Source organism: Meriones unguiculatus, chromosome X (assembly GCF_030254825.1).
Source record: "Meriones unguiculatus strain TT.TT164.6M chromosome X, Bangor_MerUng_6.1, whole genome shotgun sequence".
Classification (NCBI taxonomy): domain Eukaryota; kingdom Metazoa; phylum Chordata; class Mammalia; order Rodentia; family Muridae; genus Meriones; species Meriones unguiculatus.
The window spans coordinates 76,455,335-76,599,513 of record NC_083369.1 but is presented as its reverse complement, the minus strand read 5'-3'; the positions used below and the strand labels follow the sequence as shown (position 1 = coordinate 76,599,513).

Below are 144,179 nucleotides of genomic sequence, written 5' to 3'. Positions count from 1 at the left end.
CTTTCTAGGGGTTGGGGATACAATGGTAATTGGAGTTGACATGACCTCTGCCCTTGAATAGAGTGGAGCAGATAAGCAGGACATTATAGGACAGCATAAGTCATCTCAGATGCATAAACATTATGTGCTCTGGAGTCCAGAAGAGGGGCTTAATTTGGTCAGGAGTGGAGGGTGTCCTTGAGCCTCATTCTCTTCTTTTGTTCATTTTTTGAGGTTTTATTTATTTACTTTTCTATTGTTGTGAAGAAATGCCATGACCAAGGCAACTTATAAAATAAATCATTTAGCTGTGAGTTTTGGTAGGGAGCATGGCAGCAAGCAGGCATGGTGCTGGAGCAGTAGCTGAGAGCTTATATATCCACAATTTCAAGGTAGAGGAGGGTGAGGCTAGCTAGGATGGACTTCTGAAACCTCAAAGCTCACCCTCAGTGACACACATTTTCCAACAAGGCCACACCTCCATATCCTTCCCAAAAGAGTTCCATTAGCTAAGGACCAATCATTCAAATATATAAACCTGTGGAGGCCATTCTCATTCAAACCACCACAAGGTACCACCACAAGGTCCCACCTCGCAACACAGCACAGAGTGTCCTCAGGTTTACTATATAGTCCAGACTGACCTTGAATTCCCAATCCTCCTCTTTTAGCCTTTTGAACATCTGGAATAGTAGAAGTGAGTCACTATGTCCCCTGAACTCAAATGAGCCCAAACATGTCATTGATGGTGGGGGACTGTGAAAAAGTGTGAATTTGAAGAAATTTGAGCAAGGCATCTTGACAGGAAATCACATGAGAGTGACTCTGCTTGGATGGGCAAGGTCAACCTCATCATGGTAGGAGGCTGCAGGTCTGGGACTTGGATACTGTAACAAAGGCGGTGGGAGAAGGCTTAATACAGAGCTATTCACAGGCAAGGGGTGAATTTGTGACCTGGAAAGGTCCCACTGATGCTGTATTGAGTCCACCCCAGGGAAAGATCCACATGGTCAAACCCTAGGAGTGGAGACAGTTGAGAGGATAGGTGCTTCGAGGGCACGCTTGATGGCTGTGAGATGTTTGCTCTAGCAAATGATTGTCAGAGGTACACAGTAAAGGCCACATTGATTTATCGGGTGATTACTAGGTTTGTTGAAAACCCCCATAATACACAGTTAGATAACTCAGTAATGGTGAAGAAAATGGATGCCTCCTGTGCTCAAGCAGCACCCCCCAACCCATCTGTCAGAGGAACTACACAGAAGGGAAGTGAGTAGAAGGCACTTATATAAATTATCAGATTTTTTCCTTTAAATTTCTAGTTTATAAAAAATTATGGAAGGTCTCAGGGAAGATGTCTCATTCACAAAGCTTCTCTTCTCTAAGGGTGCCACTAGTCCTTCCTGATGGAGGTTGGGGGGGGAGGTGTTACATGCCTTTGTCCACCTCTCGATGCTATGGAACTTGTCAAGATCACACTAGTGTGTGAAGTGGTCAAAAGCCAGCCCCAGGTCATCTGGGGTGGGGAGCACAAAGATGTGGAGCTTTCAAGCCCTGCTAGACTGGGGGGTGCTACTCATGGCTGAAAGTGTCAGAGACCTACTTACTGCATGCTATCCCCATGTGACAACGGCAGTGATTCACCGAGGCACCATCTTTCTGATGCATTTTTATTTGCTTTTTGACAAGAGTTCACATAGTCCAGGCTAACCTCAAACTCAATATGATTTTTTTTCTCCAAAAATTTATTTGTTTGTGTATTTTATGCATGTGGCTATTTGTTTGTGTGTGCAATTTTACCCATCACAAGCGTACATCGAATCCCATAGGACTCTAGGTATAAATGACTGTGAACCACCATGTGGGTGCTGGGAGTTGAACTCAGGACTTCTTAGCTGATGACCCATCTCTCCTACCATGATGTTTTTCTCTTCTGTGTGTACCCTCTGAGTGCTGGGATTATAGGCAACATCACCATGCCTAATTTATGGGGTGCTAGGGATGGAAGCCGGAGCCTTGCATATGTTAGGCAAGCACTCTTATCAACTGAGCTTCCATCTCCAGGGTCAGGTGTTTTGTTTTTGCTTTTGTTTGTCTGTGTGATGGTTTGAATATGGTCTCCGCAAGCTCATATGTTTGAATACCTGGTCTCCAGTTGGGAAGGATCAGGAGCGTGGCCTTTTTGGAGGAGGTGTGTCACCAGGTGTGGGCTTTCTCTCTGCTTTGTGGTTGTGTCTCCAGACATGAGTTCTCAGCTATTATTCCAACACCATGGCTGCTGCTTGCTGCCATGCTCCCTGCCATGATGATCACAAACCCTAATCCCCTAAAACTGATTCTACTCCTTCAGCCTCCTGAACACTAGAAAAACAGTCATATGGAGTCATACCCTGCTCTCCTTGGTGCGTACATTTACCTCAGCACGAAGTCAAGCCAAACTCTCCTCAGGAAGAAACAGATGTACGGTATATGGTAGTATAATTTGTCTGTTAGACGGTTGGTGTCCTTCAGTTGAAATACACTCCCTTTAGGGTCAGGACAGATAAAGGGTGCAAATCTCATCCCTCAGTGGTAGCTGAGAACTTTTAAAGGGGAGTTTCTGCTACAAAAAGAATATCTAGTGCCTGATGAATGCTAGGCAATTCACAATTGAGCTACACCCCCTAGGTCACTAGAAACATCTTTGAACGTGATTCATACTGAGAAACTGCATTTTTCATGGTGGGCCAACACACACACACACACACACACACACACACACACACACACACACCCCTCATACACATGACACTATCATAAAAGTTTCAAAATACTTCAGGGCCTGTGATGGCCTTCCTCCCCAGGTGCAGCCTGTGCGTCTGTTTCAGCGTTCCTTTTGTGAAATGGCTTTCTCTGCTTTTGTTGTCCATAGAGTTGGAACAGCCTTCAGCTCACAGTGCACCCAGTTCAGTTCCAGCCACATCTGGACACTCTATGGTTCATAGTCCCAAACCCAAATTTCAAGCATTGAACACTTGACTGATTCACCCTGGGTTAATGCAACTGTCTCCCTATTGTCCTAGTAGCCATGGCAGAGAAGAGAGCTCTGGTGGGTGAGTTAGAGCTGAGGGGTCAAATTATGATTGCCTGGGGTTTGCTAAGAGTTAAACTATACCTCCTCCCCCACTTAAAAGGTGTGTCAAAGCCCTCACCTTCATTAGTGCAGAGTGTGACTTTATTTGGAGATAGGAGTCTTTAGAGAGGTAGAGTTCAAATGAAGCCCTCATCTAGGATGACCAGTGTCTTCATCACAAAGGAGAACTTGGGATCCAGAGTCAGATATGCATAAAGGGACAGTGATGTGAAGACACACAGGGAGAAGACAGCTACATGAAGATGGAGGACTGGAATAATGCATCTATAGACACAAGGAGCCCCAAAGATGCCAGCATAGCATCCCAAGTCTTGAGAGGCAAGGAAGGATTCCCGGGAGAACAAGGCCATGCCATTATCTTGATTTTGGACTTTTAGCCTTCCAGAACTGTAAGACAATAAATTTCCTCTATTTTCTGTTATTTCAGTGGTTCTGTAGTACTTTGTCACTGCAAGTGCTAGGGAATGCTTCCCCAGGAATGGAAAGAATGACTGCAGAGCAGGCAGATGCCAAAAAAAAAAAAAAAAGTCCATTCTGCCCAGCAAGCTCCTTCACTGTCAGTCACTCTCCTTTTGGAATGAACTCATAATGCTTAGTGACACAGTATCTCTGCAAGTGGTCCTCAAGGGGACTTGATAGAAGATGGCTGTTTCCAGAACGCCAAGGCCACTTGAAATCTACTTCCAAGTGTTTATTTAGTGCCTCCAACTCCTTGATTGTGCACTAGGCTCAGGGGTTTTAAGACAAGGGAGTATGGGGACTAGGGAGGATGGCGGGGAACTCACAGGTGAAAGCACTTGGTAATGGCCTGAGTTCAATTTCCAGAACCTATAATAGAGAGAACTGACACCTCTGCTTTGGCACTCACATTGTGGCACATGCACACTCCTACTCAAATATGTCATACACTTGCATATATACACAGAATGATAATAAATATATCTTTTAAAGCCAAGAAGAGCTATGTGTGATGGCACATGCTTTTAATCTTAGAACTCAGGAGGCAGAGGCAAGAGGATTCTGTGAGTTCAGGGCCAGCCTGGTCTATGTAGTGATTACGGTGGCAGGCAGAGTTACACAGTGAGACCCTATCTCTCTACCTCCAGTTTCCAAGTGTACACTTATTAATAATTGTCAGCTATTGATTCATTGTCTGCTAATTGCATACATGATATTATGTTAAGGGAAATGAAAACTTGACTTTGGAGAGACACTATGTTCAAGAGAGGGAAAAATTAGGTCTCATAAAGCTGTCATCTGGACCATATAAAATTAAGTTTCTAGACTGAGGAGATGCCTCAGTGGGTAAAGTGCTTACTACATAAGCATGAGGACATAAGTTCAGATCCCCAGTACACCTGTAACCTGAGTGCAAGAAGCAGTGACAGATGGATCCCTAGAGACTGGCCAGTATAGCCAGTTAGTCAGCTCCAGCTTTAGTGATGAGCCATTGCTTAAAAATCAACATGGAGAGCAAAAGAATAAAACAGTCAACATCAGCTTCTGGCCTTCGTGCATATCTGCTCACACTTGCATGTACACCTGAAAGAACATGTGAACACAAGACATGCAGTGGGACATACACTAAACACACCCATATCCAAGAAAGCCTCTTCTCTTTTATTCCTTTTCTTTCCTGAGGCAGGGTTTTATTATATAGGACAACTGGCTTTGGCCTTGATATGTAGCTCAACTTAGCCGTTTATTTATTTACTTGTTCTGCATACAAAAACTCATACTCCAGTGCATGCTCCAACATGTATGTGAAGGTCAGAGACCAACTTATAGAACTTGCTTCTTTCTTTTTACCAAGTGGTTTCCAGGACCACATGTGCATGCTCTTGAAAATTTTTAATTAACTTTATGTTAATTTAATTATGGGTGTTTTGTCTGCATGGATATCTGTATACCACATGCATGCATGGCGCCCACAGAGGCCAGAAGAGGGCATCAGATCCCCTGAAAGTAAAGTTGCATATAGCCTTTGTTGTTGTTTAAACAAAGACTTGAGTGTTTAATACCAGGCTTATCTAGAGCTTGTAGGTGGTTTCTCTGCCCAGCCTCCTGAGTGCTTGAGAGTTCAGGCATGTGCTACCATGCCCAGAAAAATTTTAATGCAAATGGAAGTTATTTTAGGTCTCTATTGGCCACATACTCTTCCTACCTGCATTCACTTGACTCGTTTTTTGTTCACTATTATTTTTATTTTATGTGTACGAATGTTTTGTTTGCATGTGCATATGGGTACCACTTGTGTGCCTGGTGCTCACAGAGGCCAGAAGACGGCATCAGATGCTAAGGAAGAAGGAGATACAGAGGATTTTGAGCTGTCATATGGGTGCTGAGAATTGAACTAGGTCCTCTCCCAGAGTAGCTCTTAACTGCTGACCCATCTCTCCAGCCCCCTATTCATTTATTATTTCACATTTATTATATGCATGGCCTTGTTTTAGATGCAGTGAGTACATAAAGAATTTAAATATGGTTTGCTTTTACAAATGGGTTTTCATGGCCCACTCCTATACTCTTGGGAACACTGGGAGGCCGAGGCAGGAGAATCACAAGTTCAAAGCTAATCTGGGCTACAGAGTGGAAAAATATGATCTAGTCTCACCAAAAAATATGGTTTTGTTTCTGTTGATTACCAGTTTTATATCTGAGTAAGCGAATAGAGTACCCTTCCCTCAAAGTAACAAAATTAGCACATGATGGACATGATCTGACACTTAAAAAATGCTTTAGGAGCAAAATATTTTCCAGGCCTAAAGCAGAAATAAGAAATTGACTGCAAATGAGCTGGTGGCACCAAAATGAGTTCAAAGCCAGCCTGGACAGCTTAATGAAAATGTCTCAAAAAGTCAAAGAGAGCTCAGTGGTGGACAGAGCATATGCCAATCCCAAGTACCACACACAGAAAACAAAAAGTCCTAAGCTAGGGAAAGAAGTCATCTCACTGAAAGCTCACAGTCACCATGACACTGAGAGAAATGGGAAATTGAAACAAAAAGTAAGTAGGGTCCACCCAGTATAGTACAGAGCAGGGTCCCACCCAGTTTATCAAAATGTTGAAGTTACATTCATTAGAATTATGTCTTAATCCCCACTGTGGGATTAGGTGGGGATTGGATATGGAGAATCCCACTGTGAGAGTTGGATATGGAGAATCAGAAGAGTAGGGGCTGAGGTGCTACAGTTAGAGAAAATTGGTGACATGAGTCACTGGCTCAGAGAGAGGCTGTAAATAAAGTCTCAGGGACATCAAGGGCAGATGCTAAAATAAAGGTTCAGAAATCATACCATAAATGGCTGTAAAGCTTCATTGTGGAGGCACAGGTTTGTAGTTAGCTAGAGATGATAATGGCTGAATGAAGTATACAAGCAAGGAGAGTTCAAGGCAATGCATCAATCACACTTGGATGGATTCCTGGGGGCATTAGATGTTCAGTGTCTTATTTTTTGGTTGTGAGCCCAGCCTTTAAGAGCTGAGCCATCTCTCCAGCCCAATGTTGAGTATCTTAAATGCCATCTTTTAGTTGGCCATGTAGCTCAGTGGTAGAGCACTTGCAAGGCATACTTGAAGCCTTGAGTTTCACAAATAGCACTACAATAATAACAAGAGTGAATGATAATGAAAGAAAGACAAAAGGGCTGAATACAAGGCAGGCAGCTTGTCAGTTCAGTAGAGAAGATGTATCAGTTTCTTCTTGATTGCTGTCTTCAGACTTTGGAACATTCAGATAAGCCCTCTGCTCTGGTTCTATGTTCAGTAAGCAACCTCCTGATTAACTGGGTTCCACCCCACCCTACTCCCACATGGATCTCCCTCTCAGGGACAATGGGCTGAGTTCTTCTCTCTCGACTTTTACTTCTCAACATTTTTTTTCTAAAGTGGAATGTACTTGATTATTCTCTTACTACAACATTAATATATAATAATTATAGAAGAAATAGACATGCAAAAAAGAGAGCATAAAGATCACAAATAATCCTTCAACCCAGAACAGCTATTGTCAAGAATTTCATATGAGTCCAGACCCTCTTCATGTGGCTATATGCCTACAATACATGCATGTGGGCCTATGCATATTTATTTACCATTTGTATCTAGAACTTATTTTTCTGTGTTTTCTTAAGTAATTTATTTAATTTTATAAATTATATCAGTTCATTATCATTTGTTTTTAATGGTACTGGGCACTGAACCTCATTTACTTATTTATTTTGTTAGGTAATGTATTGCTATATAGTCTAGGTTGTCTTTCAACTTAGTAGTCCATGACAGGCTAAAACTCATGATAATCTTCCTACCTCAGCCTCCTGGGTGCTGAGATTGTAGGTGTGTGTCACTATGCCCAAGTTCGTTGGTTTGTTTGTTTGTTTGTTTGTTTGTTTTTCTAATCATTTAGATAGTAAGGGTTGATGAGATGGCTCAGTGGGTAAAGGTGCTTACTGCCAAGTCTGATGATGTGAGTTCGATCCTTAAAACCCCCAGGTCGAAGAAGAAAACTAACTTCCCTAAGTTGTCCTCTGACTTCCATATATTTGTTGTGGCAAATACAACTCCCAAACCCACATACAAAATAAAAAAAATGAAAAGACAGCCATATTACATACTATTAAAACAGAATTTAGTGTTCTTTCATCATTTTGGTAGCTATTTTTCTAATTTTATCATAAATATAATAATGAATTCTATTTATTATTATTATTAATCTTGTGTGTATGAGTGTGGGCATGTATGTGCCTTGGCATATTTGAATAGGAGAGGAGCAGACCCTGGGTGTCAATCTTCACCATCTCACAAAATTACACTGCAATTACAGTCATATACTACCATGCCCAGATTTCTGTGGATTCTGGCCAGGTCCTTGCATTTTCAAGGTAAGTGCTGTATTCACTGAGCGATCTCCACAGCCCTATATGACCAATTTTAATGGCCATACAGTATTGTGTTCTATGAACCCAGTGTGACTTAGAATCTTATTTTTGAACATCAGGGGCTTATTGTTGAACACTGAGGTTGTCTCCAGTGTTTTCCTATTGCAAATAGTGCCTCAGTCAGCATCCACCCAAGTAGATCATTGTATACATGAGTGATCATTCATTTGAAATAAATTTCCTTGGGCAGAACAGTGAGATCAAACAGTGTGAGCATTTGAAGGGCTGATTGGCCTCCATGCAGGAGATGTCAATCTGCACCCCACCACCTGGAGGAAGAGAGTGCTCATTTGCTTCAGTGCTTGCCCACAGTGGGTGTTTTCAGTCTTTTTAGTCTTTGCCAATCCGTGGGCACAATGATAGGTTATTGTTGCTTTAATTAGCATTTAAAAATGTCCCTGAGATTTATTCATTTGTTTAAGGAATATAATTCAGAACCTGCTGTGTGTCAAACACTGTGTTAGGCATCAGAAATACAATGGGGAAGACAAACAGCCAAAGATGTTGATCTTACAAAGGCTTAATCTAAGGAAAGAGATAGACAGTAATGAAATGATCTCATAAAGAAAGGTCAGACCACACACACACACACACACACACACACACACACACACACGGGGTAGGGGGACAAGTACAAAAAGCTCTCTGAGCATAAAATAAGAGGAGTCAGGCTTCTGGGAAGGCTTCCCTGAGAAAGTGATGATTAAGTTTGTGAGGGGAGAAGAATGAGCATTATCAGGGAAAGCAACAAGGAAAACATTCTACGAGTGAGCAACATGCTCTAAGGCCCACTGATAGGTGGAAACCTGGTGTGCTGAACACAGTGAGCTGAAGGTGAGTTCAGAGATCTGTGCAGCACCAGGACTTCTAGACTTTTACGGCTGCTCAATCATCCTAACAATTTTTGTGTTTATCCTAAATGTCAAAGAAAAGCAGGATAATATCATGATCAGACTTATAGTATGAAATGATCACTATGGCTAAAGTATAGAGGACAGATTAGGGAAAGAGAACATAAGCAGATGAGGAAGAAGGGATATGTAAGAGGTGAGACTAAGTGATGGGGCTTGAACCAGTGTGGTGTTCTTGCAGACGAAAACCAACACACAGACACAGACTCTGGTAGTATTAGGACAGATAAAATGGAGGCAGGAACTGTGTCAAAAGGCTTCCCTAAGAAGCTAATGGTAGCTAATGGTTGCTGGACAGGGGAAATGGTTTTCTTCAGTGGTATAGACATCAGTAGGCTACCCATGCGCTAGTATATAACCCTTACTCATGTTCCTGCAAACAACCCTACTTAAACTCAGTGAGTAGTTGGGTGTGATGAACACACCTTTAATTCCAGCACCAGGGAAGCAGATTCAGGTGGATATTTGTGAGTTAGAGACCAGCCAGTTCTACAGAGTGAGTTCTAGGACAGCCAGGACTATACAGTGAGATGTTGTTTATAAAGAAAAAACAAACAAACAAACAAACAAGAAAACCAAAACTGAAATAAATGCCAAACAAACAGACATGAAAGTATGAGGGGGACTTTAGAAGAAGAAAAGGCTTCTCTAGAAGAAGAAACAGCAGCCAGGTGTGGTGGCACACACCTGTAATCCCAGCACTCAGAGAGGCAGAGGCAGGAGGATCTTGTAAGTTCAAGACCAGCTTTGTCTACAAAGCAAGTCTAGGCCTTGCCAGGGCTATACAGAGAAAAACAAACAAACAAACAAACAACAATAAGAGGAGACAGCTTTGTTGGAGAGGTATGAGAAAGTGGTAGGGGTGAAAATGACACACACACATTTTTTTTAATGAATGAAAAATACATTAGGGGCCAGTAAGATGATTTTCTGGGCAAATGTGTGTGCTGTGCAAGAATGGTGACCTGAATTAAACCCACCAGAACCCATGTAAAAATGTAGAAGGAAAGAACTGACTCCATGAAGTTTTCATCTGACCTCCACTCACATTGAAGAGTTTAATTTAGCCAGAATATAACTACATTTTGAAATAAAGATTTTGATTGGGAACTGAATTCAGGTACCAGGAAATATCACAGAGTGTACACCTGGCAGAAAACAAAGTTAACTCTCTTAGCAACAGCCTGCAGGAAATATAACAGAATAAATGCTTCATAGAAAATAGAGACAAATTCCCTGGCAATAATCAATGGGAATCGGTTGAGAATCGGGTGGGAAAATTCTCCCCAATGTTTCAGATATGGTTTAGAAAAATAGCCATTGTGATTATATGCCTTAGCCATTGTGATTATGTGCCTCAGAAAAGGTAACCCCGCCCTGCTAAACTTCACCCAATTCTGTAACGCCAAGGCTTGTGCCCCCCCCCGCCCCCCCGCTTGCTGCCATGGAAATCCCCTGCTCACAGACTTTCCCTTTAAAAATCTTGTTCACTCAGAGCTCGAGGTCCCACTTCTCTACTGCTGCGCCAGTGAGACTTGGGTCCTGAGTTCGATCGCTCTCGTAATAAAGCTTTCTCGCAATTGCATCCAGTTGTCTCCTGGTGGTCTCTGAGGGTCCCGTGAACCTGGCATAACACCATGATGCCGCCACATACATACTTAACACATCATCATCAATACAATTTAATAAATAGACAAAAATTTAACTCTTCTTTGAGATCTAAAAAAATTCATGTGTATGCCTGTGAGTCTGTGCACCACCCATGTGAGGTGCCCTCAGACGCCAGAAAAGGGTGATGGAATCCCTGCATCTGGTGTTACAGATGGTTGTGAACCCCAGCGTGGGTGCTCAGAATCAAACCTGGGTCCTCTGGAAATCTCTCCAGCCCCCGATGAAATAAAAATTTAAATACAAAATAAACAAACAAAAAAACAAAATCCAATTAATTTTCAGTTGGATGTGCTAGCATGTACCTGCATTCCCAGTATTTGGGAGGCTAAAGAAGGAAGATCGTAAGCTCAAGACTAGACAGGGTAAATATAGTAAAGCATGGTCTCACCATAATCTCTACCCGTTACGACTGCTAAAAACAAAACAAAACAAAACAAAACAAAAAAAAACATTTATTGCCAGCAAGTTTTGACTGATCTCTATTCTGAGTTTCTCTCAGTTTAGCTCAGGTTAGGCTCTCTTCTGCTCAGGCCAAGCACTGTTCATTCCTATGACATACATTCTTTTTTTTTTTCTTGTCTTTTTTCTTTTTTTAATTGTTATTATTAGTTACATTTTATTAACTCTGTATCCCAGCTGTATCCCACTCCCTTATTCCCTCCCAATCCCACCCTCCTTCCCTCAGCTTCTCCCTGCCCCTTTCCAAGTACACAGAATGGGGAGGACCTCCTCCCCTTTCATCTGGCCCTGTTTTATCAGGTATCTTGTTATTAATTACAGTTTATTCACTTTGTATCCCCCCCATAGCTCCCTCCATCTCTCCCCTCCCAATTCCATCTTCCCTCTCCCTTCTCTACCCATGCCCCTCCCCAAGTCCACTGATAGGGAAGGTCTTTCTCCCCTTCCTTCTGATCCTAGTCTATTAGGTCTCATCAGGAGTGGCTGCTTTGTCTTCTTCTGTGGCCTGGCAAAGCTGCTCTCCCCTCAGGGGGAGGTGATCAAAGAGCAGGCCAATCAGTTCATGTCACAGACAGCCCCTGTTCCCATTGCTATGGAACCCACTTGGACACTGAACTGCCATGGGCTGCTTCTGTGCAAGGGTTCTAGGTTCTCTCCATGAATAGTCCTTGGTTGGAGAATCAGTATCAGAAAGACCCCTGTGCCCAGAGTTTTTGGATCTGTTACTCTCCTTGTGGAGCTCCTGTTTATTCTTGCTTTCATGGAGCTTTTATAAAATAGCAACTTTATTAAGATAGAATTCATATACTTCACAATCCACTTTTTAAAAATGTACTACTCAGGGCTGGAGAGATGACTTGTCAGTTAAAAGCTCCAGCTGCTCTTGTAGGGACTCAGGCTCAACTTGCAGCATTTACATGGTGGCTCAGAACTTTCTATAACATCAGCTCCAAGGGCTCTATTGCCTTACCTAGTCTAGCCTTTGTAAGCACCAGGCACAAACATGATGCACTGACATACACACAAGCAAAACACTCATACACATAAAATAAAACAAAAGTTAAATTGCACAACTCAGTGGCTTTTAGTATTTAAGCATGCATGTGTGACTTTGACCATCATTTCTTCTTAGTATTTAAGCATGTATGCATGACTCTCACAATCACCTATTTTTAGAACATTTTTATCACTTAAAAAAAAAAAGCCCTTAACCATCAGAAGTCAACTCCCCATTTCCTTCATGCCCTTCAGCTCTTGGCTATAATTACTAATTACTACAACGAATTTGTAATTAGTGGTTACTAACCCACTGTCTATCTCTGTAGAATTCTCTATTTTGGGCATTTCACAAAATTAGAACCATGCAGTGTTGGGGGTCCTTTTTATTTCTTTTTCAGTTTCTTCATTTAGTATGTCTTCAAGGGACGCCATGTTGTAGTGTATATCAGCACTTCATTCACTGATGGTTGCAGGACATACTGTACTTTGTGGGCATACTATATTTTATTAAAATCATCCATCCATTGATGGAATGTGTTATTTGCATCTTGGCTATTATGATTAATGCTGCCATGATCCCTCGAGTACGAATTTTTTATGACTTTTTGGTATTCTAAATAGTGTATATTTGTTATACATACCAACAGATTATATTTTAATAAGGCATATCGTGTACTTCGCTCATCTAGTCCTTTACTACCCTTTCCTGTCTCCACATTTCCTGCTGGTCATCTTCCTCTTCTCAAGTAGTCATTCTATTTTCATATGATACGTGTGTTTGTGTGTGTGTATGGCTAATGATATGATATTGGGCATCTTGCTGTAGTGGCCACATGCCTATCATCTTTTTTATTCACATATCTTGCTTTAAAATTAGTTATTTGGTTTGTGTATTTGTGGTAATTCTTTATATATTTTAATTCAAATGTCATCAGATATATAGTTTGCAAAAAATGTCCTCTATTCTTTGTCTTTTCAGTTTCTTGTTTGAGATCCATTAGAACACAAAATTTCAAATTTTTTTATGACATTAAATCTATCTGTATTTTAACAATGTTAGACATCATTTTATTGATAAAAATGAAAAGGTGGGTTTGGAGACATAGCTTAGTTGGTAGCATGTTTGTCTGGCATGAATAAAGCCCTGGTTTGTTACCCATAGAGCAGTTGCATTGTTGTACAGTTGTAGTCTGAGCATTCCTGAGTTTGAGACATGAGGATCAAGAGTTCAAGGTCATCCTCAGCTACATATTGAGTTCCAGAATAGCCTGGGACACATGAAACCTGTCTCAAATGGGGGGGGGGGAAACCATTGTTGTCAGGGATCATGCTGTGTTCGTAAATTAATGATCATAAATTCTTCTCTAATGGCCACGTCTAGCACTGATTGGTTAAGTAGTTTTCCAGTAAATATACATGGTATCCCTCTTGTTGGTCTTAAGTCCAATTAGAGAGCAGTTGGTTAATACCAAAGTATGTGTTCCACTAGTTCATCCATCATGCCATGCTGGTCATTGGTGTGATTCATAGACATCATAACATTCTATAAATATTTGTCTTTATAACCACAGGTAAATATAGTCATCCAAGAGACTTCTCTTCAACAGAGACAGTACAGTAAACCACAACCAATCAAAATGCAGAGTTGTTTCTTTTGATATAAAAGTGAAGTAAGTATTTCATCACTTATTGAACATTTTTCTGTTATCTGCAAAACAGGTGAAAAAAATCTACCGCATAAGATATTTGTGAAGAGAAATGAGATGTGTATTTGAAGTGCTTCCAAGAGAACCTAATACACTGTAATCAAGGTTTTTAGCCTATGATGTGGAGGTGGTTGTGTTGCTGGTGGAATGATTACATCTAATGATGCATGATGTGAAACAATCACCTGCCAGTTTTAGATTTTTTTATATATACCAAAATTGTTGGAAATAAACAGACTTCAAGCTCAAAAAAAAAAAAAATGCAGAGTTGTGGAGCCCAGTCCCAATGGATACATTTGTAAAACACTCCCACACCTAATGCTCAGGGAACATTGCAGCAGAAGAAGGGACCAGAATGACTCTAAGAACCAAAGGATCAGGGAGTTTTTAGGGAGTTGGCTGTGAAACCATATCTCCCAGTAACAACAGAAGCTACACACATAAAGTCTCATCAACAAGACCACCCAAACGTGAGCTAAACAAGGATGATACCAAAGATCATGCCAAATTAGACAGGACCTTGTAAAAGGTCCCAACCCTATACAAACAAGCAGGAGAGGTGGTCTCCCCCAGAGAAGAGCACACCAATTGATTTTCCAGTGCCAAAAAGTCAGCCCTGAAAACATACAAACAAGTAACCTTATATGGGCTGAACAGGTTATAGTTATGAATATACATATACACACCTATACAATGTAGTAACAATGAAAAAAGAGACCATGAATTTGAAGGAGAGTGTGGAGGGATATATGAGAGGTTTTAGGGGGAAGAAAGGGAAGGAAGAAATGTTATAATTATCATCTCAAAAATTAAAAAAAATGTTTACAATTACATGTAGGACTGGTGAAAAATATAAGAAACAAATCGTTTTCACTCAGGTATGGTAGCAATCACATTTATTGTAGATAAAAACAGGTATTGTCAAAACAAATAAGAAGACATGCCCCAACAGCTCTATAAAATAGAGGCTTTGTAAGGATTATACTTTATAGTATTATGAGTGAAAAGTAAGAAAATGGAGGGAAACAATGATTACAAGAAACCTAGCATAGCTGTGTGATCAATGTTAAGATGAAGAATAATATTAGAGGCAAAAACAGTTAATAATAAGGAAGGGGTTAATTCATTAAGACATAAAAAAAATAAATATATGTCTATCTGATAAAAGAGTTTACAAGTCCATGCAGCAAAACTTGACAGGGCTAAAAAGAGAACTGCACAAATCCAGGATTGATTTTCAAGCATTAAATAAATCAACCTTGCATCCAATTCCTTGAGAAAATCTCACTTAGTTATATCATTTTTTTTTCTAACTACTTACACGTTGATGTGTTAATATTTTGTTAAATACTATCTGTGCTTTTGGTGTCATATCTAAAAATCCATTGCCTAATACATGATCACAGAGATTTACATTTATGAGTTTTATACCACTAATATTTACTTTTTTGTTGTGTATGTATGTGTGGCATGTATGTGGTATGTGGTTCTGTGTACCTATGTGTTCCATGCAAATGAAAGAAGGGGATGTTAGATATGTTCCTTTATCATTCTACCTAATTCCTTCAAGACAAGAGTCTCTTCTCTGAGTTTTAAACGAGACTGGTCTACAGAGCAAGTTTCAGGAAAGCCAGGGCTACATAGAGTAACCCTAACTTAAAAAACAAAACAAAACAAAAACCAAAAAAGACAGAATATCTCAATGGACTTGATGTTTGGCTGTGTTGGCTACCCAGTGAACTCTGGAGACTCCCCAATGCTGGAGTTACAAACATGTGCAGTTGTGCCTACCTTTTTACATAGAGAGTGTGGATTTGAACTTAGATCTTCATACTTGTACAAGAGCTCTTACCTACTGAGTCATGCCCCCAACATAGTATTTACATTTTAAGTTTAACATTTAAGTCATTTACATTTAATTATTCAGAACATATTTTATCTAGGGTCTGGATAGATGCCTTAGTAGTTAAGAGTACTGGCAATTCTTACAAAGGACCTGGTTCGATTCCAAAAATGCATATGGCAGCTTAGAACTGTCTATAGCTCCAGTTCTAGGAGATCTGACATCCTCTTCTGACCTCCTTGGGTCATTCATATGGTGTGTATACACACATGCAGGCAAAATACTTACATATACAAAATAAAATCAGTACATTTCAAAATTTTAAAAGTTATCACTTTTAAATTTTATGCATGTGTTTGCCTGTGTGTATGTGACCTCTGCCCACAGAAGCCAAAAGAGGGTTTTTGATATCTGAGACTGGGGTTACAGATGGTTGTGAGCCACTGTATGTGTGTGTACTCAGAGTCCACCCCAGGTTTTCTGTAAGAGCAGCAAGTGCTCTTAACTGTTGAGCCATCTCACCAGACCTCTCTGTTTGTTTTTGAGATAGGGTTTCACTGTGTAGCTCAGGATGGCCTCAAATTCACAGCTATCTGCATGTGTCTCAGCCTTATGAGCACTGGGAATATAAGCACAGAGCTCGGTACCAAGTTTGCATTTTGGTACATGAGATGTGATAGGAATATAACTATTCTTTTGCATGTGGCTATACATTTGTCCTAACATAAAATGTTTGAAAGAGTAATTCCCCATTGAATTATCTTGACAACTATTCTGGTTTCTCCCCCAAATCCACATGTTGAGATTATAACCACTAGGTGATAGTATTAAAGGTGGGGTCTTTGAGAGAGAAGCCTTGTCATAGAAGAAATAAGCCTTGTATTACTATGTCATAAGGACATAGCAAGAAGGTGACACCTATGAGCCAAATAGAACCTGCCAGCACCTTGATTGTGGGTTTCCCAGCCTTTTTGAACCAAGAAAGAGAAATTTATGTTGTTTATAAAATGCCTGGCATATGATATTTTGTCAATAGAAACCTAAATGTACAAGACAGCACTCTTGATGATAATCAATTGACTATAAACCAGAGGGTTTATTTTTGTACTCTAATCTATTCAATTGATCTTTATGTCTATTCTTAACCTAGGACCTTTCTGTTTCTTCCCATTCTGTGTGTGTGTGTGTGTGTGTGTGTGTGGTATGTGTGCATGATTTTCATGTGCGTAGGTACACATGTGTGTGCAATGTGAGGGCCCAAGGTTGATGTCAGGAATTATCCTCTATGCTCTTCCACCTTATTCACTAGGGCCTAATCTCTCAGTCAAACTCATAGCTAACACATTTGGAGTGTTCTGCTAGCAAGTTTGCTCTGGGAATCCTTTCTCTGCACCTTTCGTGGCTGAAATCATAGGCTGGCTGCCATGCCCCTAACTGAACATTTGCCTGGCTTTCTGAGGAAGAGGAACGATAGTCTCACATTTTTATTTTTTTTTCTTTTTTTAAATTTATTTTAAAATTTATTTTTAATTAATTAAATCCTACCCTCCCTCCTGCATCTCCTCCCATGTCCTTCCTCCAGTCCACTGGTAGAGGAGGTCTTCCTCCCCTTCACTCTGACTATAGCTTATTATATCTCATCAGGAGTGGCTACATTGTCTTCCTCTGTGCCCTGGAAAGCTGCTTCCCCCCTCAGGGGGAGGTGATCAAAGAGCCAACCACTGAGTTCATGTCACAGACAGTCCCTGTTCCCATTACTAGGGACCCCACTTGGAGATTGAGCTACCATGGGCTACATCTGTGCAGGGGTTCTAAGGGTTCTAGGCTATCTCCATGCATAGCCCTTGGTTGGAGTATCAGTTTCAGAAAAGACTCCTGTGCCCAGAGTTTTTGGCTCTGTTGCTCTCCTAGTGGAGCTCTTATCCCCTCCAGGTCTTCCTATCTCCTCCTTCTTTCATAAGATTCCCTGCACTCTGCCCAAAGTTTGGCTATGAGTCTCAGCATCTGCTCCCATACTCAGATGGGTAGAGTCTTTCAGCGGCCCTCTGTGGTAGGCGCCTGTCCTGTTCCCTGTTCTCTCCCTCTTCCAATGTTCATCCCATTTGCCTTTCTGAGTGAAGACTGATCATCTTATTCAGGGCCCTCCTTCTTGCTAAGCTTCCTTAGGTTTTCAGATTTTGGTATGTTTATCCTATATTATATGTCTAATAGCCACTTATAAGTGAGTATATACCATGTGTGTCTTTCTGCTTTTGAGATACCTCACTCAGGATGATCTTTTCCAGTTCCCACCATTTGCTTGCAAATTTCATGATTTCCTTCTTTTTAATGGCTGAGTAGTATTCCATTATGTAAATGTTCCACAATCTTTGAATCCATTCCTCAGTTGAGGGACATCTGGGTTATTTCCAGATTCTGGCTATTAAGAATAAAGCTGCTAAGAACATGGTTGAGCAAATATACTTGAGCATATTTTCAATATATGCTTAGGAGTGCTATAACTGGATCTTGAGGAAGCCCTATTCCTAATTGTCTGAGAAAGGGCTAGAGGTTTCTCCATCCCTGATCTCAAGCTGTACTACAAAGTAATAGTAATAAAAACTGCATGGTACTAGCATAGAAACAGAATGGTGGAATCGAAATGGAATGGAATCGAAAAGAAGACCCAGAAATAAACCCACACACGTACAGATACTTGATATTTGTCAAAGCCGCCAAAACCATACAGTGGAAAAGAGACGGCATTTTCAACAAATTGTGCTACATGGATGTCTACATGTACAAAAATGCAAATATATCCATATTTATCACTCTGCACAAAACTAATGTCCAGGTGGATCAAAGAACTCAATATAAAACTAGACACACTAAACCTCTAAGAAGAAAAAGTGGGGAAGAGCCTTGAACTCATTGGCACAGGAGACAACATCCTGAATAGAACACCAACAACACAGGCTCTAAGATCAACAATCAATAACTGGGACTTCATGAAACTGAAAAGCCTCTATAAAGCAAAGGACAGCATCATCAAAACAAAATGACTGCCTACAGATTGGGAAAGGATATCCACCAAACCTATATCTGGCAGAGGGCTAATATCCAGAATATATAAAGAACTCAAGAAGTTAAGCAGCAACAAATCAAGTAATCCAATTTAAAAATGAGGTCTAGAGCTAAACAGAAAATTTTCAATAGAGGAATATCGAATGGCAGAGAAACAAAGAAATGCTCAACATCCTTAGTCATCAAGGAAATGCAAATCAAAACGACCCACCCATGAGAATGGCCAAGATAAAAAACTCAAGTGAGAACACATGCTGGAGAGGATGTGGAGAAAGGGGAACTCTCTTCCACTGCTGGTGGGAATGTAAACTGGTACAACCAATTTGGAAATTAGTCTTCATGTTTTTAATGCTTAACCATTGAGCCCTCTTCCTAGCTCCTCACTGTCTTGATTACTGTAACTTTGTGGTAAGTCTCTCTTTCTCTGTGTGTGTGTGTTTGTATGTTTATGACAACATCTCTCTATAGTCCAAGCTACCTCAATCAAGCTTCTTGCCTTGGTTATGATAATTTTTTCCTTCTTTTGGATTGCTTGAGACTGGATCTTGCATGCTGTAACTATATAGCTCAGTCTGGCCACAGACTCACAGCAGTCCTCCTAGTGAGCCAGTCTTTTTCAATTTTATTTCATTATTTTATTTTCATCCCAAGGGTGCCCTGTCCCTACTTTTCTTCCAGTCCCCCTCTCCCTCCATTTCCCTTCCTCTTTTCCTTTCTCCTTAGAAAGGGGGAAGTCCCATCCACCCATATCAGCCCTCCCCACCACATTAAGTAACATCAGGACTGAGTATATCCTCATCCCCTGAGGCCAGGCAGGGCAGTCCTATCAGGAGGAAGTGATCTAGTTAGCCTTTCCTATCTCAACTTCTGTAGTATTAGGATGACAGGCATGTACAGCCACACTTGGTTAACATTTGTGTTTCTTTTTTATGTTTTGCACCTTTGGGAATCAAATCTAGTGTCCTACATATGCTTGGCAAGTGTCCCTCCACTATTCTTCTCCTTTAGTCCCCTCTCCAAACTATTTTCACTCTTCTGGATCCTTGAAATTGCCATATGAATTTTGAGATCAGCTTTCCTATTTCCAGAAATAAAGGTAGCTGTCATTTTGAGATAGATTGTTTTAAAGCTATAGGTTGATCTGGGTATTTTGGACGTTTAAACAACTTTAAGCTTTAATACAAGAAATAATTACAGATACATTTAACCAGAGAAATGCAAGAGTTTGGAGAGATGGCTTAGTTGGTGGAGTGCCTGTCACACAAGCCTAAGGTCTTGAATTCTGATTCCCAGCATCCACATAAAAAGCTATAGTGATGAAGGTACTGTGCATCTGGAACTCCAGCACTCAGGAGGGTAGAGAGGTTTTGAGAGAGGCAGAGACAGACTCCCAAAGCTCATCCAACCACCATCCTAGCCAAACTGATGAGTTTCAGGCCCAGTGTGAGATTTTGTCTAGAAAATAGCAAAGATGAAGAATAGTTGAAGGAAGACACCCAACATTGACTTCAAGCTTTCATTCTTACCCATACTCACATGGACACACATACACACCAAAGTAAATGCAAGATTTATATATTGAAAGTGAAGACCTAGGGTGTGGTTCTGTTGGCAGAGTGTTTGCCTAGCACCAAGGAGGCCCTTTATTTGCTCCCTAGCACAATCCCATTTGGGAAGGACCCATCCTCATGAGCTGAAATGGTGGTCCAAACCTGTAATGCCAGCTACGGGGAGGCAAAGGCAGGAAGAAAAGAAGTTCAAGGTTATCCTTGTGCTATAAAGACAGTTTGAGGTTCAGCTGAGCTTCTTGAAACCTCTCTTTCAAAAAAAAAAAAAAAAAAACAGAAACAAACAAACAAAAACAAAAGCAATTTATAAACATTATCGGTCTACAAAGCGAGTCCATGGCAACCAAGGCTACACAGGAAAAATCATGGAATTCATGATGACCGACTGAAAAACTTTGACTTGGTATCCATCTCTTTCAATTTCTTATTTTTTCTAGAGCAATTTCCCTCCATTTGATCGTTTCTATGATTTTTAAAATTTTCACCAGAGTTGTCCAATAGATAACATTCAGTTGTTTGTATATGGTCATTTATAGTATTTTGTTATAATCATTTTCATTTCTGAGAATCCAGTGCTCTTAACTGAAGGACTATCTTTCCAACCTCCCATTATTTCATTCTTGGTGGTGTGTATATGTGTGTGTTAGTTTGTATAATTGAGCCTGGTGTCCACGGAGGAGGCCTGAAGGAGGTTGTTGGATCCCCAGGAGCTAGAGTTGCAGGTGATTGGGAGTCACTGGCATGGATCCTCAAGAAGAGCAGAATGAGCTTTTAACTGCAGAGCCATGTCTCCAGCCTCTACTGTTGGTTTTTTTTTTTTTTTGACCTTGCTTTTGTTGTCTCGTGCTGTGGGATATTAGGCTATCGATTCGAGAGATTTCTTTCCCTTCTTAATGTAGACATTTACAGCTACATGTTTCCCTCAATGCACAGCTCTAGCTTCACTCCTTAGCTACTGATGGAGTGTGCTATCTTTTCCATTCATCATAAGAATTTTCCTCATTATATTGTCATCTCTTCTTTGGCCCATTGCTGCTAGTGAAACTGGGATGCTGATCTCTTTTCTGGTTACAGATCTGAGGCTTCTGGTTTTTGCATGCAAGGACACTAGTCCCATTCTAGGAGCTAATTATCTCCCAAAAATCCCAACTCCAAATGCTGTCACACTAAGGGTTGGGGTTCAGCATATTAACTTAATAGGGATATAAACATGTAATGTATATTGGTAACTCAATAATTTACTTAATAAATATATAGATGAGGCTGGGGAAGCAGCTGAATTGATTAAGTTCTTGCCTCTATCATTTGTGAAGGCCTGTGTTTGATCCCCAGCACTACACAAGCTGGGCATAGTTGTTCAAGACTGTAATCTCAGCATTTGGGAGATGGAAGCAGGAGGATGATAAGTTCAAATATATATATATATATATATATATATATATATATATATATATATCTGCATTGCAAGTTTAGGGCCAGTCTGAGACACTTGAGAGCCTGTCTTAAAAAGCAAGAAAACAAACAAAACAAAACAAACAAACAAACAAAAAACCCAGTTAACAAAGCTTTAATTATGACAGTGTTGTTCTGAGGATCCTACCAATTTTGGAAGTATTTTATTTTCAGATGACCCTATACTATAGGTTCTCTTCTTATCATTATCTCAATTATATAAGAAAATAAGCTATGGCACAAAGAGGTTTAGCAAAAATTAAGGCCACATAGCTAGCAAGAAACTCTATAAGGCTTAAACCTGAGAGGTCTGGCTTCAGATTCCAATTTTTAAAAAATGCCAAGCCACATCAATAAGTGAATGGATAAATAGGTTCTACTAGCACAAAGAGAAGCCATTAAAATTTCTAAAATGTTCACTTGCTGTTGGTGGAGTATGTGCATCAAAAAGCAGGGAAGATTTTAAAAATGTATTTAAGCCAAGAGAAATTGGGTGAGTCCAGCTGTCATTGCCTCATACCACGAACTTTGCAAATCGAATTTAATACATGATATGGTGACAGAAGCAGCAAAGAACATGCATTTTCTCAGCCCTCAATATTTAGCCCTGACCACCTTATGGGCTGCTTGGAAGAGCTGATACCAGTTATGAAGATATACTGAACTGCAGCCACTAGCCAAGGACTTTGGGGGAATGAATCCTCAAATCCAACTTGCTAGCTCTCCAGTGATTTATGAGATTGTGTTTTCTCATGAAAATGACAATACATCTGAACACACTGAACTTGAAACAACAGGAGACAAACAAGAGCTCTGCTGATTTGTTCAAGGAAATGCAGACTCCAGCTGGCCATGTGGATTAGGCAGATGGCAACTGGGAGTCTCTCATCTCCTATTGAGGACTAACTTGTGCCAGTGCATTCACAGATTTTGGAGAACGCTGTGCCATATTTGGTGTAAAATAAGTCATGATTGCATGAGGAGTCTCTTCCTTGAGTGTAGGCTTCGGGTTTGGGTGGGATGGGAAGGATGAAAAAGAGGGTGTATACCACAGGGTCCTAAGAGCTCAGGCCTGGAGGGAAAAAGTCTCTCTCACCTTAGGCTAGATGTAAAGAGCCAGGAACTCACAAGTTCAAAAGACCAGAGTCATACCAGCAGGAACAAAGCCAGCCTTGAAATTTTCCATGCCCAGCAGAGGTCTGGCACATTTGATTGTTCCAACTTTTGTGTGGCAGCCATGGTACGGTATAGAGGCCCAACTGAGTATAAGTCAGTGATGAAATAGGCAGATGAGGTTCACAGACATTCAAAAATATTTAATTATTTTTAGTTTTTATGTGTATGAGTGTTTTGCTTTTACATATGTATGTGTACCATGTGCAGTCAATATCTGAGAAGGTCAAGAGGAAGGTGTCCAATCGCCTGGCACTGGAGTTATAGATGGTTGTAAGATGTCTGGGAAACAAACCTGGGTCTTCTGGAAGAACAGCAATTACTCTTAACTGCTGTGTCATCTCTTCAGCCCAGATAATTTTAGAAATGTAATATAAATGCTTATTATGGTAGAATTTATAGTCTACACATGTAACCTGTTCATTGATTTTGTTTGTTGCTCAGTTTTATGGTATTGGGAATAAAAGATAGATCCTCATGCATTCTAGGCAAGACTCTACCACTGAGCTATATTCCTAACCTTTGGTGTTTTGAGACAAATTCCTGCTATATATAGCCCAGGTTAGCTTGGAACTCACCATTATCTTGCCTCTGCCTCTCAGGTGCTGGGATGTCAGACATGGATTAATTCACATGTTTTGAAAAATATAAGCAACTGTTTAATAATGAACAAAATACAAGTTTAGAGCCATTTTTATAATTGCTTTAGGACTTACAGACAGTTTATGCATATCCTACCTGACTAAATTATCAAAAACTGCGTCAGAATTTTACAGATGACATCAGGCATGGTAGAACATAAAGTCATCCCAGCACTTGGAAAGTGGAGGTAGTAGGGTCATGAGTTCAAACCAGCCTCAGCTACAGAGCAAGTTGAAGGCCAGCCTGAGCTACCTGAGGCCCTGCCTAACTCTCCCTTACCTCCACCAAAGAATTTTTCATGTGAATATGGCCTAAGCTTTTCAAGATGAATGATAAAGTTCTAAGTAAAGTTAGGGGTCATCCTAATGTCCCTGAATTGTATCTTCCTTCCTTTTCTTTCCCTTTCACCTTCTTTCTGGTTTTATTGAGACAGGGTCTTGTTATGCAGCCCTGGCTGGCTTACAACTCACTCTGTAGAGCAACATAGCCTCATGCTGTGATAATCCTCTTGCCTTCACCTCTCAAATGCTAGAATTATGAGCACATAGCACCAAGTTCAGCTTTCAAATTAAAAGTGAACTTTTCTGTGTTTGTGGGTGTGGCAGGGTGCAGGAACCTTGTGCATCTAGGGAAGGCTCTCTACTACTAAGCTTTATAACTAGACTTCTTTCTTTGTTTTGTTTTGTTTTTTCAAGTTATTTTATGTGGATAGGTTGTTTTGCCTGCGTGCATGTCTGCACAACACATGTGTGCAGTAGCCAGAGAGGACAGAAAAGGGATTTGGATCCCCTGAAACTGTAGTTACAAATAGTTGTGAGGGCCCATGTGGGTCCTTTGTAATAGCAGCAAGTGTTCTCAACTACTGAACCATCTCTATAGTACCCCCTTCGTTTGTTTGTTTATTTGTTTGTTTGTTTTGTTTCATTTTGTTTTCGAGACAGATTTTCTCTGTGTAGCCCTGACTGTCCCGGAACTTGCTCTGTAGACCAGGCTGACATCAAACTCACAGAGCTCTGCCTGCATTGACTTTCCCAAGTGGTGGGATTACAGGTGTGTGCCACCAGGCCCTGTAGTCAGAATTTTAGATATTTTTTTAAAGAAAGAAATATAAGAATATGTTTTCATTCTAATCCCAAGTGTGAGGCTATGGGGCTGCTTTGCAGCAGCTGATTATGATTTGCATCATGGTCTAGTACAGGTGTGATTTTGCCAGCTGCAGATGGTTTCTGTAGTTATGTGATATTTGGAGTTCTAAGGATTTTTCAGAGGATATATAATGCTAGAGCCCCCAGTAGGTGTGTTGCCTGGTGGTTGTGGATTGCTCAAGGTGGTGGTTGCACTTTGTTAAGTAGCAAAAAGATAAAAAAAACACAAGAAGAAATTAGATATCCTGAAGGCAAGATCAAACTTCCCTCAAGGAACTTGATACTCTTAATCAGCAGGAAGTAATCTACTGATAATGTTGCCCCCTTTCTGACCCCTGACTTCAATCAGGGATCTCTTCCCTTTCCTCTCTATCCTTTTTTTCTCTTACCTAGTGTTACAGGGCTGAAAGGGAAGAAGAAAAGTGGTGGAGAAGGGTGGAAGAAAGAAGAACCCACAAAGTAGCTAAAGTCCAGTTACAGTGCCCAGGAGAGGGGCACCTCACTTTCTTAAAATTGTCAAAGCTGAAGTCCCCATCACAAATCTGTCAATGGACATGAATCATTAAGAGATAGGGCCAGGGCTGTTGGAGCTACCACCGGGGCATTAGCCATGAGTTATACTGGGCAGACTGCTCAGACCCTGAACAATCATTTAGCCAATGTAGCTCATGCCTTAGTTGTACATAAAGGAATTAATGCTCAACTAAAAGGAAGCTTGATGGTGTTCAATCAGAGGATTGACCTCGTGCAGGAGCAAATTGATACCCTATGGCAAATCGCTCAACTTGGCTGTCAATGAAAATATGCTGGACTTTGAGTCACTAGCATATAACATGAGAATTTTTCCTGTGCTGCAAATCTGTCTAAACAATTGTCGAGCTATATTTTAGGTAATTGGACTGGAGAATTCGATACTACGATGGAGCAGCTGAGAGTGGCCATTGTCACAGTAAATTCTACCAGAGTGGACGCAGGACTAGCCACAGGATTATCAACATGGATTGCTGCAGCCATGAATCATCTGAAGGAATGGGTGGGCATGGGAGCGTTAGCAGGCCTTCTGGTGTTGGTCTCCTTGGTTTGCCTGTGGTATATATGCAAGATTAGAGTCTCACAACAGTGTGATGCAGCCATGATCATTCAGGCCTTTACAGCCATTGAAGCAGGACATTCTCCCCAAGCATGGTTGGATACCATAAAAAGCTAAAATGATACGCTCAGGATGCGAGGCTAAGCACTGCACTCAGGGTCAGCCGCTTTGAACCCAGAGAAGAGCATGTCTGGTTGCATGCGGGTTGATGCCCCAGCTCCCACCTCTGAGAAAAAGGTATCGGACGGGTCTGATGCTCTTTGGGTGGATGACACCTAAATGAACATCGGTACAAAGTCCCAATTTATTTCTTGTATCAGAGATCAGACCTCTACTCTTGCCTGATGCGTCTAAAACAAAAAGGGGGAACTGTAGAGAGCTGCGGAATGCTATGCCTTAAAGATGGAGCTGGTTTCCGCCTTCCACCTTCCCGATGGTGAGTGCTCTCTGTCAGGAACAACTCCACATTTGGCTAAGGCCGAGGATCTGGCTTGCTTCCATGTATGTGGACCCATCTGCATTGCCCACGTGGCACGCCTGGGTTGGCTACCCAGAGGCTATTTAAGCTGTGGGCTGGCTTTCCCCAGGGTCCGAGGATTGTTCAAGGTTTCTGAATAAACTGCATTGAAAAAAAAAAAAAAGAGAGAGAGAGGGCCAGACTAAATAGCTCCTACTGGCCTAGTTCATTTTGTTAAATACCAGTGTTCTATTCATATTATTGGGTCAATCAATATTGATCAATGACCAACAAAGTAAGCCTGGAAATGTGCCCTTTTGAGTTCATAGAATTGATTAAATTCTTGTATTAAACTATCTTTTATCAACAATTTATTCATATGTATTTATCTGTATTTTTTTATTAGATGACCAGCAACAGCAAAAAATCTGAAAAGTGTGTCTAAACAAACTTTCCTAAAATTTTAGGTATCTTGTTTGGATTTGTTATCAGACCCCTGGCACTTAATTTTTTTAAATAAAATTTCATTGATTCTTTGGAAATTTTGTACAGTGTGTTTTGATAACATTCACCTCCCTTCCCCCATTTCCTCAGTTACACCCCCACTCTCTCTACCCTCCCAACTTTATGCCATGGCAATTTAATTCAATCCATAATTTCTGACATGGGATTTGAGAACTATTATTTTTATTGCTATCACTGCTGAAGGCTGATGGATTCCCTTTGGGAACCAGGAGAGGAGATGGTTTGTAAATATTTTATTATGAATGTTGAGAAGCTTGACCTCTGGTCTCACTTCAGCAGACAGTAACAGGACCTACATTGAGGTAGGCTGGGAAGTCATTTGTAGTGAAGCCCATATCATGCGCAGGAAGCAGCTTTAGCTTTTTGCCAACTTTCCACAAACTGAGTACGTCAAGCCCCCAAGTTCTACAATAAGAAGTGTATTCTCAGGTCATTTTCATAGTGGGAGATGAACCTCCATGTCATGCAGCAGCACAAAGGTAACCTCTTCAAGCACAAAGAGGACCTCTTCAAGGAGCTGGACTGCTGCATACTGTATGAAAGTATGGATGGCATTTACTTATTGTGTCAACTTGACACATGCTAGAGTCATCTGAAAGGAAAGAACCTCAAGTGAGAAAAATAACTCCATAAGATTAGACTGTAGGCAAGCTTGTAGGGCATTTTCTTGATTGGTCCCATTGTGGGTGGACCCGCCACTGGGCTGTTGGTCCTGGGTTCTATAAGAAGACAGTCTGAACAAGCCATAACTAGCAAGCCAGGAAGCAGCACCCCTGTAGGCATAAGATTATTGTATAATTCAAATGCTGATTTATATACCCCGCAGATCTGATTGTAATCCTTGTATTGAGAATCTCCTGTCTCAATGTTGTATAAACCCTGCTCCCAATTGTCTCCTGATATGTCAATAAAGCAGTTTACAGCCCATCAACAAGGAGGGGAGAGAACAGGACTGGACTTCCTGCTAGCCAGTGGAGGAGGAGTTAGAGGAGAAAGTAGGGGATTCAGCCACAGGAGAGGTCCAAGAGACATTAAGACAGAGAAGCTGGAGCAGGTAATCTACAAAGCACAAGTATCCCTGGGATGTGTGCTGGAAGGAAGACAAATTCACTTAGGAGGTTAAGAATAGAATAATAATTGCACAGTTCTTGTGTTGTGAAGCTTGTTTAAGAAATAATATAAAAGAGTCAATTATTTGTGTGATAGTCGGGTTAAGAGAGAAACTAAGAAACAAACACAGTTTTATAACAATAACTTTAACACACCCCTCTATGAGCCTCCGCTTCAGCTTCTGTCTCCACATCAGTTAGCAATCATGACACTACACCCCAGGCAATTCTTCAGTTGAGATTTCTTTTTTTCCCATGTGACTCTAGCTTATGCCAAGTTGACCATAAAAACAAACCAGGACGTCAGTCACCAATTTACCCGAGGTACTTAAAGTGTATTTGCTAGAGAAGATAAAATACCTGATCAGGTGACTGAAATGTAGATTCAACTTTGAAAAGAAGGAAGCAGGCTATTTAGAAGTGCTTTCTGCACCACTGTGATATTTGAAATACTTAGCCAAGGAACTAGGGATGTTTGATTTAATGATTGCCTAATTTGCATGAAGATCTGAGTTCAGTGCCAGCACATTATAAACAGGGCATTTTTACACATATCTGTGTGATCCCAGCACTTTGGAGGTAGAGGCAGGGCAACTAAAAGTGCAAAGTCATTCTCAGTTACATAGAGTTCAGAGTCAGTTGGGAATACATGAGATTCGGGTCGGGGGAGGATATGAAATATTTAGTTAGCCAAATACACACAAATCAAAGCAGTTTACAAAAAAAAAAAAAAAAAAAAAAAAAAAAAAAAAAAAAAAAAAAAAACAACACCAGGGGCAAAAACCTTTGAGCAAAATGGGGATAGATTTGTGCATATAAATATTTCAGTCTCTTTACACAGAATTAACTATAAACAAAATTAATGACTTTAGATGAATATCTACATGGAAATGCACCATAGGACTTAACAAAATAAAGAAGAGAAAGAAAACGATTTCAGTGTAAAGTAGGCAAAAAGCACATACGGGAATTTCAGAAAACAAAGAGCTACAGATGGCCAGTAGCTGAACATCTCAGTCCTTCTTTCTACTGCCAGCTGCGTGTGGTGTGCTTTTACCTGCTTGCCAAGCTCAAGATGTCATACTGATAACTTGAAATGAGTCTCGGTGAGAGTATTTCACCACGGAAATCATCAAGTGACTCAGAGCAGACTTGTTGTTTTTTTCTTAGAGAGTAGGTATTAAATATTTACTGGCTTGCTACTGTGCCTATCATCTGAGACTTTCCCAAGTACACTGAAATGTACTCATGTGTTCTGCCCTCTCTGACCTCTATATATTTCTGCTTTCCTTCACAACTAATTGTACATGTTGAATCCCTTTATTCATTTCCTAGTCATTCTTCAACACACTTTATTAGTTTAGAGGGTACCATTCCATCTCTGAAATAGCTGTTGCTGATCTGAAAGATCTCCAAGAAGCCAGACTTTTATTTTATGGATACATTTTATCTTCATTGACCCCAACCCCCAAACCCCGTGTGTGGTGTGTGTGTGTGTGTGTGTGTGTGTTTCTAGGTGTGAAGCCCAAGGACTCTTTCAGACTAAGAAAGCACTGAGCCACAATCCAGACCTCCTAGGCTTTTTCAGAGCATTCAATTCTATTTACTATTACTTTCTTCTTGAAATTCTCTCATACTTCCTCTTGTATCTCCCTTAATTTCTGGATATAGACTCCAAGGCCTCACACATGCAATTCATTCTATCAGCTTAGCTTTATCTTCAGACCCCATTTCCACTTCTAAGTATGAGTATTTTCCAGAAATTAGTCTTCAGCCTTCTCTACTATCCCCATAGGTAATCTCATCCATTCACATGGGCTTAGCTACAATGCATACACCAATGTTTTCCATATTTATATCTTCCCTCCAAGCTGGAATTTCCTACTTGATGTTATCCCTTCCAGTGTCACAAGAGTCCCTAACCTGACATCTCTGTCTTCCTTAACTGTCCTCATCACCAAACCTGAGTTGATTTTACATTTATTTATTTATTTGTTTGTTTGTTTGTTTTTGAGACAGGGTTTTTCCATGTAGCCCTGTTTAACCTGGAACACACTTTGTAGACCAGGCTGGCCTCAAACTCAGAGATCCACCTGCCTCAGCTTCCTGAGTGCTGGAATTAAAGGTGTGCACCACCACTGCCTGATTTTACTTCCTAAATGTCTTCAAAATGTGTTCTGTTATCTCCACGTCCATCATTCTGTCCCAGCTTCTCTGATCAATCATTCAGCTAGAATACCTCAATAACCTTCCTGCTTGTAGTCTTCTTCCATTTAGTCCATCCCACCTGGAAGTCAATGATGTTCAAAACACGGCTGCTGTCATTTTACTCTTTTTTAAAGCCCTCCTCCCCATAGGTAGGTTCCTGTTGCTTTCAGGGAAGGTCCCCCCCCCCCACTTCAGTCCTAGGGATTAGACCCAGGGTCTCATGTGTGGTAGGCAAGCACTCTATCACTGAATATATGTATATCTCAACTCCACTCCAGAATTTCAGTATGAAAACAATGCAAATCATCCTGAGTGAGGTAACTCAGAAGCAGAAAGACACCCATAGTATATACCCACTTATAAGTGGATATTAGCCATATAATATAGGATAATCATACTAAAAACTATAGTCCTAAAGAAGCTGAACAACAAAGAGGACCCTAGGGAAGATGCTCAATCCTCACTCAGAAAAGCAAACAGGATAGACATCAGAGACATCAGAGGTAGTAGAACACAGGGAGCAAGACTGGAACCTACTACAGAGGGCCTCTGAAAGACTACCCAGAAGGGTATTGAAGCAGATGCTGAGACTCATAGCCAAACTTTGAGCAGAGTGCAGGGAATCTTACGGAACGAAGGGAGAGATAGAAAGAACTTGAGGGGAGAGGAGCTCCACAAGGAGAGCAACAGAGCCAAAACCCTGGGTCCAGGGGGTCCTACAGAGACCAATGCACTAACCAAGGACCATGCATGGAGAGCACCTGGACCCCCTTCTCAAATGTAGCCTATGGGCAGCTCAGTCTCCATGTGTGTTCCCTAGTAAAGGAAGCAGGGACAGTCTCTGGCATGAACTCTGTTGCCTGCTCTTTGATCACCTGCCCCTGGTGGGCCTAGGCCACAGAGGAAGACAATGCAGTCAGTCCTGATGAGATCTCATAGGCTAGGCTCAGATAGTAGGGGAGGAGGACCTCCCCTATCAGTGGATTAGGAGAGGGACATAGTGGGGAAAGAGGGAGGAAGAGTAGGACCGGGAGAAGATGAGGGAGGGGGCTACAGTAAGGATACAAAGAGAATAAATTGTAATAAATATTAATAATAAAGAAAAAAATTTAAAAACTGACCTTACTGGTCCTCCTCTGGTCCCTGCTCTCAGTATAAACAAGGCAAACAGGGAGGCGAACATACCAAGTTCTAGGTTAGGGAGCCAGAAGGGAGTCTCAGAGTGGGAACTGAATGTGTCTAGCTCTGTTGAGCCAAATGGTGATAAAGGAGGGGTAATCATTCTGTCCAGCTACAATTGCCCCTTAGTACTAATTCAGACTACATGGCTGACCTGGAACAGATTTCATAACATCTAGAAGCTAGAACTATACCTGCCCACTCTCCCTTTCCTCCTAGCCAACTGCTATTGGTGGTCCTCTCTCTGAGGTGTTTTCCCATGTCCCCAGCCCTGAAGCCCAGGACTCCCCTTCTCTCTGTCTTGGGATTGGCTCTTTGTTGGCTCCACATGATTGATGGGCTTGGCATGATATGGTTTGCCAGAAGTCCAAGAGGGACACCCCACTTTTCGAAATGATAGGATCTTGGGTCTGTCTCTTGAGGAGGAGACAGCAGAAAAAGAGAAAGAATGTGGGGGGGGGGGGTTCCTCACACAAAGGCCAGGCCTAGGAAGTATGCGGAGGGAACCAAAGTCACCACAAAAGAAGTCCCCTCGTCTTCCATTCCACCTGGCAGTGAATGTTTCTCTCCTCTCTCTCTCTCTCTCTCTCTCTCTCTCTCTCTCTCTCTCTCTCTCTCCTGTTTATGTAACTTATACACCTTGACAGCAAAGACTCTGTGAAATATGTTCCCAGTGCCTAACATGTATTCTATTAGGTGATTCCAGAAAAGAAGAAAGTGGCATAACGAGAAGGTAGCAGGAAGAGCAGCCAAATAGAACTAAGTATTCAGGAGGCAGGGTGACCCTTGTGTTCCATCATTATTCTAGAGACTCAAGGCAGTGGGCTAAACAGAAGGGCCTGGCACAAACAAAGACCACAGGGTGGGTGACAGTATCAAGGAAGAGGAGCAGCTGTAGTTTCTGAGACTCTCATGAACACTAGGAGAACAGATAGGCCCTGGAATTGTATAGCACAAACACATAAAACCAAGGCTAAAATTGAGGAACTGCTTGAAAGCTAGGGCCTCAACTGGATGGGGGTGGGGAATCAGAGGTGCTGGCTGCTTTCAGTCTAGGCTTCTAGTAGGTAGTCTTTGATTATTCCCTGACAAAGGCTAGGGTGTGGTAGACAACAAAGGGCCACGCCAAGCTCTGATATTGGCATGGGATTTCACTGAACACAGACTTGCGGGCTGCTCCCAGGAGGGTTGAGCTGTATGAAGACCATAATGGAGTTGTCGGGTTCCTCAGGAGTGCTGCCAGCCTCTACCCCCAACACACATGTGACTGCCTCACAACACTGGGGGCACTTCAACACAGACACCTATGGATGTGCCACCTATCCCTTGAGGCTATCAGAACCTGAGCAAGATCTCTTAACAATGGTGGACCTCCCAGCCTGGGATAGAGTGTGTAATTCAAATCCCCTGCAATGTCATTGTTCCTTTCTTACTTACATGCTGTCTACTATACAAAGAAAGCTTAGTTCTTCATCCATTTTAGAAACTGCTTGAGTCTGGGCTTGCCAGTCTTTAGTCCTGGTTATATACTCAGGCACAGAGGAGGCAGAAAGGCTGAGAAGAGAAGAGATATCGTAAGTGGTCAGTTGATAAGTTTTGTTTCTCCTCTCTTCCTTCTGATGGGTTGAAAAGATCTCGTTTCGTCACACACACACACACACACACACACACACACACACACTTCAAGGAAAAAAAACAGGTTAGAGGAAGAGACTGGGCAGTTAATTTAGTGGGTAGAGCACTTGCCTACTGTGCAGGAAGCCCTGGTCCTAATTTTCAGCACCACACATCTCAGGTGTGGTATAATCACATCATGCCTCTGCTCTCAGCATGTGAAGTAGAAAGCCAGAGAATTCCATGTTTAAGGTCATTCCAGCTACAAGTCAAATTCAACGCAAGCTTGGGTTAGGTGAAATTCCCAAGGCAAGCTTGGGATGGGTGTGGTTTTGTCTCCATTTTTTTTTTTTGAAAGGAGGAGGAGAAAAAGGAGGTTGGGGAGGCTCTCTATGAAGAGGAATTTGTGAGCTCATAGGCATGACCATGAATGTATGTTCATATGGGGTGCGGTGTCCTTGTGACACCCTAGCTACCAATGCCCAGCCCTAAGCAATGTCTGATAGGCACTCAGTCAATGGCTGCTGAGTAAAGAAATTAAGAGAGGCATGTAAAAACTATTTTTATATTTCTACTTTCCTTAAGGAAAATTGAGCAAGCCACAACTTCCTTAGGGTCCACAGGTGACTGTTGATGGCTGTAAAGCCATAGTCTTCTATCTGGGAGGGGAAATGGCTTCCCTGCTGGATAGGAATGGGTCCTAATTGGAGCCAACATTCATAGTCAAGCTTTTCAGAGATCACTGTGAGTGCTGAGGTGGGGTGCTAATGCCATATAGGATGGGAGGTCATAATAGTGACATGCAGCCAAAAGCTCAGGAAAAACAAAAACAAAAACAAAAACAAAAACAAAAACCTTATCCTGAAATTATCCTGAAACTGAGGCTTTATGAAAGGTCAAAATGAAGGCCAGTGAAATTGGTATCAAGTAAGTAGAGAAGGCTTTAGAATGATATAAGATTAGAAAGTTGGAAGAGAAAGCAAAAACAAAGTAATCAAGATGGCATCAACTGAATTAGAAAGTCGGTTAAAAACTGGAAGCCAGATGGTGGGAAAGAGAGGCAGGCATATCTCTGTGAGTTTGAGGCCAGCCTGGTATATAGAACAAATTCCAAGGTATCGAGAACTACACAGAGAAACCCTGTCTCACAAAAAAAGAAAGAAAGAAGAAAGAAGAAAGAAAGAAAAAAGAAAGAAGAAAGAAAAAAGAAGAAAGAAAGAAAGAGAAAGAAAGAAAAGAAAAGAAAAAGAAAAGAAAAGGAAAAGAAAAGAAAAGAAAAGAAAAGAAAAGAAAAGAAAAGAAAAGATAAAAACAGACCGCTGGCATGTGGCACATGTTATCTGATAAGTTATAAGAAATGCAGTCTGGGATCAAGAATGTAGCTCAGTTGGGAGAGTGCCTGCATAGCATGCACAATGCCCTGGATTCTAGCCCCCAGCATTGCAAAAACCAGGCATGGTGGCATGTACCTGTAAATCTCAACATTTGGAAGGTGAAACAGGAGGATCAGAAGTCCAAGGTCATCGTCTACTTAGTGAATTCAAGGGCAGCCTGGATTACAGGACACCTTATCATTACTAGATAATAATAAGAGTATGAATAAGGAAACTAAGGCCCGAAGAGGTAGCTCAACAGATAAAGGAAGGCTCTTCTAACCCTGAGTTCAATCCTTGGATCCACATAGTAGAAGAAGAGAACCAAGTTTACATTTTGTCCCCTGACTTCCACATGCACACCATGGTATACACACACTACACACATATACACATACATATGTGTGCACGTGTGCATGCATGCAGGCACACACTAACAAATAAAATTTGGAAGAATAAAAAAAAGGAAGGGAGGAAAGAAGGGAAGGAGGAAGGAAGGACTCTAGGTTGTGGGTGTAGTTCAGTGTCTGGATGTAGGACGACTTGGATTTGATTCTTAGGACTGCAAAGAAAAATAGAAAGAAAGAAAGAAAGAAAGAAAGAAAGAAAGAAAGAAAGAAAGAAAGAAAGAAAGAAAGAAAGATAAAGGAAGAGAACATTTAAAAAAGTAAAAAAGTCTAGATCTTAGACACAAGGAGTGGGACAAGACTGGCTATAGAGACTGCAAAGTAAGATGGTACCAGGTTTGGAAAAGCTGTGTTAGCAGTAACAAATTGTTTGTTATTTTATTTTTATTTTTATTTTTTATTTTTTATTTTTTTGCTCCAGAGTAATGGTGCACAGGGCTATGCTGGCTAAGCAGAGAGACCATTCAGTGTCTGGATGTGTGCCTGGCACACATGGGATGCTCACAGAGCAAATGAAAAAATGAAGTTAATGTATAGGATTTTCTTTTTCAATTTTTAAACTGTGAATCTTTCCTAAATCTATGAGAGCTGCTCCTGCTTATCAGCTAGCAAACAACAAAATGAAAGGAGTGGCAAACGAATATTAAACAGACAGTCCCAGCACTGATCATGCTTAATTCAACAGTTTATCTTTTCATGGACATCTGTGCTTGTGGCTATGATTTTATATTGCACATACATAATGGAGACATATTTTCCACTCATAGAAGTATCCTTTTTGTTTTTTTATTATTTTTTATTAATTACGATTTATTCACTTTGTATCCCAGTTGTAGCCCCACCCTTTTTCCCTCCCAGTCATATCCTCCCTCCCTCCCTCTTCTCCTACCATGCCCCTCTCCAAGTCCACTGATAGAGGAGGTCTTCCTCCTCTTCCATCTGACCCTAGCTTATCAGGTCTTATCAGGACTGGCTGCATTGTCTTCCTCTGTGGCCTAGCAAGGCTGCCCCCCCCCAGGGGGAAGTAATCAAATAACCAGCCACTGAGTTCATGTCAGTTCCCCTTACTAGGGAACCCACTTGGAAACTGAGCTGCTATGGGCTACATTTGTTCAGGGGTTCTAGGTTATCTCCATGCATGGCCTTAGGTTGGAATATCAGTCTCAGAAAAGACCCCTGGGCCCAGATATTTTGGTTCTGTTGCTCTTCTTGTAGAACAGCCCTCCCAGCTCTTCCTGTCTCCCCCTTATTTCATAGGATTCCCTGCACTCTGCCCAAAGTTTGGCTATGAGTCTCAGCATCTGCTTTGATACCCTGCAGAGCAGAGTCTTTTAGAGACCCTCTGTGGTAAGTTCTTGTCCTGTTCCCTGTTTTCTTCTTCTTCCAATGTCTATTTCATTTGCCTTTCTGAATGAGGATTGATCATCTTACCCAGGATCTTCTTTCTTGTTTATCTTCTTTAGGTGTACAGATTTTAGTATGTTTATCTTATATTATGTCTAATATCCACTTACAAGTGAGTATATAGCATATCTGTCTTCACAGAAATATTCTTAAGAAAATCATTTTATTTCTTATGGGGTAACTTAACATATCAACTATTACATGGCATTCTTAAAAAACAAAACAAAACACCATGATATCAAGATGCTGTGCTACCTGAGCCTGCTGGAGAGATGGTCCCTTAGATGGTGAAGAGTTGGTGAGGAGTTGGGAGTGAGGAAGTGACCAGAACCTATTTGCAATTTGAAAAGGTCATTCTGGCTTCAGCTAGGAAAAAAGAATTCAGAGCAGAGAGTGATTGAAGGAGTTAGTGACAGGTCTCAGGATGCTATTTGCTGTGGTTGGTCCCATACAAAAACTTACATTGAAATATAATCCATTTTGTGAGGTACTGAGAAAGTGTGAATGTAATTCCAGTCGGTGTTTAGAGATGAGACCTTGAAAGTGATTAGGAGTAGATGACATCATGAATTTGAAGCCCCTATGGCTGTGAACTTTTCATTAGAATATAATACAATTATAACATTGAAATTTTAAAATATTGATTTCATGTATGTGTATGTATCTGTGTGAGTGTATGTCATATGTGTGCAGGGGTCCTCAGAGGCCAGAAGAGTGTTGGATCCCCTGGAATTGGAGATAGAGGCTGTTAAACTTGAGAACAGAACTCAGATCCCCTGAAAGAGCAACGATTGCTCTTTACTATGATCTCTCCATCCTGATCGTGAAATTCTGATCACTCTGTCTCTACTTGAGTGCTGGGATTGTGAGCATGAGCTGTCATGTCTGGCCTATTCATCTTTCTTTCTCTTTCTTTCTTTCTTTCTTTCTTTCTTTCTTTCTTTCTTTCTTTCTTTCTTTCTTTCTTTCTCTCTCTCTCTCTCTCTCTCTCTCTCTCTTTCTTTCTTTTGAGGCAAGGTTTTTCTGTGTAACCTTGGCTCTCCTGTACTCGCTTTATAGACCAGGCTGGCCTCTAATTCACAGAGATATGTCTGCCTCTGCCTCCCTGAGTGCTGGGATTAAAGGTGTGTGCCACCTCATCAGGCTCTATCCATATTTCTTAGTGGGCAATGCTTAATGTGCATTAAAATGGGAAGTGAGGATGCAGAAAAGGCAATAAGCTGGGTACTAAGCTATAGTTAGATAGAAGAAGTAAGATATTATAAGACAGATATGCGGTACATGCCTGTAATCCCAGTGCTTGGAAGTGAAGGCAGGAACATCAGGAGTTTATGATTACCCTTAACTACACAGGAGCAGAAAGACACACATGGTATATACTCACTTATAAGTGAGTACTAGACCTATAAGATACAGTAAACATACTAAAATATGTACAACTAAACAGGCTAAACAAGAAAGAGGACCCGGGGTAAGATGATCAATCTTCACTTAGAAAGACAAAGGGGATGGACATTGGACATAGGAGAAAACAAGTAACAGGACAGAAGCCTACCACAGAGGGCCTCTGAGAGGCTTTACCTAGCAGTGTATCAAAACAGATGCTGAAACTCATAACCAAACCTTCGGCAGAGTGCAGGGAATCATATGAAAGAAGGGGGAGTTAGCATGATAGGAGCTCCACAAGGACCAAATATATCAGGGCACAGGGGTCTTCTATGAGACTGTTTCTCCAACAAAGGACCATGCATGGATAGAACCTAAAACCCCTGCTCTGATGTAGCCCATGGTAGCTCAGTATCCAAGTGGGTTCCCTAGTATGGGGGACAAGGATTATTTCTGACATGAACTCAGTGACTGGCTCATTGATCTCCCCCTCCCCTCTGAGGGAGGAGCAGCCTTGCTAGGCCACAGATAAGGACATTGCAGCAAGTCCTGAAGATACCTGATAGGCTAGGGTCAGATGGAAGGGAAGGAGGACCTCCCCTATCAGTGGACTTGGAAGAGGGCAGGGAGGAGATGAGGGAGGGAGGGTGGGATTGGGAGGGAAAGAGGAAGGGGGCTATGGCTGAGATACAAGTGAATGACCTGTGATGAAAAGAAAAGAAAAGAAAAGAAAAGAAAAGAAAAGAAAAACACAATGACCAAGACAACTTATAAAAGAAAAAAAAATCGGTACAGAGCTAAATGGAAAATTCTCAACAGAGGAATATCAAATGGCAGAAAAACACTTAAGAAAACTGCTGAGCTGGGGAGATGGCTCAGTGGTTAAGAGCACTGGCTGCTCTTCCTGAAGTCCTGAATTCAATTCCCAGCAACCACATGGTGGCTCACAACAATCTCTAATGAGATCTGGTGCCCTCTTCTGATGTGTAGACACATATGCAGGCAGAACACTGTGTACATAATAAATAAATACATCTTTAAAAAAAAAGAAAAAAGAAAGAAAAACACTTGCTCAAGGTCCTTAGTCATCTGGGAATTGCAGATCAAAACGACCCTGAGATTCCATCTGACACCCATCAGAATGGCTAAGATCAAAAGCTCCAGGGACAACACAATCTGAAGAGGTTGTGGAGAAAGGAGAACCCTCCTCCATTGCTGGTGGGAATGTAAACTTGTACAACCACTTTGGAAATCAATCTGGTGCTTTCTCAGACAATTAGAAATAGTGCTACCTCAACATCCAGCTATACTATTTCCAGGCATATATTTGAAAGATGCTCAACCATACAACAAAGACATTTGCTCAACCAAGTTGAGAGCAGCTTTATTAATAATAGCCAGAATCTTGAAACAACCTAGATGTAATTCAACTGAAGAATGGATTCAGAAATGATGGTACATTTACACGATGGAATACTACTTAGCTACTAAAAAAAAAAAAAAGTACATCATGAAATTTGCAGGCAAATGGATGGAACTAGAAAGACCATCCTGAGTGAGGTCAGTTTTTACTAGGTACAGTATTCATCAGCCAGGCTGCATGGAAATTATAGCCTTCTGCAAGGGCTGCTTGAGATGTCCTCCACAAGTTACAGCTCAGTTGTGGGGCTGCAGTGCGGCTCCCCCATTAATGCTTCCTTTCTGAGCTATAATGTGGTGGCGCTGCAGGTGCCTCAACCCCAGCCCTGCCACAACCCCACCCCCAACCCAAGGAGATACCGTGGTTAGTTAGGATGGACTAAAGTAAAGCATTGAGACTCCAGAGGCCAGTGCTCCCATGCAAGCACCGGGGTTCTCAGTGGGAAGCATGCGGGTTATGGGGGATGAGAAAAGAAAGAGGAGAACTGCAGATTTCAGCCTAGGAGCACAGAGGGGGAGGGGCTGGGACACCCTTCCAGCCTCAAGTCTGGGGGCTCAGGGATGTAAGAGAAAACAGGTGTGTGTGTGTGTGTGTGTGTGTGTGTGTGTGTGTGTGTGTGAATTCAGCAGAGGTCGGGAGGTACCACGAAGCCCAGTAGCGGCAGGGAGGTGGGGCAGAGGACGTGGTCACCGAGGGGAGCCCCCGCCCCCTTCCTAGAGGCAGAGGCTAGGGTTGCAGAGAGAACTGGAACTGGGTTCGCCTTAGGGGAAGACAGTGCAGCCAATCGGTCCCCTCCCACACCCTACTCCGAGGGGTTGGGCAATAGAGGAGAGGTTGGGGTTGGAGCAGCAGTGAGGGGGCCCCTCCCCGCATCCCCCCCCCAGACTTGGTCGCGCCCGAAGTGTAACACTTTCTCTTTGTCGGAGGAGCTCCTCTGTTTCCTGTGCAGCAGCTGTAGCAGCCCTGGCGGACGAAGGAGCAGGAGAGATGGCAGCTGCGGATATAGCTCGCCAGGTAGTGAGTGCTTACTCAAGCCCCTGGTCTAGGGGTGAAGGTCGGGGGCTGGGGACGGCCGAACAGACTTGACCACGAGGAGGGCAGTATGGTAACATCCAGAAGCAGAGGCAAAGCAGGACTTTTTGCTCCCGGGGTCAGCGGCTAAGTCCACTATACCCCTAGGGTGTCCTGGAGACCTGTGGTGGCAGGAGGGTGGGGGGCTGTTGGCAAAGCATACTGGCGGGCAGCTGAACTTGCAACGCGGGAGAGGGCTGCAGTGAGCGCCTCCGCCTCCCTTGCTGCAGCTGCGGCCCTGCCGTTGGGGCGTTGCCGAATGAATGGCTGCATGAGTCCAAAGCCCTCCAGATCCCCGTCCCCTTAGCTTGGCAGAGCCCCTATCATAGCTGCCTTCTGGGACTCCAGCTTGTTCAGAAAGAGGGGGCTCGGAGCTAGGACCGAAGGCACAGTGTGGTGAGGGGGGCGGGGAGATGACTGGCTGGAGTAGGGTTTCTCCATATTCATTACATATGTGACTGCATCTGTGTGTATCAATGTGTGGGCATATATGTACATGTGTGCTCTCCTGCCTTCTCTGTGGCAGGGTTATGTGACCCTGAATGAGTTGGCCTGTTTCTATGTGCTCACCTCTATGGTGTGTGTTCCTGTGTTCGAATGTTTCTGTGTCCACTTGTGCCGTGTCCTGCAGGGTCCCATTTGTGAGTGGAAGGGCAGGAAGGGTACCTTACACCCTGGTAGGTGGCTGGCTGCATATTTTGGCACTTTTCTGAATGGTTCTCTGAGGGTCTGTCTTGGGTTCAGTGTACATGGGCTTACATGCTAAAACCTGTGGAGCTGACATCTTTCTCAAAAGACCGAAGAAAACACTGTGAGACTTGAAGAAGCAGTGTTCTCTCTGTTTTGGTGGTGACCAACTCTGTAGAAAAAAAAAAATCATTTTAAAAACTAAAGTTTTCCAGCCTGGGCTGTGCAGAGGAATCATATCTAAGAACTCGAGGCTCCATGTTTGTTCTCGATCAGAAGTTTGGTTACAAAGGAAGATGAAATTTTGGGGGGAACAACCTAGTTCTTCTATTCCACAAGCACACTAAGCTGAAGCAGAATGAGTTAGAAGGCGGCCAAGCATAGCCCACTACCCCAAATACTGCTGGATAAAAAAAAAAAAAAAAGATAACCCTGTAACGTCACATTTATTTAGAGAAATATCCTGTGCAACGTGACTCCAGCGCAAAAGGAGGGAGTGGGAAGCAGCCTCTAGGTATTTGGTGTAATTGCAATTGATATGTTTTCTAAATGTGAATCCAGAATCTGACAACATTTTTCTCTATAGGTAAAGAAATTTATTCCATTTCCTGTCTGGCTTTGGAAAATCATGGTGGTTTATTTGAAACCTAATCTATTCTGTGTACATCACAACACATAGTTTCTTATGCAGTCATGATGTGGAAGGCAGGGGCAGACAGGAGACAGTGCCTGATGATGATGGAATTTGAGAGATTGCTCAAAATTGACACTGTAATTATTTATTGCTTATAGTGTTTTGAGGACAACCAGTGTGTTTTCTTATCTGCATTTTCAAGAAGTCATAGTTTTAGTAGATGAATCAGTTTCCTGGATTGCACTTATTCTATCCTTCATGACCCCCCAAAAAAAACCCAAAACTAAAGATTTCTTTTCTTGTCATAATGAATTTGCATTGACCTGCCTTCATCAGTCTCCCTTGCCTGGATTAGGATTGCAAAATTGATGTTGTATTTCATATGGTTGTTTCACTTTAGGCACAACTAAAGCAATCCTGAGACTACCTTTGTCCTGCAGATTGGGGCAGGGGCTGCAAGGTGTGGTTTGGGGTACCTTGATTGGCTTTCAGTGATTTCAGTTTGCTCTGGCTGCCCTTACCACATTGTATTCTGAAAAAACATAATTGTATGTCAAATTCTGGAGCAGCCCAAGCACTTGAGACTTTGTTATCATGATAAATGGGTTTCTGGGAAAAGTCACCATGCTTCCCTCCCCCGAGCCAGTGAAGCTCTTATTTATGTGTCATTTGTCTCTCTGCTTTCCTTTGTGTCTGCAAGAAGTTGTAATTCACCACGGGAAGCTGGAATTAACTCAAGAGACTTTGGGTGACTGGATGCTTCCGGTTTCTTCAAAGGAATATGTGTCTAAGGCTTGGAAAGAGAAGACCAGAGAGCCAGGCTACGTGTTGCAAGCTTAGAAGTTCTTCTTAGTAAACTCTGAGGCATGGTGCCTTATGACTAGTGTCTTGGTGTATGTGTTTGGGTATCTTCACAGAGTCCCTGGAGGATCACTGTGGTCGAATATTGTTAGTGGTAAAACTGGCACGGGAGTTGTTGAGTAGGGCCTACATTGGAGTATGTCTTCACCTTGGAATTTCGTAATTCAGCTGCATCCCATTTGAACGAACAGCAGAAAAGGATTCTGGATGGCAGCACTGTTTTTTTCCACTGTTGCTTTGAGTACTTGCTTGACTGATGTAAACAATACTATGACCAGCCCTTATCAACTATACCAAAATAACAGTAGACTACATAGTTCATGACTTTCAAGCTTCTATCCTAATTGGAGACACAAATTGTGGAAACAGAGACAATTAAAGAATTAACAAAAGATCTGTGGGGTGCTTCCTACCTGTGAGGTGACCTGAACTGTCATTGTTCTGTGTTTAGAGAGGTTACATAACTGACTCATCTAAGGTTACCTAGGAAGACACAGTGCAGTCTCCAAAAGCTCTATCTCTCAGCTCAATGTTACAGTTTTGGTTCAGACTGTGAGTTTTGTCCTTCGGAAAGCACAGTGTGGTTGAGTCTAGCTTGAACAAATCATACCTACAATGTGAACACTGTTGCTTTTTCCAGATACAGTCTATCAAGCCATTGACCATGAGAAAAGATCTTTCAAGGACTGCAAGACTTGTCATAGTCAGGGTTGGCCTGGAGCAGCTCTGCTAAAGCTGCCATCTGCCATCAAAGAGAAGATTGCTTCTGCATTCTGGTCTTACAATCAGTGACAATTATCCATTCCGTCTTTGTTTTTAGACAGACTTTCACCTGTCAGTGAGACAAGGTTAGCCTGGAACGTCTGTCTTAGATGCTCTGACAGCAGTTACCTCATGGTTTCTGTCTTGAAGCTCCTTCTTAATCCTTAATCAATAAAACTAATAATCATACTCAAAAAATGGGAGGGGAGCAAAACCCCATAGATCTACCTGAATATATATTGCTGGAAAAAGTTTACATGGCACCAAATAGTGAAAAACTGTTGAATCCAAATCAAGGGAATATGGGCAATTATTACACAGTTTCACAATTTTTCTGTGTCTATAAGTGTTGTCAAAAACATTAGAGAAGCTGGATGTGGTGGCTGCATGCTTTTAATCCTAGCACTTAGCTGGCAGAGGCAAGCGAATCTCTATGAATTTGAAGATTTGAGGTCAGCTTGGTGTGCAGAGTGAGCTTTAGGACAGCCAGTGTTATACAGAGAAACCCTGTTATATTTGTGTGTGTGTGTGTGTGTGTGTGTGTGTGTGTGTGTGTGAAAGAGAGAGAGAGAGAGAGAGAGAGAGAGAGAGAGAGAGAGAAAGAAAGAAATATTAGGAGTGTTACAATGCTTACCCTGCATGTATGGCCTCTTCCCTCAAAGGAGTTTCCTCTTTAATGGCAGAGGCAGACACAAATCTTTATCAAATCTTTATGTAGCGCTAGTAAGAGGGCTCAGTGGGTAAAGAACACTTGCCATGAAAGTCTGACATTTCAGTTTGATCCCTAGAATCTACAGATTCAACAAAACCCTCTACCCTCTGAATGAATGCCATGGCATGGAAATGACCCCTCCACATACTTGCACAATGATGAAGTTTTAAAAACTCTCTAATTATCATTATCATAAGTGCTAAAGGGGAGAGCTACTGCCCTTTAATGAGAAGTCATTGCAGCAGAAGTAATTCAGCTATGGTTGAAGGTTGTAAGTGATAGGAGAGGCTTCCTGAGGGCTTCTGGATGGGAAAAGGGTAGGTGTGAAGATGGGTGAGATCACACTTCTGTTACTTGCTTGGGAACAGTTCATTTGTCAATTCACCCACTGCTGTTTTCATTCATTCTTCAACATTTATTTATCGGGCCCTGACTCTGCTAGGTCTTGTGCCAAGTGCTGGGAAGGTAGTGGTGACCAAGGCATGGAGGACTCTGCCCCCTCTCAGAGCTGCCAGATGAGGCAGGAACAAGCCCTGTTTCCTCTTGACATTTTAGATCCACAAAATGTGAGTGTTACTGACATATTTATTACAAAACTTCATTACAGTAGACTAATAGGTCTGCATAATAAAATGAGAATTTGATCTGCAGTCATATGCATAGCGTTTACTTTGTGGAGTGGCTCGTATAAATGTTTCTATTAATTGCTGGCTTTGTTTCCAGTGTGGCACCACACCTTGTGCTTTCACTTGAGCAAAACTACTAGGAAAGCTAGTCTGCTGGAAGAAAAAAAATAGCACTATTAGAAAATTATATAGCACTGACTTCCAGATTTCCTGGGATTTTTGGATTGTCAGAGCCATAACTTAATATTTGCATGGACCCACTGAGAAGGCCTTTATTTTCATATGCACTGAAACTACATACAAGACAGTTGGAGAAAAGAAAGGGGGATAGGGAAAGGAGGAAGGAGGAAGAAGAAAAAAGAAAAACATGCGTAGATATATAAAGTGTAGCTCTCTCAAAATGCTTCCATCTGTACAATTTAATTTTCCCCAACAATGTCCTGAGCAGATACTCCTGCTCTCTTCATTTTATGCCTGCAACAAGCAAAAGACTCGGTCCAAAGTGTTATTGCTGGTCAGTGGATAAAATAATGAAACACCTACCCGATCACACAGAGCCCCTTTTAAAAGCTACTAGTAGCCAGGTGTGATTGCACATGCCTTTAATCCCAGCACTCTAGAGGAAGAGGCAGGCAGATCGCTGTGAGTTCGAGACCAGCAAAGTGAGTCTACAAAGTGAGTCCAGGACAGCCAGGACTACACAGAGAAACCCCATCTTGAAAACCCAAAAATAAATAAAGAAAAAGTATTAGTCTCTCCAAGATGTTTCTAAGAAATTAAAATTCTGCCACGTCCTTATTTCCCCCTCTTCTTGTATCTGCCAACATATCCTCAAAGTGATCAGAGAAAAGTGAACCTAGGGGACATGGAGACTCTGATGTTAAATCCAAGATAGCACAGTCACGGATTGTGTAGGTTTTCTTTTCTTTCTTTTTTCTCTCATTCTCTCTCCATATTGCTTTAAATAAAAATCTTGGAGCCACCAGCCATGTAATGATGGATTATTTTTAAGTAACAACTGGAGGGTGTACAGAATAAATTAGAAACACAAACCCTTCCTCCTCGGTTTGGCAGGAGGCAGCTTCTGCTGTGGGGATTTGAAACCGTGGGTTTCTCGGCTGCCTGCACAGAGGAAGGAGGCCACATGCTCAGGAGGGTGAGAAATAATGTTATCCTCTTCTCCGGTGTCTTCCCACTAGAGGCAGCCATCTGCTGAATTATGCAGCAGGCTCTCAGCTGGCCCTGGAGTTGGGTCATTCCCGTGACCAGGGAAAGATTTCCAGGCTTTCTCAGGGACAAGCCTCGGGGTTCTGGTTCCCCTAGCCATGGCTTTCTCAGACCCCTAATGTGTGCCCTGGTAACAGGAGCAGAGCTCTGCTCTCCCAGCCCTGATGAGGTGCTAGGTAGTGTTTCTTTTCATAGCCGAGGCCCCGAGCTCTGAACACTGGCGCAGAGGCAAAAAACTTTTTTTTCAGATCCCATTAAATGAGACCAGATGGAGGCAGAGGCAAATTCAGGCTCCCCAGAGGGCAGTTGGGCATTCACCCAGAGGCCTATGGGTAAACCTTTTCTGTTTTCTTCTTTTTCTTTTTTCTTAAAAATAAAAACAACAATAACAAAAACAAAAACACATTGGATGTTACGACGACCAGAACACCTAGAAAACTGTTCAAATTAGCTGACTTGAAGGAAATGTATGCGGCTTTTGTGGGAAAGTTGACCCACCCAGAACAAAGGTCACCCCTGGCCTGAAGTGGAGATATTTTACCTAGACAATGGCTCGTTGAGTTAGGTAGACTCATTAGCTCTTGAGTAGAGCGGGGCAGCTGGCCAAGCCTAGGATCAGCCTGGAGTCAAAAGAGAGAGAGGAAAGAAGAAGAGAGAAAAGTAGGAGAGTTGAAGCATAGATCTCAGAGGCACTGGTTGCCTGAGTTGCCGTCTGCTGGCAACTCAGGCAACCAGTTCACTTTCCTTGTCCTTTATCACATATACCTGCATCAGACCAGGAGCCTCATGGCCTGGAAATTCAGTTGCAGGACGAAATACATCTGGTATTTAAGTCAGCTTTTCCATCTGAGAGAAGCAGTCTGCCTGGATCCTAGCATCACCCTCTGCCACTAAATCACTGGATGACTTGGAACAAGTCACTTCCCTGACTCCAGGTCTCCATTTCCCCCTTTGCAAAAAGAGCCCTTGGGTTAGGTGATCTTTAAGGGAGTTTCCAGATCTCAAGTTGTGCTGCCCTTATGTTTCCTTGTTCTCCAGACTCAATTCTGTTAGGGCCTTGCCTGATTCTGCTTCTGAAGTGGCAGAAATGAGTTCCACCCCTTTCCTCCTTCAGCCTTGAGCTGAATGAGATGAGAGCTTTGGAAAAGGAACTTACACTTTTAGCTCAGCAGGGTATCTGTGAGAGAACTAGAAACAACTGCCTTCTGGATATATATTGACATTTTATAAGGATACATGACAACTGAATGTTTGTCTGTGGAATCCCACTTTAAATGCACTATGAGAGCTGGCTACTTAATGGAGTCCTCCTGTGAATCCTTTTATAGAATGAGAAGCCACTTTGGAATTTGGTATTAAAATCTTTGGTATTAAAATGCATTGCATCTATCAGCTTTGCCGAAGACATACTTTCATCCTTGGTTAGTAAAGATGGTCTCCTTTGTGTTTCCTTGAGGTGCCCTAAACTGCTTCCCCGCTGAGGCTTTGGCAAACCTAATTTCTCCTTAGAATGGTTTCCAAATTTCTCTCCTAGCCCAGGACATTATATCTATAGTTTTCTCTTACCCCAACTTAATCAACCCATGAAAACTCCTGGCATTTGATGTGTTGGGTTCATTTTGTTTTTACCTTTTTGTTGTTAAAATTTTTGGACCTTATTAATCTTCTGTAGCTCTCAAGGCTGATGGTATAGTACTTTTCATTCCTTTGACAACATTGAAGGCTGCATATGGGGTTTTATCAGGACTTCTGACATGTTTCAGGACACGTGATTTGTCTTATGGTTTACACAACTCTATAATTATGTTATACTCTTTAATAGTCAGTTATATATTATATGTAGTAATAAATCATAACAAAGGAAAATAAGAATTTATTGTATTGTTGGTAAAACATATGTTTTATATATAATAAAATTACCCACATGCTAACGTCTGTACTTAACCAAACTTGCTGATTGAATGTGTGTGGAGCATTTTCTGGTTGAAGTTGAGGATTTTTTTCTAAAATATCTGAAGCCACTTTCTTGCCTAGGAATGTATCATCATAGAATCTTATTTCAAAACAAAACAAAACATTTTTTCCAGATTATAAAACTGAAGTATGCCTATTTTAGAAAAATAAAAAAACAGAAAGGCTACCCCCAAATTAATCCATTGTACTAGTTTTCTCTCCTCACTATCCACTCCTGTGTATACAGGGGATTTGTTTTGTTTTGTTTCACTTTACATAACAGTTTTTGGCAAGTATTTCATGTCATTATACAATCTTATAAAATATTTTCATTAGTTGCTTGATATTCCATCATATATTGTTGGATGCATAAATTACTTTTGCAAGTTAAGGAGATTTGAGTTTCTCAGTGCCAGAACAATGATGGAGTGATGGAAGGGGTGAAGAATTGGGCTCACCACTAAGCAGTCAACGAGGCTGCTGATGAGAATCTCATTTCAGCATTTGTCTCCTTTGCTAATATTTAAGTGCAAAAGACCAGAGGAGAAAGTTAAGGGACAGCCAAGTCATAGGTTATGAGTTCCCAATGTTATCCCCTTATCCTTCAGGATGACATGTGCTAAATTAGCTACCTTAGGTTTGAATAGAGCCAGGAAATTCTCTATTGACACAGGTGGGCCCTTAGTTCCCAGAGGCCTCACTTAACAACTTGCTTTTTCTGCCAGGGATATTAGAGAAGAGGCAATGGGCAGCAGAGGACAACAGCTGTCTATCGGGTGCTTCTTGGACTCTTCACTTTCCAAAAACAAAACAAAAGAAAACAAAACAAACAACAAAAACAGTAGTGTGAGAAAGAGATACATCTGGAAGAGCCATAATTCATTTTTCTTAGTATGCATCATACGAATATTCAATTAAAAACTGAAACTGGTGTGTCCTCAGGAAGAGGCAGAAGAGAAAAAGAGTGGTGTTTCTGCCTCTGATAAAAAATTGTGATATAACGTATTTCAAAACCACATGTGACTGCACATTAGGTAGCAAACAGGAAATGGAATTGGGGGCAGGGAAATGAGGGCTCTCACAGTTCTCTGGAGCACCTCTTCATTTTGCCTTCCTTTAGCTTCTCTCAGACTATATCCTAACTAATTATCCCTACTGCAAAGCTGAGTGAGCAAGAACTTTCCTTTTCTTACTTAAAAAAAAAAAGATCTGTAAAGTATACAGGTAACACATGAATGAGTTCAACTGCTTTCTCAAAGAATCAAATGCTACGAGAGCTGACAACATCTCTGACTAGGCCCCTATTTCCATTTCCTGTCCTCTGACGTAATTACTGGTATCTTTTGGCTTGGTGCCTTTTCATGCATCTGTCTAGGTATTGTCATATATTTATGTGCATAAACACATATACCACACCTTTTGTACATAGGTGTGCTCATTATGAATATTGTTTTACAACCTGAGTTTTCTGTTTTATACTATGTGTTGCAGGTATTCACATCATTACATACGGCACTGCTCATTCTGGCTGCAGACTTCCAGAATATTCCTGTTTATAATTTATTTTTTGGTTGTCTAGCATTTAAGGAGTTTCTAGCTTTTCATTACTATAAACAATGCTTTAACACAGTTCCTCATACGTGAATCTTTGTACAGCTGTGTGAGGTTCCAGAGAACAGAGTCTAAAGATGTTTCAGTGTCAGATGTGTTAGGCAGGTTGCTAGTTTCATTTCCTCTTCTCCACCTTGAAGTCAAGTGAACATTCAATTAACTGCAATCAGAGTAATTAGGATCTCAATTAATTACACCACCTTAAGAAGGGCTAAAGAGATAAGGCATCAAAGGCTTTGTAAGAGAAAAGGAAAAGACATTTCCAGGGGTTGTCCTGGGGTCAGTGTACATTTAGCTCAGGATTTTGTTCATAATTTGCATGTATGTATTTTACTCTGAACAATGATGATCTTGGTATAAGATTTATCAGAGCAAGACAGCTCTAGACAATTTCCTTAATTAAGAAATATATAAATAAACCACAGAGATTGAGACAAAAAACTGGCTCTTTCAACCCAGTAAATATCAAGAAAAACATACAAACAGGTCCTTTGTTCTGAGTCTCCAGGTTCTCTAGTTAGTTTAGGTAGAATGTACCCTGAGTAAAAGACAAGATTCCAAGTCACTGGTGATGCCACTAAATGCAAATCTATGGCTACTTCTCTGTCATTCTTAGTACTTTATTTTTGCTTCAGATGATAGGAAACTGTTGGGTCTTTTTAAAATTTTCTGATCATTTCCTACTATTGGCAAAATCCCCTTTGATGTCTCATTATTTGTGGGTATTTCTCATATTCATTCTTTAGCTCATCCCCTTACTACATCTAAGAGAGCATTCCATTTTTATATCTCTCACTCCTAAAATTTATCTTAGCCTTAAATGCTCACTACACCTAAAACCTCAAATTGCTAACTACTTATTGACTTTGTTCTTTTAGCTATCTCACCTTGAAATCAAATCTTATACATGTAAGACTCTTCCAAGTCAAAGAAAAAATCAAACATATATTTTTAAATGGTCAAAATCATGACTAGATAACTTACATACACAATACATATACACAGTTGTTTTTGTGTTTGTTTTTGTTTTCTGAGACAAGGCTCCTTTGTGTAGTCTTGGCTGTCCTGGACTTGCTTTGTAGACCAGGTTGGCCTTGAACTCACAGAGATTCACCTGTCTCTGCCTCCCTGAGTGCTGGGATAATAGGCGTGTGCTACTTCACCCGGATCACAGTTGAAATATTTTTAATGTTCATTACTACTAATAAAACACAAATTAAAGAATGTGATACCATTTTCCAATGAGTCAGTTCACAGTAAATAAAAGCCCATGAAACTTCATGGATGCAAAGACACACATAGTAGCAATGGAAACACACATTAGTACTGCCCTCTGTTAAGTGATGTATCAGTGTTTTAAATATGTGAACGGCAAGATGGCTCAGTGGATAAAGGCACCTGCTACCAAGCCTGACACCTTGAATTTGGCTCCCAAAGCCCACACAGAAAGAGAGAATTGACTCTTGCAATTTTTTTCTGACCTCCTCATATGCACTATGTAGATAGATAGATAGATAGATAGATAGATAGATAGATAGATAGATAGATAGATAGATAGATAGATATAAAAGTATGTGGACCCTTTGGTCCAGTAGGCTTCAATTTTAGGAAATAGAGACATTTGCAACCCTAAAGACTGTTGTATTTTTATGTAGAAAACTTGGAAACGCATGCTAAATATCCAACAATAGAAGATATTTTAGGAAAAGGTGACAGATTCCTGCATGAGTATGCTAGATGGCCAGTAAAAGTAATGTTCTGTGGCCTAGAAAGATGGCTCAGTCGGTAAGAGCTCATACAAATCTTGCAGAGGATCTATATTTGATCCCCATTATCCATAGCAGGTGGCTTACAGCTGCTTGGAACTCTAACTTCAACAGATTCACTGTCTTCTCTTGTCTCTGACAGCACTTGCACTCATGTGCACATACTTTTACACAGACAAAGACAAGTGCACATCTTTGAAAATAAAACAGATCTTTAAAAAGACACTGTTCTATAGACATGATTTAGACATATGCTTAATTACTTAGGAAAACATCTGTATTAAGAGTCAGTGTATTAAGTCAGATTGTGGAAAAGGAACAGATAATAGTATCCGTATTTTGTTAAAATAAAGTGTAGTGACCGGCAGGAAAAACATAGACATGTTGATCATCATGGGAGAATGATAATATAATTTCTATGTTTTCTAAAAATTTCTGCTGGATGTGATGGCATAGGCTTAATCTGAGTGCTTGGGAAGTAGAGGCAAAAAAAGATCAACAGTGTAAAAGCATTCCTTGCAATACGTTGAGTTTGAGACAAGCATGGGATACATAAGACCCTTTCTCAAAATGAAAATTTACCAAACACCGTGTTCCCACCATTATCTTCCACTGTAGTATAAAGAGCCCCAAACAGCGAAAGGGTGGGTATAGGCTTTATTCTACAAGCAATGTACTTGAGTGACTTGGGGTATTTTGAGCAGGGAGTGCCATGATATTTAAAAAAAAATTTAGATTTGTTTTATGAGTGTTTTGCATACATGTATGTATACATACAATGTATAGACCTGGTACCTTAGGAGGTCAGAAGAAGTCATCAGATCCCCTGAAACTGCAGTTGGACATAGTTGCGAGTCACCATTTTGAGTGTTGGGAACGGAACCTCTGCAAGAACAGCAAGTGCTCTTAAAATGCTGAGCCATCTCTCCAGCCATACATGCAGGCATTGAAAAGCTCATTCTAGCTATAGAGTACTTGAGTGATTGCCAGAATAAGGAAGTAGGGACAGGATATGAATTCAGTGGTGTTGAAGTGGCAAGGTGACATCCACACATTAAGGTCACCTAACGTCACTTGTGACTCCAAAGTGGGGAACTGGGACTGGCGGTAGAGCTTAGCAGTGGAGTGTGAGGATTAGAGTTATGCAGCACCATGCCCCATTTGTGTGGTGCTGCGGATTGAACCTAGGGCTTTGTGCGTGTTAGGCAAGCCTTCTCCCAACAGAACTACATCCTAGGCCCCGTATTTGATAATTCTTTCTCTTTGGAGTGAACTGTTAAGGTAAGGAGCTCTCTCCACTCTGCTACCTTTAGTTTGCGAATCCATGGACTTTGGGGCACTAAAGTTTCATAGTGCTGAATTTGGAAACAGGAAGAAATGATAAAATATGGCTCTGGAAACCTCAACTGTGAGTCTGTCCCAATTTTGAGGCCTGCTATGTAGGAGGCTCCCTGGAGAGAGCATATTGGCTCAGAAGTCTCTTCTCTGCTTTGCTGAGGGCTGAGAACCAAAGGTGGTAAATTTCCAGCCTACTGTTTGCTTTAAGCAAGAAAAAGAATGGGAAATGGGGAAAGGGAACTGGAAAGGGGTGAAGCAAGTACACAACAATGTGATGCGGATACCTCATGCAATTTCTTTAGGTGAGCAAGGAATGCATCAACCTGACTCAATGATGGCAGTCTGTCAATTGCACTCTTTTGGGAGTTTGCTCAGAGAGATGTGAGGAATAAACATGCCAGATGGTGGTCACCAGCACAATTTCTTGAAAAATCCGATGACACAGATGGGAGCAGGGACCCACACACACTAGGTTAAGGGGTTGTCTGACTACATCATTTGCTGAGCAGCTCCTCCACCATCACATCTCATCCCTTTTGGTGTGACGCCTAGTCTAGCAGCAGGTCTAGTCAACACAGGCGCTGCCTGCTGGCACAACCTGGGATGCTGGTATGGTCCTCCTGGCACAAGCCATGGCCTTTGGGGTTGCTTTTGGCATCTTGCTGGTTATGGAAAGTTTGGTGCAGCCTCACCCCACAGAATCTCTGCCTGTTTCCATAACCCATCATTTCTTGGGACATTCATTTGCTTCCAGCTTCCATTCCCCACCCTTCTCATGACACCCCACCCTCTGTTGTGACCACTGACAGTAAGCATATTTCATGAGCACACGCAGGCCCTTTTCATCCTTTCCCATGGTTCTTTGGAAGTCTGCCTGAGTTGAGACTCTCCTTGTTTTGTAAAACACCATTAACTGTAAGAAGCTTTGACCCTGTGCTTCCCAAGGCTGGGAGTGGCTTGGCTGAACCCTGTGGAGTTAAAGGAACCTGAGGAAGTCTGGAGACAGCTCCCTTCAAGCTAGAGGGAGCTATAAGTGTTTTACTACATGATGGGCGAGTTTGGGGTCCAAAGATAACCTCACAGTATGGTGATAAGGGCAACCGCTATTTGAATGCCTCCCACATGCCAGGCAGTTTGCTATGTGTGTGAGTATTGTCCTATGTAATCTGCACATTAGCTACTAACTCCTGGCTTTGTAATGGGGAGACTGAGAACTTAACTTGTTACCGTGAACTGCAGAGGTTGCCTCTGACTCAGACCTGCCTGATTTAAAAGTCTGTTCTTTAAATTTATTTTTACATTTATTTATTTTTGTGTGTATTTACTTACTTATTCCCTTATTTGTTTGTTTTGTGTATATATGTGCATATGGGGGAGTGCCACATAGTTGTGGAGGAGTGCCACATAATTGTGGAGGTCAGAGGACAACTTTTGGGAATTAATTCTCTCCTCTACCACATGAGTCCCAGATTTTGAACTAAAGTCATCAGGCTTGACAGCAGGTACCTTTACCCACTGAGCCATCTTGCCTGCTTAAATCTGTGAGCTTAGCTTCTTTGCTGTGCCAACTTTGTTCTAGGTCTCTGGAGTGTCCTAGAGAGAAGGTTCACTGCCTTATAAGGGCTTTGGAACATTTGTTGCACGGGCGTGCACACATTCAGATCATTATAGGTACTAATAAACAGACAGGAATCCTCTGGTCACCTCTAAAGTACATCATTTTGTCTCATGTGACAGATGTAGAAGGGAAGTGAGTGTCAGAGAGGTTCCCTGGCCTCTCAGTAATTTAAGTGAGATTTCATCCCAAGTTTGGATGAACTGGATAAGCTGCCCATGTATTTTTTGTGTCTAGAACCACAGTGGTATTTATGACTGAACCTATTGACTACCTGTGTCTAAGCACTCATGAATTCCGTGATGATGGGTCATTATTCTTTGAAGTGTCTGTGTTGTGGGGTGACTGGGGGAAGAAATGACACATTGAGCCTTTGTGGTCGTTACTTCCTGGCACATGATAGAATGCATAGAGACGGAGTATGGAGATCCAAATGGCTTTTAAGCACATTGTCATTTTTCTCCTCTCCCTCCCTCTCCAAATTAGGGCGAAGGTTGCCGAACTGTCCCCCTGGCTGGACATGTGGGGTTTGACAGCTTGCCTGACCAGCTGGTGAATAAGGCAGTCAGCCAGGGCTTCTGCTTCAACATCCTGTGTGTGGGTGAGTATTTCCATGGCAGGAAATTCTATTACAGAATATAGATCCTTAATGGCTAGATGTGGCTTTGCAGGTAATTAGGTTAAATACTGTGTCATTCTCATCTAGTTGCAGGCTTGGGCTACCCCCCAGCCCTCTTCTGCTCTTATTCCTTTGTTTATTTTTGTAAGTGTCCAGCTGCAATTATATTTTTTCCTCTGTTCAGACCAGAATCTGGGCCCACACCTTGGGGAAAAACAGAGCTTTGTGAGACTCAGTGGAAAATTTTGTTAAAGGGGGCTGGCCTACTGGGTAACTGCTGTCAGGTTCTTTTTGACTGCGAAAAATGAGAACCAGGACAGAAGTGGGAGCAAGATAATGGCTGAGGAAATAAAGATGCCTGCCTTCCAGTTGTGGGCAGTCAGCTGGGTCTCTGCAGCTGTCTAGGTTTGGTACATTTGGTGCTTAAGCATAGGAACCCCAAGAGCTATGTGCAAAGATCTTTTATTACCAGATCTGTATCTCTGCCTGGGCTGTATTTTGTTTTGTTTTAAGAGAGAGTCTCATTATGTGGCCTAGGATGACATGGAAATCGACACGTCTCCCAGGCTAGCCTCTAACTCTTGGTATCCGTATCTTAGCCTCTCAAGTACTGGGATTATGGTCATGCACCATCACACCTCTGTGGGAAGGCATTGTTTTAGTGCACTTGCTATGCTAATCATGGCACAAGGAGAGTTTGATGATATTTCTAACGTGAATGAATGAGTTAAGTCCACAGGAGCCATTTATTATACTTCTCAACAGTTTCTCACATTAGTTGTTTGGGCCCCCAGTCTGCAAAGTGAGCCTTGGAAGTAGTGTTTTTATCCTCATGGAGAGGAGAATTGAGGAGGACAAGGGATCTACCTGAGACAACCTAAAAAAAAAAATAATGACAGAGCCAACAACAAAAACAGCAATGCAGGCCGGACTGGCCTCCTATTCTTTTCACTGCCTATACTGCCAGCAACATCCGTTGAGACCATGAAAGTGCTTTAGAAACAACTAAGTACCATCAAACAAGTGGGAGGGACAATGGTACCTTGCCATTCTTTAAGAATGTGTTTTGAAACCTTAAAAGCCCGACATTCACAAACACAGTGGTAACATATAATTTCCATCCCATGGTACAAGAAAGTATACCTGCATATTTTCAGGGGTCCCCCTTCCAGACCTTAATGGTTGTATAAATACCATAATAATGCCAATTTTCACACTGGCTGGAACACAAACACTTCTTCTAATTTCCTTTTCTTATTTTTGTATAGAGCATATGGAGAGCTCATTCACATCATAGATTCAAACTACCACTGAATTAGGCACTTTACAGTTTGATGTATTGGAAAAAATTCTATTGCATGTGGTGGTATAGTTCTGTAATCCCAGCACTTAGCAGGCTGAGACAAGAAGATTGTGAATTTGAGTCTAACCTGAGTTGCATGATGACACCGTGTCTCAATAACTAACTAACTAACTAACTAACTAACTAACTAACTGTCTTCAAATTATTTTGAAGTCATTCATTTTCTTGGGATTTGTTTTTCTTCTCCATCTTTAGGACTTTTTACCGGGTCATTTTCTATACAGAATTCACTGTACTTGTAAGGACAAACAGAGCAATAAGGTTACTTCTAAATATGGATGACAGTCAGTCAGCTAGACTCACTCACTAACAAAAGTGACTCATTCTCCTGTATCAGCTTCAGAGCCTATGAGACAAAAATATGTGCTTCATGGGATTACACATGAGAGGCCGTAAGCATAGAGGTTGCCAAGTCTTTGAATGCTATAACTCTAATGCACAGTCATGTGTAGGTGCTAATTAGGATAGGAATACAAAATAAATGCAAGACAGGATAATCAATCTCAAGAAAAAATGTCATCACATCTAATATTGGCACTACCAAATTTCTGTTTAACTAATAAGATCAATCTTTGGCTAATGGCCAACTTATTTCACACAATATTTGATGACTGAAATATTCCAGTGCACACACATACCAGATTCCCTTGGCATTCTTCCCAGAGTGCCATATGACCTGGGCTGAAGTTGAGATTAAAGCAAAATGACAAAGCCACTGTCAGCAACCTTTCAACCTAGAGCAAGAGACTGGACTGGTAAAGCCCTGTGAGTCAGAATGACACCCGATGGCAAAGTGCAGGGAAATTTGTCACATGAATCTTAAGATTCCCCAGCCCCCCCCCCCAGAAAGAGGGAACTAAGGGCAACTAAGATCAAGAAAAGGTGAGTGGGATAGTCAACTCATGTTCCTACCAGGGTATTGCTCATCTCCTGTACTCCAGCATGCACCTGATGACATGAAGTTGCTGAAAGGCCTGGGGCAGAAAGAGACTCCTGTCTCAGAAGGGACAGGAGGGAAGAAAGGAAGACCTTTTCATCCCCAAGAAGTCGTATATCTTTTCTTTCTCTTTCTACTTGTCAAGTTTCAGGAAATGGCTCTCCTCCTATAATATCCATAGACAGGACCATTAGATAAACCAATCCCTGTACTGGATCCAAAAATGCTTGCAGTGCATTATCCCACTCTTTTGCTAAATTCATGACCTTGCCATTGTTCAGAGAACCCTCGCCTTGCAGCAAGGTCACATGTGGCTCTAGGACTGTCATCTCAGCCCAGCCATAATGCTAGGAACTGTCAATGACTTGGCAGAGTCCGCACTGATGTTGCTGAAGGTGATCTTTGCTCCTGCAGGAATTTTAGTGCTGTGTTCTTATGTCTCATACCTGTATGGGGCTATCAAATTTACCTCCTTGATGACTTTTAGTGTTGAATTATAGCAGTGCTAGACTTGATTATTATTATTGAAGAGCTAGGATAGAATTTTTGTTCACATTATTGTTTATTTTCATGTTGGCCTGCTGATCTTATGCCTATACCCAGCAGAGTAAAAATTGAACATTTATGTATGCCTATGTACACGTGTGTTTGTTGAGGTTGAGAGAGAAAGGAAAGAGATTTTTTTCATGAATCCAGAACCTAATTTATAGTACACTAAATTAACTATACCAATAATTGCTCTCTGTGATTATTATGTTTTCAGCTAAGCACATGGACATAAGTACATTATGACTTCAGTCTGATATATTCTCAGGGTTGACAGTAGTTACCTAGCAAGGTGATTTCCCCTTTCCCTACCCCATCAAAAATCATATCCCTAATCCCTTAGCTTTGGAAATTTGAGGATCCAATGACTGTAAACAGCCACGTAGGAGGTCTCAAAAGAACAGCCTGAGCCAGCAATACCAATGTTCTAGGGCTCAGTGCTTTGTGGGAAAGAACCCCAAAGAGACTTGCCCATCCAAATGTGCTGGCAGCGCTAATGGTCATGAGAAGCACAAAGGCTCATAATGATAATATTTACTTTGAAGCTGCTCAGGATTCCAGGCTCAACTGGGCTCTGTTGAATTTGGAAAACACACTCAACAAGCAGGATTGAGGCTTTATTGTAGGAGGCATGCAAATGGTATCTAGTATCCTATGAAGGTCAGAAGCTAATGTTTACATCCCTCTGCCTCTGGGAAAGGCAGTTGTCAGCAGAAAGTGGCCACAGTGGTTGGTCACTAGCTAGCAAGGCACGATGGGAGAAAATGGGCCACGATTTGGGCATGCACTGATTTCCATGGTGTCATGACTTCCACCACAGCTGATCTGAATCTGTTGTCAGTGTTAGTGCACACTGGCTTGGGAAGAGATGGGGGAAGCTGCCTGGATGGCTGAAACACACCAGTCTGCCAGGCCCCTGCAAGAACAGGAAACAGAAAGGATAAGACTGTACAATCAGGCATGACCTTGTCTTTCTCTGTGGATTCTCCTGGCTAGTTGTAGTTCCTCGAGAGTTTCCTTTTGGACACCTCCCTGTTGAACTCAGCAGCCATTTCTTTTGGCTTGCTCCACCATTTACAACAGAGTGAGACTTCTCTCCAAGCGAATAGGGACTGTGGCTATCTTGCCCTTGCTTTGTCTTCAACCCCTGTAACTATACCTGGCAATTATCAGAGGTTTTGTAAATACTTGAGTGATTAAATGAACAAATACATCATGTTTGTGGACCTCACTGGATTGTATTGGTTTTAAGCATGGGCTACAGAGGTAGCCTTTCTTGGTGAAAATACTGGCTACAAACCAAGCATGCTGGTGATTCCAGCACTTGGGAAGGCAGAGGCAGGTGGATCTCTGTGAGTTCGAGGCCAACCTGATCTACAAAGCAAGTCCAGGACAGCCAAAACTATACAAAGAGACCCTATCTTGAAAAATCAAAACAAAACAAAACAAAAACCCACAAACAAACAACAACAAAGAAAGAAAAAGAAAATACTGGCTATGCTACTTATTAGTTGGTGGCCCTCCTTGGACTGTTACTTCTTATTCACACCCTTAATACTACAATTTGCCCTTAATTTGTAGTTAGGTTAACCAAGTCACTCACTAGCTTCATGAATTTGCAAGTTCCTCCTCCCCTCTATACCTTATTTTCCTCTTCTATCTACTGTATACTGTAGTAGCAAGGGGTTGGCTACATTGTAGTTCAGTAGTAGAGCTCTTTTTTGTTGCTTTTTTATTTTTATTTTTTTTTTTTAGAGGCAGGGTCTCACTCTAGGGCTGGCCTGGAACTCACAAACATCTGCCTGCAACCCTAGTACCTGCCACCTTGCCCAGCCAGAGGTAAAGCTCCTGCTTAACCTGCTCAACTTGAGTCCTCAGGCTCTATTACCAGCACTAAAAATAAAAAGGCATAGTGTCTACTTTATCAGCTTACTGTGAGGAACAAATAAAATCTATGGAAGCTGAGGGTGTGGCTCAGGAGTTGAGAGCTTGCCTCGCATGTATGGGTCCCTGGGTTTCATCCCCAACACTACAGAAAAAAGAAGAAAGTATGTATTTATTCACATCAAGGCCTGGCACAGAGCACATGAATCTGCTACACTTGGGAGGCTGAGGCAGGAGACTTAGAAGTTCAAGTCCTTGTCTTAAAATCAAACCAAAACCAAACCCCAAAATCTTTGCTGTTTCGACGTCAACCTTCTTCCCTTTTTGTAGGAAAAATGGACTAGGACCCAGACTGGAAACAGGGCTCAGATTTTGTCATATGACAATGTAGTGGTAGCATATCTAGGACTTGTCTGTCTGTCTGTCTGTCTTTCTCTCTCTCTCTCTCTTTCTGCTTTTGTTTGTTTGTTTGTTTGTTTGAGACAGGGTTTCTCTGTAGCACTGACTGTCCTGGAACTTGCTTTGTAGACCAGGCTGATCTCAAACTCAAAGATAAATTTGTCTTTCTTATCTTGCAAGGACTTAATTGTCCAAGGAAGCATAGACTGCAGATATTGACATCAACTATAGAAAACGGCTAAATTTTGATTATAGTTGTTTTTAGATCAAGGTGGGAAAGTCACCCAGAACTGTAGTTTGAAGGCAAAAGGCATGTTTCATATAATAAGTTTTAAATTTAAATTATTTTAAAAGAGATTTATTTTATGTGTATGAAAGTTTGCCTATATGTACATATATGTACTGTATGCATGACTGGTGCCTGCAGAGGCCAGAAGACAGTTTCAGTTCCCCTGGAACTGGAGTTACAGTCATCTGTGAGCTGCCATATTAATGCTGGAAACTAAACCCAAGTCAGCTAGCGATTGTAGCCAGTGAGCCATCTCCATCCCCTATGTTATTTTTAAAAATTATTGTTTTCAGTACAATGTCAACAGGAAGCAAAGTGAAAGGTAGAACATGAGTTCAGAGGGTTAGAAACCTCTGTTGTTCGTTGTGACATGTTCTGGAAGGGCTGAGGAGAACAAGAGAAATTGAACAGGAGAAATTGAACCCTTGGGACTCATTGAGTTTCCTGCTAGAAGCCACCTGCCAAGTTCCTACCTTCTTGCTGAGGCATGATGGAATCTGCTGACCTGATCCTAGTCAGGATATGTGTCATATCCCCACACACATTCACTATTGGACCCAAGGCAGCTCTAGGAGGAGACAACATTCTAGTCTCAGGCTGAGTCTGTGCTAGCCATTGAAAGAGGGAGTCCTTTCAGCTCCAGGTCCCATCGTGATGGCAACTGAGAGCAGAAGCACTCGAAAGCCCCCAGAGGAACTGGCTTTATTTTTTGCCACTTTCTAATGCTGTGTTTATTGCAATTCCCTAGACATGGCAAGTTCTTCTCTTCCAGACCTTCATTATTTAACATCTAGTTGCCACAAGCCTTCTGTGCTGGCAGGTATCTGGGTGGTCCGTTTCCTTGATGTCCTTTCCTGCTGCTTGCCCTACCCCACCCAGCCCTCATTTCTACAGCTGTGCAAACTGGGTGGGTCTCTGGCTCTGTAGAGCTGCTACTGAGACTGTCTATGTGAGGCTTTCTTCAGGCACACTCAAGTAGATAGAGGATTCTGAGAATTCTTAGGATGTGGAGGCAGTGAGCCCTTTCTGGAGAGCTGGGGAAACTGGAGCCCTCCACTGTCTAGAAGGCTAGCAACAGGCATATTCAGTAATAATCCCAAGGGACAAAGAGGGAGGAAGTTGAAGAAAATCCATTATATGTACAAAAAAGAAAAGAAAATCCATTATATGTACAAAAAAAAAAAAAAAAAAAACAATGGTTAAAAGGTACTTGAAATAATGGGCATGGTGGCACAAGCCTGTAATCCCAGCACTCAGGGGGGCAGAGGCAGATGGATTGCTCTGAGTTCAAAGCCAGTCTGGTCTACAAAGTGAGTCCAGGACAGCCAAGGCTACACAGAGAAACCCTGTCTTGGGGTCAGGGGGTGGAAAAGAAAAAAAAAAGTTATCTGAAACATGGCTGTCCAGAGAGAAGTCAAGTTAGAGTACTGTACCCACCCTTGCATTCTCACCTCAGAGATTCTGGCCCTGGTGAGTCTCAAGATGTCTTTCAGTAGGGAAATGGGTGCTATGTTCTACTGCATGCCTAAATCTGTCACCTCCTGTGCCAAAGACCCCATTGCACCAGATTTTTTCCTGAGACCTGAATACTTTCTTTAGGGGAGGACAAAGGGGCCTCTTCTTAGACAGTCTTTGTTCCTGATGGATATAGCACACCCCAACTGAAAATACAGTCTGTTTTAGGATTTCTGTAAACCCTGCAGTTCACCTCACTAGTCACACCTAGCTGTGAAATAGGGTTGGGGACCTTGGTAACCATACTAAATTGATGGGGTTTTTTTTTGTTTGTTTGTTTGTTTTTGTTTTGTTTTGTTTTATCTGTTCATAGAAAAACTCATCATTGGTAAAGTTTTGCAGGTCATTGTTTAGGATAAAAGAAGCTTGTGCAAAGCTATACACAGTGAGAAGGTGGGGAGAGAAGAATTTTTAGTTCTCCATTTTGCAGTTTTTTTTGCACTGCCTTGTGTACTGTTGGTCTCAAGGGCATATTTGCCAAGCCAAGAATTACTCAGAGTAAATCTAACACCGAGGAGAAGTCAAAGGTCTTTCCTTGGTTGGGGAGGGGTAGGAAGAAGAGGGACAATGCTACTAAAACAGTAGTGTGGTCTAAGGTACACAAAGAATAGTTCAGGGTCGTTAACTTTGTTTGTCTGAGATGGGGTTTCACTGTGTAGCCTTGACTGTCCTGGACTCACTTTGTAGACAGAGGCTGGCCTTTAACTCACAGAAATCTGCCTGCCTCTGCCTCCCGAGTGCAAGGGATAAAGGGCATGTACCAACCACCATTCCCAGACTGTCATTAACTACTGACTTAAAGACCGCGCTGGTCTGACACTATGTCTCCAGGTTAGACTGACTTTTATGCCTAGGATTTCTGATTCCTTTGGGGTAGGATGAGGAGCCAGATACAATCTGAATCCACAGAAATTAAAAGTGGCTTTAGTGCTGAGCCCAGCTGTGGCTTCATATCAGATTCCTGCCTAACTCCATGTCTCTTGCTTCTCTCCAGTGTGTGACTATGATGTCTCATTTTCCAAAGACCCCTTGGTTCTAGGCAATGGTTTGGTACCCTCTAGTCTCCCAGCAATAACCTCCCCAAACCTTGACCAGTTCACTATCATCCTTCCCCTATTTATCCCCCAAGTGTGAAATTCTAGTGTTTGGATTTATTATTGTCACACAGCCAGCATGTTAGTTAAGCAAACAAATGTCTGTTTGTTTGAATTTTAAGAAGAATAATTTCTGGCTTAAGTTCATTTCCCAGCAGACAAAAAAATGGTTTCACTAAAAGATCATCTAGGCTGGGAGAAGCCAAGGGTAGATACAGTCTCTCCAGTGGGAGATGGCTGTGATATGTGTGGATTGAGCATTATTTAGGCCTGGCAGAACCTGAGGTAGGTGATGAGAGGAGAGGGTGTTAATTTGGCAATTGGTATTTATTTACATGTCCTACTTAGAAAATAAAGAAAAACTAAAGAAAAGGTCAAATATATATATATATATGCCCGCCAGTCAGAGATAAGAATTAGTAAGAGTATATTATATTTCTGTACAGTCTATTTCTAGGAATAGTTATACCTCTCTATCTGTACATATAAAATTTCTTTCTCTGCCTCTAAAAGCAGTATATGTTCAAGGTAAAGCTTCAAAGAACAGGAAAAAAATATGAAGGCTAAACTGGAAGTTAGCCCAATTCTCTAATATTGTGAGCTCTCTGCTGCTGGCAGGTGCGTGCTTTCCCTTTTCATATAATTGGTCGTATATATTCTATGTACTTCTGCAGGACTTCTCATTCAGTGTTTTAATATATACACTTCTCCCTTCACACATTTGTGAAATATGATGCATAATGGCTACATAGTCACTGTATGCTATCTTTTGCTTTTCAGGGGAGACAGGTTTGGGCAAGTCCACCCTCATGGATACCCTGTTCAACACCAACTTTGAGGGGGAGCCAGCCACCCACACACAGCCAGGGGTTCAACTCCGATCCAACACCTATGACCTCCAGGAGAGCAATGTGGGGCTGAAGCTCACAATTGTGAGCACCATGGGCTTTGGGGACCAGATCAACAAGGAGGACAGGTAAGGAAGTCAGCGGGTTGAAAGGTAAACCATGGAAAGGAGCTTACCATGGGAATCTTGGAGAGAACACAGACTCTGGAGCCCATCCTATCTAACTAGAGCGATATGGGTAGGCAACTGGTAAGCATGGCATCATTGCAGGGTCCCTATCTACAAAAACTGTGCCACTCTATCTACTTTGCCAAAGAAGTGTGTCTTTTGTTTGAGACAGGGTTTCTCTGTGTAGCCTTGGCTGTCCTGGACTCACTTCATAGACCAGGTTGGCCTTGAACTCACAGATATCTGCCTGCTTCTGCCTTCTTGAGTACTGGGATTACAAGTGTGTACCGCTGTGATCAGCTAACAGGTATCTTTCTAATACACATGACTGGAGCCTTGATTCTGTTCAGCCTTATGCCAGGCCCTCCTGTACTCTTTGCAACCTAAAAAAGTTTGGCTTAATCTCTGCTCTTGAGGCATTCATGATAAAGGCCTGTCTTAAGCAAATAATTTCCATAGAGGGGAGTATGTTGTGTCAAGGATAATACAAAGAGGTAAAGGGCAGATTGCAATGAGACCACAAGGGCAAGAACAGTCAATTCCATACAAAGAAGGCAGACAGGCCTTCACAGAAGAGCCTTATCTAAGCTAACTCTTGATGGGTTGACAACATAGACAGGTGATTAGAGAGAAAGGCAATCCAGGAAGCAGCCCTATTTTTCAAGGGCAAAGTGATGCAAAGAACTGTTATGGTCTAGGGAAGTGAGCTTGGTGTGTTTCAGTAGAGAGGTAAGCTTCTTGGGAAGCCAATGAAGACCTTCATTTTGGAGGGTCTCATGTGCAGGAGCTCCTTCCACAGCCCCGTAACTATTAGTGATATTGTAGTCTTTTTCTTGGGTTCTCCTTTGACTTCTATAAGCATCTGGCCCCATTAAACTTAGAACTTCCCCTGGGCTAATAGTTGAAGTGAACTAGGGAGAAAATAAAAGAGGTAAATGGGGGTCAGATCCCAGAGAGGTTCATAGAATGTGCAAATATGGAGCCATTCAAAAGTTCTAAGAAGCAGAATGTAGTCTTACTGGCCATCAAGAACAATCCTTTGAGCTACTGTGGAGATACACTGTGAAAGTAAAACCAATCAGGAAACATTAGACCAATGAAATCGAGGCAAGACATAACATAGGAGCTGAGATAAGGAAGAGGGAATGGATTCCATATTGGGTAAGTAAAACTGACAAAACCTAATAAAGATTTGATATGGGGCTGGGAAGGCAGAAGTATCCAGAATAGGGTCCAAATTTCTAGCTTTGGTGAATAGCTCAGTTATGATGGCCTCCTATGAAATATATAAGACAACCAGACTTTAAAATACCAGAAACAAGGTATTCCCATTTGAGCTATGTGTAGAATGTCTAGATGTTTCATAATATCAGCAGCAGGCAGTTGACCATACAGAATTACAAGTCCAGAGACGTTCTAGGCTAGAAACATAGATAAATGATCTGTTCCAACCGTGTACACATGTAAGATTACCTAGCAGTCACCGCAGGAAGCTGTGCTAAACATAGAAACCTCAGGGTGTCAGTGAGGCCAGCAAGTGGAGGAGAGGATTGTAAAAAGAGACCAAGAAGGTTCAAGCAGAGAGGAAGGAGGAGAGCCAGAAAAAGCTGTAGTACGGGGGAGCATGTGAGGGCTGAACGAGACTCTCGGGTGAGGCTGTGATAAAGGCTGGTGTAGGGAAGGAAACGCTGGTAGTACACTCGCAGAAAGGGCCTCTTAACCTTCCTTTCAAAAATCTTCGTGTTGTATGTGTTTATGTATACAAGTGTAGGTACACATACTGCAGCGTATGTGCCATGGTACATGTGGAGATCAGAGGACAACCTCTTGGGTGATAGTCATTGCCTTCAACCTTGTTTGGAAGGTTTTGTTTGTTTGTGTCTTCTGTTCTATGCATATGCCAGACTAGCTGGCCAGGAAGTGAATTCTCCTGTCTCAGCCTCCCATCCAATTGTAAGACTGCTTGGATTACAGTTGTGTGCTACTTTCTCCAGTTTTACATGGGTTCTCTTGACCCTCATGTTTGTGTGACAAGTGCTTAACTCACTGAGCCTTCTTCCAGGCCCTTTATTTTTGTTAAGATTTATTTATTATTTATAAAATGTTCTCTCTTCATGTCCACCTACATGCCAGAAGAAGGCACCAGATCTCATTGTAGATGGTTGTGATCCACCATGTGGTTGCTGAAAATTGAATTCAAGACCTCTGGAAGAGCAGCCAGTGCTCTTAACCTCTGAGCCGTTTCTCCAGGCCTTTATTCTATTTTTTTTTTTAAGATTTATTCTGTTTTTAAGCACAGGTACATGTGTATGTGTGTGTATGAGTGGGGCTGTGAGTGTGTGAATATAGGTGCCTGTAGAGGCCACAGGAAGGTAGGACATTCCCTGGAGCTGAATTTACAGACATTTGCTAGCTGCCTGATGGGGTTGCTGGGAATCAAACTTGGATTCTTTGGAAGAGTACAAGTTGTTAACTGCTGAACCATTTCTCCAGCCTCCTGGGTTTGGTGTTGTGTCCTTGGCTGACCTCAAGCTCTCTTTGTAGACAAGGTGGCTTGGATTACAGGTGGGCATCATCACATTCAGCCTCTGTTCTGCATTTTCAGAAAAGTATATACTAATTATCCTCAAGGATTCTCTTGCTTTTTAGGTGGACTGTATCTAAAAATTTCTATTTCTCCCTTGTCATTGTCTATTGCTGCAAAGAGACACCAAAATCAAGACAATTCTTATTTTAAAAAGCACTTAATTGGAGACTTGCTTAGATCTTCAAGGGGTGTGTCCATGACCAGTATAGAGGGTATCAAGATAGCAGGCAGGCAGGCATGGACCTGGAGCAGCAGCTGAGTGCTTGTATCTTATCCACACGCATAAAGCAGAGAACCGTGAGGCTTGGCATGGGCTTTTGAAACCTCAAAGCCCACACCTATAGATACACCTCTTCTAAAAAGGTCACAACTCTTAATGTTTCCCAAACAATTTATGAACTGGGGAACAAGCATTTAAGCAGATGGACCTATAGGACCAATCTCATTCAAACCAGCATAAATTTATCTAAAACAAATTTTACTTCTTCCTTAAAGTCATATTCTTGCCCTTATAGTGAATGAACATATATAGTTTCTTTAAAAATATTTTTAGCCTGGGAGGTAGTGGCACATGCTTTTAATCCCAGGGCTCAAGAGGCAGAGTCTGGTAGATCTCTGTAAGTTTGAGGACAGCCCTGGTTTACATAGTGAATGACTTCCAGGACATCCAGGGCTACACAGAGAAACTCTGTCTCAAAAACTCAAAATTTTTAAAAAAAAAATATTCCTTGAAAATTTTATCTATCTATCTATCTATCTATCTATCTATCTATCTATCTATCTAATATATATCTTCATCATGTCCATCCTCCACTTACTCCTCCCACTCCCACACATCCCTCCCCATGTCCTCCTCCCATCTTTTTCCCCCCTTTATATCACACTGAGTCTGATTGGTACCACCTACATGCATACATCCACTGGGGCATGGACAACTTATCAGCAGCTGAACCCATAAAGAAAATTGGCCCACTCTTTTCTAGCAGCTACCATCTGCCAGTAGCTCCTCAGCTAAGGGAGGGCCCTCATCAACCCTTGCCGTCTATGCTGGAATATTGTTGACTGGCTTGATCTTGTGCAGGTCTTGTCTACACAACAGTAGATGTTTTGGACTTGTGAGACTATGTTGTATCCAGAACACAGCTTTCACAGCATTCCCTGCCATACTCCAGCTTTTACATTCTTCCATCTCTTCTTCTTTGATGGTCCCTGAGCCATTGTTGAAGGCTGATATAGATGTGCCACTTAGGGCTGAGCACTCAGTCTAGCACTATGACCAGTTATGGATCTCTGTATTAACTGCTGCCCACTGCAGAAAGAAACTGCCTGAGCGAGGATGAGGGCGGCACCGATCTATGGGTATAAACATAAATGTTTAGAAGGAGGTTTGACAACAGGACCGCTCAGAAAAATAAAAAATAAAAAAAACACATAGCATGTGTCCCCCAACCTATTAGTGTCCCAGCCATAGGCTTTTGGCCAAGTGTACAGTAAACAGTCATGAATTCCCTCTTATGGATCAGCCTTAAATTCAATAAGAGAGTACACTCATGCGTGCATGTGTGTGTGCATGTGCATGCGTGCGTGTGTGTGAGTGTGTGCGAGTGCACTGGGGATTAAGCCTGAAGCTTTATGCCTTTGAAGATAGAAGATGGTGTCAGATCCCCTGGAATGGGAATTACAGGTGGTTGTGAACTGTACATGGATACTGACACCAAACCCAGATCCTTTGCAAGAGCAGTGATTGTTCTTAACCACTGAGCAATCTCTCCAGCCTTAACTTTTGTTTAAATTGCTTACAAATTAGTAGGCTTCTATAAGGTTTTTCATATATTTTTAGTTTGGATTACCTCACTTCCTCCCTCCTCTCCCCCAACTTTCTACCTTATCCCTGCTTAGACTGTTATCCCCTGGTAGACATATAGTTTTCTAGGAACTGAAACATAGCTTATTTTCTTTCTTTTTTTTTTTTCTTTTTTACATAGTGTGTTTTCTATATGAAACCCTAAAAGAAGACACCTCTTTTTAAAATAATTACATTTACTTACACATTTTACATATTAATTCCTTATTGTGTGTGTATGCATATGCACACATGTGTACTTGTGCCATCACATACAGTAGAGCTCAGAGGTCTACTTTAGAGAGTCAGTTTTGTCCTTCTACCCTGTAGAGACCCTGAGCTTAAACTCACATTTTCAGGCTCTGTAGCAAGTACCTTCATCTGCTGCATCATCTCATTGGCCTCCATCACTCTTTTTTTTTCTTTTTTATTAGATTGCTTACTCTTCTTCTTTTTCATTAGATTGCTTGTTGGGTTGAGTATCCCTTAACACCGGACCCCCATCAATTGAGTCGTTGGGCCACAATCTGAGCATTACTGTGACCTGCATTTTTTCTTTTTGGAAAGTCTTCAATGAAATTTCTTGCAGTCCCTCCAGTTGTAGACATTCGCATATGGACAGCGTCTTGATCATGATGGCTTGAAAATACTAAATCGATACTGCCTCTTAGATGCTAATCTACTTTTGTTTTATTTCTAGGATATTCTTAGGAGTGTTTACGATTATAAAATTGATAGCTGGCCACGGGGCCACGTGCCTGTAATTGTAACACTCGGTAGGCTGATGCAGGAAGTTTGAGTTTCATGCCAGTGTGGGTAACATACTTAGGGGGGTCTTAAAAAAAAAACAAAAAACAACAAAAAAAACCCCACAAAAAACAAAAACAAAAACATAAACCTAACTAACTAAATGAATAAACTAGATGATACATATAGATTTTTAAAAAATCAAATAGTGCAAACCCAAATAGGAAATGATAAAGCTTCCCTGAGATTAGGGTAGGGAACAAGAATGAAGTAAGCTGAAATCTGTAATAAAAAGCGGTTTGTTTTTCTTAATGAAGTACTGGAGCTTCAACCTAGGACCTTTTGCATGCTAGACAAACATGCTAATACTGAGCTATATTCCCCACCATCTTTAAATTATATTTTGAAGCATGGTCTCACTAAGCTGTCTAGGCTAGCTTCCGACTCTCTCTGTCTGTATCACAGACAGGCTTCGACTTCGTGGTCTCCCTTCCTCGTAACCCTCCCTCAGCTTCTTTACTAGCAGGCCTATAGGCCAGTGTCATTGGGCCCTATAAAAAGTGTCAGGGGTCTTTTACCACACATGTGTCAGTGCAGCTGCATTGAAGCAGGTCTTCAGAACACCCTGTACTTTCTGTGGCATATATTTCAACAAGGACAAAACAACCCAAACTGGTGGGACTCACATTTGATGTTACACCCTTGTAATTCCAGGACTTGGTAATGTAAGTGCTCAAGAGGCTAAAGAAGAAAGATCAAGAGTTTGAGGCTATTTTGGGCTACACAGTGAAGCCCTGACTTAAAAAAATATATATTAAAATAGAGACTGTTATAGCTCAGTTGGTAGAGTACTTGCCTAGCATGAAAAAACAAAACAAAACAAAACAAAAAAACACCTGGGTCTGATCATCAGCACTACACCCAGGCATGGTGGCACACACCTGTAATCCCAGCATCAGAAAGGTATAAGCAGGGGAATCTGAAGTTCAATATGATCCTCACTGCATTGTGAATCTATGGCAAGCCTGGGATACTTGAGACCCTGTCAACAGACAAACAAGCAAATGAATTTGCTGTTCATAGTGTTGCATGCCTAGACTCCAGCATATGAGACATAAAGGCAGGAAGATTAGGAATTCAGGGTCAGCTTCAACTACAGAGTGGGTTTGATGCCAGCTTGGTTGCATCATAAGACATCGTCTAAAAATCACACATACACACACACACACAAACACACACAAACAAGACTTGCTGGGCATGATGGTACATGTCTTTAATCCCAGCACTTAGGAGTTAGAGACAGATCTTTGTGAGTTCTAGACCAGCCTGGTTATACTTAGTGAATTCAAACCTAGCTAGGACTACATAGTGATAGTTTGTCTCAGAATAAATACCACCAAAACCAACCAACCAACACATAAAAACCCTGACTACTACTAATAATTGAAAAAAGAAAATAAATGAGTGCTGGATAAAAAAGAACCCAAGAGTGAGAATTTTCAAGACAAGCTAGAGGGAAGAGTAGCTAGAAATCTAAGCTTTGGTCTCAACAGGCCAGGGTTCAGATCTCATATTGCCATTTACTAGACCAAGGACCTTTGGCAAGATAGTTCAATTGTCAATGCATCAGTTTTTAAGTCACCTGTAAAGTGGGTATGAAAACCATAATAATCTTTATGATATCAGGTTATGGTTTAACATGCTTGACATAAATGACAAAAAAAATGCTAAAACCATACCTGGCATAGAGTAACTATCTAGTAAATAGAATGTATTATTATGATCATGATTTTATTGATAAGAATCAAAGGAGTGTAGCATTATGTAGCATTTAAGATGAAATGATAAATGGTATCTAAGAAAAGCAAAATTGAAAAAAAAATCCATCGGGTTTGGCAGCATGAAAATTCTCAATGTGTTTAGGACTGATCATTCCCATAGATTGTAAGGTAGAAATTAGCTTGCCATTCTTACTTGTAAATGGGACATAGGGGCATCAGAACAGGGGGGGAAAGGAACAGAAGAGAAAATTGAGTACAACGTCAGATTCACATTTGCATGGAAATTTCACATCCATAAGTCAGCAGGGACAGAAGTGGTGCCGGGGAAAATAGGCCATCCATTTAGAAAAACATAAAATGAGACCCTCTCACACTAACACTGCTTATCGAAATAGATTCCTGTTGGACTAAAAACAAAATCTAAAAATATAAAGAGAAAATGTGGGAGATTATTTTTATAACTTTGGGGGTAGAGAAGGCTTTTTGAGTTGTGAAACAAAGTCTAAAAATCAAAGAAGAAAAGAGTGTTAGGTCTAAGTTAATTACAGGAAAAGTAGTTTGAGGCTTAAGCAATGATTTCATGGTTAAGAGCACATACTGCTCTTCTAGAGGACCTGAGTTTGATTCTCTGCACCCACAGCAGGTGGCTCATAACTACTGTAACTCCATTTCCAAAGGATCTGATGCCTCTGTGGCAGACACTTGCACTCACATGCACACACCCAAACACGTACATGTAAATAAAAATGATAAAAATAAAACATTTTAGAAGGATTTTATGATTCAAAGTGTAAAATACCATAAAGCAAAAGGGAAAACAAGCTACAGATGGGGCAAAAATATTTGTAATTTATACAATAGAAAATGATTTTAAATGCAAGGAGGCCTTCTGTAATTCCATGAGAGATAAATAATTGACTGGAAAGAGAAATACAAATGGAACAATCAACATTATGAAATGGTGCTCATTCAGCTTCCCCAGCAATTAGGGAAATGGAAAATAAAACAATGATTTATTTTCACTCTCAGATTTGCAAAAATGAAAAATGGTAAACTAGCCACTAATTACCAGAGAATTTCATTCATGTGGGTGTGTGAATTGATACAGATTTTTTATTTTTATTTTTTTTTTGGAGGGCTAATTTGGCAGCATCCATTAAATTCTTGAATATGAATGATTCATGACCTGGAAGTTCCACTTTCCTTTAGGTTGCCCAGAAAACAGATGCACATGCTTACAGGAAACAATAGTGCTCACTGCAGCACTGGCTATCAAATTAAAAATCTTTAACCTGCCTATGTGTCCATCAGTAGAGCAGTGACATTAGCTATAATGGGACCATACCATGGGATTGTATTTGCAGTTTATATTCACACGGATTCAGCTCAGATCATGTTGTTACAAAAATGAGAAGTTGTGTCATAGTGCCATTTATGAAAATTCCCCCTCCCTAACACAATGAATTACCCTCTCTATATCTGCATATAAATATATAGGAAAGCTCTGGAACAATATTCAGCAGACAGAAAACAGTGATTACTGATAAGACAGGAAGAATGCATTTATAGATTGTGTGATTGAAAGGAAATTTAAAGGATGCTGTTTTTAAAAAGGAAATAGATAAAGTAGGTATATACAGTGGGTTTAAAAAGCTGGGAAAAGAGATAAGGCAGTGTGGGAAGAGAGATAAGGAGGGCAGGGGCAGTTGTAGAGAATGGGATAAATGATGAATGCTTAAACAGGAACAGAAAGTTATAGGCTGTGGAATAGGAGTAGACTTGAGAGAATCCACAAAACTTAGCATCTAAGTGGGTACAAAGGATCTTATTCAGTTTATCAACTGTTAAATGTCTATAGTGTGCCAGTAACAGTATATGAGAGGCTAGTGTCACTAAGAAACATTGTGTTTATTTCTTTATTTATCCATTTATCCATTTATCTATCTATCTATCTATTTATTTATTTATTTATTATTTATTGTGTGCACATGTGAGGACAGTATTATGTGACAAGTGTAAAGTGGGGAGACATGGCACAAATCTCTACTTACCCCAGATAGGGAGCCCACAACAGACAAAGTACAGATACCAGCGAAGTCCATTTTGGTGAACCAATGAGTTTTATTGGGGTTGCTTGCAGAGTACAGGTAAGGAGTTACTTAGAGCAGTAAAAATGATTCAAAGACAGCTGTGTTGCCAAGGTCTACCTCAGCATAGGTGAGAGCTCATAAATCTGGGAACTTGGAGCACACTGCACAGCCTGCCAGCAACTCAACAGGTTGGAGAGTGTCCTTTCCAAGTGGCTCAATTGGTCTAAAATTTGCTTAGCCTGTTTCTGCTTCTTCCATGCAGCTAGTTTGGTCTGAAAGTATTCTTTGAAGCTTGGCTTGTTCCAGTGTCTACTTTGCAGATTGGCTTGATTGAGAGAAACAATTAGCAGTCTTTATTGCCTGGTCTTGGAAGTGAGGAGTCAAAGTGAGTCTGGTCAGTTTCAGGGACTTCCTGAAGCCATTTTGAGTTGTTTACCTTCTGGTTTAAGTAACTTCTCTGCAGTTATGGTGTGTTTCTGTCTCGGAGGAAACCACTATACAATAGCAGCTGTGTTAGTGAATTCATGTCAGGATATATGTCTGTAGGTCAGAGGACAACCTGTGGGAGTTGTTTCTCTCTATCCACCATGTGGGTCCAGGGCATCGAACTCAGCTGGTCAGGCTCAGCAGCAAGTGCTGAGACCCTCTGACCCATTCTGCCAGCCTACTACTAAAATATAAAGCACAGCGTTTGGTTAAGGAGCTTTCATTTCAATGGAGGGGACTGATGTGTATGCGGATTCTGCTCAATGGGATTAAGTACAGTATTAGAGATGTGAGGGGTTCAGAGTAAGGAAACAAAGAGGATAACTAGTGACCAGGCCTTACTGTGAGAATCCAGACTGTAGACTGATAAGAGGGACAAGCAGGTGGTCAAGAAAGGCTGGGCTAAGTCTTGAAGTCATCAAGGATAAGTACAAGTTAGCTACCCTGAATACAGTTGGCATTCAGTATGTGTTTGATGAATGACTGCATGAGCTATAAATTGGTAGGGAAAATAAAGATAATGCCCATAAGTTTTCATCACTTAATGACAAAAGTGCCCGTTAGATATATTAACTAGGATACTGACATGGTGTAAAAAAAAAAAAAAAAAAAAAAAAGGCTATGATGAGTTGAAAGTGAATTAGTGAATTAGAATTTCCTTCAAAAAACTAAACAGATTGTTCTTTCAAGAAACTTCTATTTGAATCTTGGCATGGTGGTGCATGGCAGTAATCTTAGCATTTAGTAGATAAAGGTAGGGTCATAGGGCTGGAAACAATTAGAGTCCATACTGCATTTCTGGAAAGCAGAGTTAAATCCCATCACATATGTCAGATAGCCCATAACCATCTGTAACTATAGCTCCAGAGGATCTGATACTTCTAGTCTATCCAGACATCCATACTCATCAGCACATATCACCCCTACATATACACATGATTAAAAATAAAATGAAGGAGCTGGAGAGATGGCTCAGAGGTTAAGAGCACAGGCTGTTCTTCCAAAGGTCCTGAGTTCAATTCCCAGCAACTGCATGGTGGCTCATAACCATCTATAACGAGGTCTGGTACTCTCTTCTGGCATGAAGGCACACATGCAGGTAGAATACGGTATAAATGATAAATAAAATATATCTTTAAAAAAATAAAATGAAGAAGGATATTGGAGAGATGGCTTAGCAGTTAAGAGCACTGAATACTCTCCCAGGGGACCTAGGTTCAATTAGAAGCACCCACATAGCAACCCATAACCATCTGTAACCAGTACAAGGAGTATCTGACACCTTCTTCTGGCCTACATGGGTACTGCATCCACATGGTACACATGTGAATGCAGGTTAAACACCCATGTACATTTAAAAACACATAAATATATATTTTTAATTTTTTATACAATACATTTTGATCATAGTCTTTTCCTTTCAAAAGTCTTCACAGATCTTGCCCACTTCCTTACCCACTCAACTCCATGTTCTTTCTCTCCAAAGAGAGAAAAAAAAAAACCAAGAACATAAAATAAACAAAAGAAACCCCAAAGAGAAAAGAAAACATCACCAAACCATAACAAAAAACCACACAAAAAAATATGAAGTCTGTTTTGTGTTGATCAACGACTCCTTCTGAGCATGGGCCTGCCTTGGTGTATGGTTGATCTAGCCACTGTCAATCTATTGGAGAAAACTGATTTTCCCTCTCTCAGCTGGTATCAATTACAAATAGCTTTTGGTTAGGGGTGGAAGTTTGCAGGCACTCGGTCTTCTCTATGCTGGGGTTTTGTTTGGCTCGAAGTTGTGCAGGTCTTGTGGTTGCTGTTACAGTCTCTGTGGGCTCATATGTGCATCAGCCCTATTGTGTCCAAAAGATGTTCTTTCCATGAAGTCATTCACCACCTTAGGCTTTTAAAATCTTTCCATCTCTTCTTCTACACAGATCCCTGAGCCTAGAAGGGAAGGACTTGATAACAATATCCCATTTATGTTTGAATGATCCAAGGTCTCTCACTGTTTATGTTGTCCAGTTGTAGGTCTCTGTGTTAATAACCATGTACTGCAAAAAAAAAAAAAAAAGTTCAAGGTCATTCTCTGCTACATAGTGTGTTTGAGGCCAGCTTGGGCTATATGAGACCCTTTCTTTAAAAAAACCTGAGAAAGAAAGAAAAAAAAAAAGAGCCATCTATCCAGTTATTATTTATTGGGCACATGTGCTAGGTACAGATTCCAAATGTGACAGCTTAAGGAAGGGAAGGCACAAGAACATGGTTGGAGAAGTTCATAGTTGAGGAGGATTGGGTTGGGTTAAGAAAAGTTCTCTTTTGAGATGATAGAAGACTTAAGTATGCTCATAGGTTGAAGGGAAAGAGTCAGTAGAAAGAGAGGAGATGGAGCAAGGATTGCAAAGCGTCCTCAAGGGATGAGAACATGTGCATAGGGATAACAAGCCTTGAAAAGATGAGAGATACTTCATTCTTAGACTAGAAGGAAGCAGAAGGGTGGGTCCATTTTTAAAGCACAGGGCGTGAGATTGTATGAGTTTTGCAGCCTCAGGATTGCTGGCAAAGTAAGCTGTCAGACTATCATGTGAGTGACAGGGTCAGGAATCATATTGGAGCTTGAGAAATCAAATGAATGTCTGGAACGAGCAATGCGAATAGTGGGAAAGGAGCCAATGAAGACCAAGTAAAAGGGCTATTATAGTACTCTAGAGGCTCATCTGAAGTGAGAGGGTATTGTAGAGAGCAGAGAAAACCCTGAGTGAGTGAATGTATATATGATATGGACATGGCCATATCAAGGACATCCCAAGGCCTCGACCCATGGGACAATTGGAAAAGCTGTTACCCAAATGGTTGAGGCTCAAGAGAAATGGCAAGTCTCCTTTTGGTTGGGACTCTGAGTTTGAGTGTTTATAATTGATCAGTGTGTGCAAACACTAGCAACTGCAGCTTCCTCCTCCCAGACATTTCACTCTGTAGCAGGTCACTTTCACAGACTTGCTACAGAGACTAGCTAGCCCTAGTCCCTGTGCTGTACCTGATAAGCACACTGAGGTTCGAAGTGGTTAGGGTACAGGTAGCAGAGCCTACCCTAATCCCAGCTTCACTGTACCTGTGTCTATCCTTTCTTTATTACCTAGCCACCCCTAGCCAGGGTTCCGGGACCCAGGACACATGGGAGTTGTCAGGCCATGTATTTATAAGTGTCGAGACCCACAGTTTTTTTGTTTGCTTTCTTTCAGCTTTGACAGCTATAGAGTAGTTGGAACCTGAAATTTATTCAGTTTTTATTATTTTCCTGGGCCAGCAAGATGGAAGGACAGGGCTGGAACAGAGCTGATGGTGTGGATAAGAATGTTTCATGATCCACACAGTGTTGCACATCTGTAGTCTCAGCTACTAGAAAGGCTGAGGCAGGAAAATTGCTTGAACCCAAGAGTTCAAGACCAGCCTGACCAACATAACAAGACCCTATCTCAATAAAGAAAACATGGTTCAATTGACCAGCCATGTGATTCATCTTTGGCAGAGAAGGAAGTGAGACCAGGAAGCCATTGATATTCTGTGAAATAAGGAAAGGGAGCAGATTCCTGAGCATCCTGAGGGATAAATCATATTTAGAAGGGTCAAAGACCTAAGACAGCTAGTAGATACCAAGTTGCAGTCAGAGAGTTGGGTGTTTCAGGGAGGATTTCTTGGGTGGTAACAGAAAGCCAAAGTTATGAAGTCAAGGCAGTCACAGCATGTGGATCCTGAAAGTTGATGAGTTGTTAGAAGGTACATTGTAATCACCTAGAGTGATTGATTGTTGAAAGATTGGGTCAAAAGAAGATGGGCTAGGTCAATGAAAGGTATTCTCCACCAACAAAATGAGCGAATTGAAGCCAAATTCAAGAGTACATAAAGGCAGGTTTATTGGGGACAGCAGCTCTTGGGTGGGTTGACTGATCTCACAGGTGAAGGTCAGGGAAGTCACTTTGAAGACAGGGAGAGAGAAAAGTGGGGGAGTCAGAGAGAGAGAAAGAGACAATTCACAGAGGGAGGGGGGAGAGAGGGAGGGAGGAGAAAGACACACAGAGAGAGCCAAACTGTCTGGATTTTATAGTGAAGAGCCTCCCAGAGAGAGGAAGCCCAGCCCCTAGGCTGAAAAGATGAGGTTGGGACTAAGGGATACTGGGAGAACCTGGAGGCCAGGTCTGCTTTAGTATGCTAAAACAGGCACCTCACTTTGCCATTCCCTCCCTCCCCTCAGTATGAAGGTCTGAATCTCAACAGCCTTCAATGAAAAGAGGATTTACATTGACATGGAGGAAGAGGAGTTGTCTAGAGGGATTGTCTAGGAGGGCTACACACTTAACCATCTTATCTCACCTCAAGGTGCATGGGTTGTAGGGAAAAGAAACATATCCTGGAGATGGTTGCTGGGTGATAGTGTCTCCAAGACAAAATTAGGTTTCAGTCAGGTAAACAGGTGGATGACAGATGACAGCACTTCTCAGACTTCAATGTGTACCCAAACCACTGAGACTCTTGACAAAACTCAAGTAAGATTAATGATCCAGTGGCATTTAATACCCTGACACCCAACATCTGTTGTTCAACGGTCACCTCTGTGTAGGTCCTACACATTTGCTTCACCCCCAAAGGAAACTCACTGGACAATTCTCCATTCCTATCTCACCTCAGCTTCTGGTAAACATTGCATTTCCTGTCTCTGTCAATATCACAGTTCTAGGTGCTTCATATAAATGAAATCATATGGAATTTGTATATGAGTGCCTTCCTCCCTCCAACCTTTCCCCTTTCTCATTGTTGGGGATTGAACCCAGGGCCTCACATGTGTTAGTCACGTTATATGAGAATGTCTTTATAGCTGAAGATATTTTATTGTATGGGTGGTCCACATTTTCTTTATCCAGTCATCAGTTGATAGGCACGTAGGCTGTTTCTGTTATGTAGCTGTGGTTGATAGTTTCTCATTCCTCTTTAATGCACTAAATTTTAGCTCCCCACCTTTCTTCCCGTTGCTAAAACGTGTTAGGTTAGCTTCTGCCTCAGGATCATTATTACATGCTTACTGCTTGGACTGCCCTTCTCTTGGATCTCACTGTGCTTGCAGCCCAGATTATTGTACCCTCAGAGAAGCTGTGCTTGTTCATGCCATCAAAAGTAGCCGAATTCCCAATACTTTCTATTCATTACTCTGTTGTAGTATCTCCACGGTGCATCTCACTGCCAGAAATGAAGAAGTATTTAGACCACTGTGCCTTTTAGATCATTTAGTACTGTTCTATGGCTCATGGCCTCATTCTCAAAATAACTTTAAATGCCTAAAATGTACCAATTATAATAAAAATAAGTTAGCAAAATATTTTTAAATTATGATTTAGTAACGCATATGCTTCTCTATTAAGTTCCAAAATAATGATATCCATTTGCAGGCTTAATAATTACTAGAATACAGAAACAATGATGGATGTAGATGTTGTTTTGACATATGTACAACCACTGGACTAGGAAGAAAAATATGAGTGACCTTTACTGGATAGAAAAGTCACTGGTGCTGCAGACAGTACTACAGATAACTGTCTCTGTTTATAACTAAAGAAACTGGTAAACATCAGTTAGAGATGTATTTCATTCCTAAGTTTGTAGATTCTCCAAATTCTATCCATAGACTTCCTGGAGGTCTGTAAGCTCCATGTTTAGAAATATTTGGATAGGAATGGAAAGATGGTTCAGCAATTAAGAGCACTGGTTGCTCTTCCAGAGGTCCCCAGTTTGATTCCCAGCACCCATCTGTGGCCTTACAACTGTCTGTAACTTCAGTTCCAGGAGACCCACCACCTTTTCTGGCCTCCATAGACACCACACATGCATGTGGTGTACATGTAGGAAAAACACCTCTACAGGTCAGAAAAGAAGAATTACATGGATGGTCCATAAAAGTCTCAGACTTGTCACCTTAATAGGGCAAATATTAATTGTAATGATGAGGAAGGATAGAGTCTCCTAGGGAAGAAAGTGCTAAATGAAAGCTGTCTTCTATGGCCCTCCATGGATCTAGGGTGTGGGTCATATAGAAACATCCTCTTGGAAGGGGCATGAGAAAAGCAGTGCCTTGAAAAAAGAAATGAGAATTCTCAGCAGAGGGATCTTTAATGTCCAAGAAGCAATTAAAGAAATGTTCACCATCTTTAGTCATCAGGGAAATTCAAATCAAAACATCTCTGAGCTTCCATCTTACACCTGTCAGAATGGCTAAGATCAAAAACTCAAGTGACAGCACATGCTGGTAAGCATGTGGAACAAAGGACTCCTCCATTGCTGATGGGAGTGCAAACTTATACAACCATCTCTGTGTTTAACTTAATATTCTTGCGTATGTCCTTTGAAATCTATAAACATAACTCTAGCTTCCACAAATCCCAAGGCTACAAATGCCATCAAATAGTATCTGAGATCTATAGTTCAGATTTCTTCACATATGTATAACCTGCCTACCTAATGTTTTTTTTTTTTTTTTTACAAGTATGTTACATTTCCTTTCGTTTATTGTTTTGTTAAAATAGCTTTATAAAATGTGGCATTTTTGGTTAGCCTGAATCTGTGTTCCCATGCTAGGGTCACACATGTTGGCTTCATAATAAACTATCTTATATTTCCTTTGAAAAAAAGAAAAAAGAAATGATTGGTGATGCAGCCACATACAGAAGGAAGGATTTTCTTTACCCCAGAGTAGAGTTCAGTAAGGGTAGCAACATGTGTCGAGGAGACAGCCATGTGGGGAGATCAGCTGTGGGGACAGAGGTGAGGGAACTTGGAGTGGTAAGTGGAGTCCTTACTGTGTGCCAGACACTGGCAATACCAAGCTGACCTGCACAAAGATGAGTCATCTTTCAGATCCTTCTAAACTGAATCCTGGTGGCCGATTGGCTGGTTTGGCAGGTCTGATCTATGCACCTCCTCAGAGACTCTGAGAGCCAGAAGCATTAGTAATGAGATGCATATAGCGTTTCAGAGATTCAAGAGGAAGGAAGGTGAGAAAAATCTGTTCTTCTGTTTCCTTTGTATGAAGCCAAAACTGAAGTAAAAACGAAGTTATGTAACAGGAAAGCAAAGCCATGCCCTGATCATATAATTCAAACCAGCTACTCATCTAAAAATTAGCTATGTCTGAGGGATGCTTCCTGTACTCTCACTATGAATTCTTCAGGAACCTTCTAAGACTCTTTGCTACCAAGGGATCACTTATGCTTCAGAACAGTCTTAGCTGGGGAAGGAGTGGTCAAAGGAAGAAAGAAAGAATGATATTTTTAGATTTTTTTTTCCTTTGGGGTGCTAGAGATACCCTGCACCTGGGTTTCTTCCTGTATGCAGTTCTCAGGATGCAGGATTCTGTGGTTCTTTTTTTAAATGCTGCTTTCGTCTTCTCTCCTAGAGGGCTCTTTCACAAAGGCTCAGGTTGGGAGCTGCTGTAGGTGGGAGGTGTTGGTTGGGTTCATGTCTTTCTTTGATCATTCTCCTGTGGTAATGGAATCTGAAAACTCCCTGCCCTGGGCTAAGGGAATGAACCTCTTCTTGCTTGAAGGGAGGCAGCATCTCCAGTGGAGAAGCAGTATATAAAATGAGATGAGAAAAGAGGTAGAGCTGAAGCTGAGATGACCTAGTTAGAGCAGAAAGGTGATGTCGGGGTTGGGTGGAGCAGAGGCAGGTGAGATGGCTCAGTGGGTAATGATGTTTGCCACCAAGCTGGTGACCAGAGGTCCATCCCTGGATCTCTCATGGTGATAAAGGAAAACTGACTTCCATAGGTTATCGTATGACTTCCACCCTTATGCCATGGCACACACACCTACACACATATACACTTAAAAAACAAAGGAAGGAAGGAAGGAAGCAAGAGAATGTCAAGGCAGTTGAGGTAGCTTCAGTGCAGACAGGGCTAGGAAGAAAGGAATTTCCAGGAAGGTCTGGGACAGGGAGGAGTGGGCTGACTGTTCTTTTTTGAAGTTTTTAAAAATTATCATGTATTAATTATACGTGATACTGGGTTTCATTATGATACTTTTGTGCATGTGCAGCATGTGTTTTTTTTACTATATTCACTCCCCATTGTCCTCTCTTATCCCCCCCTTCCACTTATCGCCTTCCTTTTCCCAAGTAGTTCCTCTTTACTTCATTTTTTTTAAAAAGAGGTATTTTATTAGTCACATTTTCATTTATTTATTTATTTGTATACGTGTGCATGCATACTATGGTGCATGTGTAAAGGTCAGAGGGCAGCGGCAAGAGCCAGTTTTCTCCTTCTCTCACGCAGACACTGGGAATCAAACTCAGGTCCTCAGGCTTAATGGCAGGTGCCCTTACACACTAAGCCATCTTACCAGCACCCTCTTCTATTTTTATGCCTTTCTCTATTCATGTAAGCAAATATGTTTAATTAGGGTTATTTATAGGAACATGGATAAGGGATTAGCAATAGAAGATGAGCAATTTACCAGAGGCTACACTACTGAAGAAAATATCTCTCCCTCCCTTAACAACTGCTAATGCCTATAGACCTTCAGTTCACTATTGTTTAGAAGGCCTTGATGAATCTGGTATTGTGGTACACATAAGTAATTCCAGTACTCAGAAAGCTGAGGCAGGAGGTTCATGAGTTTGAGGCCAGCCTGAGCTACATAATGAGTTCCACAGCAGCTTAGGCTATATTGCAAGACATTGTTTCAAAAATAAATAGATGTGTGCATGGTGGTGCATACCTTTTTTCTTGGCACTGTGAAAGTAGAGAGAGGCAGATCTCTGTGAATTTGAGGCTAGCCTGGTCTACATAACAAGTTCCAGACCAACCAAGGCTACAGGAAGGCCCTGTGCCCAAAATGAATGAATGAATGAATGAGTCTTGTTGAGTCATAGAGGCTGCCTCAGAGAACTTTTCATGGATACTCAGTGAGCTGGGGTTCCTATGTAGATAATTGGGGGGAAGGATGCCTAGATGAGAAGTAGAAAAATATGTGGCTATCAAGGTTGTAAATTGATATGTTCTAATCATTGTTGCAAGAGTGAACAAATATCTCGCAGCGAGGTCTGTACACAGATCCAGTCCAAAAGCATGGTGTGGGGAGATGTAACGGGCTTAGATCGAGGACCCAATATGGAGGAATGTCATCCTAACCCCACAGATCCCACCAGTGGCTTCCACATTGCCTCAGGGCCTGTGGGTTTGAGAGAACATTAACTCCTGTCAGTGAGAAAGCCAATATATCACACACACATATACCCAGCAGTATATATATACTGGGTCACAGAAGGGATTTTGAACATAAGAAGAGGTGGTCAATAGGAAGCAGGTAGGCATAAAACTGAGCAGTGACGTGTGCAAAGGCATGATTGGGATGAAGAAAGAGAAATGGTCATTCCACAGTGAAGAAATATGTTTGGCTCATGTGTGGACCAAGAAGTCAGCCAAAGCTGACAATAGAAAAGCCCAATGAGAAAAGCTGGAGAAGCCCAAGTAGATGAGGGAGGGTCCAACTACACAGGGCACTGCATTTCTAAGTTTGATTGTGTCAAAAAGCAAGCATTTGAAGCCATTTCTTTCCACTCTAGCTACAAGCCCATCATGGAATTCATCGATGCTCAGTTTGAAGCCTACCTGCAGGAGGAGTTGAAGATCCGGAGAGTACTGCACACCTACCATGACACCCGAATCCACGTCTGCTTGTATTTCATTGCCCCAACAGGACATTCGCTTAAGTCTCTGGATCTAGTAACCATGAAGAAGCTGGATAGTAAGGTATGAGGCAGGAGCGGGCGCTGAGCAAACTGGACTCTTACTGATCTAATACACAATGGATGCTCGATTCCAGCAGAGGTTTTGTGGCATCGTAATCCAATCCTTTATTCCCTTGCTCCATAAAGATGATGTTACAGATCCTGCATTTGTATCATATGCGTTGTCATCTGAATTCCTAGTATCAGGGATGGATTTGTCCTCAGTGTTCTTCCACCCTGATATGTCTTGGAAATAAGAATGGATGTAAGCAAGATGGCTGTTTACAGCATAAGGACAATGGTTAGCGAATGGAAAGGTGTGGTTTTTTAACTTTTAAAAACTATACTTATTTTATTTTATATTTTTGAATATTTTATCTGCAAGTATATATACCTGTGCACCACTTGCATGCCAGTCGATGAAAGGAGTTCAGAAGAGGATATCAGATTCCCTAGAACTGGACTTAGAAATGGTTGTGAGCCACCAAGTGGGTGCTAGAGACCAAATCTGGGTCTTTTGCAAGAGCGACAGTGCTCTGAAATACTAAACCATCTCTTCAGCCATCTTCAAGGCCCTAGATTCAATTCCCAACACCATAAAAACAGAACTAATTGAACATTCGATATTTTTTTTGAGACAGGGTTTCTCTGTATAGCCTTGGTTGTCCTGGACTCCCTTTGTAGACCAGGCTGGCCTTGAAGTCACAGAGAGCCGTCTGCCTCTGCCTCCTGAGTGCTGGGATTAAAGGTGTGCACCACCACTGCCCGGAGAACATTGGATTCTTTAAAAGACTGTAGTTTGTTTGTTTGTTTGTTTTTCCTAACATTTGGCATGCTCCAGGCACTGTGTACTTATTCATGTTACTTCATATTTTTTTCCATTTGTATATGTGTGTATGTTGTTTGTGTGTATCTATGCATGTTTGTATGTGTGTAAGTGCATATGTATATTGACGTTTGTGCAGTTGGAGATCGAAAGCAGATATAAGAATCATCCTGTATCATCTCTCTTTCACCTTATTCATGGAGGCAGAGTCTCAGACAAATCAGTATTCACCTATGTGGCTAGTCTTGCTAGCTAGCTTGCTCTGGGAATCCCCTGTCTCTGCCTTCTGAAGCTGAATTATAGGTAGGTTGCCATGCCCACCTGATATGTTTGTGGGTTCTGAGGAGCCTAATGCAATAAGAGCTTAGGCACTGGGCCCTGTTTTTCATTATTTTCATTATATATTGTTGTTTGATTGTTTTTAAGAAAAAGTGTTTTATTATATTTTGTCTTAATTTTTATTTATTTTTAACCAAATTTTTTTCATACAATATATTCTGATCATGGTTTTCCCCTGTTCAAACTCCACCCAGGTCCTTTTCACCTCTCTCCATCCAGCTCCCTGTCCTTTTACTCTTGTTAAGAAAACAAGAAGAAGAAGAAGAACAACAACAGCAACAACAACAACACACATACACACACACACACACACACAAACTTCATGGAAACAGAAACCAAATATATAAGTAAATGATGAATAAGGCAAAACATGCCCAAACAAAGCAATTTGACAAAACATCTACAAAAACATATACTGCTGGGTATGGGGAATATCCTGGAGTTAATATATCCAGTGATGTATTTATTGGATATATTTTATACTTTATTGGAAAAAAACTAGGTTTTCCTTTCTAAGTAGGTATCAATTGCATTTAGCTTTTTGTTTCAAGATGGGGCCTGTGTTTACTTCCCCCCTCTCAGCAATGGGATCCTTCCTGGTTTGAACCTGTGCAGGCCCTATGCCTACTTACTACCATAGTCTGTGTGAGATGTTATATGCATCAGTCCCATTGTGTCGAGAAAATGCTGTTTCCGTGGAGTCATACATCACCTGTGGCTCTTACAATCTTTCTACCTCCTCTTCTTCAAAGATCCCTGAGCCATCAGGGAAGGAGTTTGATGAAGACATCCATTTAGGACTGAGTGCTCCAAAGTCTCACTTTCTGTACATTGTCCAGTTGTGAGTCTCTGTGTTAGTTCCCTTCTACTGCAAGAAGACGGCTAAGCAAGGCACTGATGTATGGGCATAGCAAAATGTTGTTAGGAGTCGTCTTATTGAAATGTTCTTTTAGCAGAACTGTGGTATTTGGTTTTCCCTTAGGCCTATGGCTTAGCCAGTCTCAGATCTAGCAGTGTCAGGCATGGGTTCTGTCTCATGGAATGGGCCTTGAATCCAATTAGATAGTGGTTGGTTACTTCCACAACATTTGTAGCACTATTGAACCAGCATCTTGCTCAGACAGGTGACCGTTGTAGTTTGCAGGGTTTGTAGCTGGTTGGGTAGTTGCTTTTCTTCTTTGGTAGTGTGCAAAGTACATTCCAATACTATGAATACTAGTCAGTAGGCTTACAGGCTCTAGTTAGGCACCAGATCAACTTCTCTATGTTTGATGAAATATGTTAAGTACTGTCTTCAGCAATAGGAACTGGGCCCTGTTTTTGGCCTTCTAATAATTTAGTATATTTAGGTAGTGTTAATTACACTTTGCATATGACATCACTGAGGCACAGAGAGGCAAGTAGCCTGATCAAGGTCAGACAACTTGTAACTGAGCTGAGATTTGGCTTTAGCTCTCTAACTGCAAGTTATTTTAGTGTACAAAATTCTAATTTACATGTAGTCATTTGCTAGCATAGCCATTATAAAAACTAAATGTCAGCTATAATCAGAAGAAGGCTTTTTTCACTTTTGCAGGAATGAGCTCACTGCTCATGAATAATAGGCTGCTTCTGAAATGTCTTCATGCCCAGTGTGCCACCATATAGGGCAGCAGTGTGCCAAGTGGGACGGCAGTCTGGTGGGTGGGCTGCATTAAGTAAGCAGTTTCTGGCTTATGTTTATTGTGTACCAATGAGGATTTGGCAAAAAAAAAAAAATTATAAAGAATCCTGGATTTGCCCACTGTTCCATCTTGGCAAAGAGTCTGATCTTTTGATCCCCAAAGACTTCAAGGAAGATAACTGCAAGGTCTGGGGTTTGTGGTATGCGCTATGTGGTATGAGCTTTCAGGAGACTTTGAAAGTACAAAATAGAGACAGGACTTCTTCAGTTCTGGAGCTCTCACTCTCTTCTCAGAGCCCCAGGCCTGAGTACCATTCAAGCTGCCCCAATGGGGTCTGCGAGCAGGAACAACTCCATTCTCTACAGGAACCTGAGATTTAGTGTGCTCTGTCTCCCAAAGCCATGCACATCTCAGATTTCTTTACCTTTACAATAAAAGCTTTCTCCTGTATTGGAGGGATTTCAAGCGTCAGGGTTCAGATGGGTTGAGCTTTGGGCTTTCTCTGGGGCTCTCTCTTGGTATCCGAAATTGGGCATTCACACCTGCTTTCTTACCCAGAAATAAACCCTATGACTCAAGCATTAGTAATTTGTGTAGGGTGGTGCAGGGGTGATATAGGATCTCGTGAAGCTTAAAGCTACCCTCAAACCCACGATGTAGCCAAAGATGTTCTTGAATTAATCTTCCTGCCTCCACTTGTGCAGTGCTGACATTGTAGGCGGAGCTGAGGCTGGAACTAAGCTAGCATCCTACTGACTGAGCTGTATCCCTAGCCCCAGTCTAACATATCTGTGTAAGTTTCATGCCAGATTGGTAGTACTGGGTCTTCTTTGCTTAACTGGCTGGTGCAAGTAAGAGAGCCACATGTTCATGCTCACCAAGTCTGTTCCTGCTTCCTTTTTCTAATACTTTCCATGTGGATCCATGTTATATCTGGCTGGGGTGAGCCTAAGTTGAATGGGTTGGGAAAACTTAGTGCTACCTGTCACCTTGTCAAACACAAATTCCCTGTCATCTTTCTTCTTTGAATCACTCTAGCAGTGACCTTGATTCCAAGGTATCACATAGCTCCCCAACTTAGATCTGAACTGGTAGCTAGCTCATAGTTGCTACCAGCTTTGGGAATAAAGCTGACTTGGACTTGAATTTCAGTTCTGCTACTTATCTGCCCTGTGGCCTTAGACCAGATACTTAATCTCTGTATGGTCCAGTTTCACAGTAGTAAAACATTAATAACAACACCTTCTGGGAAAGTTATTGTTAGGATTAATTATGCTAAGCTGTACATAGGGTACGTAGTTTAGTGGCCAACACATAGTAAATACTTCTTATTGTTTATTATATTGTCATTTGGCTAAGGGTGGAGAGTGCTGGACCTATATGCTGAGCTGTCCCCTCTGAGAGCCAATGGGAGCCATAGGTCTTGCTAGTTACCAACAGTTGATCCCACTTTATTCCTCTTTTTCCTAGGTGAACATCATCCCCATCATTGCCAAATCAGATGCCATTTCTAAGAGTGAGCTGACAAAGTTCAAGATTAAAATCACCAGTGAACTTGTGAGCAATGGAGTCCAGATCTATCAGTTCCCCACGGATGATGAGTCGGTGTCTGAGATCAATGGAACCATGAATGTGAGTGGCAGCACAGGATTCAGCTTTCTTCCATCTTGGTGTGGTAACTTGATTACCTGAGTCTCAGGTATTGGTAACAGGGGAGTCCAGAAACTAAACAGTTTCTGTTTCTAGTGATGGCTGCTACAAAGTTTCAGTGACATGGAGATTAGTAACCTGGAAAAGGGAAAGGCTGGCCCTAGGCTGAGTGTGGAGCAGAGAATTCAGACCTCTCCTTTCATTCTCCTTCTCCTTTTTGGCTCATATATATGTTCGCGCGCGCGTGTGTGTGTGTGTGTGTGTGTGTGTGTGTGTGTGTGTGCAGGTGTTCATGTGTGTGGAAACCTTAGTTTGATGTTGGGTGTCTTCCCCAATCACTCTCCACTGCATTTATTGTGGTAGGGTCTCTTGCTGAAACCAGAGCTCAGATTCTGTCTCTCCTGGACAATGTGCCCTGGGGATCCGGTCTCCCCCTTCCAAGTCCTAGGATTACAGGTAGCCACTGTGTCTGGCTAGCTTTTGTGTGAGTTCTGAGGCTCTGAGCTTAGGTCTTTTTGTACTAGGCAAGCCTGTATCCATTGTGCCATCCTTCTAGCCCTCCTTCTTAATACCCCTGAGATCTGGGCCAGGCAACCTATCAGACTGGGCTTCAAGAAAGGCATACCTTGTTTGTCTCTGATCCCAACATTGCTGAAAGGTGGGTACAGTAAAAGACATAAAGTCTGAAAAGGTTGATTGGCCTCAGAGGCTCAGGGGTGGGCTGTTGTCTGAGAACTAATCCCTGTTGTCATGAATAAAACAATTAGAAATAGCTTTCACTTTTGCTGACAATCACAAGTGATTTTCTTAAAAAAGGTTTTATTTATTTTTATTTTTGTGTATGAGTATTGAGTGTTTTGCCTGAATGTAAGTGTACCATGTGTGTACAGTCTCCACTGAGGCCAGAAACCCTGAGATTAGAGTTACAGATGTTTGTATAGCTGCTTTTGGGTGCTGAAAATCACCCAGGTCCTCTGCAAGAGCAGCAAGTGCTCTCAACAAGTGAGCCATCTCTCTAGCCCCAGTGGTGTTATTTTTAACCACCGAGGTTATGCTTTGCCTTATTAAGTGTGAATGAATTTACTAAAAGCATCCTCCTTTCTCGCCTCCTCTGCCTCCCCCTGCTAGAGAAATGAGTAATAAAGAAGGCAGAGAGTCAAACACTCCCCGCGTTTCTTTACAATGTGTTGATGCTGTTGCTGTGAAAGCTTCAATGTTGTGATTTCCAGGAGACAGCTAATAGCTTCCAGCAAACCTCTGCTTGGGGGAACAAATTTCTTTTTCTCTATGGAAAGGCATCAGTGTTTCCTAATGACATAATGTCAGGAGACAGCCAAACTCAGGAAAGCCTTGTAATAAAAGCCATTTTTAGCAAACTTTTCCTGCTGCTGGTGCCCTCTAAGTTATCATTACAACATCAGCTGCCACCTCCTGTTAACTGGCCAGCAAATTAGCATAGCCAGGCAACAAGTTACTATCTAGCCTGATGTCCTGCCCATCAGCTTCTCAATAGAAGCTCTTCATCAGCCTTGACAAGCCTGACTTCACGGTATAGTCTGTGCCTTGCAGAGTTGTGTTCCATGTGACCTGTATGGTCAAAAAATTTTTTTAAAATAGTGCTGTCTTCTCCAGGAGTCGAGGCATTTTGATGGAAATGAGAGTCTGTCTGAAAACTGGAAAAGGTGCCCAGCCTGCAGAAAAACAGGAAGTGTTTTCTGGGTGTAGCTTGCACCGATGTCTGGCAGCTTCAGTACTTCAGTCACTGAAGATAGCTTCCCAACTCAGTCCCTGAGTCATCAAGCAGTGTTCAGCCTGGTGGTTTCCTTTGCTAAAAGAAATAGGACTGGCAATTTTTCAGCAATTTGAAGGTGTCCCACCAAACTATACCACTATATTATGGGTTAGGAGTGACAATCACCCTTTCTCTGCTCACAGCTCGAATTGGGCCTCCTGCTCAGCCTAGGGCAGATTCAGCCTCAGAGGCAGAAACTCGCCATTGCTATGAAACAACAGTTCTCAACCATCCTGCTATGGCAGTGAAGAGATTGTGGGCCCCATAATACTCAAAAAAGTCCATAGCTCATCACTGCTTCATGTTGAACAACTAAATTAAAAGCTAAATGTGGTAGTGCATGCCTGTGATCCCAGCATCACATGCTGAGGCTGGAGGATCACATGTTTGAGTCTAGCCTGGCCTACATATAACAAGACCTTGCCTCCAAAAGGAAGGAAAAGTAAGCTAAATTTGGTGAATTCAGGATCATTCCTCTAAGTAGCATCACTCAGTCTTTACTCCCTTGCATTCTGTCATGCTTTTGTGAATGGGAAGGGAAGAGAAGGGGTGCCTTACAGATAGCATGCCTGGATTTGAGCATATCTGTGGGAGGGGCCTGTATTGGAAGCCCCTGTGTTCCACATGCTGAATTGGGAAACAGGAATATAATAAACACAGGAGTGCTTTGCTCACCTGCCACCAGTACAACTGTGTCAAAGTCTCTAGAGAGCCCATGGCATATGCAATGGTATCTCCAGAGATGGGGCGAGGATGCTTAGGTGCTATGAGGACTGGTTGTTGGCCTTTAAATTCTTGATATTGTTCCAGATACCCAGCCCTTGCCCACTATACAGTTGTCATGAGAAATAGAAGAGGCAGAATTTTTTTTTTACCTAGTTACAGAAGACTAAACAGTTGCCCTGTTATTCCCAAGTAAGAAATATTTATGGGGGAACATAAATATTGGCTTTTGGGTGGTCCTAGAAACCATTATTTCAGTTTGTGGGGGCAGGAAGTTGGGGGAAAGAGAGTGTGTTTGCTCTATGCCATTTTCAGCACATGCTGGGACTGCTCTCAAACCTATAGACTTTAAATCTCAAAATTGTCACACTGTTTAAATTAATTCATTATTTTGAGACAGGGTATCACTGTGTAGCCAAGGCTTTTCTTAAACTGGTGACCTTCTTGCCTCAGCTTCCTGGCTACAGACATTATAGTACTGAGGCACCATGCCCAGCATATTGTTTAGCTGCAATGTTTGTTGGTCTGACATACACACCTGTAATCTCAATGCTTGGAAGATAGAGGTAGGAAGATCTGAAGTTTAAGGTCATCCTCAGAAATATAGAGAACTGGAAGATAGCCTGAAATACATGAGACCCTGTCTTAAAAAACACACAACAATAAAATTTAATGCTATTCTTAGAATAGCTCAAACTGTGGTCAGGGGTTGAAGAATAGGTGAATTACATGATTAAGTTCAGTTAATTGGCTATTTGTTAAGCACTGGATTTGATTGCCATAGAGACATTGTATTTGTGCCCAGTAAGGGTACATGGTTGGCAAATCACAGGGAGGCCCTTAGGCCCAAATCTGTCCTTTCCCTCGACCCAGTAATGGTGTCTCTATTGTTTCCATGGTTATATGTTGGAATGACCAATGGTATTTGAGTAAATTAGGTAACAGCCTTGTTTATCCATTAGTGGGAACCTGAAATGGGGGCAAGTAGAACCAGCCTCATGACTGGGAAGCCTTGTTTATCCTGGGAGGAAACCAAGGCCAGTTTGACAAGATCCTGATGGAATTTCACAGCCTAAAAACAAAACAAAGCAAAACAAACAAACAAAGCCAAAATCATTCTTCTGGTCTTCGAAGCATAATACATGTGGTTGAGCAAGAATAAAGTAAGTCATGACAGTTGGATCATCAAACAACTTTCAAATGGACCAAGGGGAGTTTAAGGTAGACATGAGACTGGAAAAGTAGTGCTGTGATTTGAAAGTGTTGCCCATGTGATTGTATTAGGAGAGGGAGCCTTTTAGGGGCCTGGAAATGCAAACCTATAATATCAGGCACTCTAGAGGCTGAAGCAAGAGGACTACAAGTTTAATATCTGCTTAGAATACAGAGTGAGTTCCCAGCCTGGGCATCTTAGCGAGACCCTGTTTCAAAACAAAAGCTGAAAGAGAAGGCTGACAATGCATAACTCAGTGGTAGAACATGTGCCTGACACGTGTAAAGTCCTGAGTTCAATTCCTAGGATTGATTTTGAACAAGAGAGAGGGTAGAGAGATGGCTCAGAGATTAAGAGTACATACTACTCTTCCAGGGGCCTTTAGTCCTGTTCCCATTACTAACATATGGTGACTCACAACCCCCTGTAACTCCAGCTCCAGGAGATCTAACCGTTTTCTTCTGATCTCTTTGTGCACCTGCACTCACATGCACATACCCACTTACAGGCATACATATACACAAATAAAAAGAAATCTCTTTTCAAAAGAAGAAAGATTGAAGAAAAAGAAAACAGGTGGGAGTGGTGCCTGCTTTTATTCCCAGCAGAGGCAGGCAGATCTCTGTGAGTTTGAGGCCATCCTGGTCTACAAAGCGAGTTCAGGACAGCCAAAGCTACACAGAGAAACCCTGTCTCCAAAATTAAAAAAAAAACAAAAAAAACTTAGCCTCAGGTATTTTGTTTTAACTGTACAAAATGGACTAAGCAGTGAATCTGGAGCCTGAGGCTGTGTTGTGATAGCACTCTGCACCTAGGATCTCCAATTTTGGTGTCCATCATCAGAATTTTAGGTAGAGTTCATACAGGGTCTCCTTAACAGTCTGATCATCGTGTCAGCAGGATCCTTATCTTGCAACTATCAAGAGTTTCCTCCCTGGGGCCACATATATGAAACATCGATTGTCAGCCTCCTGCAGGGACCTAAAAAAACTAGGAGAAAGTCTGACCTCCATTTTGGGGGGAGGGTATCATGGGTAGGACCTAGTTGTGTGATTGAAAGTTAAAACTCCTCTTCATCTTGCTCGATTCCATTCTGGTTGTCAAAGGTTGTGTCTTTCTAGAGCAGCAGAGTCAGACCTTTCATGCAGTGCCCCCTGACCTGCTGTACTTAGTTGACCTCTAGCAGGTGCTGTTTAGCCAGGACACAATGCAGAGCACCCTAGGTGGCTTGGGAAGACTGGCAGTCAAAGTGTGGTAGCTTCACTGCTTCCTAAAAAGATCTAGCATTAGAGTTCGGGACATGCATGACTCCTTTAAGCCCTCTGTCCTGGCTCCCTTCTATAAAATATAAAGTTTATATTTCTGGCCCTTGGAAGTGATCTGTTTACCTGTACTTTCCAGAAACATCTTTGATGCCCGTTACAAAGTAGTGTTCTGCGGGAGATTTTATGAGGTCCTAGCATTCAGTTTGATGGGGGCTGTGTGTTTGAGCATAGTCAAGGAGCTAGAGGAATCAAATGACAGTAGTTTGAAGAAGTGGGAAAACAAGTGTCCCTGTCATTCTGACAATGTCTTTTGATGATAAAAATAATAGGCCTAAGTGAAGACTGGCATTTCCTATGCCTTTATTTTCTTCTTGTTTTTTTTTTTTTTTTTTTCTTCTTGAGCCTAGAGAAGTGCCTCCCACTTCACACATCCTGAGAGCCCAGGATGCAAGCAGATGATGACACAACATGGTTTTTGTTCTCACCTCCTCCCTCAGTCTAGCCCTCTGCAGTCACTGCTTCTCATCTCTTCTGCAAGCACCAAGCTCATGCCCCTGCTTGAACTTTCTCTTTCATCCTCTTCCCTATTTTGATGGTCCTGCCACCTCTATCCAGGGAATATTTATGATGTACCTACTATATGCCCTTGGTCATGTGCTAACAGGATTTTGAGTACGTAATTTAGGCTTCCTCAGTAAGAGTACAAACTCTCAAACTGCAAAGGAGCATATCTTCTACTTCTTTATGTCGCTTACAGTACACCATCAGAGCCTGTGGTGAAGACTTGGTGACTTGCCCTCTAGGCTCACAGCGTCAGTGAGCTGACATCAGTGAGCTCTTGTCTCAGGTGGCAAGAACAAAGACAGTCCGCCTTAGTGGTTTTAGGGCGTGCTCTCATACTCTAGGAAATGAGCAGTGATGCCAGTGTCTGTACCCAACCCCTTCTGATGCTCATCCACTCACCCACCCCCAGCAACTATGACTGTGGATATAGGTTGCTAGGCCATATATTTGCTTATGTTCTCTATGTGTTGGACCATGCCATTGTTATCTGTTATTGTGAATTCCAGAGCAGAGAAGCAAGAACCAGGTTTCTTCTCTCTGCATGGCTGTAGAACTTTAGAGCTTAATGAATGCCTCTCAATCCTGACACACTGAGTGGCATTGCAGGGGGGAGGGGCCCAAAGGCCTGGAGATGAGCAGCAGTTCCATCGTGGGGTACTTGATGCCTTCCTTCTGGAGTTCTGAATGCTTGTTTGCCTCTGTTCCAGGCCCACCTGCCGTTTGCTGTTATTGGCAGCACAGAAGAAGTAAAGATAGGCAACAAGATGATGAAGGCACGGCAGTATCCTTGGGGGACTGTGCAGGGTGAGTCTCCTCCAGATGGGCTGCACTCAAAAGGCCCCTTCTCTGTGTCTCTGCTGCTCCTGCCATGACATGACAAGTTCCTAGCTTATTCTTAGCCTCTACTACTCAATTTGGGTCTCTTAGAACCATAGTGTTCACTAGCAGCAAGCTCTGGCTCCATGCCTGGATTCTATGATGTGAGCAGGCTCCTTTTGTATTTAATGAAGAAAGTACTCCCGTGACACTAGCCCCAAACAAAACAAAAGATAAATGGATTTGGCACAACATAGAAAGGACTATATAAGTGAGTATGTCACTAGGAGAGGCACAAGAACGTTTACAGCACTGTTATTCATAATGAGATTGCAACAAAACCATTTTATGCTTGGGGGTCCCCACAACATGAGGAACTGTATTAAAAGGTTGTAGCATTAGGAAGGCCAAGAACCACCAGTCTATGTCAACAGGTAGGGTTCATGTAATGCAAGGGGCTTTAAGCAGAAAGAGTACATGGACCACTCTGGACTGTAGACAAAAACTTCTGATGACTGACCATCTATGATGGTACAACCATGCTCAACTCTGTCATTCTAGAATCCCTCCTCTCTGTCCCTAGTGTCCTCTCCCAGAGTTCGAGAGACAGAATCTTGGCTAACCTATCTGTTCATCATCTCAGACACCAGCATCCACCTCTCCATGGCCAAACACTAACATCTAACACAGTGGGGATGGACCTGGAGATATCTTGTCAGAGCCCTGCTTCCACCAACTGCTCTGGCCAGAAATCTACTTCGCTGTGATTTAGTCCACATCTCTCACATCCTTGACCACTACCCAAAATGAAGATCTTTGCCCTGAAGCAAAGAAATGGTACACACTTTATCCTGCTTAAGATTGTCATGATCAGGCCATTATCAGCCCTTGGCAAAACACCTTCTTGGAAGCTTCTACCACCCACATGGGCCACACCAGAGGTCTGCCCGTCCTTGTCCCCATCGCCTGTTTCTACCTTAGTTATTTTTCCTTGCTCTTTGGAGACTCCATCTATGGTCTCTGCTCTCCCTTACACTATCTGTGTTTGAAGCCTGACACTGCAACTTGTTCTCTGTATGACCTTGCCTAGCCTTCTGGAGACCTTGTGGAGATTATGTTCTGTTATCTGCCTGATAAATTCTGTTCTTCCTTGCAGAGTCATCCAAGAGGTTGTGTCTTTGGGGAAGCCTAATGTCTCCTGGGTGCTTGTAGGTCCCCCTCTTCTGGGCTTTTGCTGCATTGCAACCAACCTCCATATCTGTCATTTTAGCACTGTGTTATATTGTTCTGCTTACATGCACTTTCCCAGTAAACTTCAGGTTCTTAACAGCATAGCCCTAAGATTTCATTTCATAATTCTCAGGGCTACACATAATATTGAAAATGGAGATTCCACAAATACTTATTGGGTGAATGGATAAACAGATGTGCATGTATTGCCATGCACAAAGCAGTGCAAAGCAGACATTCCTGTGGAAGTCTGCCTGGTGATTTTGTGTTGAGGCGTTAATGAAAGTCTTTAGTCTCACAGTAGTACAGTTTTTATTATTGCCCTTTCATACTGTTTCATTCCCAATTGTCACAGAAAATAGAATTAGGAGGTTAAATTTGTAGGCGCCATATAAGCAAGCTGCAAAGCAGTGTCACCCTTAGACGTTTTACTTCTCACTTCATCCATTTCTTCTTCTGCCGACCTTCCTTTCAATATACTTCCAATGCCCCCAAACCCTGCTATGCAGTTGAAAACGAGACCCACTGCGATTTTGTGAAGCTGCGAGAGATGCTGATTCGGATCAACATGGAGGATCTGCGGGAGCAGACCCACACCCGGCACTATGAATTGTACCGCCGCTGTAAGCTGGAGGAGATGGGCTTCAAGGACACCGACCCTGACAGCAAGCCATTCAGGTACCACTTTATGCCAGGCCAAGCCAGCCTGACTCAGCTCAGGAAGCCTTGCCCCAGAGAATCAGCAGGGCAAGGAGTATGGGGGTTAGCTAGAGAGTCCAAAGTAACTCCTGGATCACCGACTTTGCTTGAGCGTCCCATTTTTGTATCTGCACATCTACCAAAATAGCTGCCACCCACTTAGAAAAGCAGGGAAAGGAGGGAAAGGCCCCAGAGAAATCATTCTGCTGATCACTCACTGACTTGACCCCTCCTCCCCATATATATCTGCTCTAGTCAGCCAGGCTCACATAGACCCTGAGCTGGGGCTTTGTTCTACTGTGTAGAAATTAGAACCTGTCCTCCATTCCCACATTCTTCATCTGGCTCTCCTGTTGCTTGACAGGTTTCCAATATGTTCTTTTCTACCTTCCCTCTTCTCGAAACCAGAAGGAAAAGTCAGGCATAGTGGCAAGTTCCTGGAATCCAGCACTGGGGAGGCTAAAACAGGATTGCCATGAGTTTGAGGACAGCCTAGGGTCCCTGGCAAGTATTGTACCAGTCAAGACTGCATAGCAAGAGCATTCCTTAAAAAAAGAGGGGGGGGGGGGAGGAAGCTTGGTTATGTGATTTGGTTAATGTTTGCCTAGTATGCACAAGCCATGAGTTCATCCCTAGCTCCAAATAATTAAATAGATAGGAAAGTACAAAAAAAAGGACCATAAAGTAGTCACTTTGCCTGTATTGGTGACCTGCATGATGCTCCCTCTTCCCCTACTGCCTTAGCATTTCAGTATGGGTTTTGTTTTGACCACTGAAGATGAGTAATCACTGGTATTTCCCTTAAATCAGAATCTAAAGTGCTTTTTTCTTATGCAGGGGGAGCCATAGACCAATGAAAGCATCTGCCCTATATATACAATATGTGTCATCAGCCCTACATTTTGAATTACCATGTGTTGCCCTTTACTGTGGCTCTATCTCCTTTCAGGAAATGTCAGACATCCTTGAGCAAGCCAGGCGGAATATCAGTGGGAGGAAAAGGCTTTCAAATGGCCTCTGAGATCCAACAGCACCTGTTTAAAGCAGAAAGAGGGCCCAAGACACTGTATAAGCAGTCCTTTGGGGGATGGCTGCTTTAGGAATGGCAGCTTCCCCAGCCCCCATGGACAGGACAGGCAAGTCAGGGCCCCAGAGCTCCTGAGCTGGGAGAAAAGGAGTTTGTTTCTGATGGAAGCTCCTATGTCTCTCTCATTCACCTCAACAGCTCTCATCTCCATCCTGAAGGAGGTGTGTCTCTGTCTGACCATTTAGTCCTTGACTTTCCTTTTTCTCCCATCCTCAATACCTGTTCCTGCATCTTCACACTCTTCAATTCACTCTTCTACTGGCCCCTGTATGCCTTGCTTGCAAATTCTCCTACCAAATGAAGTACTTTTTTTAGCCCTGCTCTTTCTTTCCAGTTTCTCCCCTGTCAAGAGGTTTGTCTGTGACACGAAGGAAACATTTCTGTATCGACTGTTCCTTTCCTCCTCTCTCACTTACTTCCTCAACCCACTACAATCTGGCTTCTGCCTGCCTCCAGCTCTCTATAAAATAGCCTCTCTCTAAGGCCTGCAGTTGTAGATTGGTGGGCAATGTCACTGTGGCTTGATTTTATCTTTAATTTTAATGTGAAACACTAATTTGGTTTTCATGAGACACTACCCTCTGCCTTGAGCTCTTCCAATACTGGCCTAGTCAGCTTTATCATTCTCACTCTCTATCTTATTACTCCTTGGTCTCACTTTTGGGCTCATTTTCTTCAGCTTTCTTTTTTAATATTTGTGCTTCCTTGGAACACTTACACATGTCTCTGCCCTTTCATACTCCCATCTCTCCGTTCTGGTTCTTTCTATTCTCATAACCCTAATTACCACCAGCTATTTGAAGAATCCAAAGTTAAAACTTTACCGTTGACCTCTGAACCAGTTGATGCACCTGCACCCTGGACATTTGCCTCAGACATTCTATCGATGCCTGTTCTGAAGCTCTAGAAGTATGCCATCTAGTCCATCTTCTTCCTCCTTTTCCAGCATTTTCTGTTACTGTTCATGTTCTACCATCTACCTGGTGGCCCAAGCCAAAAGCTAGAATCAGTTTCTTTTGGGTGTGTATCAAGAGGGCCTAATGTAGATTGTAAGCACTGAGATTCAGACAAAGACACTCACAAAGAAAGTGAAATACATTTGAGAAAGCAGGTAGGTATGAGCAAAAGGGGAGCTGCCAAGAATCAGCCTTGAATTTTTTCCCAAGCTTGGGAATTCTGCAGCCCTGTTGTTCCTCCAGATCTCTCCATGTGCTACCAGCCTTCAATGTGAAGATCCTTCCATTCTATATTTGAATTGCTGGAAAGTTTCTTTCTTAGGCTAGCCAAGTAGACTTTATTATGTTCTGACTGATGAAAGCCACTTGCTGGATACATGTCCACTTCTTTGATGTGGTATTCAAAGGCTATCCTTGTCTTTCAGACTCAGGACCCCTGTGTCTCACTCCTCCATGCTTCACATGATGCCCCCAGGCCTGTTCAAGTATGGCCACATCCTCAGGAACACCGCTCTCCACTTGTGCCTTCCTTCCCAAAATATTGCTCTTTGGAGCATGGTCCTTCTGTTCTTCACCAGGCTAACTCTTACTTAAAAAAATAAGTGCATGTCAGGGGCAGCGGTCTTGATCCAGGCATCTCCCATTAGATCCCAAGTTCCTTCAGGACAGGCATGGTGGCTCTGGGCTTTAGATTCTGAGTGACTAGCATCATGTCTATTCACACTGATCACGTAAGTGGTAGGTAAAATCTCAGCAAGTGTGCAATAAAGTAGTAAATGAATGTGGTTGGTTTCAGAGCCAAGACCTGGCAGGACAGTGTAGTCGGGGGTGGGGGGGGGGCTTAAATCAAGAGATGGGAGACCCATCTTCTGGAGTCAGCTCTGCCTCTAACCAGGTGTGCCATCTTCAGCGAGTCATTTCATCTCTATGAGCCCCAGTTTCCTCATCTGTATGAGAAAGAGAGAGATTAGAGTTTTAGGAAGTATCCAGTTCACCAAGGGACCTCTGCCCCCTTCAGTACCTCTGTAATATTACTGTTGCATGCCAATCCAGCTGTCCCATCCACTTTATGATTCTCTTTATAGTTCTCTGTCAGAATTATGGAAGAGAGGATGAGGGAACTCAAGGAGGATGATGGGGTCCTGTTTTCTTGACAAGGGGTTGCCCCAGAGGCAGGGGAATTGACTTGATCATATCTACAGTTTACAGGAGACATATGAGGCGAAAAGAAATGAGTTCCTAGGGGAGCTCCAGAAAAAAGAAGAAGAGATGAGACAGATGTTTGTCCAGAGAGTCAAAGAGAAAGAAGCTGAGCTCAAGGAGGCAGAAAAAGAGGTAAATGCAACCCTGGAGACCAAACAGGCAGGGGGGAAAGACTAAGTGAAGCAGGAGGGGCATCAGCCTTGACAAAGATGCTGGATGGTACAGGGATTTGAAGGCTGTGGGCAGAGCTGGAGCGCAACTTGGATGGACAGAGAGTCTGAGGGCATCTGTGTTTTCTTGACCTTTGTTTCCTAAGGCTGGAAAATTTTCTCATTCTGTTAATTATTTTGAGCCACTGCCATCACACATGGTAGCCCCTAGCTGTAGGTGAGTATGTCTTTTAATTTGAATTTATTTATTTATTTAGGTTTTGAAGCAAGGTTTCTATATGAAGCCCAGGCTGGACTAGAACTCAATGTCTAGCCCAGGCTGGCCTCAAATTTTAGAACCTTTTGCTCAAGCCCCATGAGCCTTAGGATTTCAGACATGTATTACGATGACTGGGTATCAAAAATAATTTATTAATTGACAAATAATAGTTGCATATATTTATGGAATATGATATGCACTTTTGGTGTTTATACTATAGAACTATTAAATCCAGGCAAATAAACAAATTAGTTATTTCACATATTTATCTTTTTAGTTGGAAACATTTAAATCTAAGCCAAGTATGGTCGCACAGGCCTATAATCTCAGTTTCTTAGAAAAGCAGAGCAGGAGAACAAGTTAGGGCAACTTAAGTAAGACACTATCTCCAAATGAAAACTTGAAAGGGGGCTAAGGATGTAACTCAGTGGTCAAGTTCTTGTATAGCTGCTTGAGGCCCTAGGTTCAAAATCCCCAGTACTGCTGAAAGTTGGAGCCTTTAAAATCTATTCCTAGCCATTTTTAAATACACAATCAAATGGAAAGCTCAGTCCCTCTCATTATCTCATTTCAAACATTCAGTCCCCCTGAAAGAGGCTCAGTGCAGCTCTTGTATCGGACAACACAGGTGCAGAGCCTCTCCAGTAGCTCACAAACCTCTCTTGGGCAGTGGAGCACATGCAGTCAAGAGAGGCTTTTCCTTACTTCCTGGAAACTGGAAGTTCTGTAGAGACAAATGATTGTTTTCATGGCTGTCCTGTTCCATCCTATCCTCTGTGGTAACCACAGTGAAAGGTAGATCTAAAGCCCATTTTAGATTAAATGATGAAATCTAAAATGGCAACACTGGGAACATTTGCTGTTCACTTAGGTTTCCTACTCCACCCTCTTGATTTTTTGTTTGTTTGGGTGTCTATTTATTTGATGTGGGGCTAAGGATGGAACCCAGGCATTGACATGCTAGATAAGTTTTCTGTCACTGATCACCACATTATCACCTCTATCTTGGTTTAGAGTAGAAAAAAAAAAAACATTAGTGCAATTCTGGATGGTTTTTAAACCATGGTTTTGTGCTTTCTAAGCACATGCAGTTTAGGCTGGACAAATGTCTCAGTAGGAAAAAGTGCATGCCAGTCAAGCCTAACAACCTGAAATCAATTTCTGGAATCCACATCAAAGCTGGATGCCAGTGGCACCCATCTGTAATCCTAGCACCCCAATGGTGAGAGAATCACCTGGAAGTTCACAAGCAGCTAACATGGGGTATGCTGTATGGTTAAGACAAGTGAGACACAAGGTCGAAGGAGAGAACCAACTCCCAAAAGTTGTTCTCTTGTCTCTATATGCCATGATATGACACATGTACACATAAATCATGCTGCTGCTGCTGCTGATGATGATGATGATGATGATAAATTTTTCTCTTTCTTTATTTTATTCCATGGCTGTTTTTTTTGTTTGTTTTTGTTTTTGTTTTTTGTTTTTTTTTCCTACATGTATGTTTATATACCATTTGTGTACCTGGTGCCCATGGAGAACAGAAGAAGGCACTGGATCGATCCTCTAGAACTGGAGTTACAAATAATTGTAAACGACCAAGTCCATGCTTAGGATTAAAACTGAGTCTTGTGGAAGAGCAAAAAGTGCTTTTAACCACTGAGCCAATCTCTCTCACCTGTAATAGTAATACGTTCTTTAAAAAGAATTAAACATATGCAGTTATTCCTTTAAGCAATGGCCATGACTTCCAAGGCTCTTATACTAGTTCACACCTCGATGCCAGGGTAATGGGCCTAAAGTACAGTTTTGGAATATGAGCCGGTGCTTCCCTTCTCTGGACCTCAGTTACTTTTCTTGATGTTGTGATAAAGACCTACTTGAGAAAAATAACTTAAGGGAATTTGTCTTGGCATACAACTCTGAAGGTACAATTCATTATGGTGAGAAGGCATGGTAGCACAAGTATAATGCAGTTGGACACTTTGTGCAAGAAGCAGATAGATGACAGATATAGACGGATAGATAGATCAACGGATAGATGATAGATAGATGGATAGATAGATAGATAGATAGATAGATAGATAGATAATACTGTTAATACTCAGATCATTCTTTTTTCTTTTACCTCAGTTCAAGACTGAAGCCCATAGAATGGTGCCACCTAGCTTCAGACTACGTCTTCCCACCTCAGTTAGCCCAATCTGGACATGCTTTTGTAAACACACCTAGTTTTCTAGGTGATTATATGTCACCCATCAAGTTGACAGTCAGGAATAGCCATCACACCCCTCAAACATAAATAAGGGAAACAACTATTCCCCAAATCTCTTCACCTTTGATCTCCTATGACTCTCCAGGGCTGCCATCAAAACTTGTGGCAAAGGTATTGCTTTGATTTCAGTTTCAGTTTAAGAAGAAAAATGTCACCCATTACCTTTTGGAAGAGAGGTAGGGGCATCTTAAAGAAAAAACGAATAGAAGTTGCAATGAAGTAAAGCTTGTTCGAAGCAACTGACGCTCCCCTCCCCTCAAGTGAATCTGAGAAGCTACTTTAAATAGAAAGCTTATTATTTGCCATCCCTTTTTTTTTTTAGGCAAGGGTCCCAAATGCCATAGTAGCTGGAGAACTGACCTGTGGTTTTCACTGCAAGTGCTACAAAGTGCAAAATTTCCTTCTGAGTCCCCACGGAAAGAAGAATTATGCTTGATCTGTTTATTAAGGTTACTCTGAGCGTTCTAGTAGTGTGACTGCCCATGCTTCTGGCTCTCTGATCCACTTGCCACAGTGGCATGGCAGACTGTGCTCGCTGGCCCTTGCGTCCGAGCTCCCATCCCATGAATGAAGCCTCACCTCTGCTGAAGGCTGAGCTCTTGGGGCTGGAGAGATGGCTTAGCAGCTAAGAGCACTGGCTGCTCTTGCAGGTGACCAGTGTTCAGTTCCCAACACCTACAACTTAACACATCCTTAACTCCAGTTCCGAGAGATTTGAAGCCTTTTTGTGACATCTGAGAGTACACACATGCCAGCAAAATACACATAGATATAAAACAAATAAATCTTAAAAATTGTTTGAAAAGACTGAGGCCTCAAAAATCATCCAATTTTACAGATTTTTTGTCTCTGTTCAAGGGCAAATATTTCCTTTGACTAGCTTTGCTATGGCTCAAGTTTTTTCTATGATGCATGGGGAGATGCCTCAGTGAAAAAGAGTGCTTGTCCTTCAAGCATGAGGACTTGAGTTCAGCTCTCCAACACCCACATAAAGAGCCAGGCATACATGCACATGTTTGTAATCCCAGGCTTTAGAGGGCTAGAGATGGGTGGATCCTAAGATGGGTATGGTCAGGAGAAGATCTTTACAGATGAGAGATCACGTTATATAATCCTCTAAGGATTTCCAAATGACCTCATTTATGAGACTCAGTTTTCCTCATAAAACGGACATAATAGCAGAGCCTACTCTAACAGTGTTGTAAGCAAGGCATGATGGCATATACCTGTAATTTCAGTACTCAAAAGACAGAGACAGGAGGGTTGTGAGTTCAAAGTTAGCTTGAGCTGCACAACAAGACCCTGTCTCAAAAAGAAAAAAAAATAGAGTTCTGTATTAATAAAAAGTTTTTATATATCAGATTTAGTGGTTGGCTTGTAAAAAAACTAAATAAATATTATCAACCACACCCAATAATGGCAGAGGTTGTCTTAAAAAGAATGTCTGGTTAAGCAGAATGCATTGTTTCTTGGCCATTTCAGGAGCAGAGATTCTGAGAACAATCTACAGCAATGAACAGAACAATCCTTTGTGCCATCATTGTGGTCACTAGTAGGAATGGTTCTTAATGTGCCAGGGTCCTGCAGGGTTGCAGCCATGGTGGTTCTCACCCACTCTGGTCTTGGCTAGGCTGGGGACTGCTTGCTGTTGCAGAGGGATTCTCTCTAACTTCCTTGTGCCCCACTGCCAGCTGCATGAGAAATTTGACCGTCTGAAGAAACTGCACCAAGAAGAGAAGAAGAAGCTAGAGGAGAAGAAGAAATCCCTGGATGATGAAGTGAATGCTTTCAAACAGAGAAAGACAGCAGCTGAGCTGCTCCAGTCTCAGGGTTCTCAGGCTGGAGGTTCACAGACTCTGAAAAGAGACAAAGAGAAGAAGAAGTAAGTAGCAGGCTGCAGGTGTGTGTGTGTGTGTGTGTGTGTGTGTGTGTGTGTGTGTGTGTGTGATATTTTTTTTCCTACTCATTCCCACCCCTCCATCATGGCAAGACCTAGAGGCCAAGGGGATTGATGGGCATGTGTGAACTGCAGACTGCAGTTACACTCATGTAGTGTTCACTGTCCCCATGGCACCCAAGTTTGAGTTGCTGAAAGGAGGAGAATAGTGTTCCCAGAAGTGTAGCTTTTTTGTTTGTCCCATCTGAGAGAGTTCTGCAAACCCCTGGCAAATGGTAGGAAGGACTAGGAAGTAGGAAACAAACTGTGAGAGCTATAGAAGGATAAGGAGAGGAACAAAAAGGATGGGCAGACCAGGAGAGTGAAAGAAACACAGGATATTTTTAGGAGAAACTCTAGGCACTGGCCCAGACCCTAGAACAGTGGTTCTCAACCTTTGGGTTGCGACCCCTTTGGGGTTGATAACCCTTTCCCAGGGGTTGCATATCAGATATCCTGCATATCAGATATTTACATTATGATTCATAACAGTAGCAATATTATAGTTATGAAGCATCAACAAAATAATCTTATAGTTGAGGATCAACACAACATGAGGAACTATGTTAAAGGGTTACAGCATTAGGATGGTTGAAAAACACTGTCTTGGATGTTTCATATCATGCAGCTTACAGGTCCTACTACATCTGAAGGGAGGGGCCTACAATGTAACCCTTACTCAACAGCTGCAGCCTGTGAAAGGTAAATGCTGCCACTGAAGGCTGCGCTCTATTTCTCATCTCCCATTCCGTTGCCATGCATCTTTCTGGCTGCTTAGCTATGCCCAGCCTGGAGTACTAAGAACTTAGCGAGGAGTCTTCAGAAACCAGTGTCCTCCGGATAGCCCATTTCCTAAAACCATTTTGTTTCTCCAAATGTTTGGTGAGTTGATAGTCCTGACCCTAACCCAGTGTCTGCTTGCAGAGATTACTCATTCCTCATTTCAGAGCCAGAGAAGAGGAAAATGTTTCTGGCAAGAAAACATCCAGAGGTTCCTTTATGCTCTTATAGTTGTTTGTACAGTAGGATTTGGAGTACTCCAAGATGGAGTATTTAACAATACCCTTACTAAAAGATCCTTAGGGTCCCAGAGATGACGATGGCTATAACCTTCTATTTTTGGCCACTAGTTTGAGTCGGCCACTAGATGCTTCCCAGAAGGAAGAAGTATGTTTTTGCCTTTGTGCCCTGCTTCTCACTTAGGAATCACACCACAAATGTAAACTATTTACGATTTCAAGGCACTGAGTTTTGCTATCTCATACCCAGTTTGACTGTCTAATATGTAACTTGAACATTTTCATCAACTTGGTCCAGAGATCTTTTTTTTTTCCAGAATAGAATCTTAAAACTACATATTGCTGGGTAGTGGTGGCCGGCCTGGTCTACAAAGCGAGTCCAAGACAACCAGGGCTACACTGAGAAAACCTTTCTTGAAAAAACAAAAACCACCAAACAAAAACCTACATATCAAATTCAATGACATTTTTGTTGTTGTTACTAAGGTTCAACTAGCCAGATGGAAAATGTTTTTGAATCCACCATCCATTAACTTATTATTGATGGTAGATTAGTTTATACTAGCAGAAAATGATTCATATTTTTATTTTTAAAACTATTATTGTCATCATCTTTTTGTGGGGAGAGTGGTACAGAGGAACCCCGGGGCCTGCAGGTGTTAAGCAGAACCCTTGAGCTGCATCCATGGCCCTGTTATTCCTATTTTAAAGATCAGAAAATACTCAGCTTTTCTGTCATCTATAACCTATACCTTCATCAGCCTGTAATTCTTGTCTACTCAGTCCCTAGAATTGTCTAAGATTGGAAGATCACCTGCTTTGTTCAGGCTGCACTGATGCTGCACGCGAGAACCTTCCTATTGTGGTTCCTCATGTTGTGGTGACCCGAACCATAAAGTTATTTCTGTTGCGAATTAATAACAACTGTAATTTTGTGGCTGTTATGAGTTGTAAATATCTGTGTTTTCTGATGGTCTTAGGGGACCCCTGTAAAAGAGTTGGTTGACCTTCCCAGGAAGTCATGACCCACAGGTTGACAAATGTTACTGCATAGTCTCTATTCAAGGTGTTCAGTGAAAATTCCTTCCAGACCAGACTTTCCCCAAGACTGACTAAATTCCTGTAATCCCATACAGAAGACTCTAGATAGTGACACAACTTTTCCCACTCTTCAGAAATATCGGGGGTTGGGGACAGTGCCCTTTTCCATTTCCGAGACGGTTGAAAACCTTGCTGGAATGTGGAACCTTACATTAGCAATCAGAGCCAGCACACTAGTCTGTCCCCATCCATAGTCTAATATGTGTGCGTGGCCGCAGATGTGGGCTCCTTATGGATCTCTGTGAAGCAACTCGTTAGCTTCTGGGAAATGTGTCATCAACCTTCTACTCTGCTCCCATGATGCTTTTGCTGGTGATGATTTTGGGAGGGCAGAGATTAGGGTAGTTAGACAGATTGTGGTTGGATCTGTTCAAGTTCTAGATTCGGGATTTCCTCTGGATGCCCCTAAGGAGACTAAGAAAGAATAGCAGTGTTTCAGGGGTGTCTACCAATCCACCCTCCCCATTCCTTTCCCTGTTTCTCCTATTCTCTTTTTACCTCTAACATTTAAATATTTGTATCAGTTCATGATATTGTGTTTCTCCACATGCTCACTCCATCTTCATCAGCTCTTACTGTTTTACAGTTAACTCTGCTGTTTGCTGCATGCTGCATGAGACCCAGGGTCCTGGTAAGCTTTATTAACTCTAAATAGAACTGGCAGTGGCTTCTAGAACATACTTCCCAAACCCCACACTTGTGATACACAGAGCTAACCATAAAAGAAATGGCTTCATTGGACCTGCTAGTTTCCTCCCGAGACTTACAGCATGAAGACATAAGCTGAAGTGGCTTGAAATTGAGCATCCTCATGTGGAATGCCTGCTTGCCTGATTGGAGGTGTGTGTTCGAGAGAGAGCATTTGCAGACCTTTGCTGCTAGAACAGCGGTGTAGCATGGGTAGATAGATTATGTGACCAACATGAAAGGTTTCAGTTCAGATATATCTTTTTCATAAAGAAGCATAATCATGACTTTCAAAATGATTTGAGATGGAACAGGAAACTACTGAGTTCATAGTGCCTACCTGCAATGTCACAGTCAGTATTGACACACACACACACACACACACACACACACACCCCAGATTTAGGAATGTGCAATGAGAAATTGCTTCTATGTCTCCCTCTAGCTTCTTAACTGAGGGGTTCAAGTTCTCCAGTTTCTTTTGGTTGTATGCCCCACCCCCAAAATATAAAAAAATAAGGTGGAAAAAAATGAAGAGACCTCAAATACTATAGGAAAATCCTTACACTTTGTTCTGTGAGGGCTGGTGAGGTGGCCCAGCAGGCTTCAGTGGCAGCATTTACTTTTCACAGAATGCCATTTAAGCCTATTAGCCTGAGTTCAATCCCTAGAACCCATATAATGGTGGAAAGCTAGAACCAACTCCAAAACTTTTCCTATGATCATACCACACCATGGCATGTGTGCCCACAAACAACATTAATAAATTAATTTTTAAAAATTCAATTCTGAGCTGGGCACGGTGTTACACACCTCTTATCCCAGCACTCTGGGAGGAAGAGGCAGGTGCATCTCTGTAAGTTCGAGGCCAGCCTGGTCTACAAGGAGAGTCCAGGAGAGCCAAGGCTACACAGAGAAACCCTGTCTTGGAAAACCAAAAGCCAATTCTGGATCTGGAGAAATGGTTCAGGTGGTTAAGAACACTTGCTGCTCTTCCAAAGGAGCTGAGTTTTGGTGCCAGCAACCATATATATTTGGCAGCCCAACAACTGCCTGTAGCTTTAAGTCCAGGGTATCTTACAACCTCTTCTCCTTTGTGGTTACCTGCACCCACTCTCTCTCTCTCTCTCTCACACACACACACACACATACACACACACTCACACACACATGTCCACACATATAAAACTTTTAAAAATTAATTCTGTAAGTGCAAGATTCATGAAAACCTCTGCTAAAGAGGTAAGCAGGTAATTCTTATTAAGGATCCCTGAGAACTACAGAAGTAAATAGAACAGTCCCTGCTATCACACAGTTTTTAAACAGAGTGAAAGCAGTCATTATAGGATGGATGAAAGCAGTGATTAAGCACCTTTTGTCTATTCCACCAAATCAGGTAGTGAAGGGAAATTGAACATAAATATTTTTAATAGCACACTTAGATTGATTTATTTTTAAAACTCTACCATGGAAACTTTCAAATGTAGATAAGAGAAGAGATAATAGTACAATTCAGCCCCACATTCTTGGAGACCAGTCATCAAGGAATCATTGACATACAGCTAATGCTGCTTCCTCAATTACCCCAGATATGTTGTATTATTGTAAGGCAAAAGCTGTATCATTTCACATGTATAAAATACATAGTACATATTTCTAGGAGATAATGATGTTTAAAAACAAACACATTAATCATTATCACACCTAAAAATTAATAATAATTTGCTAACATAAAATGTCTAGTTGGTGTTAGAAGTACCCCAGAGATCTCATAAATTGCCTTTCTTACTTTGGGTTTGTTTACATTGAAGACTAAAGTACTGTGAAGATGTCCCCTGGTTATCTATGAAGTGGTTTATATGGAGAGCCTGCTGTTAGTCACCAAACCAATGGCTGCAACTATTGCACTAGAGGCTTCAGGCAGCTGGCAAAGGCATCCTCCTTCCAAGCAAAACCAGCAAGGAAGTACATCCAGGCTTCTGAAACAGAAAGCCCGGGAAACTGAGCCAAACAAATGCATCCTAAAAAAAAAAAAAAACAATGAAAAATGATTCACTGCCTGGTTTAAAAGCAAGTCCTGGAGCCCCTGCTAGGACACTGACATCAAATAGCAGCTTTCTATTTAAGAGGACTAAATTCCTAGAATATCTGTTCACCACCATAGTTCAGGTGCCTAACCAAGTGTCAGACACATAACAGGAGCTCATATCATTTGGTGTTTCTTTATTCTATCATTTTCAATGAACGCAGGACAGATATATCCTGGGGAATTCAATTTTGGCTAATCCAGATTTCATTGCATACCTATTTGACACAATTTCATTCAGATTTACCTGAATACATGTTTGTTAGTCGCCATCCCTAAGATGAACCCTGGAAAACTATAATTAAAGCCATTCCTTCTAAGTAAGAAAAAAGTGATAAACAGACAGAGCAGCCAGTTTCAACCCCAAGTATGTTGTCTTTTCTTGACAAACTTCTTTGTAGTAGACTGCAAAAGCAGTTCTAGATCAGTTGGTCTAAGAGAGCCTTAGCTGTCAAGGTTCTGAAAGCAGCAAAGGTTATGTGTCTCCTTTCCAAAACCTTCACTTGGTGGTTTAATTAGTAAAGCCACCTGGAATGCAGACTGACTAAGACCTATGTATGTGGGAGAGCAGACACACTCACAGTGGAAAATTGATTGCACACTCTCATATATGGATATTCTGTTAACTCCACTCCCACCAAATAGCCCTCATTTAATAGAATGGATATCCATTTTTTTTTCCAAAAGTACTAGAGAAAATCAAGTGAAGGAAGGGAAGTTTAGTTCTGTTCCTGGTCACTTGGCCTCACTGATGTGGCTAACATGGGCTCTGGCAGAGCATCGTGGTGGAGGGGTGGACTGGAGCAGCGTTGCTCACTTTGTGTCAACCAGGAAGCAGAGAAAAGAGGCAGGGACAAGGTAGCGCATTACAGGCCTTGCTCCAGTGACTTACTTCTTCCAACAGGCCTGCCTTCCAGGAAAGCCCTCATATTATGAGTCCTTCAAGGGATTTCTCTGCTAAATCAAAGTCCTCAGAGTCTAATTATTTCCTTAAAACCTCTTAGGGAGCCTTCAATATGTGAGTCTTTGGAGCACATACCATATTTAAACCATTAAAAAAAATTCTTCAGGTCATGAAAAAGGAGGTAGATACATTTAGAGCCAAGAAATTCTCTGAGACAATAAGACTTTCCCAGTGATAGGAGAGTCCTGAGTAGATAACTCTTATCCTAGATGTAATGATACTTTCTTTATGACCGCAGGCATGTTAGTCTCCTCATATGTGACACAGAGACCAAAACAACTTGACCTACTTATAGCATAGGAATGAAATCCCAGCAGGAGACAGGTCAGACTGTTACATGAACACAAACCTGTGATGGGCTTCTGTAGTTCAGGTTTACAGGTCACTGGTTGGAACCCCACCCCATCACACACTTGGCGAACAAGTATTGGATTAGAGTAGCAGTTAGCCAGCTAGCTTGCTCTGAGGGATGCCAAAGTTGAAACCTCAGCTTCTTCTTATCCTGTGGGACAGGGGGCTGTGAGCCTGTGCTGTATCTGCTGGCCTGAGGTCACTAGAGACTTTGTATTCACAGACAAGGTTGTCTGGATGTGTGTGTATTGGGAGGTTGTTTGTGAAGAACAAATTTTAGAAATGTTTGTGTGGGTTTTGACCTTTATTGTCCTTCTTAACGCCACTACTGCTGCCATGCATTTGAGAAAGCATGTTCACAGGAGCCAGTGCATAAGACTTTAAGACCATCTAACATAGTTATTCTATCTGATCTATTAGTTATGACTTAATTTCTTTCTTTTTATTGTACATTTATCCATCCATTTATTAACACACACCCCTCTCTTTTTATTTTCAGTTTGGGCTTCCTGTAGATGCGCCCTTTCCTGTGCAACAGAGCTGGGCCTCCCTCTCTTTATGTCCCCCCTTAACATGTTTAGGGGGCATACAACCCATGCCCTCCCCTTTCTGCAAATGTTTATAGAAGCCTGAGAGTCAAATGATGATGTCTGGCCTCTGACCAAGAAGCCAGCAATCACATGGCTTAAAGATATATTCCATACCTCAGTCCTTCTCCTAGAACCCCCAGCCATATGTGCCCCCACCGCCCCATTCCCACCTTTGCCAGATTGTGACATGTTTACAGGTTGCTATCTGCTACTTTTCATGAACCAGCTTCCCCATTTGAATTTGATACTTGTTTTGATACTTGATTTGATACTTGTTTCCTTGAGGTACTTTCATCCACTGTGGCTGGATAAGCACCACTCAGGGCTCAGAGCTTAGACTCCTGCAGCCTTAGTGAATAGGATTGTTCTCCAACTCCTACAATCCCAGGAGCCATAGCTTATAATATAGGCTCTAAAAGAATTGCTGGTGATGCCTTCTACCATCTTCATCCCATCTCAAAGTCACATTATATAATCCAGTATTAAAAGCCAGCCACACATTTATTCACATTAAGCTCTTCCTATACAAAAGACAACTGCTGGTAGATAGCTGGGGAAGATAGTGTTTATTTCCCCTCTCTAATTCTGGGTACCTGACAGATACAGAAGGTAAAATAAACCAGAATGTGATTACCAGCCTAGAGTCTTGAATAATAGACTTAGAAAATTCTCCTTCGGGATTTCAGCATGCCATTGGCCTTTTTTCCCACTCCAATGAGGGAATAGCAAGAATAATGATTCTAGTTTCTAAACTGGTGAGCTGGTCAAAGAATCTAGGTTTGGGGTTGCCTGGATGAGTATTCTAATCTACCTGATGAATGTAATGATGGGTTGGATCTGCATTTGCACAGATGCCACTTACAAGAGAAGACCATTAGCTGGAGGAAAAAAATAGGTGCTCTACTTGAAAGGTCATTTATTTGGTCTAAGGGTTTCATATTTTATAATAGGTCCCACCTGAATGTGGATTTTGAAAAGTACAGAGCTTTCCACTGTCAGGGCTATGAGGCACAGTATGGCTTTTGGTGTTTGGCTAGTGACAGAGCAAGAGCTAGAGGCGACCTAGCAGTGATCTGTGGCTAATATGGCGTCTCTCTGCCCTTCCTTTGCAGTAATCCATGGCTGTGTACTGAATAGTATGCCCTGCTACAGCTGGACTGGACTCCACTTAGCCTTTTAAGCGAAGTCTCTCTCTTTTGTTTTTTTAATGGTGCCAGACAGCTGGGCTCTCTACCCTTCCTCTGGTACTTCAAGCATTTTTTGTTTTTGTTTTTGTTTTTTGTTGTTTTGTTTTGTTTTGTTTTTTTCATTTGAGTTCTGCAACTTGCTTCTGCCTCCCAATCCCACTGGCATGGACCATGACATTCTTCTTTTTTCATGTTTTAATGGTGGTTGTCTGATCACTACCTCTAAAAAACACACAAGGTAATAATAAGTTTGCAGGCCTTCTGAACTGTTGTAAAAGGGCAGGGGCCATTCTCTACAATCACAGTTAATACCCTGAAGCCAAGAGTAAACCCAAAGCAGAACTAGTTAAAAGCAAGCAAGTCAATGTATGCACTTTCTCTTTTCTTGTTGGCAAAGAGAGAAGGCCATTTTGATATGTACTAGCTGATGACCAGAGGCAAGTTCAGGGTGACAATGGGAAAGCATGAGCTAGTTCTTTGGGGAAAACCAATTGGAAGTGGAAAATTTCAGGAAACCCTATGCCTAGAGGTAAAGCAAAACAAACCACTGCCACCAAGAACACAAAACCCCAAAGCAAAATCCTCAAATATCCCAGAAAAGTCAGGCTACTGAGTAAGGCAGTCTGGGTCTCCTAGAGAAAGGCCTCTTATTTGTAGTCATGGAGTCCTGAGGGTTTTTTGTTTGGTAGCCCTAGCTGTTCTTGAAATCACAATGTAGACAAGGCTGGCCTCAAATTCACTTTTGCCTGCTTGTATTTCTGGAGTGCTGGGGTTAAAGGCAAACACCAGCACACCCAGCTGCTTTAGGGGTCTTAATCCACCTTCTCAGAGTGCCAACCCAGCATCATCATCTTTCTGAAGAAGTATTTGCAATTTTTAAACGAGGTCTTTCATTTTCATTTGCATATAAATTCAACTACTTGAGGCTTGAGGATCTCAAAATACTTCACAAGTATTTGAGTCATAAAATCTTCCAAAAGCAGGCAGGACTTGTACATAAAATGGGGAGCTTTTTGGTCATCGTGGCTGATATAAGCCCTCATGCTGTTGGAGGAAATAGACAAGTAGAGAAAAAAAGAGACTTATCCAAGGCCCCACTGATATTTCTTGGCAAAGCCTAGGCAAAATTTCATGATTTTGGGTTCCCAATCCATTTTCCCAAGGGATCCAAATGTTTATATATGTTCTTGGTGACAAGATTAGTCTTGAGGGTTTTCACACAGAGTAATAGGAGGGGGTGGGTAGACACAGGTGAAGAGAAGGCCCTAAGCCAGCTGCCAAGATGCCGGATAACCAGTTAGCTTTCCTCTAAGTCTGGACCAGGCCAAGGCCAGTAAACATTTCACTGGTTCACTGTGTGGCTTCTTGTAATGAGAGAACTTTGGTGAATAGAAAAAGCAATCAAATCTATTGAAAGAATTGAGATGACAAGAAGTTTTATCTCTCTTCTAACTGTAAACGGGAAGGTTTTTTTTTTTTTTCTTCACTTGAAAGACTTTTTAAGTAGTACAGCTGTTACTATTTAAAAAAAAAAAAAAAACCCTAAGGGCTCTGTTTACTTCTAATGAAACAAAAACCAGTCATTAGAAATGGTTTGTGCTTTTCTTTTCCCAGACTAGAATGGAATGGCTTTCCTGAAGTACACACACACACATACACACACACACACACACACACACACACACACACACACACCACACACAACACACACATAACACACACGCCCTTCATTTCTCTTAAACCAATGACTCTGCTTTCTCTATACCTAGTTTGGATTCTTTTAAGAAAAGTCATTTCGTATTTACATTTGGCTGTTGATATGTGCTTATTTTTTTTTTTAATTAAAGCAAGACAAGACGCATTAAACCGGTGTGTGGTATTCTTCAAATCTTCTCCACAGATTTCCCCATGGTGATGGCCCATCCATGACCTGTTCCTGTCTTCTCAGCATTTAATCTGTGCTACTTCCAACTGCCCACTCCCCTCACATGTCACTTTGAATGTCCTTTCTCTTCGGCTAACTTCGTGTTTTCTCTCTCTTTCTCTCTCCCTCTCCAGCTTTTTTTAACCTTGTCTTCAGCAGCTGTACTAAATCTAAAGGAGAAGACTGCCATTCTAGAAGAGTTAGTTAGGGCTTCATGTTGTCTCAAGCAAGAAACCAACCAGTTCCCCTCCCCTGCAACTGCGCACATATACACCACACTCAACAAGTGTACATGTGTCCCTGTGTCCAGGCAAGAAGCTCTCTTCTGACTCACATGGTGTTTTACATGGAAGTGTCTTGTCCTAAACTCACAAGGCAGGAAAAGAATCATCAGAGCTGGAAATGGACCAAATGTAACCTCAGAGAGACAACGACAAGACTTACCCAGGTGTTAAGTGACTGGGGCAGGAGACCTCAGCTGTGGGTGTAGAAGTACTGTTCACACGGTTTTGAGTTTGATGTTTGTTCAGTTTTTTTTTTTAAACACTTCTCTGGTTCTGACTGTCTTCAAGCACTATGAAATTGATTCTGAATATGGACAAGAAAGTTGAGTGACATTTGCATCTTTGGCTTTCACAGGCTGTCTGCAGACCCCAGCAAGGAGGGAGAAATGGAGCAATTAATATTCAGCTAGAGAAAGACATGAGGGGGTTTTGAGCTTAGTGAGAGCAAAGCTTCTCGACATAAACTTCCAAGTTGCTTTGGAGGTTTTACAAGAGGCTTCTGCTCAACTTGGTATCTGGCAGGAGAGCTTTGATGTCGGTACATCTGCCTTGAATTCATTGGCTTTACTTAACATATGAATACCATGTGAATGTGCTCATTGCCATGTATTCATCCCACAAACGCCAACATTCTGCCATTCCGTCTCCTGAGAGAGCCTCTTTGCATGTTTTCCAGAATCTGTGTTTGTTTTCCTTTCTTTGTGGTTCTTTTTGCTCCAAGGTGTGACCAGTCACTTCCCCTCTGGGGCTTTCCTTTTCCACGAGCTACTTCCCAGAGCCAGCACTGTTTAGCTCATTATCTTTCTAATGTCCATGTCAGTTTTCAATAAAATTCAAAGAAATGGCTCAGTGGCTCTATGATCTGCTCCCATCAGTTGGTGGCATGGCACACCACAGTTCGTTTTATAATGGATGGCCACCTCCTGAGTAAATAAGTTGGGAGGCTCAGAGAGACACCATGAACCCACCAAGTCTTCCTTGGTGCACTGCCATGCCTTTCCTTTCTTCTTCCTGGGTCTGGAATTCCAATGGGACAGGGTGGGTATTAGCATGTACTCTTCTGCTTTTCCTTTAATTAGCATTGTTTAGACTAATCAAATGAACTGAGCGTCAGAGAGTGGGGGTAGGGTGAACACAGAAAATGGCATTCCACAGAAAAAAGATCCAGGTAAGTTTTAATTATGAAACCAAAACAGCTCTTTGCTACTTCCTTCATTTACTCCTGTGATGTGAATCTCCTAATTTCCTGAGTTGAAAGGCATTCTGTAGATACTAAGCCTTGAGTCTCTCAGGGATGCCTCCCTGGCATTAAGGTAGGCAAAAGGGAAAGACGTCAGAGATATCAGTTTTCATAAATCTGGTTGTGAGTAAAGCTTCATTTGCCTAATGACCAAATGCTGAAGAAAGGACCAGGGAGTCTTCTCCTTAGGAAAACCTGGAAGCCTCTGCTTGGGTACCAGAGTAAACAGCATTGACCTGCCTCTACGCAGCGTGCACACTAGGGGGCAGCAGAGTCCCCTATGACGTTGCTGAACATTGATCTTGTGGAGGTGTGGGAAAATACAGAATTCTTAGCCTGCTGGAACAGGGGGAAAGTTATGTTAAGGAGCCAAAAGCAGACTGATGATACAGTAAAATGCCAAACCAAACTGTCTGATTTCCATCCCCGGGACCCACATGGTGAAAGTAGATGCCTGATTCCTTGTAAGTTGTTCTCTGATCTCCCACACACATGCCCTGGCACTCTACTTCCACCCCCTCACAGAAGAAGAACACCAAAATCTGAGTTTGAAGCCTTGGGTTCCGTTTCCAGTACTAAAAACAATAAAATCCCCAAACTCCAAAAAGCCAGTGATGGTGTCACATTCTTATAATCTCAGCATTCAGAAATTGTAGGGAAGAGGATGTCTTGTCTGACCAAACATAGTGAGTCTGGGGCCAGTCCGGGTTACTTATCCAGACTCTGTCTCAGCACTGTGGCAGTGCTGGTTGGGGGTGAGGCTTCTCTAGAAAAGGAGAGTACCAGAAAATCCTTTCTAGAACTAATACACATTGAAGATACAAAGTATCTGGGCATTAGGGCCAACAAGATGCCTCAGCAGGAAAAGTGTCTTTGGCCAAACCTAATGACCCGAGTTTGACCCCTCATGTGGTGGATATAGAGAACTGACACATGCAATTGTCAATTCTAAATTTAAGTCATGTGCCGTGGTTCAGGCAAATGTGGGAACAAACTCACTAAATAAATGAAAATAAAAAACATCATTCATGGGTGAAGCTGGAGAGATGACCCACATGTTAAGAGCACTTAGTGCTTTTGCTGAGGACCAGGTTCCTAAGCACAAAAGCTGGGTCAGGAATTCACATCTGCCCCTGTAACTGCAGCTTCATGGGCTTCCTCTCCCTCTTCTGGCCTCTGAAGCTCCAGAATTCATTTGCACACATACACATAATTTAAAATAAATCTTTTTTTTTATAGTAGATCTTATTTTTTAAGAACATCCATATAGGTTTTCATACTCCTGGACCACATTACCTTCCAAATAACAGTATATAAAGGTCCTATTTTATCCATAGCCTTGCTGGCATTTGTTCTAATTTGTTTTCTCTCTTTTAAGTTTATTTATTTATTTATAAATTAGTTTATTAACTTTGTATCCCAGATGTAGCCCCCTCCTTCATTCCTTCCCAATCCCACGCTCCCTCCCTCATCTCCTCCCATGCCCCTCCCCAAGTCCACTGATAGGGGAGGTCCTCCTCCCCTTCCATGTGACCCTAGCCTATCAGGTCTCATCAGGACTGGTTGCATTGTCTTCCTCTGTGGCCTTGCAAGGCTGCTTAACCCCTGGGGTGGGGTGGGGTGGGGAGAGGTGATCAAAGAGCCAACCACTGAGTTCATTTCAGAGACAGCCCCTGTTCCCCTCACTAGGGGACCTGCTTGGACACTGAGCTGCCACAGGCTACATCTGTGCAGGGGTTCTAGATTATCTCCACACATGGTCCTTGGTTGGAGTATCAGTCTCAGAAAAGACCCCTGTGCCCAGGATTTTTTTGTTTTGTTTTGTTTTGTTTTGTTTTCAGTTCTGTTGTTCTCCTTGTGGAGCTCCTTTTCCCTCCACGTCTTTCATCTCCCCCTTCTTTCATAAGATTCCCTGTATTCTGCCCAAAGTTTGGCTATGAGTCTCAGCATCTGCTTTGATACCCTGCACAGTAGAGTCTTTCAGAGGCCCTCTGTGGTACACTCTTGTCCTGTTCACTGTTTTTCTCCCTCTTCCGTCGTCTATCTTGTTTTCCTTTCTGAATGAGGATTGAGCATCTAACCCAGGGTCCTCCTTCTTGCTTAGCTTCTTTAGGTGTACAGATTTTAGTATGTTTATCCTATATTATATGTCTAATATTTACTTATAAGTGAGTATATACCATGTGTCTTTCTGCTTCTGGGAAACCTGACTAGGGATGATCTTTTCTAGTTCCCACCTGCAAATTTCATGATTTCCTTGTTTTTAATGGCGGAGTTGTATTCCATTGTGTAAATGTACCACAATTTCTGTATTCATTCCTCAGTTGAGGGATATCTGTGTTGTTTCCAGATTCCAGATATTACAAATAAAGCTGCTACAAATATGGTTGAGCAAATGCCTTTGTTGTATACTTGAGCATCTTTTGGATATATGCCTAGGAGTGTTACAGCTGGATCTTGAGGAAGCACTATTCCTAATTGTCTGAGAAAGCTCCAGATTGATTTCCAAAGTGGTTGTATAAGTTTACATTCCCATCAGCAATGGAGGAGGGTTCTCTTTTCTCCACATCCTCTCCAGCATGTATTGTCACTAGAGTTTTTGATCTTAGCTATTCTGATGGGTGTAAGGTGAAATCTCAGGGTCGTTTTGATTTGCATTTTCCTGATGACTAAGGATGTTGAACATTTCTGTAAGTGTTTCTCTTCCATTTGATATTCCTGTATTGAGAATTTTTCTTCTTAGTTCTGTACCCCATTTTTAAACTGGATTACTTGATTTGTTTCTGTTTAACTTCTTGAGTTCTTTATATATTCTGGATATTAGCCGTCTGTTGGATATAGGGTTGGTGAAGATCTTTTCCAAATCTGTAGGCTGTTGTTTTGTTCTGATGACAGTGTTCTTTGCTTTACAGAAGCTTTTCAGTTTCATGAGGTCTCATTTATTGATTGTTGATCTCAGAGCCTGTGCTGTTGGTGTTCTGTTCAAGAAGTTGTCTCCTGTGCCAATGAGCTCAAGGCTCTTTCCCACTTTTTCTTCTAAGAGTAAGTTTAGTGTGTCTAGTTTTATATTGAGTTCTTTGATCCACTTGGACTTTAGTTTCATACAGGGTGATAAATTTGGATGTATTTGCATTTTTTAAATGTCTTTAATCTTTATTCAGATAATCTGTTTCTACTGTTTAGGTGTCTCAGCTGCTCCCTGAGAGATTCTGTACCTTCTGAGAAAAGAATGGATTAAAAATGGGTGGGCTGTAAGAGTTTATCAAAAGGACTACAAGAGAGAGAAGGTCACAGATCATCCAAATTTTTCTTCTGCTTTGTTTTCTAGAGATGAAACAGTTTATATTCAACAGTGGGAATCATAAACAGAACACTATTATGATTGTTCTAGGAAAAATGGCCCCTGGCCTCTTTTCCTTGGCTATCTGGGAATACAGGATATTGAATCCAGAACTTCATACATGCTAGGCACGTATTCTACCACTGAGCTACATTTACAACCCAGTAGATCAGTTTCACTGCTTTTCAGTTTACAATTCACAAGTCAGATTTCTAACAGGAACTCAAGGACTGGCTCTTTGGTCTCCCCACCCCCGAAGGGAGGAGCAGTCCTGTTAGGCCACAGAGGAGGGCTTTGCAGCCAGTCCTGAAGATACCTGATAAAACAGGATCAGATGAATGGGGAGGAGGTCCCCCCTATCAGTGGACTTGGAAAGGGACACGGTGGAGATGAGGGAGGGAGGGAGGGACTGGGAGGGAATGAGGGATCGGGACACGGCTGGGATACATAGTTAATAAAATGTAACTGGTAAAAAAAAACAAAATAAAATAAAATAAAAAAACAATTCACAAGTCAGATTGTATTTGTTTTCTATTTTTAAAAACTAGATAATGTTTTGAATAGATTTTTGAGTTTTATTGAAATCTTACATGATCAAGAAATTGGAAATACAATCACATCAAAGAACAAATTATCATGGCTTTGACATTTAAGCCAAACAAATTGTGTAGGGCAGATTTCAAAAAGGTGTGAAGTTATAACAATTTAAAAACGGTTAACCTGCTTCTAGAAATGCAACATATATAGTCATAGGTTATTTTCAATACAAGGAAACTTAAATCTGTTTGCTTTAATTTCTCAAAACTACTAAGACAAAGCACTAGCTTTTACTTCTCTTTACAGCATACTTCATACTCCTATGTAAACTATTCCAAATCCAAAAAATAGAACTGTCTAAACCAAAGTTTCTGCAAATTCATGATTTAACAATTTGTTCTGTTATCAGTGGCCTTGGAAAGGGGCAGGGTGGAGATGAGGGAGGGAGGGTGGGATTGGGAGGGAATGAGGGAGCAGGATACAGCTGGGATACAGAGTTAATAAAATGTAGCTAATAATAAAAATAAAAAATAAAGAATAATTTAAAAAACAGTTTGTTCTGAAGCTAAAATGAAGCCTGGAATGATAAAAAGCATTGTAACCTCAGAATAAGGAAACTCTGAAAGCCCAATAATGTCCAACAGCATTCAAAAAAGAAGAAAAATATAAAATTCTTGAGTATATGCACAATAGTGACTTCTTCAGCTGAATACAAATGGTAGCAAACTGCTACTTAAAGACGAAACTATTACGTCAATTTTGTTTTGAATAATGTAGCTCTAGAGCCAATCATTTCTTGCCAGTATCAGTTTTCAAACCCTCACATGCCTATTTCTACTGCTGCCCATAAATATCCTTAAAAAATTCTTGGTTGTCATTATTGTAACCAAAGCTACCAGAGTAGTCACCACCTTGCTGAAGGGGCTGCTGAGCGATGGGTTGGGAACCCCAGTTTTGTTGGCTGCTGGTCTGACAATGTTTGGAACAGCCTGGTTGTACCCATCTGTCTTTTCCTTGACTACTACATTGCCCTCTTGATGGCTCCAAATGCCATGAGGGCTACAGCCTCTCTGCTGTTGTGCAGGAACCCTTGTGCCACTCCTTGAGCCAACTGGTGGTCCCAAAGGTGGCCCTTTCTGCGAATAGCCAGCTCCACCTCTTGGAGGTGGTGCTTCCCGCCCCCTTGGCGATGGTGGAGCACCTTGCCCTCCCCTTCCGTCTCCTCTTCCTCTTACTGTAAAGCCGTCATCATAGCCATAGCAGGGATTTTAATAGCTTTCACAATAGTCATGATAACCCTAACCATAGTAATCATCATAGTAGTCTTCATAACCGTAATAATCTGGAGGGTAGCCATATCCACCTCTCCTTCCACCACGAGCTCAATCTCTCATTGGAGGTGGCATTCAGGGAAGAGAGTGATAGTAATAATCTTCATACGCAGTGCTTCTGGAGACCAGTGTAACAGTTTGGCGCTCTTTCCACTTCTCTGGTGGTTTAGCTAAGATAATTTCAATTCCTTCCCCTTCTATTTCTTTTCCATTCATTTCATCCATAACCTTAATAGCAGCTCCTCTATCTTCAAAATCAATGAATTTCTTCACTCTCTCCAGTTTTCCAAATTCAGAAAACGACTTTTCTACTATTTCTTCTCTCACTGTAGTAGCCAAGTTTCTCACAAATAAAACTTTCACCTTAGCCATGACTTCTGGATCTGGTTTTTCCACGGGGTCAGCCCATTCATCTGTAACTACATTTCCCCACACTTTTACTTTTCCACTCATTTTGATTGTGCTGCTGACTTGTGATCATCATATTCAAAGAAGCAGAACCCCCGATTTTTCTTTTTGTTGTCGAGTTGATGATAGATAATAACGTCCACCAAACTCTATGTGACTTAACTGAACTCTTCCAGAATGTTTTCTTTACTTTTATTCTTTGGAATGGATCCAACAAAAAGTCTGTTGTTTGCCACAGAAATGCAAACTCCCAGGTATTTACCAGGGCAAATCTTGCAGCTGTCACACAGTTTAACTGCTTCCTGGGCAGCTTCCTTTCCACAGAAGGTGTTAAATACATATCCTCTGTTCTAACCAGAGAGTGGATCTACCATGAGGTATAGATCCCAGAAAGGATCAGTCTTCTCAAAAAGGGGCACCAACTCATCCTCATGTAAGTCTCTTGGAATTTTACCTACAAAGACCTCTGTTCCAATACCAGGTTGCACACCTGAGTAAACACTCTCTGGTGGTGAACCACCATACTTCCTCTGTCTTGTAGTTACATCCAGAGTATAACCAGTCCTCTCAAGCAAGGCCTTAATCTTTCCTTCATTGGACCCTTTTGTGGACTCTTGCACCTTGTTGCCTTCTCTTTGCCTGTAGGTCTGCATAACTCCACATAAAAATGCACTTTTCGTCTGAACATGCTGTAGTACAGATAGAGCTCCTTCTTCATTAAATTCCTTGAAAGCATCAATTGCTCTTTCATCAAAATTGACATAAGCTACCAACCCTGGTTGAAATTTTTCATCAAGTCTTTTCTGCTATCTTCTGCGGGAGGCCTGCCTCTATCAATGTCTTATAGTGTTCTGTGTGAGTACACTGGAAGTATCCATTGGTTCTTCCTCTTCTATTAACTGAAACACATTACCATTCACCTGATTAGCCATTTTATTATGCAGGGCAAAGCTGGAGGACAGTGGCCAGGCCCTTGAGAATCACCACGAGGCACTTTCAAAACCACTAGAAATGGCATGTTTGAAACCCCCATTTTCTTTTTCTATTTTTTAAAGATTTGTTTATTTATTACTTATACAGTATTCTGCATGCATGTATGCCAGCAGGCCAGGGCACCAGATCTCATTATAGATGGTTATGAGCCACCATGGGCTTGCAAGAGCAGTCAGTGCTCTTAACCTCTGAGCCGTCTCTCCAGCCCCAGTATTTGTTTCCTTGTTTTCTTCCCCCTCACTCCCCTCAGCTAATACACTCTTGAAAACAACTCTACAAATGTACTCAAAGATGTGTCTCTTCAATGCCCTTGGTAATTTTCACAATTATTTTTGAAATTAAAATATAGTAACTGCTATGCCTGATTCACAAGCCCCCAAATAACCACCAGGAGTCGAGTCTGTTGCAAAACACATGAAGGTCTTTATTAGAAGCTCAAGCTGAGACTCTCACAGACACCAAGGCATTGGTTTCTAGCTGAGATGTCCGAGCTCCAGATTGTGGGTGATTTATAAGTCCCAGTCCCTCCCACAGCACCCAGAGCAGGGGGATTCCAGCCTGGCAAGCTTCTAGTGTTAAAACCGAAAGGGGAGGGGGCTACATTTCAGAAATGATTTGCTGTGGGAAGGTGCCAAAACCATGAACGGTTCTGGCTTTCTTCTCTCTCTTGCAGGGGAAAACAGCCAGCCTTGGGCTAAGAGGGACGATGAGCTCAGTCTGTGCTTTTTACAGGAGCAAAGCTACAAGTTGGAACAAGTTGGGGGCTGGTTTCCTGGCAATGATATCTCTAATGAGCAGCAAGGTCATCTCTTCCCTGAAGTTGGCTGGATCTTCCTAGAAGCAGCAAGATCAACTGGCCTGATATGTTTAAAATTTTTAGGTCACTAACCCAAGAAACCTAATTTTTAATTTTATGGCCTCTCATTCACATCATTTCCCTTTCCTCTTTCCCTTTCCTCCTTTCATGCTCTCCTCTCCAGACCCTCGCTCTCTCTCTCAAACTCATGATCTCTGGCCTCTTTTTCTTTAATTGTTACACACACACACACACACACACACACACACCTGAATACACAAACACAGCTTGCTCAGTCTGTATGTTAAACACATACACACACACACACACACACACACACACACGTGTGTAGTCTGAAAAGCAAAATTATTCATCACAGGTGCTAAGATCCTACAACAATTTTATGGTTTAAAATAATATATAAGAAAGGTATTTACTCAAGCTTATCCAGGAATTCAGTGTTAAATTTATGATATACACCCTGACTTAAAACACCCAAGCTTTGGCCACAAATGTTCTACCTAAAATGAGTTTTATATGAACCTCTTATATAAGCCAATTTAGGAAACGGTTCACATATCGGTCATTCAGAAATTAATAGAATACTTCCCAGTATAATTGTAACTCCTTAGGTAAGAATGTCTGTGTGGAATATAATCATGTCTCAAAACCAAGAATATTTTAAGTTTATACCAAGAGGAAAATGTTAAACAATTGGGACCTATAGGTATCAGACACAACTGTAACTGGTCCACATGAATAATGTAGATTCAGAATTAATGCTAATATGGGAGTCTTAAACTTAAGTGCAAATCTGATCAAGATTTGTTCTGAGCTAAGAAGAGGGACTTTTCCTTTTCTCAGTTTTAAGGAAAGATGTATTATAGCTCCAATGCTGGTTTTGATGAGGGTTAGTAGCACAGACCATGTGTTAGCTCTTTTGTGCTGCTATACCCGAGTCTGAATAACTAAAGAACTGAAATCTAGTTTTTAGAGTTTTGGAGGCTGGGAAGTCCCAGATCAAGACATGTGCAGATGTGGTTGTCTGATTAGGAATGTTCTTTGCTCCCAAGATAGTTTCTTGTTGCTGTACCTATCAGAAAGGAACAATATTGTGTCTTCATATGGGGGAAGATAGAAGTGCAAATGCTGTATGAGATATGTTTTATAAATATCTTAATCTCTATCAAGCTAGTGTAGCTCATGATGCCTAATTATCTCTTGAAGATCCTGTCTATTCTTATGCTCTTGTTTTTGTTTGTTTTGTTCTGTATTTTCATTTTTTTTAAGATGAGGTCTCACTTAGCCCAGGCTGGCTTTATAGTCACTTTACAGCAGCAGCTAGCTCCCACGTGCAGAGATTACACTTGTGCCTAACAAACCTACTTAGAATCCTATCTCTCTCTCTCTCTCTCTTTTTTTAAGATTTATTTTAAGTGCATTCGTGTTTTGTCTCCATAACTCATTCATGCCTAGTACCCACAGAGGTTAGAAGAGAACATCAGGTTCCTCCAGAACTGGAGTTACAGATGGTTGAGAGCTACAATGTGGGTGTTAAGAACACAGCTCAAGTCCTCTGCAATAGCAACAAATGTTCTTAACCACTGAGCCACCTCTTCAGCACTAAGACCTTACCTTTTAATGCCTTCACATTGGCCATTAAAATTCAACAACTGAATTTTGAAGGGACCTACCATAAAAGCCTTAAATTAATCCAATTATTTAAACATCAGCTTAAAATGTAGACTCTAAGAAACTAGGAAGATGCAAAGAGACATTCATTCATCTGATGAAACTATTGCATCCCTATGGAAGCTAGTGCAGGCATTAACAGCAAAAGAGGAATTCCCTGTTTTCATAGACTGGACATTTTATCATGAGAAAAAGAGTCACTTGTTTTCATGCTTTTCTTTCTCAATTTTTTATTAGAAGATTTAAAAGATACAATACTAACTTAAGAATGATATCAAGATCAGAATAAAAATTACACCATTGAGTGGAAATAGTTAATGTGCAGAAATGTGCATAAACAAAATACAACCATATACTCAGTAACATTATTAATCAGAAGAGGAGCTACACTGAAAAGGAAATTTGAACATCAACTCTTTTTTATTATTATTATTATTTTTATTACATATACAGTGTTCTGCCTGTAGGCCAGAAGGTGGCACCAGATTTCATTATAGATGGTTGTGAGCCACCATGTGGTTGCTGAAAATTGAATTCACGACCTCTGGAAGAACAGTCTGTGCTCTTAACCTCTGAGCTATCTCTCCAGTCCCCCATGAACAGCATTTTTTTAACTTTTTAATTATTATTATCATTTCTTACAATTTTTTCAATTTGTATCCTGTCTGTGGCTGTCTCCCTCGTCTTTTCCCTCTTCTCCCCCTACACCCCTCCCCTAGTACACTGATAGGGGAGGGTTCTCTTCCCCTTCCATCTGACCCTAGCTTATCAGGTCTCATCAGGACTGGTTGCACTGTCTTCCTCTATAGCCTGGCAAGGCTGCAACCCCAGGGGTGATCAGAGAGCCTGCCACTGAGTTCATGCCAGAGACAGCCTCTGCTCCCCTTATTAGGTTCCCCACTTGGAGACTGAGTCTATGGACTACATCTGAGATGGAATTTTAGGTCCTCTCCATGCACGGCCCTTGGTTGGGGTATCATTCTCTTCAGGGCCCCCAGGGCTCAGTTTTTATGGCTCTGTTGGTCTCCTTGTAGCATTCCTGTCCCCTCTAGGTCTTTCTATCTCTCCCTTCTTTCCTAAGATTCCCTGCACTCTCTCTGCCCAAAGTTTGGCTATGAGTCTGAACAACAATTCTTAACAGAACATAATCAAAAACTTCAGATTTCTCAAAAATGATTAGGTGTGGACCCATTCAATGAGTTTTGGCATTTTTAATAAAGTGTAAATACCAGTTATTGAGATTTAATTATAGGGTAATTTTCTGGTGAAAGCAATTCTCTCCCTCTCATGCATCCCTTTGGCTTCCTGGCCCCCTTTTGTTTTCTGTCCTCCCTCACTCCCACATAGACACACATACATAAAAATAAGAAGCTAAATTTGTTGTTCTCGTCAATCTGCAAGTTGAGCACAGAGATCAGTGTCTGTAATCCAAGCAAGGCCTGGTTCGAAGAAGTGTAAGTTCAAAGGTAGACTTGATTATATAGCAAGCCTCCCCCGCCCCCAGTTTTTTAAGTTGAGGGTAATGGGTCAAAAGACACCTTATCCAGTAGTCTTTATGCGAGTGCAAATGTTACATCTGTGTAGGGTAAATTTTCATCACCAAGATTGTAATCTATATAATGATTTGGCCATTATGCTGCCCAGCAGCACTTAATTAGTCTTTTGGCTCCTTAGTCAACTGACATGATACACTTTGTAACTCCAGCACTTGGAACATACTGGCAGGAGGACAGAAGTTCAAGGTCACCCTTGATTACGTTGAGTTGGAAGCTAGCCTGGGCTATTGTAGAAGAAAACAAAAACTAAAAATATATTGACACTACACCATGATCAAAGAAGTGTAAAAGTACCGCCTTGAAAAGTGACGCTATTATTTTCTTTGCAAATGCCCCATTTTCAACCACCCTTTCACAAGCTGCTCCAAAGCTGATGATGAACGACCCATTGGGGTTTTTTTTCCAAGCTATTCTCTGAAGTCATCTCAGAGCGCTAACAGAAAAACCGTGCCAAATCCTCCTGAAACCTAAATCCCTTCCAAAGGACACAGCCTCAGAATCGCGCCGCTTAAAAACCCAGGTAGAGCATATGGTCAGGCATTCCTGCTAACTAATCACCTGAGGGCACCTTCCAGGGACTTAACGGAATCACCATATTCTGGAATCTCGAAGAGGTTCCACCAGCACCTTAGCCGGAGTCTCCACCCTCCGCTGGTCACCAGAGGGCTTCAATGGAGAGTAACGTCAGAGGAAAGGGGAAAATGCCCATCACGCGAGATTTCGTGGCGGGATTTTGAAGTTGGAGACCGGCTGCGGCACATGCGCAGTGGCCTCACAACCTCAGGGTGGCACGCGGGGAGGTAGGCTGAGAGACTTTAGCCGGGGAACCCAGCGTGCTGGTGCTTTTTTTTTTTTTTCTCTCCTCGCTGCTACCCTCTCAGTGTGTGGGTCTGAGGGTCCGAGAAGACGCGGAGTAGCAGGGCTCACCTCCTCAAGCGCATTTGCCCTGTGTATGAGGAAGCCCTCACGTTCCCATAGTAGTTAGAGCGCTGTGTCCGGCATAGCGACAGGGACCGTTGCTACCCGTTTCCCTGTGAGCGTAGTTGCCCCGAGGCACACACTCCCATCCCCTGAGACTTGGCCTTGAGTGTCCCTCACACAAGTCTGGATCTTCATTACCCCCACCGCCTCACTTAATCAGTTTGTCGGCATCATCCCCGGGGGGCATCCCCACTCCGAAGCAGTGAAGATGGCTGGAGGACGTCTGCTGCTGGGGGGTGACTTCCTGTCGCCGCCGCCGTTGCCCCCCCTCCCGCCGCCGCCGCTAACCCCCCTCCCGCCGCCCCCGCCTGAGCCAATGCTGGAGCAGTGGCGCTATAGCCACGAAAGTGACTGGCAGTGGGCTCTGCGGCGGAGCTTCATCTGTAGGCACTTGCAGAGCTATCCCGGGGCTGCCCTAGACCAGCTCCTTGCGCTCTCCGCCGCCTGGACCAACCACGTTTTCCTGGGCTGCAGGTGAGGATGGTGTTGGGAGGTCGAGTTGGGAACGAGGGTGGTAGATGAGTGATGGGGATCAGCTTAGGGATGAGGGTTAGGGTGATGGAGTTAGGGTTACAGAGAGCCCAAGGGCAGAAGAGGGTCAGTAAAGGTGGTAGTGATGGAAACGGGCTTTATTCTGACGATGGCTTAGAGGCTGAAGATTCGCTAGAGGACAAGGAGAAGCTTCACTAGTGTTTGGACTGTGTAGTGGGGGGCCGTGGTGGCCGTCAATGACATAACAGCACAGGAGGGCACAGAGACGTCCCTCCAGAACCAGAAATGGTTGTAAAGTAGATCCTGGAAAAGGATTGCTAAGAAGTAGTGGTTTTGATTGGTGAAAATTGCAGGACCTCAGACCTGCATAGGGTCTTCCAAGGATGCGGTATCTGCAGAAGATATTTGATGGGGCTTCAGGGAGGAGGACAAGGAACTCCGCAGTTCTAACCTAGTCTCCTGACCACTCTCTTCTTCCATCTCCATTCGATAAAGCACCCTCCTCTCCTCCCCCCAGCCAGGTCTTAAAGTCGTCTCCTGGGGAGGCGGTATGTGTCAGGTCTTTGAGCTGCAATGTCAGGCTTGCTTGTAGACTTGCGCATAATGTACTCAAACAAAGAAATGATCTATCTGCTGTAAAAATGGATTCCCCTCTTTTCACCTTAAATGGGATAGGAGGAATTAAACATTTGGACTCTGTGTGTGGTTTTAGGGTTGTATGTGTGTCTCTCTCTGTTTCCTCCTTTCCTAGAACCTGGTAGCTTCTGAACAGGTCTCATGGAAAGCACTTTGCCTTCTATGGAGACTGCAGTATGGTTCTAACGCAGTTTTTTGGTTTTTGTTTTTTTTCCTTTGAACAGAATGCTTGGGTCCTCTGTCCTTCAGAACCTTGAACTTGGCCTTATCCTAGACGAATTCTTTCAGTAGACTGGAAAGATTCTTTCTTTATATTCCTACCTAACAGTCAGTTTGTTGGTATTAAGAAGAATGAGAAATTCTGGAAAATGATCAGATTTGGTTCAGCCAGATCAGTTTTAGGAATGATTGTAAACAACACAGAAAAAAATTGCCTATCCTCCCTTAACTGTTGAACATTGTGTCCATCAGGAAATTTGCTTTGCCCAGTCACAGAATTTTTTTCTATCTTCTCTAAGTTAACATAGTTTCTACTTCCAGGGATAATAACTGTTTGACTGGAGGAGCTGGTTGCTACTGGGAAAGCCTCAGCAATTAATTGTCAGATAAATCTAATTTGCCTGACAATGTTATTCTTGCTGTAAAAATGTACCTTTACCATACAATCCTTAGTCTTAATACCACAAAAGGCTACAGGGAATCAAAATCTTAAAATATCTTTAATAGGGGAAGATAACCATCCTTTGCATTTGTAACTAAACTTAACTTCCTGCTAGAATGCAAACTTTGTGGGTAGGATTTTACTGTTATTCATATTTACATCTTTGTCTTCAGTGCTAAAAGAAAACTTGTGCAGTATTCTACTTTAGCATATTAGCTGCTTAGTGAATGTTTGGGGAGTGGTAGATGTGTACAGCTTTGTAATATATAGCATATTTTCAACACTTTCTATTTTATAACAACCACCCTAGGAGTCAAGAGGTATCTCCTTTTTACAACTAAATCAATGGAGGTCACAAAGTTAGGTTACTGTGCAGGGTCTCAAAACTATTTCCAGTCGGATGCTCTTACCACCGAGACACAGCTGCTGTGTTTTGGAAGGATGGATGAGAAACAAAAGAAGTAACTGACATAAGACAAATCTCTAAATCTCTAATCCTGAAAACAGCAGCTTCATGTATAACCAGGGCAGGAACACAAACCATGCGAATGGTAGTTGGCCTTAAAAGCTCAAGCACACATGATGTTATGGATGTGCATTGTCAAATCCTTTGTTTAGAAGAGTCATTGTGTTACAGTATACCTAAATCACTATGACTATTAGTATAGGATTATGAAACAGATGAACTGAAAAGCAGTGTTTGCATTCTATTTGATCATTAGACACAGGAGAATGGGAACAGCCCAAGAGAACTCTAGAAGTTTGCAACTCAGTGTGATCTTCACTTAAGGTGGGCTTTGTTCTCTTTCGGTGCATATAATTGACATTCTCCAAGTTGGCGAGGCTCTTGTTTTGTGTGACAGACTGTTCTTAAGTAAATTGGCAGAAACATGGTGACACAGCCCTTTGTTAACTCAAATTGTTAACTAGTTGTTCAAGGGATTCCATTTGAGTAGAAGCTGAGATAAAAAGGAAATCTGAAATTGAGATTCAGGGCATGTTTCATTTCCTTTTAGCGATACTGACCATTTCCGTGGAACAAATTTGAAAGTGTGCATGCAGGCATGCATTTTGATAATATGTTATGTGGGTGAATACCCTTGACTATGAGGCCAGAGGTCCGTATTATGGGTCACCTCTATCACTCTCTACCTATTGTTTGAGACATTCACGGAATCTAAAGCTTACCAGTTAGGTTAGACTGACTGGTCTTTGAACCACTGTAGTCTGCCTATATTCTCTCAACCAGCAATTTGGTGGCAGAACATGCAGTGTGTCACCATGCCCTGGTTTTACCTGGGTGTGGAGAATTAAAACTTGGGTCCTCTTCTATAGCAAGAACTGAACCATTTCCCCAGCCCCTGAATATCTTCTTGCCTCTATAATTGTGGTTCTTACACATAAGCATGTGTCAAATCACCTGTTTTGGATTCTGCATGTGGTGGCACAAGACTTTAGTCCTAGCAATCAGGACCTGAGACTCCAGCAGGAGGGTGGTGAGCTTAGGGATTGCCAGGACTGTATAAGAACACCCTGTCTAAAAAAAATAACAAAAATAACAATCACCTATTAGGTTTATTAAAAGACACGTTCCTGGCCCCCTTCCTATTCTAAGGCTTCCAAATCAGAAGACGTGAGGAAGGGCCTCAACTTTTTTTTTTTTTATTTCTGTCAGGTTACCAGATGATGCTAATATTACTGATTCAAGGACCAGTCTGCAAAATGCTACTTTATAGGATAAATAAAGTGATGTTTTTCAATCTAATTTTTTTTTATGAGACAGGGTCTCAGATTGTCCTTGAACTTGCCATGTAGCTGAGGATGATCTGAAAGTTATTATTTTCCTGCCTCCACCTCCTGAGTGCTGAGATCACAGGGGACACTACCATGTCCGGTTTTATCCAATGCTCAGGACTGAACCTGGGGCTTCATGAATATTAGGCAAGCGCTCTGTCAATTGAGTTATGTCCCCAACCCTCCAGTCTACTATTTAGTAATCTTTTTTATTGTCCAAGCATCCAAGATGCTCACAGAACTTTCCCTTCACCTTTTCTGTTTTATAAAGTAAACAGCCTATCAAGAAGTTTTGCTGTGATGTGACAGCTCATACCTAGAATCCCGGCACTTAGGAGTCTGGGACAGGAAGAATTTTCCAAGAATTGTCTAAAACAGTTTCATAGCATTAGTCTTGTGGCTAATAAAAATTTATTATGGACTGGAGAGATGGCTCAAGGTTAAGAGCCCTGGCTGTTCTTCCAAAGGTCCTGAGTTCAATTCCCAGCAACCACATCCATCTATAATGAGATCTGGTGCCACCTTCTGGTACACAAGCAGAATGCTCTATAAATAATAAAGAAATCATAAAAAAAAACTAAGTCTTTTGATTGGCTACATATGACATTTAAATAATTATACATATAAAGGCCTAGGGTGTCCATATAGTTTTTACTTATAGATTATAGCTTGTTTGCTACTGTATTTGTTTTGCAGGACTGAGTGTAGAAACTAGAGTCTCGTTCATGATAACCAAAGACTACACCATTGTGATCCTTCCACAGCCATTTTAGAAGGCACAATATCTAGAATACCTGAAATATTCAGCTTTCCAGTCTTGATACATAGGATTTAAAAGCAGAGCTCTGGCCTGCAAACCCTGGCTTACTTGTCTTTGTTAACTCATTAATAGAGGAATAGCATGAAATCAACTTAGCTACCTTGACCTCTTTTCCTAAGTACAAATTTGGAAAGTTTGGAAGGTAGATTCCAGGTAGATGTATGTTGTGAAACTTAACTTTGCACAAAGGTACACAAGTCATTGACGTAGGAAGGGGGAGTAGGAGTACTTTTAAAAAATTCTTCTCCAATCTATTAAGTGTATTAACTTGGAGCATTAAGCATCTTATAAGTAGTTTTGAATGAATTACTTGTATTTTGAAGCCCTAATTTTTGTTTGTTTCCTTTTTTCTTTTTTGTTTGTTTTTTGAGACAGTTTCTCTATGTAGCCCTGGCTGTCTTGGAACTCATTCTGTAAACCGGGCTGACCTGGAGCTCCCAGAGTCCTACCTACCTTTGCCTCTTGACTGCTGGGATTAACTCAGTGATTAAAAGCACAAGTTGTTGTTGCAAAAGATCTGGGAGGTCTTTGCACCCACATGGAGGTTCACCTAGGGCACCAGACTTGCATATGGGTACACAGACATACATGCAGGCAAAACGCGCATATATAATTTAAAAATGTGCCACTATATCTGGATTTTAAGTTTCTTATCTCAACATTTTAATTTAGATTTAGTAGAGCTGTTTAATATATTTGTAAATAACTTGTAAACATCTATTATTGAATACTTATTAAATTTCAGGTGACATTGTATTTAATAATTTGTTTCTCTTGTAGTTGTACACATAGATACAACTGTCTTTGACCAAGACTGTGATATCTATTAAGAAAAACATGTTGCCCATTATAAATCACCTTTTAATAATATGCTAGAAGTGGTAGGTGAGTTGAAGAACATCCTGCTTTCCAAAAGCTTGGTGCATTGTAAACTACATAAAAAACTTTAAGACCTGTTGCAAGTCTATGGTTTTGCCTTACATATTTACAGCCAAATGTCTGATCTAATGGGCATGTGGATATGTAATGTGCATGCATTTAAAAATTATAGTATACTTACCTTAATGATATTTTACATCACATTCCATAATACAGAACTATGTGGCCATTGAAACCCATATGGTAGGTAGCAGGCTGGGGAATATAGTTCAGTAGTAGAATCTTTGCCTGGAATGCTAAAGTCTGTGAGTTCAATTTTCAGCATGGCGAAAACAAAATGGAATAGGTGTGGCAGCAACATGAAGAAAACTTTTACAATAGATAACAGATCAACACATGTAATTAGTTATTAATAGGAGGTCATAGAAAACAAGTAAAAAGAATACAAAGTAACCCCTGAAATTATACTGAAGTTATTACTGGTTGAAATGTGAAATCTTTCTTGGTCAGTTTTCTTTGTAGTTAGAAGTATTATGAAAAATCACTGTGGAATATAGTAATAACTTGAGCTTTATCCTTGGGTGGGTATTTGGGTAATTTTAGGAATAGAAATAGAATTATAGTGATCTTATTAAATATCCTAAAATTTTTGCATTTTATTTTGTCTAGTCAAGCACTGAATAACATGATGGTCTTTCCTTCTTATTTAAGCTTGCTGGCCTTCTATTGTATTATGACTTCCTAATAAAGGACAGAGTCTGACTGTTGGCAACCTACGCAAAGGTTTATTTTTATAGCCTCTGGGAGATGAATTCTGTAGCAATTGTAATGAATAGGGAGCAATAGATAGGTACAGTAATTACCGGTGCTGGAAGAAACTTGAGAGACAAGTGAATGTGAGTGGAGGTATCCCTAGGTATATCCTTCACTGGCATCATATGGTGTGGGTACCTTTTTCAGTTATTGCATAGGCAGAGTCAGATTCTAATTGGAGGGCTAGAGAATTTGGACTGGACCCAAGGCTAGTGGCTTGGTTGTAACACCAATGTCTGCAAATGTGAGATTAATGGTTTTAAATATTGTGGACTTTAGAACTGGAGAGATGGCTCATTGTTTAATAGCACTGACTGCCCTTTTAGAAGACCTAGGTTCAGTTCCTGGCATCTATATAGCAGCTTACAACTCTCTATAACTCCAGTTCCAGGGAAACCCCCTCTGGCCTTTATGGGCACCAGGCACACATGGTACACAGACATATATGTAGGCAAAACATCCATGTACATAAGATAATTTTTTAAAGTAATGAGTAAAAAATGCTTTTAACTTGTAAATGTCACCCAATTTCTTAGTCTTTTGCCTTTATCCCATACTTGGAAAATTGGACTCCATACATCTGAAAGGAAGTGATGTGTAGAATGTATGATGCTTGAGATATCTTTTCTGATACTCAGAGAAGAAAAAATAAAGGTAGAATTACTCTTGGTATTCAGGTACTGATAGCTGTAATAGCAGTTGTCTATAAGAAATTCAGGTTATAGATAGCTTCCCATAATCTGTCAATGAAGACTACTAGGTTTTGATTAATACTTTACAAGGAAAGCTGATTGATGGCTATGAAACCTACTGCACTGAAAGGCAAAGGTGTTAATCTCTAACTTCACAGTTATTCATGAAAAGTTGTACTTGTTACTCAGTTTCAGGACTTTCTTCCCAGATGCTACCAGTTAGGCTAAGAAAGGCTCTAAAAATAGGAAGAATAAGCAGGTACTCATGATAACAAAACTTTACTTGAGCTCGCTTTTTAATTGCCATGCAGGAAAATTATGTTATCAAGAAGCCATTCTAAGCCATGAGCAGTGGCACAACACCTGTTGTCCCAGCACTCCCCAGGGAGGCAGAGACAGGAGGATCTCTGTGAGTTTGAGGCTAGCATGGCCTACAAAGCAAGTCCAGGACAGTCCAGACTACACAGATCAACCCTGTCTGGAAACAAAACAAAGCAAAAGGAGAAGAAGCAGAAGCAGCAGCAGCAGTAGCAGCCAATCTAGCCTGTCGTGGTGGTGTGCACCTGTAGTACCAGCACTCAGGAGGCTGAGATGGGAGGCTACCCTGAGATACATATGAGTTGTATATTGAGACATTGTCTCAAAAAAGAAAGGTGGGGTAGATAGAAGAAAACAATTAAAAGAAACCTAAGAAACTAAAAGGCTTTACCCTGAGATACATATGAGTTGTATATTGAGACATTGTCTCAAAACAGGAAAATGGAGTGGGTAGAAGAAAACAATAAAAAGAAACCTAAGAAACTAGAAGGCTGGTGAGATGTTTCACGCATTTGCCACAAAGCCTGACAATCTGAGTTTGATTTCCAGGACTCCCAGGGTGGAAGGAGAGAACCTATTCCCACAATTGGTTCGCTGACCTCTATATGTACCATGTGGCACATGTGCAACCCCCTCAGGCACAATAAATAAATGCAATAAAGCAAACCCAACAGTACTATATCAGTTGCCCTCAATGATTATAAAATACTACAATTAGGATAATGACTTTGTCATCACTAACAGATCAGAGTCCTCTAGTTTTACTAGTGTGTTTGTATTTAATTCTATATAATTCATCATGTATTGGTTTTTTGCTGTGGTACTGAGGATGGAACCTAGACCCTCATGCATGTTAGACCAGTACACTATCACTGAGCAACACCCCGAAACTGGAAGGTTTTAAAATCCATATAGTGAGATGGATCAGTGGGTAAAGGTGTTTGCCACACAAGCCTGATTACCTAAGTTTGATAATCTGGAACCTACATAAAGGTGGAAGGAGAGAACTGACTCCAGAGTTGTTCTCTGACCACCACATGTGGCAGGACCATCTTGTGTGCAATTATACACAATTGTAATATGTTTTTAAGAAGACCTTTAATATTCCCAGTACCACCAGCATCCCATCTTTGCTCTTTTAAAATAACTAAACCAGCACCCTCCCATTCACTGTGACCCGTATCTGTGGTCTGTTCCTTTTTCTTGCTATGTAGTTTTCCATTGTGTATTTGTACCAAAGTTTTAACCATTCACCTTTTGAAAAGTATCTGGGCTGATTATAGTTAAGCCTATAAAGCTGCTATGAGCATTCATATACAAGTTTTCATATGAATATATGTTTTCAGTTCTTTGGGATAAGTGTCCAAAAATACAGTTCCTGGGTCATGTGGTAATTGACATTTAATTTATTAGAAGATACCAACTTGTTTTCTAGAGTAATTGTCTCATTTTATAATCCCACCAGCAATGTCTGAGGGATCTAGTTTCTCTACATTCTTTCCAGAGATTTGATGTCATTACTACTTTATAATTTGGCCATTTTGATATGTCAATAGTTTCTTTCAATTGCATTTCTCTGGTAGATGATGATGTTGAACATCCTTTGTTCATTTGCAGTCTTTCTGTACTCTCCAGTGATGGGCTTTATTAATGACCTTTGTGTATGGGGGGTGCCTATTTACATATGCATGCATGTGTGCAGGTGAATACACCCACAGAAGCCAGAGTAGAATGTTAAATGTCTTCCTTAGTTGTTCTTTACTTTTTTTTTTTTTTTTAACGGTAGGGTCTGTCACTGAACCCCAAACTTGCCATTTTGGCTAAGTTGGCTGGCCAACAAGCTGTGGCAATCTACTTGTCTCTTCCCCACAATGCTGGGATCACTGACATAAGTGGCCATGCCCAGCTTTTATATAGGTCCTGGGGATTTGAGTCAGCACCCTTCTGTTTATACAGCAAGTGATCATTTGCCCACTGAGCCATCTCCCCCACTCCTCTTGTTCATTTGAAGTTTGATATTGTTCCTCTTGCGTTTAGAGCTAACAAGTTCTTGTCAAGTACATGGTACACAAACATTTTCCCTAATCTATAGTTTGTCTTCTTTGCAGAGTCTTTTAAGAGGGCAAGATTTTAATTCTGAGTAGGTCCATGTTACCATTGTTTTCATTTTAAAATTTTTATTTATTTTCCGTGCGGGCATGTTTAGCTCACACATATCTCTGTATCATGTGCATCCTGGAAGTTCTGAAGTTATGGATAGTCGTGAACTGGTTTTGAAGTTATTTACAGTTGTTAGCTGCCACATGAGTGCTGGGAACTGAACCTGGGTCTTCTAACAAGAACAAGTACTCTTAACTGCTGAGACATCTCTCCAGCCCACACTGTTTGCTTTTATATGGCTCATGTTTCTGGTGTGAATTCTGAGAACTGCTTGCATAGCCTAGGTCTTGAAGGTTTTCTCTTGCCTTTTTTTTAAATGAAAGATTTATGGTTTTACACTTTATGCTTTGTAAAATGTGGGATAGGTTTGTCTGCATGGTTTTTACATATAGGTGTTCATTTGTTGCAGAGGCCCTTCCTCTGTGGGGTTATATTTGTAACTTTGTCAACTACCATGTTTGTATTATTTACATGAGTCTATTTCTGGGTTCTCCCCTGCCTACACTTCACCAGTAGACTTCTTGTGCCTTGCAGAGGGATAGCAGACTATCATTTCTTCTTTAATTAGCTGTTATGCTTTGGTAAAAGTTTTCCTGGAGAGATGGTGTTCTTACTGCTTTTGAAGAGTAGTGGAGTTTTGTTCCCAGCACCCACATCAGGCAGCTCACACCTGTAATTATAGTTCTAATATATCTGATGTCTCTGGCCTCCCATGGGCACCTGCACTCATGTGCGCACACTTCCCCAAGAATACCCATAACTGAACCTAAACCTTTAAAAGAGGTTTTTCTTCAACACTTTGGTGGTTTTAAGATAGCATTTATACAGGAAAATTCAGGGTAAATGCTTGCTTTCCTTAATATTTACTTGTTTACAGAATAATGAGTTGATATTCTTCAGCCTCCAAAGGTGGCTGATAATGGGTTTTTAACTATTCTGAACTAGTAGATTTTAAATATATTTGATCTGTTTTAATTCATGCCAGCTATCATTGATATTCAAATAGGCTTGTGTTACTGGGAGTTTATTTTTATTGGTTTCTGGCACAACTCCTACTATGACCTTTGACCATTTCTTCATTTGTAGACCCAAGATCTCCCAGGCTCTTAGACATTTCCTGCCCCAGATTGGAAGCATGCATTTCTCTGAGGAGCATGAGAAATGATAGACGCTACAGTTTCGATGTAAGCAACCCAGATAGCTATCCTTAACACTCACTATTTTTTAACAGCCGGGCACAGTGGCACATGCATAGAGTCCCAGCACTCAGGGAGGCAGAGGCAGGTAGATCTCTGTGAGAATGAGGCCAGCCTGGTCTATAAAGCAAGTCCAGAACAGTCAGTGCTACACAGAGAAACCCTGTCTCAAAAAAAAAAATAATGTGTGTGTGAACATATAAATCCAATTGTTGACATGTAATACATATATGAAAGAGAAAAATCATGACTCTACTTATTTTCAATTCACACATTAAAAAGGTTTGGGCTAGAAATTAGGTCTTTTTAAAAATTATTTATTTTTATGTGTATGGCTGGTTTTTGCTTGCATATATATCTGTGCACAACATGCATGCCTGTTGCCCACAGAGGCCAGAAGAAAGTATTGTATACTCTGAAATAGAAATTGTAGATAGTTGTAAATAGCCATGTGGATGCTGAGAATCAAACCTGGGTCATCTTGAAGAGCACCCAGTGCTCTTAACTGATCACTCCAGGCCTTGGGCTTGTATATTTTACATAGAAAATCTTGATCTTAGTGCCTAATGAGTAACTTTTCATTCTGCAGATAAATATTTTAGGTCTGATTCTTTGTTTTCATAACAAAAATACCTTGTTGACAAAGTCCTTTGGGAGCTATGATAAGATTGTCTCACTTAGAAGCCTTTAAAAAACATATACATACCTATTTTAATTATAGATTATATTTGTAGATACAGCCCACATTTGATGGAAAAAATTCTTCACATGGCCGAAGGTATTGATATTGGGGAGATGCCGTCATATGATCTGATGCTGCCCAAAACTTCCAAAGGCCAAAAGCGCTACCTTTCAACCTATGATGGTGAGTATAACTTGTTTCTGGAAGGTGGGATTTGAAAAAAATGTGGCTTCTTAAAATGATATGAGTGTGGCACATGGCTTCAAATAACACTGGGAGCATTGGATTCTATGCAAAGATTTTTTTATTTTATTTTGTTATGAGACAGAGCCTCTCTGTGCAGCCCTGGATGACCTGGAACCCACTTTGTAGAGTAGGGTGGCCTCAAATTCAGATAGCCACCTGCCTCTGTCTCCCAAGTTCTGGGATTAAAGGTATATGGCACCAATTCTGGCCCAGATAAATGGTTCTAACTTACATACAATTTATGATGCTAAAAAGAACTGACAGTACAGAAGTCCCAGTATAATGCCATTCTTGATGTCTATGCTGTGGAACTTACCTCTAGACATGAAACCTACCTCTAACTAGAAGAGGCTCATTCTGAAATCATCTGAGAATCTGAATAATTAATAATTATTCTTGGGTCAGTCCAGATTGACTAGCTTTCTACTGAGGAGGAAGCTCAAGTCTTTGCTATAGTCTTCTAGGGAAGAAGCTCTAGTCTTTGCTGTAGCCATAGTAGTAGGTGTCCATGTCTTCAAATGTGGTGTTCCCCATTAGTCATCAGTTTCAAGTGTTGTCTGTTCTAGAAATACAGGTAACAGCCTTTTGTGCAGGACAAATCAGAACTAACATTTTGGTTGAAAATTGTTTATTTTATTTTGGATATGGTAGTTACAATTATATAAAGCAATATAGAGTCATTCGCCTCTGATAAAAAAGAGAAAGGTTTAGTCGGTGCATCTGGTCATCCATCATTTCTTTCTTATTATTGTCATCCGAAGTTCTTCTGGGGACCTTTTAGCACAGGTAGTAAGCGATTGTCCTGGTACATCCTTCCAGTATAGGTGAGGAGTACATTTCACTTGTAAAGTCATCTCCTAGTCATGATTGGCAGCAGCCTACATACTTGATGAATTATTTCCTATTAAAAGTCTTTCTTTGTGCATGGAGGGAGAGAGACCGTCGCCCTTTTTATGATAGAGTCTTACAGTGCTATAACTACCTTCACCCAAGTGACTGGGTTAAACCTTGTACCAAACAGTGCAGCTTTCAAGATAATACAGTTGGTGCTGTTATCCTGCTTGGTTCTTTTGAAATAATCCCATTTTAATGAATTGTAAATTTCACTCATTCTATAGGTCAAAATCCTTCTAAAAAGCAAGCTGGTTCCAAATTCCATGTGAGACCTCGTTTTGAGCCTGTACATTTTGTAGCTAGTAGTTCAAAAGCCGAAAAACAGGAAGATCCTTATGGCCCTCAAACAAAAGAGGTAAATGGACGGACACATTTTGCCAGCATACCAAGAAACGTCTACCAAGATTATACTCAAGACTCTTTCAATATACAAGATGGAAATTCTCAGTATTGTAATTCATCAGGATTTATTTTCACAAAAGATCAGCCTGCAACAACCAACATGTATTTTGACAGTGGGAACCCTGCCCCAAGCAGCACATCCCAGCAGGCAAATTCTCAGCCACTCTCTGAGCCTTGTCTTTCACCGACCTATCCTGAGTCAGTGGTTGCTGAGAAACAGTATTTTATTGAAAAGTTAACAGCAACTATCTGGAAGAACCTTTCTAATCCAGAGATGACTTCTGGATCTGACAAAATTAACTATACTTACATGCTAACTCGTTGTATTCAGGCCTGTAAGACAAATCCTGAGTACATATATGCTCCTTTAAAAGAAATTCCTCCTGCCGACATCCCCAAAAATAAAAAACTCCTCACAGATGGTTATGCTTGTGAAGTTAGATGCCAAAACATCTATCTAACTACAGGTTATGCCGGCAGCAAGAATGGGTCCAGAGATCGAGCTACTGAGCTAGCTGTAAAACTCTTGCAGAAGCGGATTGAGGTTAGAGTTGTCCAGCGGAAATTCAAGCACATAATTGGAGAGGACCTTGTAGTATGTCAGATTGGTATGCTTTCCTATGAATTTCCCCCAGCTCTGAAACCACCAGAAGACCTGGTAATGCTAGGAAAGGATGCTTCTGGGCACCCTATTTTTCATAGTTCAGCCAAACACTGGACCAATTTTGTCATTACAGAAAATGCAAATGATGCAATTGGCATCCTTAACAATTCTGCCTCATTCAACAAAATGTCAATTGAGTACAAATATGAGATGATGCCAAATCGCACATGGCGGTGTCAGGTTTTCCTGCAAGATCACTGCTTAGCTGAAGGTTATGGAACCAAGAAAACAAGCAAACATGCAGCTGCTGATGAGGCTTTGAAAGTTCTTCAAAAAACACAACCCACTTATCCATCTGTCAAAAGTTCCCAGTGCCACTCAGGTTCTTCACCCAGAGGATCTGGGAAGAAGAAAGACATAAAAGATGTTGTGGTTTATGAGAATTCTTCCAATCCGGTGTGCACATTGAATGATACAGCTCAATTTAACCGAATGACAGTTGAATATGTCTATGAAAGGATGACAGGTCTACGGTGGAAATGCAAAGTGATTCTAGAGAGTGAAGTCATTGCTGAAGCAGTTGGAGTGAAGAAAAGTGTCAAATATGAAGCTGCTGGAGAAGCTGTGAAAACTCTCAAAAAGACCCAGCCGACTGTCATTAACAACCTGAAGAAAGGGACTGTTGAAGATGTGATTTCAAGAAATGAAATTCAGGGCCGCTCAGCCGAAGAAGCTTACAAACAGCAAATCAAAGAAGATAACATAGGGAATCAACTGCTGAGAAAGATGGGTTGGACAGGTGGTGGTTTAGGTAAATCTGGTGAAGGCATACGGGAGCCTATCTCAGTCAAAGAGCAGCATAAGCGAGAAGGGCTTGGTCTAGATGTAGAGAGGGTCAATAGAATTGCTAAGAGAGATATAGAGCAGATCATCAGAAACTATGCCCGCTCTGAGAGCCACTCAGATTTGACCTTCTCCACAGAGCTGACCAATGATGAACGAAAGCAAATACATCAGATTGCTCAGAAATATGGCCTGAAGAGTAAGTCTCATGGGGTAGGCCATGATAGATATCTAGTGGTAGGTAGAAAACGGCGGAAGGAAGACCTTCTAGATCAACTCAAACAAGAGGGCCAAGTAGGACATTATGAGCTTGTTATGCCCCAAGCAAACTAAGATTTTTACTAAATTATCTTGTAAATGCCACGTGAGGCAGATCTACAAATAATAAAGAGTATTCGTTCTTAAGATGTTTCACCTTGTTCATTTCATATAATGCTTTATTAAGTATTGGAACTTGGAGAATTCTTTCCACTTGTGTTAGCTTAATCCAGCAGGTGATACTGTGCAGTTACTGTTTGTGTCTTTGATATTGCTCTGTCCCTCAGATTTTAGTAGTTTGTACAAGCAAAAACACCCATCTAAGTGCAATTTCACCCTGGGGAAAATAATTCACATTATAAAGGGCATAGCACAGCAATCTGCAATAATATGTAAAGTCAATGCTGACTAATTAAACTATAGCTAATTCCAGATTTACTTAAAAAGTCAGGTCATTTTGTATTATCAATTTTCATCTTTGTGTGAAGCCAGTTAGAGAACGTTTAACAATAAATTGTGCTGTATGTGTAAACGTCCTTACCAACTAAATGATGTATAACTTTCTTAAAAGTAATTTTAGTGTGTTTATTTATAACTTCTACCCTGTGGTTTCCAGGATATTGGAAGTGATTTACTGTATCTTGTGATATATGACTTTTAATAAATTCTAGTCTTCATGCTGAGAGAGCACTACTTGAGAAAGATGTCGAAAAGTTTCCAAAAAGCCTTGATTCAATCAAAAGAAAGGAAGCTTGAAGTGTTTGTTCTTGGTGCCTTGCAGAGAGACTCAGAGCAACTCTCCATTGTAGCTTTCACACGGTCTGTGCCCCACATCCAAGGCAACCACAGCTGTGGGAGAGCTTGATAAAAGACTGAAGATACACATTGGTGCTTTGATGAAAAGGTCAGTTGGCTGGTCCCCCTCTTGAAAAGCTTATTAAGCCCCAAAGCCAACTTTGTAACATACTTAAAACTGCTATTTTCGCTTATTTCCGGAATGTAAAAATGTATAAAAATAGTTAGTGTATGCTTCCTGAATAAAAAGGAGCCAAAATTGATCAAAATGGTGGTGTAATTATTTCTGGAGAGCAGCCTAGTAGCAACACTTTGGGTCTTTGGAAGTGATGGTTGCACAAAACATTTCAGTCAGAGCAGTATGTGCTCTTAACTGCTAGGCCAGCTTTTCTGCCCCATTTGCAGTGTTCATGTTTGGCATGTAACTGACCCACAATACATGGTAAGTTCCTTTTTGCCCTCCCCTTTTCTATTTTATGCTAACAAGCTAGAGTAAAATAAGTATTTTAAAAGATAGGTTAGCTTTATCTAGATCTCTTAATTTACACGCACCTACATTGGCTACATTATGGCATCAGCTTTTCATTCTTTCCATACCATAGTCTATATAATTTATTAGCTTTGGTAGAAGAAATGTGCATTTTATTTTGGTGCTTAATGCTTTAGCAAAAACAGAGAACTAGGGTAGAACCTCATAGATGTTATAATTATTATTTTTTTTCCCTGCAAACTTTACTCCCATCTTGTAAAGTTGTGGTTCGTGTAGTTTGAGCACTGTGTCTTTGGTTCTCTGAATGATTAGAGATGGTTTTTAGAGATTACAAGATGTGGAAACTTGGTTTGCTTCTCTCTTGTCTTTATTCCTCCCAGAATGTTTGTTATTGTTTTGTTGTGGAGGAAAATGGTAGGAAATCTAAAGTCAGATTTGTTTATAAAAGCCTAATGGAACAAATTTGTTATACTTAAGCTTTGTGATAATTGGGTAAGGTATATAGGAGTTGGGTTCATTTTAGTGGTCCAGATAACTTGGTAGAACAGCTTTAGTATTAATGTAAAATTAGAACAAACTGCCTGAGAATAAAGTAATGTGGTGAGGTTGACAAGAGTGTCTGATGACTTTGCTATTCCAGTTTCCAGTTTTCCCTTTAGTTGGTCCTTAACATTTTCCTTTTCTAAGAGATAGTCATTTTAACCCAGGACCTTTGCTGACAGTGTATGAGCACTTCCAATATTTATTTGTATTAAATATAAGCTGAAAACTATGCATATGTGCTTGTGCTTTTAGAGTCACTTTTTAACCCCCCACCCCCTTGATTACAAAAAGAGAGTGGAAATATACATTCCATCGGGGTCCTTTTCTTTTTTTAGTAGTATTCAGTGTGTTCACTTTGCTATGAGTAATGCTTGAAATGGGTCCTAAATAAAGGACTCTAATTACAACTTTGGTTCTTCAGCATACTCTCTCCCTCACATAAGCAGGTGCAGGACTAAAGACAAGTTTGGATCTCAAAAAGGCACCTTGCAAATCTGCTTTGACTTTCTTGTAATTACATGCAGACAAGGCGGCCTCTGTTAAAAACTGTAAAGGAGAAAAAAGGGTAATTTGTATTAAATTTTCCACTGAGTGTTTAGTGGTAGCTTTGACTATTTCTATGTGAGCTTCATTGTTAACGTTTTAAAAGAATTATACTATGAAATTGGAGATGGTGTTTCTCAGGAGGTATACAAAATAAAATGGTGCTGAATTGGCCTGTTCCCAATCTCATCCTAAATTTTTCAAATATTAACAAGTGTCAATATGTGGTGCCCAGCCAAAACAGGGTGAAAAAGTTAATTCAAATACCATAATAATAATAATAATTAAAATAATAATAATTTGATGGGGTTCTACTTTGAAGCAGAAATACTGGAAGGGGGAAATACTAAATAGAACAATACAGTTAATATGGTATTTAATAGTGTAGATTGAATTCGTCCACAATGAGGTTTAAGTACCCTTTAAGAATGGAGGGCAGGGACTGTAGAGATGGCTCAGCAGTTAAGAGCACTGTCTGCTATTCTAAAGGTCATGAGTTCAATTCCTGGCGACCAAATGGTGGCTCACAACCATCTTATAATGTGAACTGATTCCTTCTTCTGGCAGATGTAAATGCAGATAGAAAACTCATATATATAAAATAAATAAATCTGTAAAAAAATTAAGGGTATATGCATCTTTTCCCTCCAACTATTAATAAGACACGGCATGTCATTGTCATAGTACCTTTAAAATGAGATAGGTTGTTCCTCAAAGGAGAGCCTACTTGCATTTCAATGTCAGAGGACAGAAACATTTTATATAAATTTTGTAGTATTAAAGGTTTATCCATTTTATGCCTGTGTTGTGTACCATCTGAGTACAGTCCCCATGGAGGCCAGAAGGAAACCTGGATTCACCAGTTGTGAGCAACCCAGTTATGGGTCATGGGAACTGGAACAGGGTCCTCTAGAAACACAGCCAGTGTTCTTAACCAGTGAGCTCTCTCTCCAGTTGTTTTGAGATAGGGTCTTTTTATTATGTTACTGGCTGGTCTGGAACTTGTT

General features: G+C 41.5%; 2 protein-coding genes and 1 pseudogene across 7 annotated transcripts; 2 read left to right on the top strand and 1 right to left on the bottom strand.

Moving 5' to 3' along the window:
* The first annotated feature begins 39,575 nt into the window (after positions 1 to 39,575).
* Positions 39,576 to 115,972, top strand: Septin6 (septin 6). 5 transcript variants are annotated; one of them, XM_060375335.1, is made up of 11 exons: positions 39,576 to 39,868; positions 54,204 to 54,318; positions 63,144 to 63,339; positions 82,516 to 82,702; positions 86,980 to 87,141; positions 93,424 to 93,520; positions 95,272 to 95,440; positions 98,707 to 98,839; positions 103,100 to 103,290; positions 106,051 to 106,095; positions 111,255 to 113,195. In XM_060375335.1, the coding sequence occupies exons 1-10, from the start codon at positions 39,842 to 39,844 to the stop codon at positions 106,052 to 106,054; spliced, it is 1,281 nt and encodes a 426-aa protein (XP_060231318.1). In that variant the 5' UTR covers positions 39,576 to 39,841; the 3' UTR covers positions 106,055 to 106,095; positions 111,255 to 113,195. The 5 variants fall into 5 exon arrangements, with proteins under 5 accessions (XP_060231318.1, XP_060231319.1, XP_060231320.1 ...); XM_060375336.1 differs by lacking the exon at positions 111,255 to 113,195 and adding an exon at positions 110,052 to 110,778; XM_060375337.1 differs by lacking the exon at positions 111,255 to 113,195 and adding an exon at positions 106,175 to 108,199.
* A 3,498-nt stretch (positions 115,973 to 119,470) lies between these two features.
* On the bottom strand, positions 119,471 to 121,325 carry LOC110541222 (heterogeneous nuclear ribonucleoprotein R-like; annotated as a pseudogene).
* A 4,877-nt stretch (positions 121,326 to 126,202) lies between these two features.
* Nkrf (NFKB repressing factor) lies at positions 126,203 to 140,948 on the top strand. 2 transcript variants are annotated; one of them, XM_060374466.1, is made up of 4 exons: positions 126,750 to 126,885; positions 136,763 to 136,860; positions 137,607 to 137,737; positions 138,919 to 140,948. In XM_060374466.1, exons 2-4 carry the CDS (start codon positions 136,838 to 136,840, stop codon positions 140,874 to 140,876), a joined length of 2,112 nt encoding a protein of 703 aa, XP_060230449.1. In that variant the 5' UTR covers positions 126,750 to 126,885; positions 136,763 to 136,837; the 3' UTR covers positions 140,877 to 140,948. The 2 variants fall into 2 exon arrangements, with proteins under 2 accessions (XP_021483686.2, XP_060230449.1); XM_021628011.2 differs by lacking the exon at positions 136,763 to 136,860 and having other exon boundaries at positions 126,203 to 126,885.
* The last annotated feature ends 3,231 nt before the right edge of the window (positions 140,949 to 144,179 follow it).

What these genes read in the sequence shown, in the direction of transcription:
- Septin6 (XM_060375333.1), top strand. Translation starts at nt 39,842, where the DNA reads ATGGCAGCTGCGGATATAGCTCGCCAG. An exon ending in CTTCAACATCCTGTGTGTGG is followed by an intron (nt 54,319 to 63,143) that starts GTGAGTATTTCC and finishes TTTGCTTTTCAG; the next exon opens with GGGAGACAGGTTTGGGCAAG. An exon ending in AGATCAATGGAACCATGAAT is followed by an intron (nt 87,142 to 93,423) that starts GTGAGTGGCAGC and finishes CCTCTGTTCCAG; the next exon opens with GCCCACCTGCCGTTTGCTGT.
- Nkrf (XM_021628011.2), top strand. Translation starts at nt 126,620, where the DNA reads ATGGCTGGAGGACGTCTGCTGCTGGGGGGTGACTTCCTGTCGCCGCCG. An exon ending in CACGTTTTCCTGGGCTGCAG is followed by an intron (nt 126,886 to 137,606) that starts GTGAGGATGGTG and finishes TTATATTTGTAG; the next exon opens with ATACAGCCCACATTTGATGG. An exon ending in CTACCTTTCAACCTATGATG is followed by an intron (nt 137,738 to 138,918) that starts GTGAGTATAACT and finishes CTCATTCTATAG; the next exon opens with GTCAAAATCCTTCTAAAAAG.